Source organism: Daucus carota, chromosome 7 (genome assembly GCF_001625215.2).
Source record: "Daucus carota subsp. sativus chromosome 7, DH1 v3.0, whole genome shotgun sequence".
Taxonomy (NCBI): Eukaryota; Viridiplantae; Streptophyta; class Magnoliopsida; order Apiales; family Apiaceae; genus Daucus; species Daucus carota.
Window position 1 is genome coordinate 19,883,065 of NC_030387.2, and position 134,047 is coordinate 20,017,111.

At 34.2% G+C, this 134,047-nt stretch overlaps 12 protein-coding genes across 22 annotated transcripts; 8 read left to right on the plus strand and 4 right to left on the minus strand.

Annotated features, from left to right (window-relative positions):
- Positions 1-2,004: 2,004 nt before the first annotated feature.
- Positions 2,005-3,979, plus strand: LOC108193368 (expansin-A4). The gene is made up of 3 exons (XM_017359985.2): positions 2,005-2,158; positions 2,521-2,839; positions 3,603-3,979. The coding sequence occupies exons 1-3, from the start codon at positions 2,005-2,007 to the stop codon at positions 3,904-3,906; spliced, it is 777 nt and encodes a 258-aa protein (XP_017215474.1). The 3' UTR covers positions 3,907-3,979.
- Positions 3,980-4,670: 691 nt separating this feature from the next.
- Positions 4,671-7,762, minus strand: LOC108193367 (calcium-dependent protein kinase 34). Its single transcript, XM_017359984.2, has 7 exons — positions 6,883-7,762; positions 6,477-6,773; positions 6,276-6,391; positions 6,008-6,175; positions 5,784-5,911; positions 5,315-5,414; positions 4,671-5,203 (listed from the first exon to the last, which is right to left on the minus strand). Exons 1-7 carry the CDS (start codon positions 7,571-7,573, stop codon positions 5,093-5,095), a joined length of 1,611 nt encoding a protein of 536 aa, XP_017215473.1. The 5' UTR covers positions 7,574-7,762; the 3' UTR covers positions 4,671-5,092.
- Positions 7,763-7,928: 166 nt separating this feature from the next.
- LOC108193836 (rhodanese-like/PpiC domain-containing protein 12, chloroplastic) lies at positions 7,929-15,984 on the minus strand. Its single transcript, XM_017360666.2, has 8 exons — positions 15,709-15,984; positions 12,305-12,418; positions 12,046-12,137; positions 10,481-10,581; positions 10,236-10,346; positions 9,726-9,834; positions 9,517-9,567; positions 7,929-8,260 (listed from the first exon to the last, which is right to left on the minus strand). The coding sequence occupies exons 1-8, from the start codon at positions 15,911-15,913 to the stop codon at positions 8,180-8,182; spliced, it is 864 nt and encodes a 287-aa protein (XP_017216155.1). The 5' UTR covers positions 15,914-15,984; the 3' UTR covers positions 7,929-8,179.
- A 3,877-nt stretch (positions 15,985-19,861) lies between these two features.
- Positions 19,862-27,011, plus strand: LOC108196928 (uncharacterized). Of its 3 annotated transcripts, none has more exons than XM_017364424.2 (8): positions 19,862-20,086; positions 20,305-20,648; positions 22,502-22,631; positions 23,862-23,922; positions 24,045-24,180; positions 24,336-24,660; positions 26,197-26,325; positions 26,412-27,011. In XM_017364424.2, the coding sequence occupies exons 2-8, from the start codon at positions 20,382-20,384 to the stop codon at positions 26,873-26,875; spliced, it is 1,512 nt and encodes a 503-aa protein (XP_017219913.1). In that variant the 5' UTR covers positions 19,862-20,086; positions 20,305-20,381; the 3' UTR covers positions 26,876-27,011. The 3 variants fall into 3 exon arrangements, with proteins under 3 accessions (XP_017219913.1, XP_017219912.1, XP_017219914.1); XM_017364423.2 differs by having other exon boundaries at positions 19,863-20,086; positions 20,367-20,648; XM_017364425.2 differs by lacking the exon at positions 19,862-20,086 and having other exon boundaries at positions 20,421-20,691.
- Positions 27,012-28,395: 1,384 nt separating this feature from the next.
- Positions 28,396-32,404, plus strand: LOC108193678 (protein PIN-LIKES 7). Of its 8 annotated transcripts, none has more exons than XM_017360438.2 (12): positions 28,396-28,503; positions 28,618-28,729; positions 29,645-29,883; positions 30,040-30,119; positions 30,241-30,365; positions 30,500-30,621; positions 30,849-31,037; positions 31,117-31,236; positions 31,328-31,428; positions 31,537-31,589; positions 31,777-31,962; positions 32,036-32,404. In XM_017360438.2, the coding sequence occupies exons 3-12, from the start codon at positions 29,749-29,751 to the stop codon at positions 32,158-32,160; spliced, it is 1,236 nt and encodes a 411-aa protein (XP_017215927.1). In that variant the 5' UTR covers positions 28,396-28,503; positions 28,618-28,729; positions 29,645-29,748; the 3' UTR covers positions 32,161-32,404. The 8 variants fall into 8 exon arrangements, with proteins under 8 accessions (XP_017215927.1, XP_063936963.1, XP_017215926.1 ...); XM_064080893.1 differs by having other exon boundaries at positions 29,675-29,883; XM_017360437.2 differs by lacking the exon at positions 28,396-28,503 and having other exon boundaries at positions 28,527-28,729.
- A 25,218-nt stretch (positions 32,405-57,622) lies between these two features.
- On the plus strand, positions 57,623-64,941 carry LOC108196589 (DNA topoisomerase 6 subunit B). The gene is made up of 19 exons (XM_017363933.2): positions 57,623-57,800; positions 57,889-57,941; positions 58,039-58,136; positions 58,275-58,380; positions 58,858-58,995; positions 59,143-59,194; positions 59,353-59,417; positions 60,021-60,127; positions 60,235-60,337; positions 60,493-60,578; positions 60,830-61,026; positions 62,793-62,908; positions 62,988-63,073; positions 63,160-63,232; positions 63,551-63,642; positions 63,822-63,960; positions 64,039-64,133; positions 64,209-64,383; positions 64,632-64,941. Exons 1-19 carry the CDS (start codon positions 57,695-57,697, stop codon positions 64,776-64,778), a joined length of 2,034 nt encoding a protein of 677 aa, XP_017219422.1. The 5' UTR covers positions 57,623-57,694; the 3' UTR covers positions 64,779-64,941.
- Positions 64,942-71,961: 7,020 nt separating this feature from the next.
- LOC108195869 (linoleate 13S-lipoxygenase 2-1, chloroplastic) lies at positions 71,962-79,600 on the plus strand. The gene is made up of 9 exons (XM_017362871.2): positions 71,962-72,456; positions 74,316-74,587; positions 75,508-75,745; positions 76,119-76,436; positions 76,552-76,637; positions 76,769-76,879; positions 77,024-77,325; positions 77,677-77,943; positions 78,573-79,600. Exons 1-9 carry the CDS (start codon positions 72,090-72,092, stop codon positions 79,330-79,332), a joined length of 2,721 nt encoding a protein of 906 aa, XP_017218360.1. The 5' UTR covers positions 71,962-72,089; the 3' UTR covers positions 79,333-79,600.
- An 8,600-nt stretch (positions 79,601-88,200) lies between these two features.
- Positions 88,201-96,723, plus strand: LOC135146735 (linoleate 13S-lipoxygenase 2-1, chloroplastic-like). Its single transcript, XM_017362873.2, has 9 exons — positions 88,201-88,612; positions 89,726-89,997; positions 92,175-92,412; positions 92,998-93,315; positions 93,419-93,504; positions 93,638-93,748; positions 93,870-94,171; positions 94,902-95,168; positions 95,725-96,723. The coding sequence occupies exons 1-9, from the start codon at positions 88,261-88,263 to the stop codon at positions 96,482-96,484; spliced, it is 2,706 nt and encodes a 901-aa protein (XP_017218362.2). The 5' UTR covers positions 88,201-88,260; the 3' UTR covers positions 96,485-96,723.
- A 2,313-nt stretch (positions 96,724-99,036) lies between these two features.
- LOC108193747 (pentatricopeptide repeat-containing protein At5g59600) lies at positions 99,037-105,833 on the minus strand. 2 transcript variants are annotated; one of them, XM_017360557.2, is made up of 2 exons: positions 104,146-105,833; positions 99,037-99,174 (listed from the first exon to the last, which is right to left on the minus strand). In XM_017360557.2, exon 1 carries the CDS (start codon positions 105,787-105,789, stop codon positions 104,149-104,151), a length of 1,641 nt encoding a protein of 546 aa, XP_017216046.1. In that variant the 5' UTR covers positions 105,790-105,833; the 3' UTR covers positions 99,037-99,174; positions 104,146-104,148. The 2 variants fall into 2 exon arrangements, with proteins under 2 accessions (XP_017216046.1, XP_017216045.1); XM_017360556.2 differs by lacking the exon at positions 99,037-99,174 and adding an exon at positions 99,697-99,834.
- LOC108193748 (beta-glucosidase 24) lies at positions 99,079-103,551 on the plus strand. Its single transcript, XM_017360558.2, has 13 exons — positions 99,079-99,413; positions 99,500-99,569; positions 100,076-100,134; positions 100,313-100,388; positions 100,504-100,581; positions 100,674-100,761; positions 101,207-101,462; positions 101,702-101,817; positions 102,084-102,301; positions 102,411-102,442; positions 102,654-102,756; positions 102,859-102,967; positions 103,218-103,551. Exons 1-13 carry the CDS (start codon positions 99,237-99,239, stop codon positions 103,387-103,389), a joined length of 1,554 nt encoding a protein of 517 aa, XP_017216047.1. The 5' UTR covers positions 99,079-99,236; the 3' UTR covers positions 103,390-103,551.
- An 868-nt stretch (positions 105,834-106,701) lies between the features above and the next one.
- On the plus strand, positions 106,702-109,371 carry LOC108195600 (non-structural maintenance of chromosomes element 4 homolog A). The gene is made up of 7 exons (XM_017362580.2): positions 106,702-106,893; positions 106,983-107,066; positions 107,880-108,129; positions 108,251-108,344; positions 108,449-108,665; positions 108,764-108,855; positions 108,933-109,371. The coding sequence occupies exons 1-7, from the start codon at positions 106,770-106,772 to the stop codon at positions 109,203-109,205; spliced, it is 1,134 nt and encodes a 377-aa protein (XP_017218069.1). The 5' UTR covers positions 106,702-106,769; the 3' UTR covers positions 109,206-109,371.
- A 199-nt stretch (positions 109,372-109,570) lies between these two features.
- Positions 109,571-115,360, minus strand: LOC108196565 (nucleolar complex-associated protein 2). Its single transcript, XM_017363900.2, has 11 exons — positions 115,225-115,360; positions 114,959-115,092; positions 114,293-114,373; positions 113,613-114,212; positions 112,788-113,090; positions 112,094-112,423; positions 111,800-112,006; positions 111,216-111,302; positions 110,424-110,518; positions 110,195-110,341; positions 109,571-110,111 (listed from the first exon to the last, which is right to left on the minus strand). The coding sequence occupies exons 1-11, from the start codon at positions 115,241-115,243 to the stop codon at positions 109,790-109,792; spliced, it is 2,325 nt and encodes a 774-aa protein (XP_017219389.1). The 5' UTR covers positions 115,244-115,360; the 3' UTR covers positions 109,571-109,789.
- Between the last annotated feature and the right edge of the window lie 18,687 nt (positions 115,361-134,047).

Below are 134,047 nucleotides of genomic sequence, written 5' to 3' on the forward strand. Positions count from 1 at the left end.
TGTTCTATATTTGTTATTTTGAATAAATAGAATCCTACTCTTTTATGAATTCTAAATAAGTAAAAAGTTTAATTTAATTTTTCATTCGAAATTTAAGAAAATTATTTGTTAGATATATGATTTGAATTTTTTTGAATAAAATAAGACTATAAGTTTTATAACTTTTGAAAATAAGAATTGTATTCTTTAACCTGATTTTTAGGTTATAATTTTATTTTCAATTTGAAATTTAATTAAGAAAATTATAAGACCAAATTCAATAATTCTAGACACGTTGAGTTAATAAATTTTATGATTCGAACATATCATGTTCTCTAATTTATTATTTGTGTCTACTATTTAGACTCTTAAACACAGTCGTGATTACGGACATAGTATTAGATTATTTTTCTATATATCTTATCGAAAATAAAATTTTATAATATAAATTTCGACTACATCTTCTATATATCTTATAGAAAATAAGAATTGTACATATTACCTTAACAATCTTAAATATAAATTATATAATATTTTATCTATTATTGTTAGTTTGAATAAATATAATCCTATTTCTTTTAGGATAACTAAATAAGAAAAGAATTGTATCATTTTTAGAATTCAATAAGAAATACTGAATGAGAAAAGAATTGCATCATCATTCAATAAGAAAAGAATTGTATTACCTTTAGAATTCTTGGACATAATTTTTTGAATTATAACTATATTTTATCTCCGAAATTTAAAAAAAATCAGAAGACTGAATCGAGCAATTCTAGAGACACCCGCTTTATATTCAAAACTATTATTATACCGGAAATTATTGCGGACATGCATTAATTGGAGCACAATTATTTGTTTTTCCCTTAAACTTGTGAATGCAGGAACTTTTTGAATGTTTTATAAACCTCAATGATGAAGTAGTGAGCTTACTGAAGGAACCAATGCCAGGCTTTAAACCTTTTATGAAGAAACTCGAAGTTGATTATTTTTAAAGGCTTGAGAGACGCAAAAAGATACGGGAAAAAAAAGATTAAGAATAAATCGTGAGTCAAAAAGATAGGGACTAAAAAAAGAATTATTTTATCTTAAGAATCCAATAACAAAAGAATTCTATTGCATTTAGAATCCTCTAAATTAAATTTTTGAATTATAATTATATTTTCTCTCCGAAATTTAAGAAAAATCAGAACATGAATCGAGCAATTCTGGAGACGCCCGCATCCTCCTTTATATATATATATGATATATGATTGATTGAAGTCAAAATTAATCTGAGTGGCTTACTTGCGTGTACTTCAAAATATTAAATGTCATCCTAATAGAAAACTAACAAGGAGATTGATTATCTTTACGAAGAGCGACTTTCATGGGAACTTGCTTTCTCAAAGAAACTGTAATACTTATTTTTGGACGATTGGTTTCCTTAATTTCTTGTGATTTTATGCGTATTATAATTATAAAGACATTTAAAACAACAAGATTATATATTAAGTTTTTCGAAAAGTTGATTATATTTTTTATTTTTGATATGTCAACTCACATTTTAGCTAAAAGGATTTTCTATTGTTGGAGTACTCTAAAATCATCTAAGGTCAATAATATTAATTTTGTCAGGTGCTATATAATAATAGATATTATTAATATTGAAAGAATTTTTAGTAAAGAAAGTGGGTCCATGAAAAATGGACAGCATACCAATCAGTCCTGCAAAATAAATTTATTAAGTTCATAATTGATATTAAATTTGTGCATAATATCTTTTCACTTAATAATCGAGAAATATAGAAGAATCAGCATGATATAATTTGGCACCCAAGTAATACGAAGTAATTTGCTGTAAATTAGTAAATGAAAGCAGGCAATCAATGAACCATTATTAGGAAACTCGTAATTTCTCGCCGTTCCAAATCTTTTCACTTATGGATCATCTCCAAATATATTTACATGCACAGAAACTATTTAACGTTACAACTCCCCAGCCACTTTTCTCACTCTCTTGTAAATTTGTAATAAACAAGAGATATGGCTTCTCAAAGCATGATAACATCCTGCATGGCTCTATTCTTCTCATTGATGGCTATGGCAGAAGCTACCAGCAAGGTTCAAAGTGCTTGGGGACCCTGGCAGACCGCTCATGCTACCTGCTATGGCGGCCTTGATGCTCAAGGCACCATGGGTACCTCCCTTCTATTACTTTCTTAACCATGTTATTTCGATATTCGTTTTTCTAGTCTGTGTCCATCACGCAGACGTTTTTTAATATTTGCTCTAATCTCGTTATTATCCAGTAGAGTTTGTGGATTTGTTCTTCTAGTCTGTTTTCATGAGCACATAAATAATAACAGACACTTTTAATATTTAATATTTACTCTAATCTCGTTATTATTAGCGGGGAGCTTGTGAATTCATTATTCTAGTCTGTATTTGCTTGGTGCCCCCTAAGATTTTGTGTTTAGATCCGCCTCTGCTCATGAGCGCATAAAAAAATAACAAATAACAGATGCTTTTTAATATTTGCTCTAATCTCGTTATTATTAGGGGGAGCTTGTGGATACGGAAACTTGTACCGTCAAGGCTACGGTCTGCACACAGCAGCGTTAAGTACTGCACTCTTTAACAACGGTGAGAGATGCGGATCGTGTTATGAGCTCAAGTGCATTGATGACCCGCAGTGGTGCAGACCTGGAAACCCCTCTATTTTCATCACTGCTACCAACTATTGTCCTCCTAACTATGATCTCCCAAGTGATAACGGTGGGTGGTGTAATCCTCCTCGCCAACACTTCGATTTGGCCGTCCCTATGTTCGTTAGACTTGCACCCTACCGCGCTGGCATCGTCCCCGTCTCCTACCGCAGGTAATTCTTGATAATTGAACAGAGTGGCGAATTTAGAAAGAGGCATGAGACACTTAATTTTCTTTTCTTTTTCGTTTTTTTATCATTCTAAATTTTGCAAAAATTTGAATTCTCCGCCTGTGGATGCGAGTGAATAATTTTAAAATTATTTATTATTTTATGAGAATTTATTTATCAAAAATCAATTTATTTATATTTAATTGTTTTTTTCTAATAAGTCTGAAATATTAATTTTTCGGTTGGGATAAATATCAATTAGGTCACTTACTGCGTCCAAATGTATCAAATGAGTCACTGATTACAAAACTTTGAAAATTTTGTATCAAAAATATCACTTTATCGTTTGTTGAAATTTTGAAAGTATTATATATTTAGTTTCACACATATTTTATGAATGATATTACATATAAATTGAAGGTTCCGAGTTCTACTATTTTAGCTAATATTGTTAGATTTTTAAAATTTTATCTAACTATTTATTTTTAAGTTTTTGATTATTTTATTTAATTTAAATAACAATAAATAGTATATAAATTTTTAAAAATCTAAAAATATTATTTAAAATACTATAACTCATTTAGATGTAATATCATTCATAGAAAATTTGCGAAACTCAATATATAATATTTTCAGAATTTCGACTAACGATAAAGTGATATTTTTGATAAAAAAATTTTGATGAGTAACTAATATGAATCAGTTTTGTAATCAGTGACTCATTTGATAAATTTTTCGGTTTCGGTTTGATCCCGTAAATTTGTAGGGTGCCGTGTATAAAGAGAGGGGGAATGAGATTCACAATGCAGGGGAATCCATACTGGAACTTAATTTTGTTCACGAACGTTGCTGGTGCGGGTGACATAGTCAGCGCAGAGATAAAGGGTTCCAACACGGATTGGATGAGCATGACCCGCAACTGGGGTCAAAACTGGCAGTCAACTCATGTCCTGGTTGGTCAGTCACTGTCTTTCAGGGTCACAGCCAGTGACGGCAGCGTGTCAGAGTCTCTCAACGTTGTTCCTTCTAATTGGCAGTTTGGTCAGACCTTTTCCGGCAATCAATTTTAGGGTTTTTTAAAAGTCAACTCTACTATTAGGTCACTTAATTATGGTAATTAACGTAGTTTTTGTTTTATTTCCGTCATTACATTTGTTCCCATAAATAAGTTGAAGGGGATTTTTAGCACTTAGTTTCCGCATAATTACTCATTTCAAACTGAATAATTGATTTTGTCATTTTTGGTAGTGTATTTTTTATCTTTTTAATGCCTCAATTACGTGTTTGATGATTTGAACTAATTAGTAGATAATATTTTAACTAATTAGTCGTCTCAATATCGGGTGGATAATATGTTTACTACTCCCTCCGTCTCATGTCCGTTTTGGGGAAAAAATTGTCCTAATTCAATACAACTTCATCCCTATATTAATTATGACTTTTTTGAAACCCAATATTATTCTCATTTCTCAATGCACTAAATCACTATATTTATTGTGATTTTTTTGAAACTCAACTCTATTCTCCTTTATCAATGTACCAATTAATAATACATGACATAAAATTATATCTAACCAATCATTTTCTTAATATACGTGTTTATTTCAAAATGGACCTATAAATTGAGACGGAGAGAGGAATAAAGTTGTTTCAGTAGCGGGATCAGGATTTTAAACAACTCAAGGCTGAAATCTCTGGAGCAGAGTTTTTTTAGATAATAAATGACGACTAACATCTGACGTTTTCTTAAACATGTTTGTTTTTCAGGCAATCAGTTCAGGGTTAATTTTGTAGATCATTCATCTTATTAGTTCATGTACTCTTGCTGACTTGTGTAATTTAAATGATTATCAGTGATAAATAAGTTGAATGATATGGATTAAAGTAAAATGATAAAAAGTGACAAATGTGGTATGAAAAGAAAAAGGTGGTACTAGTGTTTAGCTTGGAGGTATGAATACCACAAGCAGAAACACAGATAGAAGGTGATAATGCTGCTCAGAATTATACATAGAATGATGATGAGGACATAAAAAGGGATAAAAATGACTTGAGTTATAGTGTTTCTAGCATTAGATAAATAGTAGTCTGGAATTACTTTTCATCGGCTAACCATCAACAATATTCAACCAACTCCATCATACCCCCTATCAGATATTACGTTGCTCTTTGGATGCCTCGCCACAAATTTACGACACGACTCCTACATTCGAATCCCATGCACATAACTTCACATGGCTATATCGGAAATTAAAATTAGAGCTTGTTCGCGTCAAATGATTGGCGGCGTTTCTTCAGGTTTGCTGCAGCTTCTGGCTGCCCCTTTCTCATCATGGCTACAAATTCTTCGTAGTTTATGCGACCATCCTGCAATTTCAGTGGTTTTTTAGCTTTACTCAATTGTGTATTTTATGCAGGTTGGTTTAGAATGTTAAAATGTTGGAAAAACGAATGTAAGGCGGCTTTGTAAGTACTCACGTTATCTGCATCGACGTCGGAGATGATTTCCTTTATATCCTTGTCGTTAGACATGCCATATTCACGGAGAGCTTGCTCTAGTTCTTCCATGGTGATATACCTGGTTTCAGAAAGATATTCAATTCTGTTAATATTGGATTTGCTGTACTACTTCTCTAATCCGTAATGGTGTGCAATTCTATTAGAAGCCGTTTGGAAACATGCATTTCATTTCAAATGACAGGATTTGAGTTGTCATTTCAAATTCTCATATTTATACTGATATCTGAATGTGTGGATTTCAAATGAAATCCAAATCCAAATTCCCAAACAGGTTATTTGATCAAATCCAGAATTTCAAATGAAATCCAGCTTCCCAAACAGGCCATTAACATCTTTTCACAAGAACAGTTTGTGCAATAATGCAGAGTTTCTGAATAGACTCATAAGAATATGCATTTGCTTTTAAGTTGGTTGATAAGATACTTACCCACTGTTATCTTTATCGAAGTACTGGAATGCAGTGAAGAGATGCTCTTCTCTGTCCATTCTATTCATATGCATTGTTGCTGTAATGAACTCATCATAATCAATGGTTCCGTTTCCATCTGCATCAGCCTGTTTTTCCCCACAACAAAATATGCATCATTAAAACGCGCTTTCTATTATATGCTGGAAATGCAAAATACTATTGTAAAGTTTTGGGTGACTTACAGCTTCCATCAACTGTTGGACTTCAAATTCAGATAGTTTTGTTCCTTGCTTGGCCAGGCCCAGCTTCAATTCCTCGAGGGTGATTGTGCCACTGTTGTCTGAATCCATACCTTTGAACATCTGCTTCAGTCCCATGATCTCTTCCTCCGAGAGGCAACCTGCAATAACCTACATTTTCCAAAAACCAAAACCATCATCAAGATTCCCAAAAAAGGACCTCATAACAGAAGTGCAATTTTTTAGATGAGTATAAGAATATTCTTCATACCCGAAGGGCAACTTTCTTGAAATTATTCATCGCTCTGAATTGTTTCAACCTGTCAAGAACAGCATTGTCAAGCGGGGTATCAGGTGCTTCGCCATCCTCCTTAATCCATGGATGAGCTGAAAAAAACAACGGTTATATTATGAAAAGCTTGGTATCAAAATAACATATAACTTATCAGAAAACTTATGTTATTTTACTTACAAAGAACTTGGATTGCAGTTAGCCTCTGCTTGGGATCAGTGGTCAACATCTTCTTAACGAGATCCTTTGCTTGAGGTGAAATTGCAGGCCATGGATCGCATGAAAAATCAACATGTCCGCGCAAGATTGCATTGAAAATTCCATGCTCCGATTCTGCCCAGAATGGAGGAACACCGCATAGAAGAATGTATAGCATGACCCCGATGCTCCAGATATCAACTTCTGGTCCATAATTTCTCTTGAGCACTTCTGGTGCAATATAATAGGCACTGCCAACAATGTCCTTGAATTGTTCACCTGCAGAGGATGCACCGATGTTAAATAGTTCTTAAAATCATGATTGGGAATTAGGGTATGATGATATGAGAAGATGTTTATAGACAGATAGAAAGATATAACAAATAACCTTGCTTGTAAAAAACTGAGAGACCAAAGTCGGTAGCTTTGAGAGGCGAATTCTCATCCTTGTTCAAAAGAAGGAAGTTTTCGGGCTTGAGATCTCTGTGAATGACTCCCATCTGATGACAAGTATGAACAATCTGAACAATGGTTCGCAACAAAGAAGCTGCTGCCCTCTCGGTATAATGTCCCTTGGCGATGATACGATCAAAAAGCTCGCCTCCTGCACACAATTCCATCACCAAATGAACAGAATGCTTGTCTTCAAAAGCACCCTTGAGCTCCACAATATTAGGCTGTCCTGTTAAATGATGCATAATTTGAACCTCCCTCCTAACATCCTCAATGTCCTCCTTATTAACAAGCTTTCGCTTGGCAATAGTTTTACAAGCAAATTGTTCTCCAGTTTGTTTATGAGTACACAAATGGGTGACACCAAATTGTCCCCTTCCAAGCTCTTTCCCAATGGTGTATGTGCTCCTGACATCTTCCATAGGCCGCCCCAAGACGGGACCTATCGGGTGAGCCTTGGAAGGTTTCGGAGAGGCATTAGGGGGAGTGGTCGCCTTAGCTGGGGTGGAGGCTGCATTGCCGCCACCACCATTTGATTTATCACCCTGGCTGGATTCCTCCTTGATCTCTCCAGCAGCATCATTAGTTGGTTCAGCAGTACTCTCCTGGGAACAACAGTTCCCCATTGGGGGAGATTTGCAAGGAAAAGAGACAGACAGATGTTTAACAAGACAGGAGAACCTCTTCCTTCCTTTTTTTTTTTTGATAAAAAAAAAAGGAGGAGATGTCTGTGAAGGATATCTAGGAAGAGGCCCAAAGAGCAAAGAGAGAAATGAAGGGGGGTTTACAAAAGAGTTTAGAGAAAGAGAAAATAGAGGTGTAGAATAAATGAGACAATGAGAAATTTTAGGAGGATGAGCCTGGCTGGTTTCCTGTTTCTGCCAAGAGGTCCAGAGTGTTTCCCGGGAAAACTTTCTTATTTGTATTTTTAGTACTTTTTTTAAGCTCAAAGGAAATATGCATGAACTTTGAAAAATTCACTGGTTTTAAATACATCTTTCACATAACTTCTGAAAATATGCAAAACATACAGTATATAATTAGGTATTATAACTAGGTAAAAGAAAATTGCACAAAACTCAGGACCTAGCACCCTTAAACCAACCACCAATCCCTGAATCTTACAATGTTGTACATATCACCTAAATCAGTTAATTCAAATGTCTGATGTTTTACAAGACTTGACAGAGTCTTAATACAGCAAGTGGCTTAAAAGCCTTGGAGAATACAACTCAGTAGGTTGGAACAGTCGGATCAGCCTTTACAGCATATGCATGAATTCCTCCAGATATGTTGTAGATGGTTGAAAAACCCTGCATTATCATTATTTAATTAGCAAGAGTTGCTGTACTTGGAATTAATGATTCTACAGTCAGCTACTATAATCTGACCAACTGTGGAAATGCAAAGTCCTTGCAAGAGTTCGTTTGTACAATGATACTTTCTTTATGTGCTTTTGTGACAAGTAAAGTTGAGAGAAGTAGAACTTATATGGTGGTGCATTACGCATTCTCTTGTTGGACAGAGATCTGAACAGAAAAATACATGCAGCTGACTTGGCGGAAAGGGTGATTCAGTCACTACAGAATTTTTATGCAGGGCTCACACGTGATAGCCTGATTGGGACTAAATTGGGTTTTGCTAAAATAAAAAAGGATTTTTCTTCTAATGCAAAGAGCAAGATACGTTTTCATGTTTTCCATGTTTCTTTGCTTCTTTTGAAGGTCTTATCTTGAACTATAAAGCAAGAAATTATATTATACTACAGTTCTTCGCTGCTATAATTTTGTAAACTTTGTGGATGTGGTTATAAAACAATGCAAGTACATGCGAAATAATAATATGCCTCGGTTAAATGCACATGACGTTCAGCTAAAAACAAATATGTTAATTCATTCTTTTGTCAACTTTCCGCAACAAAACAAAATATTTCTTAGACCATCTCCAACCCATAACACCAAAATGGTGTAATTTTAACACACCATTTTGGTGTGAAAATTACACCATTTCAAAATTTCACTCCAACCCATATCCTACACCAAAAAGAATCTTTTTACACATAAAATGAAATATTCTTCACTTTTTAATTTATTTAGATCAATATTTATCAATATCATTGCTTAACATAGAATTTTTACAAGTTAACTAAACAAGGATCTCAAATAATTATATATTCATCAACCAATTCAAGAGAACAACTTAATTATTTAATTTTTTATACAAGAATATAAATTTATTGAAATTTTGGAATAAATAAGAAATGTGAATAAAATAGTAAAGGAAGAAAACTTATAATGATTATGATTGAAAAATAAAAAACATAAGATAAAATAAGTGTAATGTGACATAGAAGGAATAAATTTGTTTTGTCTCATAAGTGTGAGGGTATAGTAGACATTTTTAAAAACTCCAAATTTGGTGTAAAAATTACACCAAATGAACACTTGACACCAAATTTGGTGTCAACCAATTCATTTGGTGTAATTTTAACATCATTTTGGTGTTGCATTGGAGTAACTTTTACACCAAAAGTGACACCATTTTGGTGTTGGGTTGGAGTTGCTCTTACCTGTGTCTGCAGCCACTTTGCGACTTGTAATGACCGCACGCCATGGTGACACTGTGATTGCAGCATTATGATCAATACTCTTAGCAAGGCCAAGGATACTCTTAACAGATAATAATATAATATTATGGTTTCTAAAAATACTTCAACAAATGCCTAGCTATTAACTTGAGATGTTTACACCAAGTAATATGTAGTAGTTTTTAACTAACCAATACATATGTGTCCTTCTGAGGATCAAGCTTTGACGTGATTTCTGGGCCCCAACTACCAAATTGCTGAAGAGGAAAGACCTGGAACCCAGGTAATGAAGCTCGTTCCCTGAAAGAAAAATTGTGAATTTCATGACAATACAAGTAGAAGGAGAGCAACTCTGGCTAATGTTAACTATGAACATGCTCTCTCATATGGACAACCGAAAGGCATCAAGAGTCAAGACTTCAACCACTACTACCTTATTCTGTAATTCAAATTTAATCAATTAAATATACTTATTTATGCTTAGAGAACTACTTGAACTCTTAATTGGAAGGGAGAGAGGTAACTTCAAGAAAAATAAAGAGACATAACTGCAGTAAACTTAAACCTATCATGATTATCAGATCCAGTTATAAGACCACATTCTAAGTGTAATAGCACTGCATTTTTATATAAGAAAGTCTTGTATGTGGATCTTTGAGGTAGCGCGAAGAAGCAAAATGGAAGTGGGCAACTGGGCATACACTTCTTCAGGTTCTCGTACATCAATCAACTGAACCTCTTCAATGAAACTCGGATCTTGCATTTTCACGTGAAGCTCGTCAGGTTGAATGTCTTTCAGCACCGATTCTTCCCTGGGTATTAAAATACTAATAAGAACCCACAATGTCCAGTAGAGTGCAAGAGCAACAAGGAAAAAAAATTATAAACTGATTATGTGTTTGATTCCCAAAAGCACAGATTTTTCAAGATAAAGTTTAGAAACTACCTCTCTGATAAAACTTGCACTAAATGCCAGCCAAATTTAGTCTTGCACCTCACAACTTTGTTCAAAGGTGCACCAAATGAAGCCTCCTCAAACTCTGGAACCTGAGGCATCATAATATATCCACCAATCACGATAGAGTATAGGTATTCAGAATGTAATTTTATTTATTTATCTGAATACTCGAAAATAAAAATAAAAACGAAGGATTACATTACACAAGTATGCAAGTATCAGATTTCTAGGGAACTTACTTGCTATCTATATTAATTAGTTTGTAGTTAAGTTTTAACTTTCTGCAACTAAGAAAAGCTGCCTTATTCTTAAGTTTATTAAATAAATCAAATTAAAATCCAATGCAAGTCTCCTATAAGAACATATACCTTATTTAGGTCCCACTGAGGCACATGCCACCAAGGATTACACACCCTCACTTTCACTCTTATGCTAACCAAACATCCAAAACTAGCATAGAATTCCGAATAATTATCTAGCTTCACAATATAGTTAAAGGTGAAATGGAGGTCCTCAAAAGTCGGGGCTCACAAACTATTTTTAATTAATTGAAAAGGAAGGCTCTTGCTCTATAGCTTTATCTTCCTCACCCGTTCTAGAGATTAAGGGTTCAGGCCTTGCCGCAGGCAAACGTGGGTGTGCAAGTCTGTTAAGTTAGTTAAACACAATCGTGGCAGATATAGCTCCTAAATATTGTGTTGGAGAGCAGGGACAGAAAATTGGTTTTTCCCAAAGGCAGGAGCAGTGTCGGACCAGGACCAGGGCTCTCGAGCCACCACTGTATTTTCAAATTTTAGCACTACAAAATCTATCTCTTAACATATTCAATTGTTATGTCACATCTCTACTAGATTTAAATCCTAGGATAGCCCTTAGCTACTCTTAGTTTATATATCATTAATTGTTTAAAAATAAAACTACCTGAAAACTTATCTTTGTCAAGTCGCATATACTTTTATCAAGGTCAGTTTGGGGAGGATGACATGACAAATTTTTAGGAAGCATAGTCTGCAATTACAAGTAATCTTAAAAGTATAATTGCTAATTAATCCCTCTATCCATGAACAAGTTTTTAAGGAAAAACCAAAATTTCATACTCCCTCCGTCCCTCCCATTTCTTATCAAATGGGTTGGGCACGGAGGTTAAGAAATATGTATAAAATAGTGGAAAAGAGAAAGAAAAGTGGATGAAGTGATGGGACCCATTGATTTTTAATATATAAAAAGAAGATAGTGGAGTAAAAGTAGTGTGAAAAGGAAAGAAAAGTGGAGAAGTGGTGGGACCCATTGACTATTTTTGGTAAGTTTTGAAATGTAAAGAATTGGATGGGACATCCCAAAAAGGAAAGTGTAAAGAAATGGTTGGGACGGAGGGAGTAACATAGAACTTAAAAGGTAAAGATATTTATCCATCTACAAGACAATATACTCTTGATTGTTATAAACCTGATGGACATATATCAGCTTAACATCTGATACAAAAGTTCGTTTAATGATTATAGAAAACATTTTATGAAGGACAAGCAAAATGAAGATACATGTCAATCACATACCATTTGCCCCTTTCTCACCCATCCAAGCATTCCCCCTTCTTCCTTTGAAGGACATAACGAGTATTCCGCAGCCAAGTCACCAAGATCCTCTCCTGATTTAAATAAAAAAAAATAGTTTGGAAAAAAAATCCATCAGGTTTCAAATTCTAGATAATACGCTATAAAGATGGAGAACTAAAAATGAAGGAAAAAGAGCTGCTAACAACTTTTCAGTCAGTAAATGATAAATAATAGCATACACAATAAGCTTGAGATTTACCTTCAGAAACTCTTTTCTGAAGTTCTACTAAAAGTTTGAGATCATCTTCTTTAACAAGCAAATGCTGCACCAGTATCTCTCTACTAGCAGCAGAGCTTCCAGCACTGAATGATGCTACAAAAAAATATTCATTAACTTGTACGTAACAAACAATATACACATGCATGGTTGGAAATTTATATTAACACAGAACAAATATGGCAAGCTGGCCAATTGCCATTTGCCAACACAAAAGCCATCACAGACATGTTTGAATTCACATTGTCAAAAAGACGCGGTAACTTTCAAATTGACTATGGCAGTTGAACCTGTACATTCTCGTGTTCTATATATATTATAATTTAATATTACATCATACCTAATCTTTATTATGTTTAACGCAATGGTCAAGTGCCTAATTGTGATTGGCTACATCAAGGGTAGAACCCTGGAAAGAGCCCAAATATCGGGAACTTCCCCAAATTAATAAGTATTTCACTCACCCTGTCTTCTTCAAAAGGAATCATTCTTCTTTCTTAATACATTTTTTTTCTCATTAATCAGGTAGGAGAAACATAAGTTGTGCATGAGATTACAATATATGCATGAGCAGTAGTGGAACTAGAACATTAATTCAGGAGGGCCCAAAATTACTTATAATCTGAAAATAAAATATAATTATCCCAGTTAAGTGGAGGTCGTGTGTGGATACTTTTTATTTTTTATAATATACTATATATTAAGGGAAAAATCTCAAATTGGTCACTGAAGTGAGCGTGTAGTATCAAAAGTTTTATCAAACTTAACGGGGTTTCACTCGTACCACTCTAGTAACGGATAATGACAAAAACGTTAATTTGACTGGTTGACCTGACGGAAAGCTGACGTGGCAAACAGAGTGGCTGAGTGGATTGTGACTCATATTGCAACGCTCACGGAGAAAAAGGAGAATAAAAGTAAAATAAAATAAATAGTAAAAACAAAACATGAATCGAAGGTGTGATGGATTCTTACTTTCTGCTGCAACTTCAACAGTTGCCGGAGGGCAATGCCGGGCTGGCTGTTCACCGATCATTTGATCATTTTCCATTTACGGGTGCTAGACTGCTAGTTAATTAAGAAACTGAAAAAAGCATAAATTTCATAATTTTCTTCTATAAAATTTATATTTCATCAATAATTATAATATATTCTGATTATATATTTAAAACAAAGTTTTAATATTGTTTATCCACTTTTCAAAATTTATTAAGTAATTACATTTTTTTATTTGACGTTTTGATTTTCGACGCACGATTTTAAATGTCTTGTCTAAATAATAAAACTAACTAGCCTTTAACCCGTGCGAAGCACGAGTGGGTATAGAAATCGTAATTTATTAATTATAATTTAAATTTTAACATCATCTTATTAGTATTTTAGAATTGATGAATTGGATTTTAACTTGATTATATTTACCAATTGGTTATATTTTTTGGACAACTACAAATTATACCAATATCGATTTATTATGATATAGTATATAAATTATATTTAAAAAAATAATGATGGAGTTTTTATCTTGTACTATATCTCAAGTGTTTGCAATTTAAACAGTATAAAACTCTTTAATATTTTAAGAGTAAGAGAAGTTTACATGTGACAGACTTGTAGTTACAAAAGAGATGACCAAACCAAAATTTTGTACGACTACAAATTATACCTATGTTGGCTTATTATAGTATAGTATAGATTATTTGTGATCAGTTTTTTATGAATTGAAATTTTTGTTACATATTTTTGTTTAGAGAAACAAAATTATAAAATAATAAATTTTTTCATCAAAAATGAAAATGTCAAATAAAAAAATATTATTAGATCCTATCATGTTACACATTTTTTTTATCTCTCACTATTTAATATAAATTTTTGAAATGTCGTGCACTATCCAATTATAAAAAATTGGACATATTGGACATGACCAAGGGTAAAATATTCTATTATCTATATATGAATAATTTATTTAACATGTATATTTTGTTTGATTGAATAATTTAAGATGACATAATTTTATAATTAAATCTAAATATTTTATATACTTTTATAAATAAATTAGTTAATATAATACTTACAAATATAGAAATTACTATAATTACATGATATCATAAGAAAATCCGAGTTTTGAGGAACCATAATAAAGGTTAGAAAATACGAACAAGTAGTAAATAAAACACAAATTAAAATGTGTAGTTAGAAAAAGTATTTTCATAAAAAATAGCACGTGTATATTATATAATATATGTAAGATGAATTACATAACGATCAGGTAAAAAATTAGAAAACAATTTCGTCCAAAGAAGGAACAGTGACTGGTTTTACCGTTTTAATAGTTTGTTTATTTGCGTTTTGTTATCTTTTATCTCCTCTGACTGTTGCAAGCCATGTAACGCCGCTCAGCCACTCTGTCAGCTACTCTGTTTGCCATGTCAGCTTTCCATCAGGTCAATCAGTCAAACTAACGTTCTTGTCATTATCCGTTACTAGAGTGGTACGAGTGAGACCTCGATAAGTTTGATAAAATTTTTGATACTATACGCTCACTTCAGTGACCAATTTGAGATTTTTCCCTATATATTAATAATAATGAATACTTAAAAATTGCATGAAAATTATAATTCACCTATTGATATTAAAAGTTAGCTTTTACTTCAATTTATATACAAATACATGTTACCAAAAGTCCTACAACAAATTGAGATTTATTAAGTAGATACTCATAATTTACCAAGTAAACAATATGTATACTCCACAAAAATAATATATGAAACACAATTTATGGATCATAATTATGTCTTTTGGTGCATATATTATATAAACAGAGGCGGCATCTCACATTATATGTAATGCTTCTCCTTTTCTCCAATATAAAAATTATCAATTTATCATCATGGAGCTGTCACATCTACACTCTAAAAAATGATCTAATTCACACACACAAACTCACTCTAGCAGATGAACAAAACATTATAATAAAAAATGTCCAACTATATAACATATCTAGGAATCAATTTGAGGGTGGGCGAATGAGTGTGCTGGCAATAATCAGAACGTAATAAAAACGAACAATTCAAGAAGTCCAAGTAATATGCAAGATAACCATTTTATTCCTGCTCTACATCAATCATCTACTCGTACAGAGAAAACAAATTGTCATTGACTCATTGTTGAATGGTATGGTCATTGCTAAGGGTCCATTAGTTGGGGCTTAATTAACAGAATTGTAAATCCCCCCACCCCCCCACCCCCAAGTGACAATGACAATTTAGCACAAAAAAAAAGTGACAAAATGACAGTAACATATTAGCAATTTATCAGTATCCAGCATCATGTAATAATGAAAAAGGACATAAGGGCAAAATGGGTATGAGAAAAAAATTAAGGAATACCTCTCCATTGACGTCGACGAGATGCCACTGAGGAAGCCCAGTTAGTGAGAATGGGTTTATGGGCTTTGGGGACAAGTGAAGATGTAAAGAATCTTGGTGCGGTGGAGATGGTGAGAGGTGAAAAGAGAGAGAATCTGAGAAGAGCTCCACCGGCGACTGGTGGAAAAAGATTAGTACAAACAGATGCTGCTGCTGCTCTTAACATCCTTCAGATTCTATGGGGAGAGAGATGCAAAGGAACGCTTGTGAACAAATATTCCAATTTATATTGCTTCGGGGGTGTATTAGATTGACATTTTAAAGATTTTTTTAAATCCGAGGGTATTCGATTGGGATTGTTTGAAATCAATTAAAATTTTGGGGTATTCAATTGGGATTTTAAATTATACTACAAAATCTAGTGGTATTCAATTGGGATTTTAATTATGTTTTAAAATCCGATGGTATTCGATTGGGATTGTTTAAAATCCATTAAAATCTGATGGTATTCAAATGCTGATGGATTTTTTTTTCATTTCATAAAATGATGGATTTTATGGCATTCTTCGGTGTATTTTAAGTTTTTTGAAATCCCACCAAAATCAATGGGATTTTGAAGCATTGTACCTAAATCCTATCAACTCTACGACATTTTATCAAGAATCCGCACAAAATCAAAATCTCATACAATCCATTAAAATCCATAGATTAAAAACAATCCATTAAAATCCAAATCGAATACACACTCGTAAGTTTTAAACATTATATTTATGGGGAAAAAAAAAGATTTTCACACTATATCAAAAGAGAATATTTAGTTACTCTAATGTTGTGTTTGGTTGGGGTGAATGAAAATGGAGGGAATGGAATGAGATTTGAACTATAATTTAGTTGAATGTATAATAATTTCATTCCTTCCACCATTCCATTCTTATCACCCTTAATTAGAGCTCAAATCCTCCATTTTGTGAAGGAATACTCCATTCCTTATCATACCAATTTTCTACCCAAATCTTATCATATAAAATTTGCACTCACTAAATTCACAATATCTGAAAATTAAATAAATCATAAGGAGGCCTTTCAAGTCAAGCTTGTGATCAACACATCAACTCATCTTCGGCTTCCACTTTCTCTTCCATCGTCGCCCAAACCAACCACCAGTGGCGCACCCAGATCAAAACAGAATTTTGTGTTTTTATTAAAAGATTAATTGATAGAATTTTATTGTTGATTATTGTACCTGAATTCCATTATTCATGGGGCCATATAAGATGATTTTATTGTGCCTTAATGAGATATTAATGCGCCATTAATGGTGGATTGTTTTGATTGGTGTATACCAAATTTATGTTGTGCTAATACTGATGACAGCTAAAATCGTGAAAAATTTGTTTGTCAAGAATATTTGATTAGATATATCTTACCTATGCTTTCAAATTTTGTTTATAATTTCTTATTTATATTTTTAAATATTTATTGACATAATTATTAATTATTTTCGGATGGTCCTATTATGTATCTAACCAAAGTTTGGTGTAGATTTTTTTAGTGATTTGTTAATATAAGCTTTTGATTTTACTTTCCTTATTTTTTATAAATTATATTATATTCATATTTTTTATGAGTTGTTAACTCTTTTCCTCCATCATTTTAGATAGTTTTATTATTTTGCTGTATGTGTGAACTTATTATGTTTTATTTGTATTGTATTTTTTCAGGTATGCGAAGCGGGACCTTTATGGGTGTTTTCTTATCGAACATTAAAGTTTTATTGTCTAAGTGTCCGCAGTCATCTCTGCATGTCTGAGGGTTAGATGGTAAATTTTCTTGAACGAAAGGAACTCCCTGGAGCGGCTTTTGTATTCTGATACAATTCGTTATACGAGAAAGTATCTTGTGACCAAAAAAAAGGAGAATATTTAGTTATACTTATATTTAGTTAATATTTTAAAATTATATTCTTTATTCATGAAATTAGATGTATTCCGGATTTTAAAACTAATCAAAATTTTGAAATATTTATTTAGGATTTAAATTATATTTGAAAATCATGTGTTTAGATAGCAAACATTAAATTTAAAAAGCACACAAATGAAATAAAATTAAATGAATTAGGCTAATATTTGATGGGATGGATGATTTTAATATTTTCTCATATTTTTTTAATTGGGTTGGGTTGGATCGGTTTACGAAACCCGAAACCCATGTCCAACCCAACTAAATCGGGTTAATATTTTTTCAATCCTATTATTTTTTGAGTTAAAATTTTTCGGATTGGATCGTACGAAATATGATCGGTTTGGATCGGGTTGGTCGGTTTCACCAACCCGTGTACACCCATAATTGTAACATCTCAATCCTACATTGAGAAGTGGAGATTTTAGTTCAATTTATAAGTATAAACACTGCCGTCTATCAATTTCATGAACAAATCCGGATTTTTTTACCTGTGATGAGCTTGTGAATTACCAAGTTGTTGTATTTGGATCGATTTATTTTTAAATTTAGAATTATGGGACATGACATGATTTTCGGAAAAAACTCGAGATTTGACTGAACTGTCACAATTATACATTATTATATCAAAATTAATCTTATTTATATCAATAAACCTACAATAATTATATATAACAATACAATAGGTTCATCGTTTGTTCGGTTAACTGACTACTAGATCTAAATAATTCGATTATTATATTCAGTGTTATTGGGCTATTTTTTTTCTTAAACTTCCCACCATCAACCAAATATTTGAAATAATCATAATTTCAGTTGTAAAAAAGAAATATTATATATACCGATATATACATACACAAATATCACTTATGTTTACCCTTTTTCCTCTCCGGGGAATGGATGTAACTTGTAAGCATCGACTGAGTCGTTTGTGAGATTTTTGATATTTTGTATGAGATTAAATTAGTTCAAAATCATATTTTATATTGAGCCAAAATACCTAAATACAAGGGTTTGAAATTGTGCCTTCAAATTAAAAATATATAAAAAAAAACTTTTGAAACTCAAACATACGTGGTATAATATCTTTACAGTTTTTTTATACTGCTCGATACGTATTTTAAGACGTATATAAAATATAGTTTTATAATTTATTTTTAAAATTGTTTTTTTTAAAAGTTTAAACATCAAATTTTCATTGACAAGAAAAAACGTTCAAAATAATTTATCAAAGGGATAATTAATTCTAACGTCCCTGAACTATAGGTGTTTTATTATCTAGGTCCCTCTCCTATTTTTCTCAATAATGCGATCCTTATACTTTTAATTTTTTCTGATTCGCGTCCTTCCGTTAAAAGTCAACTAACAGACGTTAGTCAATGCTTACGTGTATGATGCTTACGTGGCTAGTGCTTATGTGGCTGACTTTCCAAAAGCTTTTTTGCACCCTCGACATCCATATCCACAATCTTCTTCGATTTCCAGCATACCGCGTAAGCATTGCCAATGCTTTAGCAGCTGCTTCTTTATCTTCAACAGTTTTACCATCCCGCATCCTCACCAAAGGTGCAATGCCCCCAAATTCCCCCAACTCCTTTCGCGTTTTCATATCATAATCCCAAATCATAAACAGCCCTAGCAGCAACAACTCTCAGTCTCTCACTCCCAACACATTACAATTCAAATCCAACACAATCCATCCCAAAATCCATTCAAGCTTCAACCTTTCATCATTAATCAAACACAAATTACAGAAACACCCAATCACATTTTCCCACAGTACAGACTTTTTCTTTGGCAAACCAGGAACCCGATTCGAGGACACGAATCAATGCTTGAATTAAAGCCAACCCTTCTGCAATGAAAACATGCTTGCTTGAAGAACTGAAACCCTAAAAATCAAAACGACGCCGGTTTTTTTAAGCTGAGGGGACGAGTTTGAATGCAGTAAGCGCAGGAGCAAATGGAAATAACATATTTTTGAATATTATTTTAAGTTGCCAAATCAACAGAATATAAGCATTAGCCACGTAAGCATCAGCCACATAAGCATTGACTAACGTCTGTTAGTTGACTTTTAACGGAAGGATGAGAATCAGAAAAAATTAAAAGTTTAAGGATCGCATTATTGAGAAAAATAGGAAAGGGACCTAGATAATAAACAGCCTATAATTCAAGGACATTAGAATTAATTATCTTTTTGTTTTGTCAAATAACTAGAGTATTACCATGCGTGCAGAACTCCGTCCCCTAAACAAACGGAGGGGCGCACAGGGAGTATGAAAAAAGCCGTCAGAAACAACTCGGACGTGACTCAGTAAATCTCTTTGCAGCCTGCCTCGACCCAAAAATAATCAGAGATCCCTCCTCCCCGATCAGATCAAACCAGATCTTTTGTCAGTTCAACCGCTCAATTCACCTCAATAACTCACTAGCTCAGGTACCTACTACTTATCTATCTCTCCTTCTTTATCTAATTACTGTCTTTCTGTACGAGTGTAATTCTGTTTAAGCTCTTTAATTGCTTGCCTCGTTAATATTTACACTTATTAATCATTGATTCAATAGGGTTCCCAGTCCCACAACTAGATAATTCTACTGTTAGTCAACTCCGATACATATGCAAATGTGCCTGCCACATCTATTGTCTGATTACAGGAATAGAGATTAACAAATTCTTGAGTATCCATCCGGCTCAAATCGGTTTTTTCCGTGTCCAGGCAACGACTACCTCGATGCAGCCTTCGGCTTCTGAACGGAATGATTCAGCTTTTACTGCTGATATGAACACATCGACAAATGTAGGAAACGGTTTTGCATCAGACTCAGTGTTTGGAGATAATGTGTTTTATGCAACCCCAGTTGGAGTAGAACAAATTTCTCCGGTTCCTGCTTCTCCTGCAGACAGTTTACCAGTCTCATCTGATGATGTTGCCTCTTCTGGACCCCAAACTACAGCCAGGCCCAGTCTACCGGGACCTCTGCAAAGTGTACCTGCTCAGGTACCCACAGCCACTCAGCATCAGCATCTTTAGCATCTTTAGTGTAAGATGAAAGTCAACGAATTTTAATCATTAATATTTCTATGCATAATCTTTTTCTATACATAATAAATTAATATTTTTCTCTGCAGCACCTTAATCACCACACCTTAATCAGACCAATGCTTAAAATACCTTAGAGCATCTCCAGCAGTGTCCTAAGATGGTTCCCTAAATATATGATAAACAATTCAATTTCTAAGAAATAGGGACTCTATATTGATTGATAACTCCAACAATAATCCTTATTTGTGTTCCCTATTATTATTGTAATATCAAATTCAAATTCATTTAACAAAAAGATAACAAAAGCAATGTGGGAAAGAGTGTGCAAAAGGTGAGAGTTGAATATTTAATCATTAAAAATCAAATGAGAAATGGGTTATGGATTACCTATTTATGAGGAATGGAAAATGGATCCTAATGTTTAGAGAATGAGTAGGAACTCTGCTAGAGTGAATTTTTGTGCATATTCCTCGAATTTATAACTTAGGACCTCATATAGCTGATCTTGCCGAGATGCTCTTATAGCAAGCAATTCTCTAGATATCTCAGGTTTAAAAAAGAAGAGTTAGTTTTCACAATATAGTATTTTAGTTAGAGCATCTCCAACCATGTAGGACCCTTAGCTAAAAATCATTAATATCATTAATACATACTGTAATTAAAGATATAGAGATTATGTAAAAAAAAAAAAACTCCAATGGTACATTCCCCTTTTCTATAAATATAGCCAACCTCCTAATGTTGGCTATATTTGTCGAACTTGTAAGAAGATTCCACATTATTTATTAGCATATTGAAGTAGTAAATTCTTTTTATAACCACCTAAAATATTAACAACATACTATTTTTAAAATATAGCCAATACGATCGAAGTATAATGTCTTGCAAGTTCAACAAATTTTACACAATGTCTTTACCCAACCAATTTTAACCAACCCCGTTGGAGATGCTCTTACAAGGTAAAAGTAATTATCACTTAAAGTGGCTATGATTTTTAAATAAAACTGTTACCAATACTTAAATTATAATGTGTGACAATAATTAATAAAATGCCAATAGAACACTAGAATCCGCCTCTAAAAAATATCAATAATTTCAATGAAATAAAAAAAAATGTACATTTAAAAAGTTGATTAATAAGTTACATATAAGTTTTTTGGCTTATTACATACCGGAGAAATATTCTTGAGGTTGACAAGTAATGAATTTTCATATACAAAATTAAGTGACGTTTTTTATAATAGAACCCACCCATGTATTTAAAAGACAGTCTCAATCATCTATATAATTTATGAACTATGGTCACCTGAAGGTTGCTCCATTGCATAAACAATGGTAAACTTTTTGGTAATTATTAACTTATAAAGTAGTTATTAGATGAAACAAACATGTTCCTGAATCCCATGACTATCTAAAAACAATTTAATTACAACATTATTTAAAATTATTATATATTTCTGAATATTAACTTCATTTATAAATGATGATATACTTGTACATAATTTAATATCCCAAGAATTTCTTAAAACATATACTCATTTGTAAGGCTATAAGCCATATTTGTCAAAAAAAATAAATTAATCATGACCCGCACCGGATAAGAATAAGTAAAGCATATTTCAAATTACATGTAACGAAAATAAAAAAATTAATTTATAATCTTTTTTCGAGGTATGTTACAAAATGAAACATGTAATATTTAGATATATTCTAGGAAACTTACAAATCAGGTTTAATTCAGAATACTGCAATTAATTTGCAAAGGTATTATAAACTAAAAACATTGACTTTGACTGTTGAATTTTCAGTTTGTCGGGGGAGTTGAAATGGAAGAAGCAGCAGGAAAAAGAGTTGAAATTGATCGTGAATCGCTTGAAAAGAGACCTGGGATTTTCTTTATAGGTTCTCCTAATGTTGGCAAACGGACTATCCTCTCCCGTGAGTTTTATCATGTATTAAAATATATGTATAGCTGTGTGTGTTGGCTGTTTTATTGAGTGTGTAAGTTTTGGATCTTCTTTAATGATGTGATATTTGTTTTTGGGGTTTTTTAAATATGGAACCTTTGAATTTCTTTCTGTTTTGAAATTTTGCAATATGGGATCTTGATGTATTGTGATTTGATGAATTGGGGGAATTGAATTTGGTTATATAATGAAAGTGAAGTTTGTAGAAGAGTTGGAGTAAACCCATTGATGGATGTTGGTGTTTGTTACGATGATTTGTAGGACTATTACGGATGATTTTGTACAAAGTAGTGATCTATAGGGGTCTTGTAGGCTATAAGATGGTTAGTTAATTGTAGTAATCTTTGTTTGTAACTTACTATAATGGAACATGTACTATTATTACAGTTTTCTATTTTGCTATGTGTGTAGATGAAATTGAATTGCGTTGGAGACAACTCTTCTATATGTGGGGTATAAAAGAATATGAGACGTGATGGAGTAATGATATTCATGATTTTTATCTATTTCTTGAGGATGGTATGATAAGATTAATGTTAGTATAAATTATGGTCGAAAAATTGGGCCATCGTACTTTTTTTTCTTTAGCTCTAGCTTTAGCTTAAGTCAAACTGTTTCATCAGTGCATGATGTATGGTCCAGCACCATTCATGGTATTTTACATCTAATACTGTTTCTTGAAAGGTTTTTAAGTGTTGTTCTGTTTCTTTAAGCTGCATCTTTAAAATTTGGAGTAGGAGGTTTAGTTTATATCAAGTGGTGACACATGCTTGCGATAGTATCAACTATCAAGTAATCACTATTTTTTTAAATATTTTGGTACAAATGATGGCCTAAGCTTGAGATTAATTGAACTACCTTGTTACCATTAATAGTTGAGAATGTTACAAATTACGTATTAAGATTAACTCAATGATAATTTATATAGTCTCCTGCAAACATCTCAGCATATTTTTTCAGCAGGTGTACTGAATTAAATTTTATGTTCAGTCAGCAGCTCTATAATTCTAGATTGTTACTCCTTTGGTACATAACTTCTTTGTCTCAGTAAGGTTTGGTTTATGATTGTATTATTAAAAGTTAAAACCCTTTCTTATGCAATGTTTCCAGTGCTGCAGTGTCAGTATTATTGATTAGTCAAAGTTACATTTTGGAAAGTTTGGATTACGCCCCTGTACTAAGCAGTTTGAACATATTACAGGATTACTCTCTGTAGATTTTGAAGATGCTTCTGACTCGTCACGTGATTTACTTGCATATGGGTAAGTTTGAGTTTTTATCTTTTCTCAATGGATGAATATTTTGATGATATTTTATTTATTGTCATGTTGTTAGTTCCTTCTTGATTTAACTGTCCAATTTAAAGTTAACTTTTTATAAACAGGTGGACTATTGACACCAAGTATTACTCAGCTGATGTTTCTTTGTGGATGGCGCATCTTCAGGATGGATTTTCAGTAGAAGCTCTTCCAGTATTTGATAGATTGGCTGCTTTAGTGATGGTCTTTGACATGAATGATGTTGGTCTAATCTTCTTACCACCTTTATATTACTTGTTTGTAGAACATCTATTTACTAGCAGTAGCTGTTGTAAACTGTACTATGCAGCTTCAGATGTCAGCATGGTCTCTCTCTTATATGCAGTGTTAACATGGTCTGTGTCTCTTATATACAGCTATCATCTCTCGATGCACTTAAGAAATGGGTTTCTCGCACTGATATTCAAACTTTTGACATATTGTTATGCATTGGAAACAAAGTGGATCTTCTTCCGGGTCATTCAGCACATGTTGGATACAGAAGACGTTTGCAGAAACTTGAAGAATCCTGGGGTAGTACTTTTTCGGAGCTAGATTATGGAATATCAGAAACAGAAGGAAGTAGCTTATTAGGAGACGAAGAATCATCAGGGCAGATAAAGAATTCATGTTTGGAATGGTGCGCCGAACACAACATTGAATATGTAGAAGCTTGTGCATCCAATGCTGATTTTGACAAATGTAAGGCTTTACTGCATTATGTGTTACAAGTTGTGAATTGCAGTCTAGTAAGAGTGAGCATTCTCGGTCCATAGTAGCACTTTTAAATGCTCATGTATTTGTTAACACCCCATGCTTTCCCTGCATGTTTTATACTCCCTCTTCAAAACTAGGTAACTAGGCGCCTTCGTGTTTCTTAATAACAAGTTTCAGGCATATTAATATGGCTGGAACGGAAGCACAAACAGATCTAAAGGACCTTTGTCTTTCAATATTGATATTGAAAAAGTCGGAGAACTAGTTACCAAAGGTAGGATGCAGCACCCAATGTCACTGTTAACAATGGACCTAGTATTAGCAACTATAACATTACTTGGCTATATTAGTTCGCAAACCAACAATATGCAGTGGACACATAATTCATAAATACTGGCTTGGTCATTTGTGGCAGGTCAGATAAAACTTCTTGTAGTTGTATACCATGTTGACATGCCGCATTTCTGTGATAACGCATTACCTACATTTTAAACTAAAGTATATTGTGAATGGGTTTCTAGTTCATATCGGTATTATCCTTTATAGTATATTGTAAATGGGGTTCTAATTTATTAGGTGTCCTTTAAGAAATTTTCTAGATTTTTCTGAGTTTTCCCAATAGTTAAAAATTATGTACATTCTGATAGAATATCAATATTTATACGAAAAGGGAGCTGGCGAAGGCATAGTGTATGCCCCTGGACAAGTTGGGTAAACTAGTCTCTGGGCCGTGTCCAGTATTGGACAACTGAGATTTGCACTTTCGTGTAATCTTCTGAACCTAATATTATTCACGAAAGGAGATTCCGCTTCTCGTGCAACTAATCTGATCAATCACTGTCTCTGCGTCAATTAGATGTGAATAGGGCTTAGAGTCCACACTTATTAGCTGCAGATAAGGACCTACTCTCTGCACCTAATCAGATAAAGTTGATCCTTTCCGGAGAATTAGACAGTCATCTGAACAGGCCTTTTATTTGTTAGTCACCCCTACCTTGACTAATTGTTGTGGAAAGTTAATGGAACTCTATATCTCACTTGTCTTGTATTTTTATTTAACTTGCTAATGTTAAGTTTGCCCCAGAACTCCTTGAACTTAAAAGTTGATTAATTGTTGTCCCCGCCTACTAGGCATGGATAGGACTTTCCTTTCAGCGTCCACAGAAGACTTCCCTTCCACGAGGACCATAATTATTATGCGCCAAGTTTTCTTGAGTTCCAACAGATAATAGCTGACCTTTTAGTTTGTGCTAACTGGCCGAGGAGCTCGTTTTCCCCAGAATAGCTCCCTAATCTAAATTCCATGAATTTTATGGGCATGTTCATCATGTATGAGCCAAAAATTGTCGAAGTATATATTTAACGTATACCAACCACCACATAAGTTATTATGGAATTTTGGCTTCTGTAATATGCTATCTGGCCAAGTACATATTATTTACCTTGTGAAACACCCAACAAACTCAAATTTACTGACCTTCTTTCTTAAATCGTAAATATTTGACAATTTTCCTTCAATAGGTTTATCTGTCGATGGTGATTCACAGGGTGTAGAGAGGATTCATGGAGCCCTCTCTGCTCATATGTGGCCAGGAATGATATTAAAGTCTGGGAATAGGATTGCTGAACCTTCATTGCCTGAGAGTCAAGGTATAGTCGCAGATTAGATTTCCTTAATTTTATCTTAAATGTAATATTATTTTAGAATGTATCTGAAGTTTTGATGTTTTTAATAGAATTGTCAGAAGACGAGTCGGACTATGAAATCGAGTATGAAGTCTTATCTGATGGTTCTGCCGAACCATGGGATGACACAGACGGAGACTGGGTTTCTGCTAGTCACTTCACATCAGTAGGTGATACGCAAGGACTTGTCAATCAAAACCTCGCTACGGAGAATACTAAAGAAGAGAGAAACAATACATTAGCTAGAGAGCTGCAGCCCTCAACATCGGCATCTACCTCGCAGGAAGAGATCGACAAGGATGAAAGTTCTACTGCAGATATCTCTGACAAAGCCTCAGAATCTGACGAGGGTGCACCTTATGCATTGGATAATTTGGAACATATAATGTCTGAAATCGGGACCATGCGTGACAGTTTGAGGTTGATGCCAGATTTTCAGAGGAGAGAAATGGCAGCAAATCTTGCCATGAAAATGGCTGCCATGTTTGGAGATGAAAGTGGTGATGAAGAGTGATTTTGTTGATCTTCTAGAATGGGTGAGTTACTAGCTTAAGTTGCACTGATAAATGATTAGTCACATAGTTGTTGCTGTTTTCACAGTTTTCCTTTAATAGAGATAATATTATGGACTTGTGGTATAATTTTTTAAAGTTGGCCTTGTCATCTAGCAAAGGTTTACCAGTATCACAATTTGTCCTTTGGTAATCTTCCAAGGGAAATTACACCTTATCAACCCAATAGCAGGATGGAATCCATCAGTATCAATCAATATACATATAATTTTAACATAAAATGCTTCTCCCGTATGATTATGATGTCAGGTATATTGGAGACACCAGAGTGGACTCTAATCCTCTAAACATGCATTATGCATTGATCATAATGCATTATTGGTGTTCAATTCTTTCCTTGTGGTCTCTTGTTGAGTGATGGCAGTCGCTACGTTTCTAGCACGGCTTCCGTCACTTTACCTGAGAATGCCGACCAGCGTTTGGTTGGGATAAATGGTTTCGAAAAGAATGTTGTGTTTGATTAGGGTGATTGATTTTAGGAGGAATGGAATAAAAAAATGAACATAACAATTATCAAGAAATTTCATTCTTTCCATCATGTGTCAGATATTTCTTTTCAAATCTCATCATAATAATTTTGCAACGCTCTCTTATTCCGTCCTCCCGACAAAAACAAGATAAGTGTATTTGTTGTTTGGTCCTGACACCATTAACATATATAATATTATTAAATGAATTATTAAGTTAGTTTTTTTGTAACAATAGTTTTCTTGTTATTGTTTATGTCGGATATACAAGCGTAATTGAACACAAGTTAATTATAAACAAAATTCTTATATGGTTTCATCTGGGTATGCTCGATCCGGGATATGTTGGGATTGGTTGACTAAGAATTGAATGAGATTGTGAACATAAATGAATATTTGTCATCTCTTTTTCAATCTTGTAGTTATCTTCTGCTCATCGTTAAATTAGTTAGGGTTTTGGTTTCAACTGTGATAGTGTCATTCTTACCACAAAACATAAGGAGGTCTGTCAAATAGATCGAATCAAGTGGTTTAAATAAAATGTAAAGCCGAGTGCAATTGTAAGCTCAAGTGATGAGTTTAATCTGTTGTTTCGGGATATCCGGGTTCGATCCTCGCTAATTCAGAAATACACATTCGTATCAATATCAAGATTGTCAGGGAAAAAATAATATTTTTTTACTTTTTTTTTGTGAAATATTTTATATAAATATATAACATTTGTATAAAATATTAATTTCTCATAATAATTTTTGTAAAAAATTTGTCAATTCATTGATTACACTCTAATTTGATTAAAAATTTTAATTTATAATATTTCATGAGTTTTCAGTAAATAATGGATTGATAGTTAGACGAACTAGTTCTGATTCTCAATTTTTACTACACTTAAACTTAAACGTTGGGAAATTAAAAAAACCAGTAAAATGATGGTGACGATTGCTTATTTCTTATAAACTTATTATGCATCATCAATGTAACAAAAATTCTGGTACAAAGTAGTAGTAGATTAGTTGGAGTTTTCTATCTTAGTTGCTATAGACAAACATGTGTACGTTACAATAGTAGCCCCAGAATTGCCAAGGCTGCTAACAGAGTGTCGGGTATGGCTAAAATACACCCCCTTATTCCTCATCATCTTCTCTTTTGCTTTCTCTCTTTCTTCTACACGTCTCTAATCAACTTCATCTTCTCTTTTCTCATTTTCCTTGATACAGTTTCAACTTAAAAAGATTAAGATTTGTCTGACCACAGCCTTCTTTCAGTCTGGCTTTTCGGAACTGATTCCGCCACTGCTTGCTGCTTAGCATATTATTATGTTACGTATTTGTATGTTTCTGCATGAAACACTGTTCCTATACTGTGATAGTAATTGCTTCTTGTCTTATATTCATTTATTGCTTTTAGTTATTACTCTGCAATAATGGATTCTTGCATCTGGTTTCTGTCGCCTTCTGTTTTTTCGCAGAAATTTCTACTCTTATCATAATTTTCATCCATGCCAATAATTTTTTAATAAAAAATACTTTTATGTGGTGTCAGAATAACATCATTATTTATCTAGTTAGAAAAAACTGGAAGGGCATAATTGCTTTGTTTTATGGTGCATGTTTTTTTATAGATTAATTCAAGAAAAAAAGAGAGCATAAAGTTGTTAACTCTAGAAATTGTTGGAAGGTGATCACCATCATGGGAAAATTTTAGTTCTGTAGGCCCTTTTGTATATGCGGCCATGAGGAATACACAACCATATTGATGTAGATTTATTGCTTTAAGGTTTAAAATTTAAAATTTTAGTTATGTAATGAAAACGAACTTTGTGATGGTCTGGTTCTTTTCAAATTAATGACAAGGGCCCCTGTCCCCATAAGCAACCGAATAATTATAGGACACAGATGAAGAATGCAAGTATGATATATTGGTTCAGGGGAGGACAGATTTGAAGAGATAGCAAGTAAGTTATGACATGTACTAATTTTTGTGTAGTCATACCAGGAGATCTGAGAATTAGACAATTAGTTGTATTGTTGTGAAGAAACGATAAGCGATGAGCCACAGGTTGTGTCTGAAAGTCCGTTATGATCTTGAATTTTTTTATTTTTTTTCTTGACTTTTTGATTCTTTTGGCGTTTTCTTTGAGATCATACCAGATGACATAATCATGAAGTCTGATCTTGTTTTTAAGCAATTTCCCAGTACTTTCCTTTTTCTCAGTATAAGCTTAATGCATATAAATGTATGTAGCTGAAGACTTGTGTACTTCTATGTACACAGTGAAGGTGGAATTAGCCATTAATCAATAAAGGAAGCTGTTGTTTGTTCGTGAAGATCGAATACATTAAAGAAAGATGGGGTTTTGGACGCTATTAGAAGTGGCATCAATGCCAATATTGCAGGTGCTTTTAATAAGCATTTTGGGAGTTCTGATGGCTACTAATTACCTCAATCTTCTTCCCCCTGATACCCGCAAGAACCTCAACAAGGTGACTACATCTGTCACTTCAAAATTTTGCACAAATGTTTGTTTTCATGCTTTGTTTCATTCTTATTAGTAACCAATGTGCTTCTATTAGATGTCTGTCAAGTTTAAGGTCTTCTTTCTTTCCATCCTTAAAATATTCCTGTACGTTGAATTGCAGATCGTGTTTGTGGTGTTTACTCCCGCGCTTTTGTATACAAGTCTAGCCGAGACTGTAACCCTTCAAGATATCATGTCGTGGTAATTGCATATATGAATTTATAAGCAGTGACTCATCGTGCAGCATGATTTTCGCTTGTATTTTCACCTTCCAAACTAGTCTTCCAAATATATCTGTTTGCTTCCTCGTCTTCTATTTAAGGTGGTTTATGCCGATCAATGCTGCGTTAACCTTTCTAATTGGAGGGATTCTGGGGTGGATTGCAGTGAAACTACTTCACCCAGAACCACATTTAGAAGGTCTTATTATTGCTATGTGTTCTTCAGGTATTATGGCAGACTTCCACTAGTTAGTGTATTTGTCTATTTATATTCTTTATTATTAGTACTATTATGCAGCGTTCATTAAGCGTGTATTACAGGTTCTGAAAATTTCATGTTATGTTATGTGTGTGTATTAGGAAACTTGGGAAACATTGTCATTATAATTGTTCCCGCGATTTGCACTGAGGAAGGCAGCCCATTTGGTGATCATCAAATCTGCTCTTCTAAAGGCCTCTCCTACTCTTCTTTCTCCATGGCCGTAAGTTCTGCTCTGTCAGATTCACTGTAAAAACTCATGCTTTATTTATTAAATTTTCAAGTAAAATTGTGAATTGTGACATGATATTAGATTGAAGATTAGTGTATGACGTGTTGCGTTTACTTTCTTCTTTTTTTTTTTCAATTTTTAATTATGAAGAATATAAATTCTAGCATGCTTGCTTCATGTCAAGCTGAAAATATACAAGTGACCATTCTCATTTGCAGCTTGGTGGTATAATTGTATGGACTTATGCTTACCAATTGATACGAAGTTCTTCTATGAAATTTAATGCCTCGAAAGCATCTAAAGAGGCTGTAATGTCACCCAATAAAGATTTGGAAGCAAATGAGAGTACCCAACTACTGAATGGACAAGTTCAGGAGTCAGCTGCAGAGGAAACAAAAAGCAATGCCGTAAGTTTATTTCATTCTGAATTTTAGAGTCATTGATTAATAACTAGGTAGTCTATATCGATATTTACTTCATTCACAGATTGTGTACCAAGGATCCGACAGCAATCAGACAAACAAGCAAGAGTCGATCTGGAATATATTTACAGGAGTCATGTACCAGATTTTGGAGGAAATGATGGCACCTCCGACCCTTAGTATGGTGAGTTCCCTACAAATGTCGTCTACTGATAGTATGAAATTCCTCCCAAAACCAAACTACAATACGTAAATAACGCCTTCATTTTTCTCAGATTATTGGCTTCCTGGTTGCGACAGTTCCTTGGCTTAAGTATCTTATGGTAGGTGAAGAAGCTCCACTCAGAGTGCTCCAAGACACTGTGCAATTACTTGGGTTTGTTTTTTCTCGACTTTACTTGTGACTGTATACAGAAACCAGGATTCATAGAAGTTCAAACTCGTGTTTGTTCAATTTGTAGTGTAACTGTAACATATTATGCAGGACTGCAACCATACCTTGCATCACCCTCATACTTGGTGGCAACCTTGCGCAAGGTAAAAAAACGCTTTGATTGTTGAGAAACACAAGTCAAAGCAAATTTCACTAATGCCTATAAAAGAAATTGTTCTCGTTATGATCAGATTATACTGTTAGCGAACTAGCAAAGACTACTCATGAATTACAAAAACAATTTGAAAAGCAACTTAATTGTAATAATTATATAATATATGATGGTGTCAGGCTTACAAGACGCGAATATAAAGCCTCTGATCATAGTGGCAATACTTTGTGTGCGGTACCTGATCCTTCCCGTTGTTGGCATTGGCGTGGTTAAAGTAGTTAGCAGCTTCGGCTGGCTTCCATCAGATCCACTGTTCCATTTTGTCCTTATGCTTCAGTTTAGTGTTCCGCCTGCTATGAATATCGGTAAGGAACTTCTGTTTGTTTCTGAATTGCAGACTTCTGGTCCCTTATTCTCACTATGGACTCAATTATGCAGGTACAATCACTGAATTGTTTAATGTTGGGCAAGCAGAGTGTTCAGTCATCTACCTATGGACTTACATAGCTGCAGCCTTTGCGATCACAATATGGTCGACATTATATATGTGGATATTGTCCTAAGTTGCAGAAACATACATCTCCTTAGCGAGAATCCCCTTTGAGCCTTTTGTATCGATGCATCGAGATCTGAGGGCCGGGTGCATAGATTTTTATGACATGCTTGTGTGTAATATAAGAACATTCAGATTCAGGTATAGGCATTCCAGAGTGAAGAAATAATGTTAAAGGACTTGTACGTTGCGCATGTAAATTGGATTCTGTGAAACATATTCAAGTGTTCTGAACATTAGCAGTTAGCACTATACTTCTTCAGTGTTCTGTGCTAACTTTGTGAATAAAGAAATTTCTGTGCTGCAGTGGCAGCTTAGAAAGTGAAAATGTGCCATGAGATGAGACCCACATATTTACAAACTCAACATTCACATTCATGTAGAAAGAAGCTGACTCCTGAGTTTCATGTTCTATCTAGTTATATACTTCATTGCTTAATTTCTCAGTTGCAAACGGTTATACATGTTAACTACCAAATTCCTCCGTAAATTTGAGGTTCGTGGCCGGAATCAAGATCTATGATGGTGGCTAAGCGGTGGTGATGAAATTTAGGGGTGGCTGAGATTAGGGTTTCGAGTTGCCTCCATGTGCTCCCAACTCGTGTCCCCCTAATTTGCCTACGTACCCCTATATTTATAGGGGATCAAGCCAGTACGTAGTTCTTTTCTCCTTAGGAAACCTAAACCTAATAGGATTAGGCTTCCCCTTCTGCTATCTTCCTCCTGAAAGGGGCCCAATACGATGAGGCCTAGTCTTGGGCCTTGTAGACTCTCGAGCACCCAAAACTTACCCCAAATGCAAGGGCACTTCTCTACTCCCCGACAGGGACAACCCGCCAGACTACAGAGATAGAGCCTTCCAGGGCGTATCTTCGAGAAGGTTCCACAAGCTCCCCGACAAGGACAACTCGCCAGACTACAGAGCAAGGCCTCCTCTAATCTTCATTCTCTATCTCCCAAGGAGGGCAACTCCTCAGACTGCAAGGTAGAGTCTTCGACAAATTAACAGTAGGATCTATACACACCCAAGGGCGTCCCCCTAGGTAAAATATGTCCCCTTCTGCCTTTCAAATGACGATCTTTCTTTGTAAGTTTCAACTTGGCGCGCCCTGAAAATAAGGCGCGCCCTATCTTCTTGAAGTGGTCTCTTCTGACTTACATGGCTAGCTTGGGCTTGGTTCACTCTTGAGCCCATCATAGTCTTCTTTTATGGGCCGGGTCTTCATGGTGATTTTTGCGTATAACAACTACCCCCCAGATCTTGGTGGCATTGAAGATGTCGACGAGATCTTGATGTCCTTCATCCCCTGAGATCTCCTACCCTGGTTGTTCTTCGTTGATGCAGTTGTTGATGTTTTTTAACTAGGCGCGCCATATGTTGAAGAAATTTCCTCTGAAGCCGATGTTGAAGAAGTTGTTTGAAGATGACGACGATTCTGCCTAATGGAGGTGAAGGCAGTGTTTGCTTGATAGAGACAATGACGAGGTTGCTGAGGATGAGGCCGCGGAAGCCGATGCTGAGTTGATGAAGATGAGGCCGCGGAAGCCGATGCTGAGTTGATGAAGATGAGGCCGCGGAAGCCGAGGCTGAAGGAGAGGCCGCGGAAGCCGAGACTGAGTTGATGAAGATGAGGCCGCGGAAGCCGAGGCTGAATGAGAGGCCGCGGAAGCCGAGGCAAAAGATGAGGCCGCGGAAGCCAAGGCTGGAGGAGAGATAAGGCCGCGGAAGCCAAGGCTGAATGAGAGGCCGCGGAAGCCAAGGATGAAGCAAAAGAACGTGCCTTCTACCACGTCTTAGATGAGGATGAGGCGCGCTCTTCTTATCCAAATCCTTCTTCTAATCTGTATGATTACCCCCCAGTTTCAGAGTATGAGCTTGACTTGAAGATGCAGGTTGGAGAAGACAGTGTTGCGAAGATGTGTTGTGACGTAAATTTACTCTGAATCTTGAAGACTGGAGTGTTGGACGTGTCTCTGTACACAATACATATACACAATTATATTTAGCAAAAATAATAAGGTTAGTATTTACCTCATGGCGCGCCCTGTTAGGGGAAGGCGCGCCTCTCGAGATTTTCAAGAGAACGTTGTTCGGGGAAGACACATCTTATAAATATCCTCCATTCACATTACTTTCATCCTGAGCTCGCCTTACGAAATTCTTGAAATTTTTCCCTGTCTAAAAATAGCTCACTAAAACAAATTATTAGGTTAGAGGTACACAATATTTATTACATAAACACCACACATAAGTATATCAATATATTTGTGGTATAATAATCGTTACACATGCACGATGAGAGAGATATATAATTCTATTATGCATAAAATATTCAAATTTAAAACATACATATCAAAGAATAAATATATGCATGACAAGAATATATATACTAAATGAAAAATATAAATGAAAACGAAAAATACTTATCTTTTTGTTGAACATGTGAATCATCATGTACCTGCACTCATATCACTTCAACTCTAGAATAATATTATAAATATTGATTAGATTATAATACATGTGAAGTAATAATTTCATAATCAACACAAACATATCATATATAAAGATGCATTAAATTTAATATAGCACTTATCTCTTATATTTTTGATGGACTTGTCCAGGACCCAAAATTTTTAAATTCCATCGTCCATCGGCTTTTGAACCTCCAGGCTCTATCATTTATTTTCATCCTGTAATAACTTTTTCAAGGTAAATAAAATCCCTGCCATGTCTTTAAAACAAGGTTAGTCATACATAATTTTCAAATGAACATTTTCAGAATGTGTATTATATTTAGTTATCTAATAAACATGATACTCTCATAATAATAATTATATTAATTTGTTCAAAAGATAAATTAGGTGCATATAAATATATTTAAATATGAAAAACTTATCTCCGCTCGGTGACATCTGGACGCATTCTCCGTGTTTCAATTAGTCTTCCTGGGCCCCTGGCCATTACTTTTCAAAACAAAATATAAACTCTACGACTTGGATTAATTAACGTGATGATTAAACATATCACATAACAAAACATGCCGCATAATAAATATAAAACTAAATTAATTAATTTACAAAAAAACAAAAAAGACTTATCTTGATTTATTTTTTTTATCCGAGCTGCTCCATTTAGGATTCCAGATTCACCATTATTAAAATGATGGCCTTCTCCTTTTTCCTGCGCAGGCTCTCTTTGTACAATTTGCTGGCCAATTCATTACGAACACTCCGGAGCTAGCTGTTCTTAACCAAATTGGTCGAATTTACTTTGCATGGCCTGGACAGAAATTTTTGCACACTGTGCTGATATAATCTTCTCCACCTTTGATCACGTAGGAACATTTTGTCACCTCATAAATTAATTGCTCCGTTATCTTCCTCCACAATTCACCAAGCCTTATATTTTGCAAACCAGTATAGAATTTCTTGGTGCTGCCCTTCTCTTCATGTTGTGGTTCCACTTAATCCTTCTTGTTCACAAACAAATCCAAGCCATCCAGCTGGGATTTATTTGCTCTTTGTTAGCTTTGTTTTGTACTGAGACTAAAGCTTTCCGAGCAAAACTAGAACAATAGTCATGCTTCTAGGTACCACCAGTCATCTCGTGCTCGTGTCATCCATCTACTTCTTTGTATAAGTCATCTCGTGCTCGTGTCATCCATCTACTTTAATTCTATACACCTTGTTATCGAAGCTCTCAAACCCAGCTAGCTAGCTAGTTCACGTCTTCAATCAACCAGCCCTGTATTTTTATGACTTGTTATCCCTATCTTTACTTTTGCGTCGAATAGACGTTGCTGTTTTGGCGTGTGTTTGCCAGGCTTCCATCCATGCGAGCCTTTGCTCTGATTATAACATCTCGACCCATCTTCACGTTGCTACTTGAAAGCCTCAAACTTATCTCCTATAATATGCAGCTGGAACTCCAAATTGGAATGCTCTTCCTCAACCATGTTCTTCACTTCTTTTTGTTTAGCGATATACCACTAGTTCTCCACGATAGTCTCCTGTTACACCCGCCTCTGTCTTCTTGAGAAGCTGGATTGCTAGCCAGGAGAATCTTTGCATTGCTTCAGAGTCATCCTTCTTCACCATATACAGGCTCAGAGGCAGAACAGATATGCATTTGTCCCTGTTTTGGCTTCTAGTTTTGTCATTCAGCAAGTCCCACGTCAGATAACTTGACTTCACGGCACCTCATCTTCGTATGCAATATAGTCCTTGAATCTCCTCATCCTGGGCTTTAAAACCATATATCCTTCTTCTGCAAAGTTATTTACACAACCGCACATGTATATAGTAGCCGCTCAAATATAACAATTTATATTAGAGAAAAGACTTATCTCGATGATATTCACTCCACTACTACTGTTAGTTCTTCCTTATTTAATCTGCAACTATATTAGTCCTGCTCCTGTCACCAATCTCCAAGTCCAAATATCATATGAACCACACGTTTAAATTATAAAACTCATATTTAATCGCAATAAACAAAACAAAGGAGAAAAAGCTTATCTTTATTTTCGTAGGAGCCTTTGCAATTCTCGAGTTTTATATTGATTTTGAAATCCAAGCTTCTGTGTCTGTCATTATCTTTCAGAAACTGATTGCTTCTTATAATTCTCAGGCTTAACGTGGATTCTACGTCTTACTGCTTTTCTTCTTTCTTTTCCCTGTTCTTTTGCCAAATCATTGAGTAACGTCTCTGGACCTATTCTCACATGTATTTACTTCATACAGACCTTCGCTCTGCTATGGTTGCCGCTTGTATGCCATACACCGGTTGACTCTCTCTAAGACAAGACACACATGTATACACGTACTTGTAACACCCAGATTTTAGTATAGTTGTTGCCGGAATCGAACAAGCTTCCTGGATGGTATGCAGACATCTACAACACGATGTTAATGTTAGTGTGTAACCCAGTGACAAAGTCGACATCAACATAACCATAAGGCCATAACCCATGAACATGTGGTTTGTTCCAGTTTTCTTTTAAGCCACTATTTTTCCCATAGACAGGACATCTGTGATTATGCCTGAAGGCAGCATGCGCACATCGTTAGTGGGAGAGAAGCGTTCATGGAGTAGCGTGACTTTCTGTTTCTGGCCAAAACTAAAACTCTCAAGACAGATGCTACAACAACCAAATTGCGTGTCTTCTTGCGTTGCACTCGTGACAGTGGCTTCTGGTAGATTACGTTGAACTCTCTGGAAGCTCGCATGGGCATAGACATGTCTGAAATCTCTCTGTTTTTTTCTTTTTGTCATTAGCAGTATAATCATATCGCAAATATCTCCTAAAATCACATATTCATCATGCATAAAGATTTAAGACATAATCTATAAACATCAATGAATATGATAATCTAAAAATACAAGATATATGATACATACAAGTAATTGCAGAAAATTAATTAACTAGTAGATTAATAAAGAAAACGAAGAACTTATCTTAATTCTTTGGGTCTAGTTTGCCCCCACCAGCTCTGTTCTTCCCCGTCTCTATCATGTCCTGGTGTATCGACTTGTTGTTACTGATGATTGTTTGTCTAGTGTTTAAAGAATCCAATCACCTGTAATGTTCGATCATGTTTAATAGAGGTCTATACTATTCGCAGCAACACATAATCCCTTGAGAGCCGCTATTGAATTAATTGATATGCCGTCGCTCGCGACCCCGTCAACTCTTCATTATTACAGGCACCAACCAGACACCCACGCCTTCCACGCGTTCGTAACTTCCTTTTCAACAGTCGAGATGATGTTTCATCATACCATGGCCTTAAGAATAGCTTCTGCAACCACGACCATGTCGGACTCGATGTTAACGGCTGAAGACAACAACCCATGACTGAGTTCCAGTAATCACCTATTCACCACTATTTTTAAGTTTTAATGTACGACCATCCGGAATTGTGTATGGGCTGTGTATATAATGTGACGATCGTTTGTCCTCCACAAACGAAAGATCTTGAGGGGGCCCCTCCTTCTAGCGCCAATTTGTTAACGGAGGAATTTGGTAGTTAACAAAATTTGAGGTTCGTGGCCGGAATCAAGATCTATGATGGTGGCTAAGCGGTGGTGATGAAATTTAGGGGTGGCTGAGATTAGGGTTTCGAGTTGCCTCCATGTGCTCCCAACTCGTGTCCCCCTAATTTGCCTACGTACCCCTATATTTATAGGGGATCAAGCCAGTACGTAGTTCTTTTCTCCTTAGGAAACCTAAACCTAATAGGATTAGGCTTCCCCTTCTGCTATCTTCCTCCTGAAAGGGGCCCAATACGATGAGGCCTAGTCTTGGGCCTTGTAGACTCTCGAGCACCCAAAACTTACCCCAAATGCAAGGGCACTTCTCTACTCCCCGACAGGGACAACCCGCCAGACTACAGAGATAGAGCCTTCCAGGGCGTATCTTCGAGAAGGTTCCACAAGCTCCCCGACAAGGACAACTCGCCAGACTACAGAGCAAGGCCTCCTCTAATCTTCATTCTCTATCTCCCAAGGAGGGCAACTCCTCAGACTGCAAGGTAGAGTCTTCGACAAATTAACAGTAGGATCTATACACACCCAAGGGCGTCCCCCTAGGTAAAATATGTCCCCTTCTGCCTTTCAAATGACGATCTTTCTTTGTAAGTTTCAACTTGGCGCGCCCTGAAAATAAGGCGCGCCCTATCTTCTTGAAGTGGTCTCTTCTGACTTACATGGCTAGCTTGGGCTTGGTTCACTCTTGAGCCCATCATAGTCTTCTTTTATGGGCCGGGTCTTCATGGTGATTTTTGCGTATAACAATACATGAGGCAGAGTCTCCACCATTTTTGTTTCTCCCAAAAGCCACAAACAAAACAAACATAATAGCACAGCTATACAGGTTTATTTTAGCACACTTAAAATTTAAAAATATATTTAATTGAGTTCACACCTTCCTACTTCTGTTTTCTCCTTTATATTTAACTAGTTGAGAAGCCTCGCGTTGCGGCGGCCTATAAAAATTATATTAATGATTCAATATTAATTTTTGTAGAACAAAATAATTTTGTGGCTGTCTATAAAATGTATATTAATGTTTCAAAATTAATATTTGTAGGATAAAATAAATTTATATTATAAAAATCTTGATGTAATACCATTACTAATATATAAAATGGCAAATTTGGACTATAATTCATGGTGAAAAAATGAAAATAAATTTATACACGTAATTAACAATTTAAAACATGATGAATCTTAATTTTATTTTTCTTTTTTGAAAAGTAATCATGTTCTTACATTGTCTACCTTCCTCCAATTTTTTTGGATTGATTGTGCACAAAAATATCTAACTTAAATCTGCGAGATAGCGGTCTATAACTACCCTTACTTATAACAACCTTTATTTTTTAATACTGTATAAACAACCTTTACTTAAAAGTTGTTTGAAGGGAGCAAACAGATTATGCATAAATAATTTTTTCCCGTATACAAGGTAAATCATATAAAGTTCAACAATAACAAACATGTCCGATGAACAAAACAAATATTATAAAAGAAAAACCAACAACCATACATCACTAATATTAATTTATTGATATCAACCATCAATATCATGTCAAGACTATATTCTTTTTCGTGTTTGGATTTGTCGACTCCAATATAGCTGTTTATAACTACATTTACTTGCAACAACCTTTATATTTTTAAAACTATATAAACAGCCTTCACTTATCGTTGCGGAATAACGGCACCTCCAAGTTAGAAATCGAGCAAGAGAACTATCACCAGAGAGAGGTTGGGTTGTGGTATTGAGAGAGAGGAAGTTGTGTTTAGATGATCCAAAACCCTACAATTTATAGGGGTATTTATAGGTGCAGAGAGACTTGTGTGCTACTCTTTCCCATAATTAAATAATCTGAAACAAAATTAGATTAAAACTTTCAAGCTAGGTTCCTTTTTGCTCTTTTTTGGGCTTCTTCTCATTCCTCTTTGGCACCTACGGTAGAGATCGGAGGTATTTGGCCCCCAAAGGGGATTGTGGTTTTAGATCCTCGGGAAATCCCTTTTCTTAATACCCTTATTCTCCCTTCATCCGGAGCTGCCGTAACTTGGGCTCAATATTCCATAAATAATTGTCTTTCTCATGATTAAATAATCTGAAACAAAATCAAATTAGAACTTTCAAACTACTATATTCCATAAATAATTTGAAACAAAATCAGATTCTGAAATTTGCTTCTAATATACTTGAACCTAAAAAAAGATAGTTCTAATTTTTGATATTTTTCATCCAAAAATTCCAGAAAATTAGAAAAATAGAACGGAGCGATGTGAGAGGCGCCACCTACACGCCCCTCGCTTCTCCTTTATATAAATATATACTAGTTGAGAAGCTGCGCGTTGCGGCGGCCTATAAAAATTATATTAATGATTTAATATTAACATTTGTAGAATAAAATAATTTTGTGCCTGTCTAGAAAAACTATATTAACGTTTCAAAATTAATATTTGTAGGATAAAATAAATTTTGTATTATAAAAATCTTGATGTAATACCAATACTAATATATAAAATTACAAAATTGGACTATAATTCATGGTGAAAAAATAAAAATAAATTTATACATGTAATTAACAATTTAAAGCAGGACGAATCCTAATTTTATTTGTGTTTTTTTTTTCAAAAGTACTCATGTTCTTACATTGTCATCTTCCGCTAATATTTTTGGATTGATTGTGCACAAAAACATCTAACTTAAATCCGTGAGGTTGTATTGAGAGAGAGGAGGTTGTGTTTAGATGATCCAAAACCTTACGATTATAGGGGTATTTATAGGTGCAGAGAGACTTGTGACTTGTGTGCTACTCTTTCCCATAATTAAATAATCTAAAAAAAATAAGATTAAAACTTTCAAGCTACTATATTTCGTAAATAATCTGAAACAAAATTAGATTCTGAAACTTTTTCTAATATATCCAAAACTGAAAAAGGTAGTTTTAATTTTTGATATTTTTAATTCAAAAATTCAATAAAATTAGAAAAATCAAACGGAGCGATGTGAAAGGCTCCAGTTACACGCCCCTCGCTTCTCCACCATATTTTCTTGTATACAAAGTAAATCATATAAAAATTAACAATAACAAACATGTCTGATGAACAAAACATATATTATAAAGGAATAACCAACAAACATACATCACTAATAGTTAATTTATTGATATCATCCATCAATATCATGTCAAGACTATATTCTTTTCTTCTGTTTCAATTTGTCGACTCCCACATAGCGATCCATAACTACCTTTGCTTGCAACAACCTTTATTTTTTTAATACTATATAAACAGCCTTCACTTATCGTTGCAGAAAAAGAGCACGACCAGAGAAAGGTAGAGTTGTGGTATTGAGAGAGAGGAGGTTGTGTTTAGATGATCCAAAACCCCACAATCTACAGGGGTATTTATAGGTGCAGAAAGACTTATGTGCTAATATTTTCTATAATTAAATAATCTGAAACAAAATTATATTAAAACTTTTAAACTACTATATTCCATAAATAATCTGAAACAAAATCAGATTCTGAAATTTGCTTCTAATATACCAGAAACTAAAAAAGGTAGTTTGTGCTACTATTTCCCATAATTAAATAATCTGAAACAAAATCAGATTAAAACTTTCACACTACTATATTCCATAAATAATCTGAAACAAAATCAGATTCCGAAACTTACTTCTAATATACCTGAAACTAAAAAAGGTAGTTCTAATTTTTGATATTTTTCATCCAAAAATTCTAGAAAATTAGAAATATAGAAGGTAGCGATGTGAGAGGCGCCACCTACACGCCCCTCGCTTCTCCTTTATATAAGTATATCCAAAAATTTCAGAAAATTAGAAAAATAGAACGTAGCGATGTGAGAGGTTGTCATCTACACGCCCCTCGCTTCTCTTTTATATAAGTATATATATTGATTTCGACACACATTCCCAAATAATAAAACTATACGCGCGTTGCGGCGACCTATAAAAATTATATTAATGATTTAATATCAATGTTAGATATAATTGATGATTACTAATGTTCTTAAAGTTTGTTTTAGAACAGGAGTGATCAGAGTTTAAGCTGGGAGCTGATCAGAGTTTGCTAAAGTCTGATCAGAGTTTACATAGTCAAGGCTCATCAGAGTTTACACGTGAAAAGAGCTCAGAAGCGGATATACTTCAAGGAAGGATAGAAGCGGAGGAGTGATTTGAAGGATATGGAAACTAAACAGAAAACAGTAGCAATCTTTGATTGATAGAATACATAGCTGATTTATAGGATATCAAATCAGAGATTGTTTTTGTAATTGTGTCTATATAAACACAGATTAGGGTTACTCTATAGGAGTTGAGTTATCGAGTATATTTTACAGAACCCTAGCAGCTCTTAGTGATAATATATAAATCACTGAGAGAGTTTTTGATTCAAGCTTTGTGAATAAGAGTTTACTGCTTTCAATCTCTTATATTGTCATATTGTGTTATTGATTGTGTTCACTATATTAGCTTATATAGTGAGTTTATAGGACCTAACAAGTGGTATCAGAGCCAGCTCTGTTAAGATAACTACAGTGAGATCTTAATCACAATCATGTCTGAAAAATCACAAGCTTCGTCTTTTAGAGTTCCAGTCCTTAAGGCATCTGAATATCCAGTCTGGAAAGAGAGAATGATTATATTTCTAGACTCTGTCGATCCAGAATACCTTGACAGGATCTATGATGGACCACATATGCCCACCAAGCTCTCTGTTGGGCTTGCAGATGAACCTCAGAAGATGGTTCCAAAAGACAAGAAAGATTATACCCCTGAGGACATCTTGTCAATTGGTAAAGACTCAAAGGTGAAACACCTTCTGCACATGCCCTTGATAATGCAATGTCTAATAGGGTGATTGGGTGCAAAACTGCTAAACAAATCTGGGATGCTCTGGAAACCAGATGTCAGGGAACTCAAGCCATCAAGAAGAACAGAAAAACCATCCTTACACAGGAGTATGAGCACTTTGACTCAAAATCTGGTGAGTCCTTGACAGAACTGTATGACAGATTTGTCAAACTGTTGAATGACTTATCTCTGGTGAACAAGGAATATGATCTTGAAGACTCAAACCTCAAATTCCTTCTGGCTCTTCCTGAAAAATGGGATTTGAAAGTCACTACAATAAGAGACAATCTTGATCTTGGAGAAATGTCTCTTGATGATGTTTTTGGAAGACTGAAGACTCATGAACTTGAAATGGAGCAGAGGAGCAAACGTCATGGAGGCAAATCAAAGTCTGTTGCTCTGAAAGTTCAAGAGGAAGCTGCTAAGAGCAAAGGAAAAGCTCATGTCACAAAGTCTGACATTGAGTCATCAAACTCTGATGACTCAAACTCTGATGTTCCCTCAGACTCTGAAGATAGTGATGATGAGATGATGCAGTTAGCAGCATTGATGGTGAAAAGCTTCAAGAAGTTGGCTTACAAAAAGTTCAACAAAGGCAAAAGTTTCTCAAGGAAAGACAGAAACTCTGACAGAGTTTATGATAAGAAGAACTTCAGGAAGAATGAGGGCAAGGAAGGAAAAGCTGGAAAAGCTGACAAGTATACCTGTTTCAACTGTGGTGAAAAGGGTCACTTTGCATCTGAATGCAAGAAAGCCAAGAAAGAAAAGGAAAAAGCCTTTATCACCAAGAAAGGAAACTGGACAAATACATCTGATTCAGAGGAAGAAGTCAATTATGCTCTGATGGCAAACATTGACAACAACTCTGAATCTACTGCTAAGGTACCTCATTCTACTCTTGCCTTTGATACTGAAGATATAACTGAGTTAAGATTGTTCCTTAAAACTTTGTATATCAGCTTTAGAGATCAGACTTTAGAGAATGAAAGATTAAAATCTGAAACTCTAAGTGTAAAGAAAAGGAATGATTATCTAGAAAAAGAATTAGTTCAGATGTTAGAAGTTCAGAAAGAGAGAGATGATGCTGTCATTGTCAAAGATGAACTATTAAAGAGGTATACATCTCTTCAATCAGAACTTGCTAAGGAAAGAGATATTATTAAAACATGGACTAATTCAGGCAAAACTACTCAGGATATCTTAGGCAGTGGAAACTGGAAGAAGGGACTAGGTTACACTGATAACTCAGAAGCTGAGTCATCAAAAACAGAGTTTGTTAAAACTCAAAAACCTAAGGTTAAACCTGTTAAATTTGTTGCTGAATCCTCTAAGTCTAAACAGAGTAGACCAGAATCAGAGATTAACAACAATTTAAAATCTGATAAGCCCAAACAGGTTAACATAGGACTAATGACTCAGAAACAGCTTAAGCATAAGCTTAAAGAGGTAAAGTCTGATAACAAAGACAAGGAGCCTAGGAAAAATAGAAATGGCAAGGTTGGAATAGACAAGAGTAATAACTACATGCCTATTCCAAATGCACCTAGGAAGACATGCCATAACTGTGGAAATACTAATCATCTTGCTAATTTTTGCAGGAAGAACAAGGACATTAACTCCTTACCTACAAAGTCTGGAGTTAGAAAAAGTAGTATTAGATATAAACCACAAGATCCATGTTTTCATTGTGGTAGTTTATGGCATTCTATTTATACTTGCAAAGAATATCATAGTTTGTATTATGATTATTATCAATTGAAACCTTCTTTGAAAAAGGTTAATAAAAACTCTGCAAGTACAAAATCTGTTTCTAGTACAAACTCTGTTCCAAAGTCTGTTAGCTCAAACTCTGATAATAATAATTCCGCTGCAAAAGCTAACAAACTTAATAAGGCCAAGGGATCCAAGCAAGTATGGGTCCTTAAAACTAACAATTAGTGGTCTTTGTGATTGCAGGGCAACAGGAAGAATATCCTAGTCTTGGACAGTGGGTGTTCAGGACACATGACTGGAAATAAGGCCTTGCTGTCAGAGTTTGTGGAGAAAGCTGGCCCAAGTGTTTCTTATGGAGATGGCAACATAGGAAGGACTCTGGGATATGGCAACATCAATCTTGGAAATGTCATCATCTCAAATGTAGCTCTTGTTCAAGGGCTAAAACACAATTTACTCTCTGTCAGTCAGATCTGTGACAGAGGATATCATGTTGATTTCTATGAAGAACACAGTGAGATAGTAAGCAAGTCAACAGGCAAGGTGGCAGTGATTGCTCACAGACATGGAAACATTTATGAAATCAACTTGCCTACAAACTCTGAAGGAAAAGCAATTTGCTTATCTACAAGAATTTCTGCAGAAGAAAGCTGGAAGTGGCATAAGAAGCTCTCACATCTCAATTTCAACTCAATAAATGAGCTTATAAAGAAAAAGCTTGTGAGAGGACTCCCTGAATCACTACTCACTTCAGATGGTCTATGTGATTCATGTCAAAAGGCCAAGCAGAGAAAGACATCCTTCAAGAGTAAGACTGAATTCTCAATAAAGAAGCAATATCATCTTCTACATGTTGATCTATTTGGACCAGTTAATGTACCATCCATTGCAAGGAAGAAATATGCTCTTGTCATTGTTGATGAGTATACAAGATACACTTGGGTATATTTTCTTCACTCTAAAGATGAAACAGCGTTGCATCTGATGGATCATGTGAAGCAACTGGATCATGGATCTGAAGACAAAGTAAAGATCATTAGAAGTGATAATGGAACTGAGTTCAGAAATTCAACAATGGAAGAGTTCTGCAAAGAAAGAGGTGTAGTGCAACAATTTTCTGCACCTGGAACACCACAGCAAAATGGTGTAGTTGAAAGGAAAAACAGGACTCTACTAGAAGCTGCCAGAACTATGCTTGATGAGGCTAAATTACCTACTTATTTCTGGGCGGAAGCTGTTCAAACAGCTTGTTTCACTCAAAATGCAACACTGATTAATAAGCATGGCAAGACCCCATATGAGATGGTGAAGAAAAAGAAGCCAAATCTGAAGTACTTTCATATATTTGGGTGCAAATGCTTTGTATTGAAGACTCATCCAGAACAGCTTACCAAGTTTGATTTAAAAGCTGATGAAGGCATTTTTGTAGGTTATCCTCTGACAACAAAGGCCTTCAGAGTCTATAATCTAAGAACCAAGGTGATCATGGAATCCATACATGTGTCATTTGATGACAAGAGAATTATGGGCTTAGCAGACATGGATGATCATGAAGAACTACATTTTGAAAATGAAGAAATATTCTCTGATTCGACAAACTCTGATGAACAGTCAAACTCTGACTGTGAGCAAAATACAGCAAACTCTGGTGAAAATTTACAAGTTCATGATGATGAAGCATATGTTGAGGGGGAGCATCAGAATATTTCAGACTCTACCCAAGACTCAAACTCATCAGAGAATGCTGACTCAAACTCATCAGAGAATACTGATTCAAACTCTGATAGCACAAATACAGGGGGAGCTACAGAGAATGATCAACAGAATCAAGAGAGCATGGATCAAGGGGGAGGATCCAATGATGAAAATGGCCAACTTCCACATGCTAGGAAGTGGACAAAATCTCATACACCTGATTTGATAATTGGAAATCCAGAAGCAGGTGTGCAAACAAGGACAGCTACAGCAAATGAGTGTTTACATCATTGCTTTCTGTCACAAACAGAACCTAAAAAGGTGGAGGAAGCTCTTCAAGATGCTGACTGGATTCAAGCAATGCAAGAAGAGCTAAATGAGTTTGAGAGAAATAAAGTCTGGACCCTAGTACCAAGACCTAAAGATAGATCCATAGTTGGTACAAAATGGGTTTTCAGAAACAAAACTGATAGTGAAGGTGTCATTACAAGGAATAAAGCAAGACTTGTGGCAAAAGGGTATTCACAACAGGAAGGTATTGATTATGATGAGACATTTGCTCCAGTTGCAAGATTGGAGGCAATTAGAATCTTTCTGGCCTATGCAGCTCACAAGAAGTTCAAAGTATTCCAGATGGATGTCAAGAGTGCTTTTCTTAATGGGAAACTGGATGAAGAGGTATATGTTGAACAACCTCCAGGCTTTGTGGATCCAAAGCATCCAGACTATGTTTATAGATTGGACAAAGCACTTTATGGACTAAAGCAGGCTCCAAGAGCATGGTATGAAACTCTGGCTCAATTTCTTCTTGAAAGTGGATTTACTAGAGGTACCATAGATAAAACCCTGTTTTATTTGAATCATGGTAATGATCTGCTTTTAGTTCAAATCTATGTTGATGATATCATTTTTGGTTCCACTAATGCTAAACTCTGTCAAAGATTTGCCAAGCTCATGCAGTCTAGGTACCAAATGAGCATGATGGGGGAACTCAGTTATTTTCTGGGTTTACAAGTAAAACAGACTGAAGATGGAATTTTTATCAATCAAGCCAAGTATACCAGAAATCTCTTGAAGAAATTTGGTATGCAAGACAGTTCAGCTGCAACTACTCCTATGTCAACAGCAGCTAGACAAAGATACTGGTGCATCAGTGGATATCACAAACTATAGAGGAATGATTGGATCTTTGCTTTATCTGACTGCAAGTAGACCAGACATAATGTATGCCACATGTCTATGTGCAAGATTTCAGGCAGATCCAAGAGAGCCTCATCTGATTGCAGTAAAGAGGATATTCAGATATCTCAAGGGAACCACATCATTGGGATTATGGTATCCTAGAGAATCAGATTTTAGTCTAATTGGATACTCTGATGCAGATTTTGCAGGTTGCGAAATTGACAGGAAAAGCACAAGTGGGAGTTGTCAATTTCTGGGTGGAAGACTTGTTTCTTGGTACAGCAAGAAGCAAAAGTCAATATCAACATCAACAGCAGAGTCAGAGTATATAGCTGCAGGCAGCTGCTGTGCTCAAATTCTTTGGATGAAGAATCAATTGTTGGACTATGGGTTATCCTTCTCTAAAATTCCTATTTATTGTGATAACCAAAGTGCTATTGCTATGACAGGAAACCCAGTTCAACATTCTCTGACAAAGCACATCAGTATCAGATATCATTTTATAAGGTAGCATGTGCTGGAAGGAACCATTGAACTTCACTTTGTTCCCACTGAACAGCAGCTAGCAGACATATTCACCAAACCACTAAGTGAAGCAACCTTTACTAGGCTGGTGAATGAGCTAGGAATGATATCAGGAACTGAGTAAACATAATGGTCAGATCTTTCAAGTTTAAATTGTCAAATTACCATATACTCTGATTGTTAAACTCTGATGACATTCTCTGATGATATACTCTGTTTGTTATACTCTGATTGTCATTCTCTGACAATATTCTCTGATGTTTGTAAACTCTGAATCTTGATAAATGATCTCATTTTATTTCTCTGAGACAAATAACATGTGAAGATACTATGAAGCATGATCTGAATTAGTAATCATGAATCTCAGTTAAGTTCTTCAATCTTGATCTCAATTTTGTGCAACTTTTTACACTATATGCATGTTGATATCATTGAGACTCTATTACTTCACATATCTTAATTATAAGTGAGACTGATTAATTTGCATTTTCTCTCAGTAGATTAGACAGTGATTATAAACTCTGATGCTATACACACCCCTGAAAATAAGCATGGTACTCCTTTGAGATCTTAGATGTCTATGTGACAGTGACTGGAAAGACCCAAACATTTGCTGGTATTAAGCAAATGTCTAGATATTATGATCTATGGTGACCAGTCACAATCTCTGATTACTGGAGAAATACTGTTGCAAAATTATTTAAAGGTCGTGATTCACTTACACTGAGAAGCGTCCTGAAAGAAGAAGAAGAAGAAAAAAAAAAGGGGGTAGTTTACTTTATATATTACTTCATCAGAGTATGTCCCTTGTCTATGTCTTGAGAGTTTGAATAAATTATTTTTGTCTACCTTATAATTACGAAATTGTGAAATTCTTTAGTCTCTGATTTAATATGTTAAATCACACACATTATTTCACAAGCACATTATTGAGCAATGGATTTTATGACAACATCTGATTTTTTGATGAATTTTCTAAACATCATGTCTTATTCTGAGGTACTTAGAAATTTATTTTAAATCTCAGAGTTTAAAATTCGAGGGATCTTATCTTGATTTTTTTTAATCTTGTATTTCTAAGGAGTTTAAATATTCAGAGAATGTGAAGAGAGTGTACCAAACGGCTGTATTGTTAGTGGGCTTACATGTAAAACATTTTAATAGGAGAACGTGTAATCAGCATTTATAACTGCACAAGTTTTACTGCGCTCATGATTACTGTTTTCTTTTCTCCATGCCACTAACATTCATCTACCAGTTAAAATCTGACAGGTGTACAGCTGAACAAAAGCCCAAGCGTGTACAGCTAAACAAAATCTGAAGAGTTTATCAAATCAGATTTTATTGCTTGTTATTCACTTATACACTTCATCTTTCCACACACTCTCTCAACAAACTCTTAAGCTTTTCTCTCTGCAATTCAAATCTTCTCTTACACACTTTCTCAAACACCTTCCTTCCTTTACAAACTCTGCTCTAATGGCCACTTCAGCGTTTACCTATGCAGGTGTGGAGTTTGTACCAAACAACCACGCAGCCATTCTTGACACCACTGATGTTCCAAGGGATTATCATGTAATCCAGGAGTTTCTGGCACAAAGTGCCTTGGCTCGAGCTCTTACTGCACCGGCTAGATTATCTGGGAATCAGATAATAACCTTTTGGCAAACAGGGCATTATGACAATGGTGGTGCAGCTGGATCACCATCCATTGTATTTGAGTATGACGGAGCGGAATATGCTGTCACTCCAGCCACCGTCCGAGCAGCATTCAACCTGCCAGAGAATGCTGTTTACATTACAAATGGAGATGCCAACCTCAGAACCATGATGACTGATTTGGGCTACTACGAATCTCTTGATAAATTGGGTCAATTAAAGCGTCCAGGACTCAGGAAGGAGTGGAGCTTTTTCTTCGACTGCATTACCAGGGCCTTCCAGAAGAAATGCACAAACTGGGATGCCATACCCATGGATATGCTGCAAATTGGGTATTCTCTGATCTATTCTACTAATTTCGATTTTGGTAGATTAGTTATTAGAAATATTGGTGAAAGAATGCATGAAAATCGTCAGATTATATATTTTTCACGCTTTTGCCAATTGCTGTTTAATGCCACTGTTGGAGAAGTGGCTTTTGATGCTGCAGATGAGATCAAACCTTTTAAACTTCATAAAAGGGTTTTCAAAGATCTCATATCTAAAGATGAGAAGAGACCAGTTCTCAGGCCATTACAAATTCCAGCTCCATTAAGAGCTAGACTAAATCTGCCTCCAGCATCACAACAACAGCCTCAAAACCAACCACAACCTCCAGTCTCTCCTACAGCCACCAGACAACCCAGATCATCTACACCAAAACCATTAGGGGCTACAAAGTCTGATGCAGCCCCTTCCACTGTGAAGACCAGAACCTCTGTTGCTACACAAGTTCTGAAGACAAAGTCTGATAAGCCAACAAACTCTGATACAGTTCCTACTGTAAACTCTGAGACAGTCTCTAAGACTTTAAACTCTGAAGCTGCTTCTCCACCAAAGCAGAAAAGAAGGAGACTTGTTGCAGCTTATGAATATGATGATCTGGAACCCTCTCCTGCAACAAACTCTGAACCTACTCAGGCTAGCCCTTAGTCAAAAACAGTTAGATTTAAAGCAAGGGCAAACAAGCCTAAGAGGGCAAAGGTACCCATCACTGAGATAACTGATTTCACTCTTGAGGAGGAGCAAGCACCATCTACTACTATTCCTGATTTATCTCAAGCTCTGATGGTACATCCTCTTCAAGTTGTTCCACTCTCGACTGCTACAGCATCTTCTACTTCATCTGAAGTAGATGAGGAAATAATTTGCAAGGAACAAGCTACAGCTGAAGCTGAGACAACAGTGTCTGATTCTCACATTCCAATCTCTGATCATGAACCCTCCACTCCAATTCCTCATTCTCCATTGAAATTTCCTGAGGGTGCCATCATTCATGATACAGCTCCAGAAAATTACAAGGCAGATGCTGTGATTACAGACTCTGACAAGGTAGCATTGGAAGCATTGCAGTCACTTGCTAAGGCTGGTGAAGAGCCCAGCAAATCAAAATCTGATCCTGAAAAATCCGTTCAAGATCCTGTTAAAGATGCTGTTGATCCTGCATCTGATGATGATGAGGATGATGAAGATGACAATGAAGATGATGAAAATGAGGATGAAGTCCCCTTGTCTCTTCAACAACAGAAATGGGAGTCTACCAGCCAATACAATGCCAGACTGCAAACTCTGAAGCCAAACTCTGAGCCTCTTCCCAGGGATCTTCAGGTTGATCCACCAAATGAGTATGGGATAAACTCTGGCTGAGCCACCAGCATTCTCTAGAGCCAGCAAAAGCTGAAGATTTCTTATCTATGGCAGAGAATAAAATTACAAACTCTGATGTCATGTCAAGCCTCAAAGCCACAGTTCTATATCTGAAGACATTTCATACTGCTCATGCTCAGACATCTAAGTCAGTAGATGGTCTTAGAACAGAGGTAGCCAACTTCAAGGAAACTCAGAATATGGACAAGAAAAGGCACTTACTACCTCTGAAGGAAGACATGAAGAAGCTGGTGTCTGCAAATCAATCTCTGGAACAGAGGATGTCAAACATTGAGTCCACTCAAGAGACAATGTCTAAACAGCTTGAAGCCATCCACTCTTCACTTTCTCTGATAACTTCAGTACTGATTCCTGATGAGGATGATGTCAAAAAAGGGGAGAGAGTAGCACAAGTCAAATGCAAGTCTACTTCTCAAACTCTGAAAAGAAAGAAAAATGATGATGATGATGATGTGGATGACTTTACAAAGAACAAAAGATTTCAAGCTGCAACTGGTGGAAGAGTTTCAAACTCCGACAGTCAAAAACAGTCTAAGCAAAGCTCAAAGTCTGCTCCAGCTCCAACACACAATGTCACATCTGGATCAAAGCAAAGACCAGTGGCTGGATCAGATAAACCAATGACTGATGAAGAGTATGCTAGATTGTTATTTGAACAAGAAAATCCAGAAGCTAAATTGGATTTGGAGTTGATTGCTGCAGAGGAAGCAGAACTGAAGAAAGAACATGTTGAAGCTATAACCTCAGGCAAAATCCAGAAACCTGCAAAATCAACTGCCAGACCAAAGGAAAAAGGAATAATGATCAAGGAAACTACTATTGCTGATCAGAGTTTACCAATCAAAAAGGTATACTCTGAAGATGAATATACAAGCAAAGGCAAAAGCATAGTGGATGATAGCCTTGAGAAAGGATGGATTCAGAAGAAGCCTACAACCTCTGACAAAGATCAAGTTGTAAAAGGAAAGAAATCAGAAGCTGCAATCTCTGACAAAGCTCATATTGCAGAATCACAAGAAGAAAAATTAACCTCTGACACAGCTCAAGTTAATAAGGAAGCAAAGAAAGACACAACCTCTGACAAGGCTCAAGCTGTGTTCAAACCAACAACAACTCCATTGCCAGGATTTGCAAAGCCAAGTCTGATGACTGAGATAAATTTCGACAAGGGCTCAATTCAACCAATCTCTCATCGAAAAGCAGGAAGAGATAAAAGAGGACTAGGATCTAAATATGAAAAATTTGATCAGAGTATAGGATCAATGTCAACAGACCCCTCATCTCTCTGTGCACCCAAGACTGGAGCATTGCAAGAAAGAATGGACAAACTTGATTCAGTCCAACTGGTGAAGAATGACAGAGGTGATAACATTCTTATCTACTTCATGTCTGATGGAACAGTGTTTAGAGTTATTGAAGCTGATCTCTATGCTAAACACTGGGAGGAATTGAGATATGTCTCACACATATTTCAAGTGAAGAACAAGTCATGTCAACACATCTCAAATCTGCTCAAAGATCAAATCAAAAGAAAGATGGGTATAACAGGAAACAATAATGCTGGACCTTTTATTCCTAAGTACTTCAATCATCAAGGACAGCTAGTTGAGATGAAGAAGAATTCAGCAAAAATAGAAACAATAGCTGGAATCAGTACTCTTAGTTTCAATGAAGAGTCTGACAAAGGTTATTACATCAGGCTGGATAAAGACATGAGAAGAAACAAGATCTATGATCTCAGAGCTGCAATCTATCAAACTGGAGTTTCAGATCCAGAGCTAAGAGAGATCAAGAGACAGATGATCACAGCACTTGCAGAAGCTGAAAGAGAACTCCTCAGAGAATACTTAAAGACAGCCAATGGTGTCTATGAAGCTAAGGAGTGAAGTATCTGTAAGTTTTAAAAGTTTTCTGTTATATAGCTAAACTCTGTTGCATTTGACTTATTTGTTTTGACATCATCAATTATCTGTTAACTTGCACATAACATATTTATGCACAAGTTGGGGGAGATTGTTAGATATAATTGATGATTACTAATGTTCTTAAAGTTTGTTTTAGAACAGGAGTGATCAAAGTTTAAGCTGGGAGCTGATCAGAGTTTGCTAAAGTCTGATCAGAGTTTACATAGTCAAGGCTCATCAGAGTTTACACGTGGAAAGAGCTCAGAAGCGGATATACTTCAAGGAAGGATAGAAGCGGAGGAGTGATTTGAAGGATATGGAAACTAAACAGAAAACAGTAGCAATCTTTGATTGATAGAATACATAGCTGATTTATAGGATATCAAATCAGAGATTGATTTTGTAACTGTGTCTATATAAACACAGATTAGGGTTACTCTATAGGAGTTGAGTTATCGAGTATATTTTACAGAACCCTAGCAGCTCTTAGTGATAATATATAAATCACTGAGAGAGTTTTTGTAACCATTCAAGCTTTGTGAATAAGAGTTTACTGCTTTCAATCTCTTATATTGTCATATTGTGTTATTGATTGTGTTCACTATATTAGCTTATATAGTGAGTTTATAGGACCTAACAATCAATATGTGTAGAATGCAATAATTTTGTGGTTGTCTATAAAAAGTATATTAATGATTAAAAATTAATATTTGTTGGATAAAATAAATTTTATATTATAAAAATACTGATATAATACCAATACTAATATATAAAATTGCAAAATTAACCTATAATTCATGGTGAAAAAATAGATATAAAATTCTACACGTAATTAACAATTTAAAGCACGAAGAATCTTAATTTTATTTGCATTTTTATTAAAAATAATCATGTTCTTACATTGTCACATTCCTCCAATTTTTTGGGATTGATTGTGCACAAAAACATCTAACTTAAATCCGTGAGATAGCGGTCTATAACTACCTTACTTGTAACAACTTTTATTTTTTAATACTGTATAAACAGCTTTCACTTAAAAGTTGCTTGAACGGAGCAAACAGATAATGCATGAATAATATTTTCTTGTATACAAAGTAAATCATATAAAAATTAACAACAATAAACATGTCCGATGAACAAAACAAATATTATAAAATATCATGTCAAGACTATATTCTTCTCCCGTGTTTGAATTTGTCGACTCCCACATAGCGGTCTATAACTACCTTTGCTTGTAGCAACCTTTATTTTTTTTTAATACCATATAAACAGCCTTCACTTATCGCAAAAGAACAGCACCACCGAGTTAGAAATCGAGCAAGACAACTATCACGAGAATGGTAAGGTTGTGGTATTGAGAGAGTAGGTTATGTTTAGATTATCCAAAACCCTACGACCTATGGGGGTATTTGTAGGTGCAGAGAGACTTGTGTGCTACTCTTTCCCATAATTAAATAATTAGAAATAAAATCAGATTAAAACTTTCAAGCTGCTATATTTCATAAATAATCTAAAACAAAATCAGATTCTGAAACTTGCTTATAATATATCCGAAACTAAAAAAGGTAGTTCTAATTTTTGATATTTTTCATCCGAAAATTCCAGAAAAATAGAACGGAGCAATGTGGGAGGCACCACTTACATGCCCCTCGCTTCTCCTTTATAAGGAAACAAAATTAGATTAAAACTTTCAAGCTACAATATTCCATAAAAAATCTGAAACAAAATCATATTCTGAAACTTTCTTCTAATATATCTGAAACTAAAAAAGGTAGTTCTAATTTTTTATATTTTTCATCCAAAAATTCTAGAAAATTAGAAAAATAGAACAGAGCGATGTGAGAGTTCTAATATATCTGAAACTAAAAAAGGTAGTTCTAATTTTTGATATTTTTCATCTAAAAATTCCAGAAAATTAGAAAAATAGAACGAGCGATGTGAGAGGCGCCACCTACAAGCCCCTCGCTTCTCCTTTATATAAGTATATATATTTGATATTTTTGATCTAAAAATTCCAGAAAATTAGAAAAATAGAACAATCGATGTGAGAGGCGCCACCTACACGCCCCCCGCTTCTCCTTTATATAAGTATATTGATTTTTGATATTTTTCATCCAAAAATTCCAGAAAATCTGAAAAATAGAACGGAGCGATATGAGAGGCGCCACCTATACGCCCCTCGCTTCTCCTTTATATAAATATATTGATGATTGATATTGATATATTGATTGAGTTGACACCTTTCTACCTCTGTTTTCTCGTTGAGAGTATTAAGATGAAAATCAAGATGGGATCATTTGGGGTATGATTTGGAGTTTTATAAGTTGAGGTGCCCTCTGCCACCTATTAAGTTTGTGTGAAGGATAAAATTATCACTTTTCACCATATTGTTTCAATAATATCATTTTCTAGTGTAGATGGTCAAAAATATCATTTTTATGCGCATTCTTAAAATGAGTATTGTGTCCCCCGCCGCGAAAAAGACCAATGCATATTGTCAAAATGAGTATCCGTGATGGAGTGAGTATCATCTTAAAATTTCATTTCTTTTATTATCCAAAAAGCTTATCATATAAAACACAAAACTTATTTACATATACAACACCATTGTCTATTCAACACGGTCACCACCTCATCATAAATTATCCGGTCAAAAAATATAGATATATAATATAGATAAATCATATTACTCTTGTCAAAATGATATTAAGAGATATTTTCGACCATCCATTTGAAATATTGCTGTTATAGTATATAGAGTCGCGCTAAAACCCATCTTTAAAATAGAAACTTAAAATCATTGTGATTCTGCTACACAATCCTAAATGTTAATTAGATTTTCACGATCTTAATCTAAATATAGATCTCTTAACCTAATAATCCTTAGTTTTATTTTTAGTACTCATTAGGTATTTGCAGCATAATTATATATGCAAAAAATGTGGTGTTTATATATTATATTTTGAAATTATTTTTAATACACACAACGATAAAAAACATATATTTGAAATTATATTTAAATTTTAGAATTATGAGTGATTTTAAAATTCTATTTTAAGAATGAAATCTCTATTGAGCGCGACCCGAACTGTTATTTTCAAATCTTTTTAGTTCATTAATTCTTATTTATCTATTATTTTCGTTATGTATAAAATGTAAATTTTTGTAAGAAAAACCAGTACACACATCCGGCCTTTAATATGCCCAACTACATATCAGTGTCGTAAAAAGCGCATTAAGCGGCCGCCTAAGTGGAATCGACTCTAAAACGCTTCGATTTTGTATTAAGCGAGGATTAAGCATTTTTGAAATTAAGCGGTCAAAATGATGTTGACTTGCTATTTTTTTAATTTTAAATATTATTTTTTATAATATAACTATAATTATATTAAAAAATTAAAAAAAAATTTAAATTTTAAATTCTTACCACAGCATAATATTAATTTTAAATATATTAATATTATAACCAAATATTTAATTATAACTTATTAATCCGCTTAAAATTCCATTTAAGAGTCCATTTAAACGTTAGAAGGTCCTTCCATCACTTAGAAACGATTTGAACTCTTCACAATACTCCTGCATATGTTACACATATATACTTAAAAAAAAATACACATGTAAAATGTAAAAATATATATATATATATATATATATATATATATATGTAGAGTTAAATTCTATGGAGTACACAAAAACATTGGATTATTAGAGTACAAATCATAAATTTTTAGTTTGATCAAAAATAATATTTTTGTTTATTCAAATTTGTATATAATTTATCATTTATAAGTTGTCTTAATCATAATTATCAATTAATCAATAATATCTTTCAACTATAACAAGTATTAAGATTTTGTTCTGCTTATTAGTTATATTGCAGAAAATGATGTCTCTGATTTATAAAAGTAATTGTTCTACGTTTTGATTACAATGTTTATGTTGTAGAACATAATCTGCAGGTTGCAGAATGTTTACAAATATTGTAGGATAAAAAAAAATTAAATTTAGATGACTATATTTTATTTTATTTAATTTTGTACTCCAATGTTTTCATAGAACTTAACTCATGTAGAGTATATATTACATTTAATTATTTAGAATTTATTTAGATTTATATTGAATTCAAATTGAGATAGCCAAAAAATAAAATTTTAACAACCTTGAATAATTTTAACTTTACAATCATATGCCGGAAGGGGCCAAAATTAGCACATAAACCCGAGGCCAGGCAGTAGAGTGAAGTTTGAGCAGGATGGAAATGGAGAGCAGCGAGAGTCCAATTCAAACTACCAAGGGGGCTGCTGCAAAGTCCAAAGCTCCCCGCAAACCCAAACAAACCACCAGTGTCCTCAAGCAGAGTAAGCCTTCACATTCATCTACTATACTCTACTTGTATTATGCCTTTCATTATGTCATGTAATTATGTTGTTTGGGTATTTTCTGCAGAATCTCCAGCTGAATTCTTTTCTGAAAACAAATCCATTGCTGGGTTTGACAATGTCCGTCACACCCCCTTTCCCCTTTTGTTTTCTCGATTTTTGAGTTTTTATTGTTGGGTGATTTTCGACTATTATATATTACTGTTCTTTTATTCAGCCTGGGAAGTGCCTTTATACTACTGTTAGAGAGTTTGTTGAGAATGCCCTTGATTCCGCTGAGTCTATTTCTGAGCTTCCTGTTGTCGAAATTACGATGTTTGTACCCTCACATTTCCTACTTTCTCTCATAGTATCCTATTATATTTTTGATTTAGTTGTATTACGATAAAATGTTTTATTGTTTAATATATGTAGTCATTATGTGAAATTCTGTTGATGCTTTGTCTACGTTAGTGAAGAGATTGGGAAAAGCAAGTACAATTCCATGATTGGTCTTGCTGACCGTGAACGGGTTGATGAGGAACTTTATGATGATTTCGAGACAGCTAAGGCTCGCGAGGTTTGTTAGTCTTTTTGTTTGTAATTGTTCTGCTTAGCTTAATACACAGGGTGTAAATATCTCTCGTTAACCCCTGCACTACCTACTTGTTTGTTCACAGATTTAAAATTCCTAGCATTCTTAAAATATAAGTTGAGGCTGTTGAAAGAAATTCAAACTTGCTTGCTTAAGTTTATCATAATAATTTTATACCATGATTGGTCTTTACTGCCTTGAGTTCTGTTATGCTTGAGCAAGTTTCTGCTTTGGCAGATATCACAGCCCAACTTGCTGTATTATATGAACTTACTAAAATGAAATAAATGTGGTAAATTAAGTAATTAGACATTTATTCACTGTGTTGATTACAGCATTAATCAGGATAGGAATTCCTATATCATTTAAGTAGCGACTTCATAAAAGAATTTTAAACTTTCTTGGTTGATCAAATTCTTCTACTGTCTCATTCCTGTTTGCTTCTTTTACTATGTTTTATAGAAACGACTTGCAAAGGAAGCTCGCATACAAGAAAATCAGGCGAAGCTTGCTGCCCTTGGTAAGAAACTAAAAGAGCCAACATCTGCAAAGGCCATTAAGGGTCGAGCGCAGGCCTCGTTTTACAGGGTGACCTGTAAGGTGTGATTCTTTTCATGTATGGTTTGTGTGGGTTATTCTTTGGATTTAATTGTATGTTGATTATTATTCCCAGTTTCATTTTATAATTTTTTACCAACCAAGACCTGATGGGTTGACTCACATGACTGGGTTTGGGAGTTTATGTAGGATAATGGGAGAGGAATGCCGCACGATGATATCCCTAATATGTTTGGACGAGGTTTGAGACTAAACGAGAAATCCTGTTTTTTATTATAAGGCATTTTACCTCGAATCATATATTGTTTATTCTGAAGTTTATGTAGAATAATGAGTTTTTTTTTTCCGACTAAACTATGATGTAGTAATATGTTATTGTGAGCTTCTTTGTTTCTGCAGTTCTGTCTGGTACAAAGTATGGCTTGAAACAAACCCGGGGAAAGTTTGGGCTAGGTGCAAAAATGGTAATGTTCACATAATTCAGCCAATGCGTCCATTTTTATTTGGAATTTAATTCTAATTTCTACGGATTATTTTTAAGTTTACTTTGCAAAATTTTACCCAGCTCTCATATATTTACAGTTGTCTTTTTGAAACTAGTAGGGTTTACAACATATTAGGTGGCATATGTCAGTACCGACTTACTGGAAAAGCTAATCTTCCAAACTAACTTTACTTATCCTATTAACAAGTTATAACAATTTCAAATAATTTAAAAACAATTCAAATAATTTTGAAATACTTTTAACAGTTTGCAGCCTGTTACATGTTCTGGGGTAGCTCATTAACACACCTTCAGTGATATGTTCTGAGATGTACTGGACAAATGTTGAAGCTTTTTAAAGAGGTTATGGTAGGAAATAGTGCTCATTATTAGTTGTCCTCTGAAGCTAATTGTCGTATGCTGTTGAGACTTAAGAGTTCTCCCACATTTTCTTTATGATGGTTATATTCTATAGTCTTTCATTTACATACAGATGACTGAAGATTGCTAGTTGGGGAAAGAACTAAAAGCTGTTGTTTCTTTCTCCTATCATTAACGTACTCAGTAAATTATTCTTTTGCAGGCACTAATTTGGTCCAAAATGAGTACAGGACTTCCCATTGAGATCTCATCTTCAATGAAGGGCCAGAACTATCTTTCTTTCTGCAGGCTGGACATTGATATTAATCGGTATGTTCGAAGTCAAATAGACGTGCATAATTTTTCTACATTAAATTGATTGCAAATGCTAGAAGGGGCAAATTAGTTATCATGTGGATGGTAAATTTTAAATTCAGGAACATTCCCCACATTCACTTGCACGAGAAACGGGATCTCAAGGAGCACTGGCATGGGGCGGAAATACAAATTGTTATCGCTGGAAACTGGACAACTTATCGTGTAAGGAGACCTAAAATTTAGTAATCTTTAATCATGTTCAAGAAAAGAAGAATTACTTTTAGTACTTGTCAAAAACCAAAATGATTATAGTACTTGTACAGCACTGTATTGCAAAAATAATATTTATAAAATGCCACTATATTTCGTATTTGCAGTCAAAGATATTGCACTATATGCGTCAATTGGCTGTTATCACACCTTATGCTCAATTTCTTTTTAACTTTGTCTCAGATGCATCAGAGTACTCTCTCTCTCTCTCGCTCTCTCCCCCTCCCTCCCCCTCCCTCTCCCTCCCCCTCCCTCTCCCTCCCTCTCTCTCTCGCCCCCCTCCCTCTCTCTCTCTCTCTCTCGCTCTCTCTCCCTCTCTCTCCCTCCCTCCCTCTCCCTCTCTCGCCCCCCTCCCTCTCTCTGACACACACACACACACTCATTGTCCACCGAATCAACTAAAAAATTTATCCTTTTTTCCCCTGCTTTTCTTTCTATTCATAGCAAAAATGTCAGCATAAGGTTTTCAAGAAGAACTGACATAATGCCAGCGGTTCCCCTTGAGACAAAATTCCATCCGTCAGCTGTTGATTTACTACTCATTAAGCGCCTTATAACAGAAACATCAAAACAAAACTTGCTGCAGTTCCTTCAGCATGAATTTGTGAATATTGGTAGAGCCTTTGCTGAGCGACTGATCGGTATGAATCTGAAGCTAGCTGGCTCATTTTTTTAGATTCTGTATATTCAGTTATTCACATTTGCATTTTGATAAAGTATACAAATGATTATTTGAATAAACTGCATGTTTTGAAGCTTAACTTCTTGTATTTCAATTTCTTACAGATCTGATATGATAGTTGTATGGGCTATAAATGATTAGTATGGACTTGATACTTTCTATCAAGGAATATGACCCGTGCATGCCTGAAGCTAACATTTATGTTTATATATTGGAGGACAGTCTTGAAGTTGATCTTCTTGTTGTTGCCAACTTTTTTCTGTTGGAATTCTTACCACCCAAATGCATTTAGAATTTCAAGTTCGACATAAGGATTGACAAATGAGCCCCTGTACTTCTTCTTAGTCACACACAGACACACACACACACACATATTACATAATGTGAGATTATGTAAAAGTGCAATAGGAAGAAACGGAAAATCTAACACAAGAATTTTTTGAGGATTGAGGAATAAGCCTCTTCTAGCTAATTCATTAAAAAAAGGGTCCGGGTCCTTGACAATTGCTTTTTGCAGCAATCTTTCCGCGATATTTATCGCTGAAAGACATAATACCTGTTTTTTATTGTGAATGTAGGGGGCTATGTTGTCTATTCGCAGTTTAGACACCCACTCGAGGGTTTGTGTCTTTCCGCTATAAAAAAGCGTGGACTTTTTGCCAACAAACACTTGCCAGGGATCTCCACCCATAAAAAATAAGTTGATAGAGCAAAGATTAAACTAAATGTAAATTTGAAACACCTAATTGTTTTTTTTTTAGCGAAACATGTAATTGTTACATATATTATCTCAGCTTTACACTTTACTATTTTCTAAAAGTTTAGAACTGCCAAGTAGGTCATATTACCATTTATTCTACTCAGCCAAGTGGGTATTTTTAGCAGTTGCCTGAGTGGAGGATCAAGCGATCAGGTTTGGAGAGGAACCGAGTTGCCGGTTTTTGAGAGTGATCGAGATACTTGTGTTTGAGAGAGTGAGTTACCCTATTCTAAAATAATGGCTATTTATTAAGGAAATTTATCACTGAACTTATGGATGGAGTGAAGTTATGGAAAAGTTAGATTGATAGGTTCATGGTGCATGCTTGCAAATCTTGTCTATCTGAGTTGTGCATTGGTCCAGATTGTGGTTTGCTCAAATTGTCAATCTAAGTTGAGCTATCTGTTTGTGCCTCGTTTTGTATATTTTAAATTACAATTTGATGCTGGTGCTTCATGCTTGCCTTGTTCTCAATGTACAAATTAATGATGAAAGGAGTTGTATCAGATTCCATAAGATTATCTGGTCCGTACTTGCTTGAAAGTGGTGAACATTTGTAGTTTGTGTTTTCCATCTCTGTAGTATTGAATTGTTAAAATGCCACATGGCATCCATGTTGATTTCCTATTACTGTATGTTCCATGTCCAATTGTTTGTTCCACTGATACGTATAATTGTTGAAAACACCAGTGTCTGTAGGCAGTAGCCAGGAATAATACGTGGCGTGGTTTTTGTAAGTTCATTCGCTTGATTTTTAACTGTGAAGTAAAATAGTTAAATGCAATTTAGCTGCCAAGTTAATCACCAAAACTGTTATTATGAAGTTTAATGGAGAAGTTGAAAACCTATGGTACCTATTTGGGCAGTTATCTGCTAATATAGTCTCTGTTTTGAATCATTCAAGCACCGGCAAAACATCCTAGAAGCTGATTTAAAAGGTCGAGAAAAATTAATTCATTTTTCAGGAGAGATGGGTCCAGATTTCAGCCCAAAAATGCCTGTCAAATCTCTAACCTCGCAGCAAATAGTTCGTATCCATCAGTTGTTCCGTCAAGCCAAATTTGATGACCCTAGTGGAGATGTAAGAACTCTATGCAGTTTATTTATCATCTTACTTTTTCAGTTGTTTACACTCTGCCACCTTATGTGAATATCTGTAGTGCCTTAGTCCTGCTGGAGAATACAATCTTCGGCTTGGAATTATCAAGGAGCTGCACCCAGAGATGGTTGCCACCTATTCAGGAAGGTATATGTAATACCAACCCCTACATGTATCTGTGTTGTATAGGAAGTTTCTGGTTTCTATTCATCATAGCATGATGTCATGTGCAGTGCTCAAGTATTTGAAGGCCACCCATTTATCGTGGAAGCTGGAGTTAGTGTGGGCGGTAAAGATGTTAAGCAAGTGAGTTATTAGTGTAATTGTATTTCTAGCAGCACGTGGTCTCAAACATTACAATTCTTACTTCACTCGTTCTCAATGTGTCTGTAGATACAAATAAGTTATCCTTGAGAGAATTTCTAAAGTAAATTGTTTAGGAACTGAAGTAGTTGGATTGAATAGATAAACTTTTTCTCTATTATCATAGAGTTTATGTTTTGTTTATTTAGTTTTTATATGGTAAGTTGGAAGCAGGAAATTGATTCTTGATGTGTACTGCTAAGCTATTTGTGTTCTTCGGCTTCTGCCCAAGTAAATAATCCTTCTCTTCTTGCAATTTAGGGTTTAAATGTTTTCCGGTTTGCAAACCGTATTCCACTTTTGTTTGAGCAAGGTGCTGATGTTGTGACCAGAACTGCCATGAAGCGGATCAAGTAAGATATATTTTTATATCGACTGAGTAAAGGATACTAAATTATGCAGGATTTTGGTTTCCTTAATATACAAAAGGTCGTCATATTTGGAACAGGAGGGGTTGGGTTTAACGGTTTTATTAGTATTCTGCAAAAGAGGTTATATATGATATTGTGCTAACAGATGTTTGATCCATTAGTTGGAATAGTTATAAGATCAATCATACACAAGACAAAATTGGCGTATTTGTGAGCATTGTAAGCACAAAGATTCCATTTAAAGGGACAGGGAAGGAGTATATTGGTGATGATATAAGTGAGATAGCTTCTGCAGTCAAGGTTCGTGGCACATCATATTATATTTGTATGTAATGTATCCTGTTTATAAATGCCTTTAACTGAGCTTTGTGGCTCCAGACTTCTATTCAGCAATGTTGCATTCAGCTAAAATCGAAAATTGCCAAAAAAATTCAGGCCCGTGAACAGCAGGAGAGAAAAAGAAATTTGAGCAGGTAAATAGAAAAATTCTATTATATGTTCTAATTTGGCATACAAAATCCACAATTCATTTTCCTTTTCTGGGGCAGGTATATTCCTGATGCTTCTGGTGCTATATACGATGTCTTGAAAGAAATGACCACCTTGCATGCATCAAAGAAGAAACGCTACAATGACGAGGACGCAGAACTACTGAATAAAGTCTCATCAAAGTTGATAACGAAAGGTACCCTGATGGAGAAACTTGCAGAACATGTTGAACAGGTTAGTTTTTGACCGTTTTTCGACCTGGAATAGGGCTCACAAGTCCAAATTTTGGTTGACATTCATTGTGTGTATTTGTTTATAGTTGCCGCTCTGGTAGCTGTGTTATTTTATACAACACGTAGTTGCAAATTTTGAGTTTATCTTCATTGCATGACATATTTTGTTATATGAGGATGATCTCACTGGTTAAAAGGAATTACAGCCCTTTGGTTTCATAATCTAACGAATCAACCAAATTTTTACAGGTGGACTACGAGATGGCGCTGGAATATGCAACACACAGAGGGGTGACAGATGAACCCCGTGAAAATTTATTTATTCAGTCGTTGAGAGACGAGAACAAGTTCACGGATTTCCAAAGTCCCGTCTTCGTATTCCGACTCTTTCAGTAAGCATACAGTACAAATTTACATTTTTCCGAGCAAAGATAAAATTGTAATGGACATTATTTCAGTCCTGTTATTGTACCTTGAAAAACAAAATTGTAGTACTTCCCACCATCAACAAGAGTACTTTAGTATACCGATTTCAACTCAAATGCATCACTCTTTTTTTTTTTTTTTGTCATAATATTTTTGCATCACTCATTTTATATAATAACTTTCTCGTTAATTTTAGGATTCGTATCAAATTAGAGACCATTTGCGTGAGTCTATGACTTAACGTGAATTATAATCTAAGGTGACTTAATGTGATGAGCTTGTTCTTATTTGGATACTTTTGATTTATTAATGATTTATGAGTTATTAAAAATATAATAATAAAAATAAAAGTGATTTATGGGTAATATATGGGCCTGTTTGTTTGCTAGAAGCAGAAGTTGCTTCTGGTTTCTGCTTTTCTTAACCTGTTTGTGTAAAGAAGTAGAAACATTTTTAAGAAGCTGAGATTTCTACCTTTTCTCTCACAGCTTCTGCTTCTTTTCCAAATACTTTATTAACTTATTTACTTCTCACTTTTGCTCTACTTCTTTAGTTTAAGCAAGAAGTCACTTTTTTTAAACTTGCTCAAACAGCTCCTATGTCTTATGAGTAATTTTATCAAAAGAAAGTTTAAAAAATTAATTGATTGAAAAATGTACCTCAAACTAATTTCCGTCTTTAAAATGAATGTAGACATTTTTCAGTTTAAAGACGAAACTCAAAGCCCGGTCTTTAAGCAACTTTTACTTTCATTTAACTACTAAAATGCATTGCGTACGGTTGGATAGCTCAAGTGGTTAAGAGTTTATCTTTTGTCTTCCCATGTTCTGAGTTCGATTCTGACTCACTCCGATAATATATGAGAATAGATACTCAATTGTAAGGCTATAAGTCATATTTGTAAAAAAAAGAAAAAATGCATTAGGCACGGTCTTTAAGCGGAAACAAACCTTTACTTTCATTTAACTACTAGAATGCATTAGGCAGAAACAATGTCGTTCTCAAGTTATGAAATGACGTTGGGTAGATAAGATACGGTGAGGTGTGGATTACTATCGCACGTTGCTTATCCTTGGAGAATTTGTGAACAGTGTATTTGCGAGTTCCAGATTCTCACTACTGTTTGTCAAAGAAGCGCCCCACAAAACTCAATAATAGGTGAAAAAGAGAAGAAAAGGCCAAGTAGTGAAAATAAATACGAGTTCCACATGCTTTTATGATTTGGGAAACTTTGCTCTTTGGTCATTTTCAACCTCACTGTACACAGATATTTTCTCACTCTTTTGCACATGTTTTGGTCCACCTTTCCCCTCAATCAACTCTGGCGATGCCATCTGCCATAATACAGGATAAATATGTTCTAATCTTTCTCTTATACAGCATATGTTCACATGTAATTTACTTATAGTGAAGAAATTAAAATAAAAGATAATTTGTCATCGTCTTTGTTTAGTCCTTTTCCTTTATAATAGAAAATTTTCTCATCTCTATCTTTCCCAGTCCACTTGAACCGCAAATTTTCACTCTATTACAAGTTTTTCTATAAAGAAACATTATATTCTACCCCATAATATATAGTTTTTTGTAATATAATTTTTTTAAGAGGTAATTGCATATCGCACCCCCTAACTATCGTTCAAAAACGATACTGTACCTATACTTCGAGAAACTCAACTCGCACCCCTTATCTTTACATTTCAACAACGATACGCACCCCGCTCCGTTAAATTCCGTTAAAATATTCCCTCCATCTCAATTTACATGTCCCTTTTACTTTTCAAGGAGTCAAATTGACTAATTTTTGATCAACTATTAGAAAATATTTATTTATTATTTTAGGAAATAGAAATTTACATATTAAAATAGACTAGATTTAGTTTTTAATGATATTTTTTTAAAATTTTTTAATGATTATTTTGACTTGCGGATAGCTTAATTAAACAAATATTTGAAAAAAATATCATCAAAAAGTAAATCTAGTCTTAAATATGTAACTTTCTTATCACTAAAATAATAAATAAATAATTTCTAATAGTTGGTCAAAAATTAGTCAATTTGACTCCTCGAAAATCAAAAGGGACATGTAAATTGAGACGGAGGGAGTATTTTAACGGAATTTACGGAGGGGATGCGTATCGTTCTTGAAATGTAAAGCGAGTTGAGTTTCTCAAAGTATGGGTACAATATCATTTTTAAACGATAGTTAGGGGGTGCGATATATGATTGGTTATGTTACTTCTGTTTTATTCCAACTGTTTTTGACACTAAGTGCTAAAAACTCATATTAGTATAATCATAACTTCAATACTTATACCAAATAAATTTGAAATGTAAATTTTAAAAAAAAATATATAGAATATAATTATTAATTTAGTACTTTTAGTATAATATAAACATGAAGTAAAACAGGACGAAGGGAATATAATATACATAAATTTAGGTGAAAGATCAATTTGATGACAAACTCATTTTAATTTCGCCAGGAGGAGATCAAAGCTAGGGAGGTTTAGTTACGAAATTTTATGTTGGTATATACTTGCATTTTCAATTTTTTTATTTAAAAAGAGAAACTCAAACTCAGTTTTTTTTTTTTTTAAATGAGAATAACTCTCACAAATAACAATCGACAATTCACCGTGATAATTCTTTCATTCAAGAAAGTTTATTATCTAACCGTCGGACATGCAAGATGACCGGGGAAATTTAGACAATAAAACTTTAATGTCCGAAAAGAAAAACCCGTCTTCTTCCAAGAATCCTAAAAATAAAAAAAGAAAAATATAAGTCGATATATATATATATATATATATATATATATATATATATATATATATATATATAGGGTCGCGCTCAAGAGAGAACCACTCCTTAAAAAAGAACCATAGAACCACTAGGGTTCTGCTGCAGAACCCTAAATTTTAAATAGATTTTTAGGATCTAAATCTAAATACATGTTTTTTTTCATGTTTTTTCATCGTTGTGTGTGTTCAAAAATAATTTTAAAATATAATTCATAAATATTGACATTTTTTTTGTGAAGTTCTGCTGCAGAACCCCAACTAATACTTAAGTTCTGCTGCAGAACCCTTACCTCTCTCTAATGGTTCTCTCTGGAACATGACCAATATATATATATATATATATTTATATATATATATATATATATATATTTATATATATATATATTTATATATATATATATAAAACAGATTATATATATTATAAAAATAAAAAATATATTCAATAATTAATTATTAATAAAATCACGTGTATATGTATGTGCTGATCAAAAAATTCACACAATTATGATAAATCATAATTGAGACAATTAAACTCTTAATTAAGACATAATTAATAAAATATTAACGTCCTAAATCAAGACACAATTTACGCCCTCAATTATGAGGCAAAATTTACGCCCTCAATTATGAGACACAATTTACGCCCTCCATTAAGGTCCAATTAACGCCTTCTTTTCTGAAACCGGATCTGATCGTGAAACTGCCGTTGCCGCAACCCTCGGCACTATCGCCACGGCGCCACGAGACCTTATAACAGAAACACTTCTAACATAAACACTCAAAGATTGAGTCTTTGCAAATGCACCATCACCCGGAGCATAAGGACTGAAAACAAGCTGGCGAGGACGCCACGACACATTCAAGGGTTTATCCCCTACTTCCTTATTACTACAACTACTTCCAACTTCATCCATCAAACCACAATACTGTAAAATACACAAGAAGATTACAATCCATTTGATAAAGCCATATTTGCCTCCTCCAGGTGTCCAGCCGTGGGATTCTTCGTCATCGACGTGTGTCGCACTCCTGTAGGTGGGGTTCCTGCAAAACAATGCAAAGTCGGTGGTGTGGTCCGATTTGCACCTCCGGCGTGACAATCAGTCTAGAGTATTTGAGAGGAAAATGATACTGGTGTTTTGGGCATACCTCATTCCTCTTCAGCCTCTTCTATTTATACCTCGTGGAGTTGGTTTGAAACATTATCAGCGGGTCATGACCAACCCATGACTCCCTTGCCGGCACAAGATGTTAACGGGCATGTCAAGATCTTTCATGCCGGGTACCCGCTGTTTAGGAGGTCCAACACCCGCATCCGCTTGTCTCGTGTTGGATGACGGGAACACCCGTTGTCTGATGGCTTCTAGGCTGTCCGTGGGAAGGTCTTGCTGGTGATAACGGGGGTGTAAAGTGGGCCCTATCAGCATGGTTTCCCGCTAGCAGGTGAGAAGTCGCTGGGCGGGTGTTATAGTCGACGGGTCACCCGCAGTCAATGCAGTTGGTCTCCTGCCCTTTTGAGAGGTCCTTATCACCACTCAAACTCAAATTTGAATTACAAGTTTTATGTATTTTTATTATGTGCAAGGAGAACATTGTTCGCTCATTTGCGCCTCTAGATAATTAATATTTTATTCTCACCATCGACTAAATTTAGAGTGTTGGTCCTAAATACTCATATAATCATTATTAATGTCCTAAATATCCGAAATATCCAGATTCAGAAAAATGGCCTCCAAATATCAGTTAGTAACACTACATCGTCTAGCGTTTTGGTTATTCACCAAAAAACGCTAGACGATGTAGCATTCTGTTAGGTTATCCTAACAGAACGCTACATCGTGTAGCGGCTAATTAGGTTAACCCTAATATACGGTAGACGGTGTAGCGTTTTGCTGTGGTTAAAATAGTAAAACGCTACACGATCTAGTAATTTCATTTCAAAATTGAAAACGCTAGATTATCAGCGTCTCTAACTGGTATTTGGAGCTTTTTTTTTTCAACTCTGTTATTTCGCGCATTACTTCAACAATATTTGAGATTTGGGGCCATTTTTCCTAATTCAGGGGTGGCAGTTTTAAATAACAGATCGTGTTTGTATCAACAATCGGGTCGATTTTACTTTAAATTAAAATCACTGGAAATTGAATAAAATTGAAAATTTAAGTTTTTACAAATAAAATTCTAATTTTGGGTCTATTTTGGTCACTTCCGAATTCCGTCTCACTAAATCGGGTTGCGGATTAAGTCGGGGTCGGGTTAGATTTAAGATTGTGCCTGATATTCGCACACGCAGCTAAACGTGATCGAGCTCAAAAGGTAATGTCTTCAAAACACGGGTAGAAATTAATGAGCGCGAGCGAGCGAGCGTGTGGTGGGAGTTGGTTGTTTGAAAGGTGGATCAAGTTGGCGGTGCGTTCTCTTAAAGAGATGGACCAGCTCCGCTAAGATTTTTCTGCTCGCGGTATTGTTTAAATACCAGCTTATAGCCCGTGCAAGACACGAGAGCTTTTTAATTATATATAGATTTTTTAAATATATTTTAAATGGTGTGAAAAAATTTAATTTATAAATAATAAATTAAAATTGTATGTATCATGCCAAAGTATTAAATTGTTTCTATCAAATTTTAAATTATTTTAAGTAGAATATGTGACGCCAACTCGTATTAGATTATATTTATAAATGTATTTTATATAAAATTATTATAATGTGATTTAAATACTTTTCTAAAAAATTTTATGGTTCGAGATTAAAATTGATAAACACAATTTGTTTTGTATTAAGAAGATAAATCATAAACATGCAATAAGATGGTAGAATTTGTTTTGAATTAAGAAAAAGTTTTTGTATACGTTCCTCACATAAATCGGGCTTATTAATTTTAAAATATATTAGATAAAAATAATTTTGTGACGGTGCGATTTATATGATTCTACAAATAAAATTGGTAGAAAATATTTATTTTGGATCAAAAAAAATCATAAACACGTGAAATACATAATTTGTTTTGGATTCAGAAAAGGATTTATAAACATGCAAGTAGATATCAGTTGTCTTATGGAACAGAAGTTAATTTTGTTCTAATCTAACGGTGCTTATTTGTTCAATATACGATCCGATGGATAAAAATTATTTTGTGACGGTGCGATTTATACGATTCTACAATTAAAATTTGTAGGAAATATTTATTTTAGATTAAAAAAAATCAAAAACATATGAAAGACAGAATTTGTTTTGGATTCAGAAAAGGAATTATAAACATCCAAGTAGATGTCAGTTTCCTTATAGAACAGAATTTAATTTTGTTCTAATCTAACTGTGCTTATTTGTTCAATATACGATCCAACGGATGATAAGCTTTTGGAACATAGGACCATGCGACCAAATTATCTCCCTTACGCTTATTATATATAAGTATATAATGGGCGGCTCCCATGCATAACTACCAAAATTTAATGTATACAAGCATTTTTAAAAAATAAAATAATTGTTTTTTCACAATCCAATCAAGACTTCAACTTGAGTAGCCCTACCTTATTTCTTCCTCCATCATGTGAACTAGCTATCAAGTCATTAAGTCATTCCATTCTCATTTACGCCCTGCATTTGGCCGGTCCATATATTGATGCATATGTTAGAGTCCTATTTCCGGCAAAGAACTTCCTTAATTATTTGGTGTAAGAATTACTTACGGGACTAGTCCTTGACCTCTTACAGCAAAATCTTGTCCATCCAATTCAGCTCTTCTGGACACACGCCGCATCAAAAATATGGAGACACCCTGACAAAAAATAAATAAAAACGGTGACAATTTTAACATTACATGTCGTCAAACGTGTTTCACGACTCTGCCCTGAGCTGTCGATAAGCTATTAGCCAATTTTTTTCTCTTCTTCTTGTTTAGACTGAGTGGCCCTTCACTCCAGTTTCCTCCTTTTTGTTTCTTCTGCGGTCGACGGTCGTAGGTCCTGCTTGGGAATTAACGATTAGTAGTTAACAGTTAATTAACGAATTAAATTAGATGTTTTAATTAGCTGATTGAAATATATTTTTTGACTAGCGGATTGTGACGGTTGCTTGTAAAACTGTTTGTCAAATTGGTGTTTGATTAGTTTTTTGTGACACATACCAAAACCTCTAATCTAAAAAATTTCTCAAAATAACATTTTGAAAATTGGCTTTTTAGCCAAAATCTTTATTTCAATCCATTAATTATCAAAAAATAACATTAACGAATTGAAATGATAAAAACCTTTGAAAGATCTCAAATCTCTAATTTTATCTCACACTTCCAAGTTTCAAACACGGCCATAATATCATAATACCATTTATAACATCACGTGCACTTTCATTTTTCTTTTTTCTAAAAAAAAAATAAAAAATCTCTTTGACATTTCTCTCTATAAATAAGAACAAGCACCCCTCACTTAATTCATCAACGACACAATTAACAACAAACTTCAGTCCATATAAACTTACAATGCTGAAGCCTCAGATTCACAACCTGTCCTCATCAAAAACCCTACTGCAATGCCACAAGCCCTTCTTCTCCGGAAACTTAGGTGCTAAACCTGCGTTTCCGAACATCAAAAGGGCTAGATCAAGCAGTAGTGGAAACAAAAACAAGAACATCAGTACTAGTGTTAGTCATGCTGCAAGAAGCAGTAGTAGCATAAAATCTGTGGCTAATTATACCGAAACGACGACGGAAGTGTTGGCCACGGTGGTGGTGCAATTCACAGTGAGTGGATTCTTGTCAAATTTGGGGTGGAATCCGCTGGATGATATAAGTGATTTGTTTGGTAAATCTATTCAGTTGGAACTTGTGGCTGCTCATCTTGATCCATGTAAGTATTAGCTGCATGCACATGAGTCCTCATATCATAATTATATAATTAGTAGAATTCTAGGTCATTATAATGAGACCCAGAAAATTAATAGACAGAGTATATAGATTATGATGAGCGTGGAGAGAGCAAAGATAAAGGTACCCAGTATACCTACCCACACCACAAACGTAGGTAGATTCATTATCGTATCGATTGCATGCTCAAGTGATCTTTTTGTATTGAGATACCCTCAACTTCTACTTAATTAAATGTCATTTTCCAAAGTTGAATGAAACCTAATTAGGACTTCAATTGTTTTATATTTCTTAGATGTAAAATATATTTAAATACTATAAGCTACAAGTTATCAAATTATAATCAATGTTCATTAATTTGAAATTAAAAAAATTATAGTCAATGTTTTTGTATAAATATAATTATATATGTTAATTGTAATCAGTGTTGTAAAAGCAAAAATCGGAGTTAATCAGTGTCACGAAACAAAGATTAAATAGATTAGTCGAATTGATCAGAGATTTAGTTAGTTTGTTGAATTACGTAACATGGATTAACAGGTGATTAATCACGATTAATGACCGATTTTTTGAAAAGAGCATTTAAAAAGATTTACAAATTTAGACCTGGTTAACTTTTTTTATTTAAATTTTACAATATTTAAAATAATTCAGTTAGAACATGATGTGCCTCGTGATAAGAAGTTTTTTTTGTTTAAAATATCTTTGATTCAGTTGGAAATTATTAAATTAAAGTAGCATTGCGCCGCATGCACATATTATCCTCATATAAATGAATTTTATAGTTTATAAAGGCATTTCATGAGTACTAAATTTTAATTCAAAGAAAATAAATTATGATAGTAGTAATTTTACTATATAACTAAATACCACGAAAAAAAAAATCACTCAAATTTAGGATTGGAAAATTACAGTTCATTCGTTCACCAGAAAATGAATTATCTAACAATATTTTATGATTTTTGATCTTTTTTTATTTGTAAAAAATATTTTCCCATGACAAAATACACAAGAAAATTACCAATTCGCAAAGATATTCTCCTTTTATTGGCCCCATTAGGATATATATTATTTAGCAGAGAAATCTTATTAAAAAATATTACAATATCAAGGAACATTCCACCCTTTCAAAAGAAAATTAGATTTTAAAATGAAATTATTCTCATCAATTTTCTTATAAACAAATGACGGAATCTAAAAATTACTTTCAACAAATCTTTCTTACTTGACAAACTATAATTTATAGAGAATTTATCTCCAAAAATATATTTTTCAAATCTAAATTAATACTCTGATCAGCAAGTTATATTCAGCCATATGAGCTGCGGAAATCCAGTGATATAGTTAGAAAATGAAAGGCATGAACGCAGAACCAATGAATTCAGGGAAATCTTATCTGTACTTGCCTACAAATTATCCAAATTATTCCTGTATTTATTACTCAGGCCTAACCTTGTTTAATATTATCTGGGGACCATTTTCTTTTCCGGACGGTCATTTTAGGGACCACTTCTTGCTATTTTAGTTGTGAAAATGAACAGAAAAACAGAAAAGGTTGATCGTAGAGAGTCTAAATTTGTAAAATAATATAGTCATGAAACCATACATGCACTCTTTGGTTGAGCTTGTTTGAAACTGAATGTGTTGTTTGTAATAATCTTTAGAAAAGTGTTACAAATAAATTTTGGAACATTCAAAAAAAGAAAATAGTTTCAAATAAAATGTGACGGGGAGTATATACTAATTACTTTGCATGATTAACATCTATCAAGTGAATCTTGCTTTTAATCAACCCTAGCTAGCTATAATTAATTGATTATGATAATATTGGTTGTTGATCAGCAACGGGATTAGAGAAGAAGACGATCAAGGGGTACGCACACAGGGCAGGAAATGTGGACGCAGACGACGTGAAATACGAATGTAAATTTAAGGTCCCGAACGATTTCGGAGAGATCGGAGGTGTGAAAGTAGAGAATGAACATCACAATGAGATGTTCTTCAAGACCATTCAGCTCGACGGCTTCCCTAATGGCAGCATCCTTGTCAACTGTGAATCCTGGGTTGATTCCCACCGTGACAATACGGATAATAGATTTTTCTTCACTAACAAGGTTAGTATTATATTTTTCTATTCTCTTGTTCATTTATAATTATATATGCAACTGTTAATAGCTTCTCTGTGATAACATATGATCTTTAATACTCCTGACCCATTTTAACGATGTTTGATTATTTGAGAGGTCTATAAAAATAATATCTACTCAATAAAAAAGTTCAATTCTTATATTAAATAAAAGTTTAGATCCTAAACTATTATAAAAAAAAAAGTTTAGATGCTAAACTTTTATTTGATATAAATTTTATAAAGAATAATTATGTTTTGATAGTGATTTTTTTAACATTTTAAAATACGTATAAAAAAGTCAAAATCAGTTAAAATGGGACGGAGGGAGTATTTTTAAATTTTTTCTGCATATATAAAGTGCTGCATATATAAAGTGCTACATGTATTAAAACGGAAGGAGAAGATGAAAGCGCAGAATGGTAGTTATAAATTATGGACCATAGAAAACCTGGAAGGTGACAAAAACCTAGCTAAGCCAATGATATTACGTGCTTCGTCGTCGTACGAGACTGACGTTGTTCGCGCTGTCGTATGTATGACCCTCCAAACCCATAGCTTCAGTTCAGTTGAGGGGTCCATTATATGCAGCAGATGTAGATGTATCAACGGTTCTTCTTTACTCCATTACTTTCTTTGTCATTCGATTTTTGGGTTTCTCTGCCAGATTGTTATCAGTGTTTTTATATTTCATGAAAGATGTTTCAAGTACATAATTATACTAATTTGCTGTCAAAATTCCAAATTATCAAAATATTAAACTGTCACTGGAGTTTAAAACCTGCTCCTCAGACTGCTGCTATATATGTCTACAATGTGCGCATTACTGTTAGTTCCCATAGAAAATACTTAGCAGCTAATTGCTAGTGCAACAATAAAATTGTAACATGAAGATTGTTTTACAAGCAGTCCTATCTGCCATCGGATACACCCGAGGGACTCAAAAAGTACAGAGAAAATGAGCTGATGAAAAAGAGAGGAGACGGCACTGGAGAAAGAAAAAGCAAGGACAGAATTTACGATTACGATGTTTATAATGATCTCGGTGATCCCGACAAAGATGCAAAACTCGCAAGGCCTATTCTGGGCGGCAAGGAATTCCCTTATCCCAGGCGTTGCAGAACTGGCCGTCCCCGCTCTAAAAAAGGTAGCAACACCAACCTCCTCACTATATGTTGATCATATATGATATAAGACCGTGTTAAGTCGATTTCCATGTAGCTTCTATCTTTAGGACAATTAATATTTGGGGTCTGGTTTCAAGTAAAACCAAACAAATTGAAATACAGGATTGGCATGCCCTGTTACTAAAAATTAATTACAAATGCACTGTTGCCATTACAAAATTTAATCTCTTTGTAGTACTATTTGACATCGACATTCCATGTTTGTACAGAATATTTACTTAAGCTATAATGTGGGAGAATGTTGGATACTGCTAAATACTATGCTAGGGGGTCATTGTTTGAATTTGTAATTAAGATGTATAGTATACCAGTGATCTGATATGATATGTACAGATCCGTTGTCCGAGAAAAGGGGGAGCAGTGTTTATGTGCCCAGAGATGAAGAATTCGCAGAGGTCAAGTCCTTATCATTCTCAGCCAAGACGGTCTACTCGGTGATTCATGCTGTCATACCTTCAATCGAGAATGTGTCCATCGACGCGGAACTTGGATTTCCCTATTTCACCGCCATTGATACTCTCTTCAATGAGGGCATTGATCTGCCTGAGGTTCCTAAATCAACTCTGATCAATCTTCTGCCTCGTCTCCTCAAAACTGTTACTGATCAAGGGAAAAATCTCATTCTTTTTGAGACTCCTGAATTTCTTGACCGTAAGATCAAAAACGTTACCTATCTCTCCTTTAACCTCTTGAAATGGACAATGCAGTTCATTTATATTTGGTTCGTTGTCTGATTCCATATTTTTTATTGTATACTAATTTACAGGAGATAAATTTAAGTGGATGAAGGATGAGGAATTTGGTCGTCAAACCCTTGCTGGCCTGAACCCTTGTTGCTTACAATTGGTTAAAGTATGTCATCTTGATTATGTACTATCTTAAAAACATAAAATTGTTGTACGTAGAAAATGTTAATTATTTGTGCATTCCTAGGTTTATAAGAAGCATGAACATGAATGTTGGTATACATAAATTATTTGCAGGAATGGCCATTGAAAAGTCAGCTCGACCCTAAGGAGTACGGGCCTCCTGAATCAGCAATCACCACAAAAACGGTGGAAGAAGTAATCAGAGGATTCATGACAGTTGACGAGGTAATTGTTAGTTGTATATTAGTCCCCTTAAAAGAATGGGATCATAGTCTAGACATTGTTGTGTTTTGGTGATCAAAATAAATACCATAATTCTACTTGAATCAGCTTATGTATGAATTATGATGATTATACATATGATTGCAGGCCATAAAGAAGAAGAAACTTTTCATTATAGATTACCATGATTTGCTACTACCATATGTGAAGAAAGTCAGAGAGATAAAAGGGACGACTTTGTATGGATCAAGGGCCTTGTTTTTTCTAACTCCTATTGGCACTTTGAAGCCAGTAGCCATTGAGCTTGTCCGACCTCCAATGGATGGGAAACCCCAGTGGAAGGAAGCCTATGCTCCCGGGATTGATGCTACAAGTGGTTGGCTTTGGAAGCTCGCTAAAGCTCATTTCCTGGCGCATGACTCTGGTTTTCACCAGCTTATTAGTCATTGGTACATTTTCACTTAAATCTCTGCTTAATTTAACACATTGCACATAGTCTGAAAATTTATTTATCAGTTTAAGAGACATTAAGTCATGTTTTGCTGAAATTATCGAAACTAAATGTTAAGCTGGCCAATAAAGACACGATTTCACAATCTTGCAAATATATTATCCTCATATGATACATGACAAGAACGAGAAGTCTTTTGTAAGAAACCTCATGTGCCGTTATCTTAGAAAATAATGGTTGTTCTGCTCAATTTAAAATTTATAAACTACTAGTACTAGTTTAATGTTCAGTGTGTATAAGGTGTAAACAGTGATATCAGGGCTTAATGTGTGTCGTTTTTATTTTGCAGGCTAAGAACTCATTGTGCAACAGAGCCTTATATAATTGCAACCAACAGACAACTCAGTGAGGCGCACCCAATTTACAGACTATTACATCCTTATTTCCGATACACAATGGAAATCAACGCCTTGGCGCGACAAGCTCTCATTAACGCGGATGGAATTATTGAGTCATCCTTTGCACCTAGAAAGTACTCTATCGAATTTAGCTCTGTTGCGTACGACAAGCTTTGGCGTTTTGATCACCAGGCACTGCCAGAAGACCTCATTAGCAGGTAATTACTTACTAACAACCTGATTTGCTTACCAAGGAAGTAACTCTACTAACCAGTCATTATATACCAAATCATTTTCCACTGACGCTTAAACAGACTCTTAACTGTGCTTTACTGGCCTAAAGACCTTAAAAACTAAACTCTGTGCATTTTGCTGTTGAGCTTTACTATTTCACAATCAAGAAGGAACTTGGGGTGCACTTATTCTGGTGAATTGCATTTGTGATAGTGTCGAGCTCAAACAAAGAAAGTTTAAAAAACTTTTTTGTATTTTTTTAAGCTTGCTTAGTTGGAATGGATCAGGGATATGAATGTCCTGAAAACTATGAACACGGTAATTGAACATAGAAGAGATAAATATAAGACTTGCAGTAATGACAAAAAAGATAGTGTGTAAATAAAAATGATGTGAAAGTTTGTGAAAGAATGACCTTTCAATTAAATTGGAAGGAATGGGTTTGGAGTTTAATTAGAGGAATGTAATGAGCAAGTGAAGGTATGTTAAACATATGTGGCCACAGAACAGCCTATATTTCAATCTGCAACCTCACGCCAGCCTAAATTTTAATCGCCACCTCTTTTTAGTGTTAAGAACCTAACACAATCAAAATTTTATTAAACTTTTGCAGGGGAATGGCAGAGAAAGATCCAAGAGCTCCACATGGTCTAAAGTTGACAATAGAAGATTACCCCTATGCAAATGATGGTCTAATCCTATGGGACACCATTAAACAATGGGTTACAGATTATGTAAACCATTACTATCCTAAACCAGGCCAGATTGAATCTGATGAAGAACTCCAAGCATGGTGGGAAGAAATCCGAACAGTTGGACATGGTGACAAAAAAGATGAACCCTGGTGGCCGAATCTCAAAACCCCAAAAGATTTAGTACAAATCATCACAACCATTATATGGGTAACATCTGGTCACCATGCAGCTGTCAACTTTGGACAGTATGACTTTGCAGCTTATATGCCTAATAGACCAACAATAGCTAGAGTCAAAATGCCATCCGAAGATCCAACTGATGAAGAATGGAAAACATTTGAAAGAAGGCCTGAAGATGCACTTTTGTCATGCTTTCCAACACAACTTCAAGCTTCCAAAATTATGGCCATTCTGGATGTTCTGTCAAATCATTCAATTGACGAGGAGTACATTGGTGAAGCGCCAGAGCCTTCATGGGCAGAGGACCCTGCCATCAAATCAGCATTTGAAGTGTTTGCTGGAAAGTTGAAGGAGCTTGAAGGAATTGTTGATGCCCGAAATAATGATAAAAAGTTGAGGAACAGAACTGGAGCTGGTGTAGTGCCATATGAGCTTTTGAAACCTTATTCAGAACCTGGAGTTACAGCAAAAGGAGTTCCTAATAGTATTTCTATCTAAAACTTCGAGCATGGAGTTGAAGTTGTGTGATTGAGTAAGTCTTGTAATTTTCCATTGAGGTTGCTTGAATTTTGCAAGTCCTTCGGGGGGTCGTTTGCCAAGTGATATTAGTTTGGAACTGTAATCGGATTAAGGTGGTATGGGTTTAAGGTATCATATATCATGTGTCTGGTCGATCGCTGAAATCAATATATCTAATTTTTTAAAAATAATTATATTAGTTATTTATATTAATTAAAATATTAATAAAAATTATTATTGTTATATATTTTTGCTTTATTGATTATTTTTATATTAAATATTAAATATTAATATTTAATTGCTTAAATATAGACAAAAATAAAATATAAAACTGATAATATAAAACTGATACTCATACCCCATTTCATACCCACCTCATCTTTTGGGTATCAAAATCCATACTGTGGGTTTGAAAATTTGTTTCTTTATGGGGTTTGGAATGAACGAAACCCATACCTAATTCAAGATAGCCCTCCAAGCGACCCCCGAACGTTTTGAAATAGAGAAGAACATATATTAATCTGGAGTTAAAAATGGATTGTCTTCGTCTGGATTGTGATATACACATATGTAGTGACCTTATTTCCGCGGTGTTGGCCCATAGCCAGAAACCCAATGTCAAAGAAGTCCATAACTATAATCTTATAAAGCACATGATTGGCACATGCATTACTGGTCGTAGAAAGCCTATAAATAGCAAGATGGTGACCTCAAGAAAGGGATCCTACTTTGGTACCAAAAATATTACCTCCCGTGTGGAGTAAGAAGAAGAAATCTTACTGTAACATTCTTACATAATCAATAAGATTCTATTAATCCTCTTTTTACTTAACACGCGGCATATTATCCCTTTTTCATTTCTTATCAAACGATCACGATCACGTACAAGATCGTAAACCGGGCATTTAAAAAAATAGATTTGGTATTTGATGGACCGAGAATCAGCCAATATCGAGAGACCGTAGGTCTCATCCAAGCGTCGTCCCAAACAGGCCCCAAGACATCAGGACCGTAAGACACCTAAGACCGTAGGGTCTGAGGCCATCTCCCTTTAGAACCCAGCCTACCCTGTGATCCCTACCATGCCTGCTTAGCCTCCAACAGAGACACACGTTTCTCACATCCGTAAGAACACCTGTCCCTACCCCTTTTGACTCACCTGTATGCTTGTGACACAAAACTGATTAATCACCTACTCTATTACACTAGAGCTGTTGAAGTGGCAGTAAAAGAAGGAAAAAAGGAGTGACTCAGCAAAAAGAAGATATAAAAAGAACCATCCAAACACATAACAGAGAGACGGATACATATACACAAGGACTGCTCTCCCATTCTAGAAAGAGAAAGAGGAGAGAAACTAAATCTATCAATTGGCGCCGCCGCCGGGGATCGGAAAGAAAGAGAAACCCGTGATTTTCACCGCCATACCACTACGACCAGGAAGAAAACCCTAAACGACGAAAGGTGAGCGAAAAATCAATCACCTGTATAGCATCATTCCCGTATAGCACCTTCACCATCTCAGTCTTCTCACGGCCACCCGTATAGCATCACTCCCTCACCATCTCACTCCCCGAATTTCGATCGCTTCGACCAATATAAAGCTCAACAACGACATCTACAAGAGTAGGTGGATAATTTGGCTGCCCAGATAACGACCTTCATAGGCCAAACCGTTCTTCCTCTAGGTCTCGAGTCTCAGCAAACTCCCACCATTGCCCATTTGGCAACAACAGTCCCCGACATGGACGAAGAGCAAGGTCCAGGTCCTCCGACCACTGAAGAGTGCTTTCAAATTCAGCAATCCAATAGATTCGACTTCCCCACCGCTAACAATTGCTCTGAATACGAAACCCTTCTAGCCGTCCTCCGCCTAGCTCACGATCTCAAGGTTGATTGCATACAGGTATACAGCGACTTTCAGTTAGTATACAAATAACACATCTGTATGTAAATTTTTTCTACCACCTCATATATCTCCCCTTTTCCTTAAGCGTTATCTAACACAGAATAAAACAAGGACATCATACGTAGCCCTACAATAGCTACGGCCTAACTGCGAAGAGCCCCCTTACAACTCAGGGCTTATTCGCCCAATGGCCAACATAAGTAGCTCTACAATAGCTACGGCCCAACTGCGAAGAGCCCTCTTACAACTCAGGGCTATGGCCAACATAAGTAGCCCCACAATAGCTACGGCCCAACTGCGAAGAGCCCCCTTACAACTCAGGGCTTATTTGCCAAATGGCCAACATAAGTAGCCCCACAATAGCTACGGCCCAACTGCGAAGAGCCCCCTTACAACTCAGGGCATATTCGCCAAATGGCCAACATAAGTAGCCCGACAATAGCTACGGCCCAACTGCGAAGAGCCCCCTTACAACTCAGGGCTTATTCGCCAAATGGCCAACATAAGTAGCACTACAATAGCTACGGCCCTACAATAGCTACAACTCTACATCTAAGAGCCACCTTATGCGTGAGGCCAACATAAGTAGCCCTACAATAGCTATGGCCCAACAGCGGGGAGCCCCCTTACACATAAGGCTCATTCGCCAAGAGGCCAACATAAGTAGCCCTACAATAGCTACGGCCCAACAGCGAGGAGCCCCCTTACACATAAGGCTCATTCGCCAAAAGGCCTACGTATGTAGCCCTACAACAGCTACGGTCCTACAATAGCTACAACTCTACATGCTCGCTATGGCTACTCTACCACAAGGCCATCATACGTAGCCCTACAATCGCTACGGCCCAACAGCAGAGAGCCTACATACATCGCACATTCGCTTGCTATGGCTACTCTGCCACAAGGCCATCACGCGTAGCCCTACAATCGCTACAGCCCAACAGCAGACAGACTACATACATGGCCCACTCATTCGCTATGGCTCCCCTGCCACAAGGCCATCATACGTAGCCCTACAATCGCTACGGCCCAACAACAAAGAGCCTACATACATCACACATTCGCTCGTTATGCCTACTGACCCTTACAAATAGCGCAACGAACGCTACGATATATCGCCGCAACTAATACCACTATCACAAAGTCTCTTAACTACTCCGACAGCCAAGAAATCTTTAGTCTCACATAAACGGGCTCCTCACAGGATGGCCTAAAGACCATCCCCCTGCGGTAGGCACCCCATCATGCTTCACACAAGCATGTAAAATAAAAAATTTATGAGCATGAAAAACATAAAATCCATACCAAACAGCCTGAATCACGATGATAGGCTGCCTAAATAACAACAAAGGGAACACCATTGTGCATTTACGATCCAAAAACATAATATCATACCCATCACATGGAAGGAACACACAAAAATTTCGAACAGACCCCGTCCCCGACACTTGACATATCTCCAACCTTGGCCGCTTCTATCAATGAAGGCACCTCCATGCCCCCGAAGTATGTATTAGGTGATTAGCAACTTTCTATATACCTAACACCTCTACTTGTAAAATATCCATCACTTAATCTACGTTTTCTGTCGCATTGAGCGACTCGGCCATATATGCCACTCCATTTTCGCTATAGCCATAAGGTCCACTGCGACCCACACAATCCTACGAGTTTGACCAAATGGCCAACATACGTAGCCCATTTTTTCTACGGCCCTAAGGTTCACTACAACCCACACAACCTCATGGGTTTCACCAAACAGCCACGCCAAATGGCCAACATAAGTAGCCCTGTGATAGCTACATCCCTACGACGAAAAGCCACCTTATGCATGAATGGCCCATTCGTTCGCTATGGCACCTCTGCCACATGGCCATCATACATATCCCTACAATCGCTATAGTCCAACAGCAAAAAGCCAGCATACATAGCCACACCCTTGCTATGACTCCATTGCCAAAAGGCCAACATAGGTAGCCGTACAACGCTACAGCCCCACGTCTCTGCCAAAAAGCCGACATATACAACCCTACAGTATATACGGCCCCGTAACAAACCATGTACCTCTCACTACATGTTGCCCTAGCTTCCAAAGTAACCTAAAAGATTACTTCTCCTTCGTTCGCGGCACACCTACTCACATGAAAACATCAAAGCGCCCATAAACAAGTCATAGAACCACATTCACAATTTTTACAAAATCATAAAGTTCACCAGAATAAGAACACATGCTTATTAACCTGCCTTCCATCGAATTCATAAAAACATGAAAAAGACACATACATGAGGCAACCTCGCCCACCCTTCGCAATTCACAAAGTTTTTAAAAAAACCTACAACTCACGCACAAAATTCCAATAGTTTTACAACGTTCTACTCCATATTTCCCTAAATATACATGATCCATCAGCTTCCGACCCTAGGAGTCTTCTATTAGGAGTCCTAGAAAGCTCTCAAATCCCCATACATCTGGACAAGCAACATTATCGATGCTACTAGCATGAACCAGGGAGGCGCGAGACAAACGCAGCCCCACAACCAACTTCGTTACTCAGCACAAAGGCTACCACTGTTCACCAATACCAATATGCCTGTACCTAATACAAGAAATGTTACACTTCTTCATTGTCTAGAAAAAAAACAGGACTATTTAGATAAAATTTATTACACATCTACAATCCTTTGAAAAGTTATTCTCGTGCTATACTTTCTGGCTAACTTTCTGCAACAACAAACGTCAAATCAAAAACATAAACATCAAATCTCGCCACAATGACACTTAAAATTGAAGCTTTTTTGCTCTCCCAAACCAAGGCTAACCATATGAATACCAATACCCACAAATTAAGAAACACAATAAGAAAACAGTTAAATTTCATACAACCCTAATATCATCCATTACAACATCCATGTTCACATCTTACTTAAACAAAACAGTCCAACCGACATGAAATTCCACAAAAAATTATAATAAAAGGAAAGATTACCTCTTAAAACGTTCTTAAACACTAATTAGACGAGAATATCTGTTAAAACGAAAGTGAATGGACCAAATAAAATGCAAGAAAACCCCCACAGAAAAACGCCTGTACACTTTTCACTAGACCTAATGTAAGCCTCAGAAGGCTCCTTTACTACGGGGGGACATATGATGGACCGAGAATCAGCCAATACTGAGAGACCATAGGTCTCATCCAAGCGCCGTCCCAAACAGGCCCCAAGACATCAGGACCGTAAGACACCTAAGACCGTAGGGTCTGAGGCCATCTCCCCTTGGAATATAGCCTACCCTGCGATCCCTACCATGCCTGCTTAGCCTCCAACAGAGACACATGTGTCTCACATCCGTAAGAACACCTATCCCTACCCCTTTTGACTCACCTGTATGCTTGTGACACAAAACTGATTAATCACCTACTCTATTACACTAGAGCTGTTGAAGTGGCAATAAAAGAAGGAAAAAAGGAATGACTCAGCAAAAAGAAGATATAAAAAGAACCATCCAAACACATAACAGAGAGACAGATATATATACACAAGGACTGCTCTCCCATTCTAGAAAGAGAAAGAGGAGAGAAACTAAATCTATCAGTATTAAATCTCTTGAAGTACTGGGGTAAGATCTCTCTTTCTCTTTGCTTCCATTAGATAGAGTAGTTTTCGGTAAAAGCATAAATTAGCTTGTAAATTTTACAGATATAACAAACCTATTTTACATCTCCTTGCAGAAAGAAATAAATTCTAAAACCAATGATTGTGCTCTCCTCCCTCCTCCGAGTACGAGCCTGTTTGCCTCGGCTTAAAGTCCAGGCTTTAAGTGAGTTACAATTTTAAGCTGAAATATGTCTGTTTGTATAATAAGTCAGGAGTCTGCTTAAAGCCGGAAATAAGTCAGAATCAGATTTAAAACCAGAAATTAGTTTGAAATACTTTTTCAATGACTTAATTTTTTCGAATTTTTTTTACGATAAAATTTCCAATAAGTAATAAATTATCCATACACTTTTATTATTATTATTATATTTTTAATAACCCCTAAATCATCAATAATTCAAAAATTATCCAAACTGGTATTTTAAACTCCCAATTTTTTAAATAAGTCACATTAAGTCATAATTCACATTAAGTACTAAATCATAAGCTCGCCTAAACGTGCTCCAAAATAAGTGCTTGTTTGGTTGCATCCGGGAATTAACTTCCTATGGGAAGTAGTAATTTCCTGGTAATTAAAATATATAGGAAGTGAAAAAAATTATTTGGTTGTTACAGTGGAATTTAAAATCATGGGAACTTCCAATGACCAAGGGTGTGGTGGGTTAATAACTTCCTACAAATTCATACTTCCATGGAAGTTGCTCTTCCTTTACTTTTATCAACCAAACAACTTCATCTATAGTTACTTCTTAGGAAATTGAAATTCCTGAGTATTGGAGAGGCAACCAAACGAGCACTAAACTATAATAGGATCTGCATTTTCATGATAATACAAATCTGCAATTCAACTCCTACATCTTGTAGGAAAATGTGCATCCCTCCACGTTGTAGTACATAATAAAGGATTTGATTCGAAAGAGCCTTTGTTCCTTCCTAAAATATGTCCACTGCTTCTTGTTAGGTCCCGAATAATGCAAACAGGGTGAAATATGTTATTAACAGATTTTTCATTTTCTTTTCCGATATAATTAAGATTTGATTATATAAATCATTTAATATTGATTGGTAATTAGTGGATTAAGACAGTGGTTTGGATTAAAAAAAACTAAATCTGAAAAAATTATATATGTTTAAATAAAATACGAAAAATTAATTAAATAGTTTTTTTACCAAATTAACAGCTAATTCAATATGAATACATTAGTCAAAATAGTTACTTCAGCTAAATAGTACTCCCTCTGTCCCATTTAATTGTAAATAGTACTCCCTCTGTCCCATTTAATTGTATACGTTTCTTTTTAACTGCTCGACACGCATTTCAATACTCTTATAAAATATAGTTCCGTAATTTATTTTTGAGATTTTCTTTTTCTGTATAAAAATATAACATACAAACTTTAATTCCGAAAAAGAAAATTTTAAAAATAAATTATACAACTACACTTTACAGGAGCATTAAAATCCGTGTCGTGTCCCCGTCCCCCAATGTATACTACTCAGTGGGACGGAGGGAGTAAAAACGATTAATCCAATTTGCTAAGAGTTAGTTGTCAATAGGGCATTTATATTTGAATATGATTTCAGAATACTTTAAAAGAATATCTTGTATTTGTGTTCAAGTCTCGTTAATTCAGAATTAATATCAAAATCAAATTTCTGCTATATTTTCTCAAAAAGAAAAAGAAAACGCGCCTCAAAATTGAGAAAACTCACCAGTTTTTACAATTCAACTTGGTCTTCAACTGGTTTAACAGGTCAGTCTCCTTCATTTTGCGGGTCCATTGATATGCATATGTTTAGAGTTCCTTGTTTGTTGTTAGAACTTACGGGGCAAGTCCCAGAAGATTTTCCTATATAATTGTTCTTAACTTAATTTAGAGAATGAATTAGAAACTTAAAGCATCTACGATCATAGAGTAAAAAATATTTAGTTAAAAAATGAATTAGTATATTAAAAATAAAAAGTGTAATTAATTTTTTGAAAAAACCACACTTCAATCATACTCATCATCTGTCTATAATTTTAAACAACCTGCTATCAACGATTATATTTGTCGAAGTACTACTTTGATTACGTTGGTCTCGTCTACGTACGACGATGAAATCATCCACCGAACACGTGTTATGCCCGTCCAATTTTAGTACTACTTATCAAATGTGTTTCACGGCCTGCTCTGCCGTGAGCTCTATATACTTTACCTACCAGTGGTCCTTCACTCCAGTTTCCACCATTTTGTTTTCTCTGCGCTTCTGGTGCTTGCTTGTTGATTATACTAACTTGCATTTTGGTGCGGGTTCTTATTGATATATCATTATCTATATATTACTCCCTCCGTCCCTTTTTACATGTCCCTTTTGAAATTTTTTTTTGTCTCAAATTACTTGTCCACTTCTCTTTTCGAAGCAACTTTTTGTATGTTTTTTCAAAATGTAACAAATTCCAATGTTTGACTAGCATATATATATATATACACAACTCTATCTAATTCATCACATTTATTAGGGATATGTATGAAAACAAGATATCCACCTAACATTTTCTTAAGATGCGTTATTTTTTCAAAAGGGACAAGTAAAAGGGGACGGAGGGAGTAATAAATAAATTTTGGAACATGTGAATTAATATTCAACATTATATATATAACTATAATATGGTATATGTCCAAAATTTATATAAATATGTTTAATCATAATTATATGATATAGTTCAATGGATTAATAAATAATTATTGTTAACATAAATACTAATAATAAAAATATAAACAATCAAAGTGGTAATATTTCGCCTTTTACAGTATTCAAGTTTATATCATTTCTAATGAATGAGCGTTTTTATGTTTGCTTAAATTTTTCATGTTTCAACATTAATAATATAATATAAATTATATATCATTTATATTAAAAATGTGTTTGTTTAAAAATAAGACGCCTATTTCGATTAATGTATTTTAAATAGACTATCTCCGTTATGTTTTAACCCTAGGCCGTGATCAACTGAAATTTACAACGTGTACGGTCATCATTAATTTAAATTAAATTAAATTTAGAATCACATATATATACACTACCTTTCTTTCTCGCAAATAGAAATTAAAAAATACTACTGTTCTATTTTCAAAAAAAAAAATACTACTGTTCTTTTTTGAATAGTACTTCAAAAGACAAAAGTCAATAAAAATTATTGTCTTATCATAGTACTCACATGCATGCATGCATCTTTGAATATTCTTTGCTCAAAACAAAAAACCTCTTCGAACTTTCTGCCTATAAATAAGATCAAGCGCGCTTCACTAATTCATCAAAACCACAATTAGCAACAAACTTCCAGTTGATATAAACGTACAATGTTAAAGCCTCAAATTCACAACTTGTCCTCATCAAAAACCCTACTGCAATGCCACAAGCCCTTCTTCTCCGGAAACTTAGGTGCTAAACCTGCGTTTTCGAACATCAAAAGGGCTAGATCAAGCCGTACTGGTAATAAAAACAAGCTTCGTCATGCTGCAAGAAGCAGTAGTAGCATAAAATCTGTGGCTAATTATACCGAAACGACGACGGAAGTGTTGGCCACGGTGGTGGTGCAATTCACAGTGAGTGGATTCTTGTCAAATTTGGGGTGGAATCCGCTGGATGATATAAGTGATTTGTTTGGTAAATCTATTCAGTTGGAACTCGTGGCTGCTCAACTTGATCCTTGTAAGTACTAGCATGCATGCACATATATATTTTATATAAATCAAAATTTATGTCATCCTTGCTCTCAGGGCCGGCTCAAGAGATTTTGGGACCTTAGGCCAATCATTAAAGTGAGGCCTATTTTTTAAAAAAAAATCTAATATTTTATTAATAATATAAATACAAAATTTTGCGATATTTAAATATTACAAACATAAAATCACCCTCAACACATTATAATATATAATATTTTATACTATTAATTTTATTGATTATGTCTCTTAGTATATAAAATTAATATTTTTATTTATAATTTTAATATAAAAATGATTTAGATAATATATTAGAATTAGGCATTAATAAAATAAATAAATTATTCTAAATAAATATATATAGTTATATTGAAATCAGATGCAAACACAATTAAATACTATATATATTAAAACTAAATTGATTATATAGTATTTATAATTTATATAATTTATTTAGGATTCCATTTTAAAATAAAAATTTGTATTTAATTATTATATTTTAATATTCAAAATTTAATTCTAGGGTTTTGATGTTAGTTGTTAAATAAATATTAAGGTTTTTTGAAATTAATAAATAAGATGTATAAATTAAAAAAATAACTTTTGGAGATAATTTTATTAAATATTTAGATAATTTCTAATAATGAATATAATTATGTCATTAAAATCAAAATTTAAAAGGTAAATAAACCGAAGTGAAATGAAATAAAATCTCTAATTTTTTTAACACCTATAATTAGATTACATCACATAAAACAATAATTTACATATTTTTAGATTTTAGATTCAAGTCAAGTATTTATTAAGTTAGTACAGGAAACAAAACATGATTAATACTACTAATATTAGTATTTTAATTATTTTTTGATAAAAATTGATCACATAATTTTTTTTCTACAAGATTTAAATATAAATTTTAATTTTTTATAATATTATGAAATTATTTTTTTCTTGCATATACATAATTACATACTAAGATAAATTATGGGGCCTCTCACCCACGGGGGCCTTAGGCGATCGCCTAAATGGCCTTCAAAGAGCGCCGGCCCTGCTTGCTCTAAGTTAACCCTAGCTAGCTAGCTGTAATTGATTATGATATCAGCAACGGGATTAGAGAAGGAGACGATCAAGGGGTATGCACACAGGGCAGGAAATGTGGATGCAGATGACGTGAAATACGAGTGCAAATTTCATGTCCCCGACGATTTCGGAGAGATCGGAGGTGTGAAAGTAGAGAATGAACATCACAATGAGATGTTCTTCAAGACCATTCAGCTTGATGGCTTCCCTAATGGCAGCATCCTTGTCAACTGTCAGTCCTGGGTTCATTCCCACCGCAATAATTCGGACAATAGATTTTTCTTTACTAACAAGGTTAGTATTGTATTTTTAGTTTTTATTCGCGTAATTTATTTTATAATTATATAGTATGTGATTTTAACAGTGTTACAGAAATCGGGAATCGGACCTAATCGGTTGAGCTACCGATTCAAGTATTAATCGGAAATCGGGGATTAATAGGAAGGATTAATCGGAGTTAAAATCGGGTTTATTTTAATATTAAAATATTATTTAATATTTAGTTATTATTATATCAGCTATTTAGTAACTAATATATTTACTATATTCTTAAACACTATAATTATTCATATTTAAAGTAATATAGTATTTTAATTTTAATAATTTATCACATATACTTCGATTATGAAATATATATAAGGATTAATCGGATTTTAAAAATCGGATCGATGGCTGACCTTGCAGAGGATTAATCGGGGATTTATCGGCTAAATCGGGGATTTTTAGAACACTGGATTTTAATAGATGCCTGCAACTAACTTACATAAATGTCAAATCTTGAATTGTCATTATTTGCATATTCTTTTAATAACATTTGTTTTCAAATTTTATAGACCATACAAAACCTAGGTTGTGAAACAAACTAAAGCCATATCACGAGCTCTCCCGGACTGATCATAATCAAATTGTACGATGATGTTCACTATGTTCTGTCGTATGTACTCCTCCGGCCTGCCTGGGGTCCATTATGTGTAGCACAGTAAATATATGAGGCTCACCTCAATTGACAACCACTTTTAAAAATAATCTGAAATATTATGTTTTGAAATATTCTTTTTCAGAATAAAAATATATAATCAAAATTTTAATTCACAAAAAAATCAATTAAAAATAATATTTTTAACTACTGGGTCAAAATTCTTAAAAGTATGTACCAAAACTTAAAACGTCAAATAATTAAAACACAGAGAGTGCTATTTATTCCCTCATATTCAAACTATTTTCGCATATGGATATTATTTTGTAGCATTTGACCTGATTTAAAAGAAGTATTTATTACTTGTAAATGAGAATTTATTGTAACTGATCAATACTCCCTCCGTCCCCCTCAATTGTTTACATTGGAGGAGGACACGGAGACCAAGACAATGTATGAAAAATGAGTAAAGTTAGATGAAAAGTGGGTAAAGTGGTGGGACCCATCAATATTTAATAATAGATTTGAGATAGTGGAGGAAAGTAGTGTGTGTAATAGTAGTTTTTATTGTTAAATATGAGATAGTGGGGGATGATAGTGGGTGTAATGATGAGAAAAACATACTCTATTTATAGTAACATAAAGAAATGAGATGGACATCCCAAAATAGTAACTGTAAAGAAATGAGAGGGATAGAGGGAGTAATTTTTATTCTATATTTTTGAATAAAAGTTTTGGTGTTCTCAATTCATTGGATATAAAAATTATTAATATGAATAACAAATTATCTTTTAAAATGAATCTCTATATGTTTGATATTCAAATTTAAAAATAAAAATAATTATTAAAAAGTTTGAAATTATTAATTAAATCAGCAGTTTGACTTACAAAAATGTTACTCCCTCCGTCCCAGTCATTTGTATACAAATGAAATGGCTGGGACACGGAGACCAAGAAATTGTGTAAGAAATGAGTAAAGTTAGATGAAAAGTGGGTATAGTGGTGGGACCCATTTATATTTAATAATAGATTTGAGATGGTGGAGGAAAGTAGTGGGTGTAATAGTGTTTATATTATTATAGAATGAAGATAGTGGAGGAATGTAGTTGGTGTAATGATATTTTATATTATAAAAGTTTACTATTTTCGAAATGTATACAATTGACGGGACGTCCTAAAAAGGAAACTGTATACAATTCACTGGGACGGAGGGAGCAGAAACAAACTGCTTTTGACCTGCAGTTTCCCTCAATCACCGCTTTTTAACAAACCTACTCTCAGGCTGCCGTCTACAATGCGCGCATTTGATGTACTTGACTATGATCACTCTTTAAACATCTAAAATACCTTAATTTTTATTATGAATATAATATTAATTTCCTTTCAAATTTCCTCTCATTTATATAATATATAAAATAATATAAAATGTGAATAAACAATTAAGCATAAAAATTACCATTACAATTCCCGTATTTTCCAATCTATTAATTCACGCCTCATTTTATTAATTATTATTTAAGAAATCATCAAAAATTAACAATTATTTTACGACCAGTCATATCTACCATCGGAGACACCCGAGGGACTGAAACGGTACAGAGAACATGAGCTGATGAAAAAGAGAGGAGACGGCACTGGAGAAAGAAAAAGCAAGGACAGAATCTACGATTACGATGTTTATAATGATCTCGGTGATCCCGACAAAGATGCAAAACTCGCAAGGCCTGTTCTCGGCGGCAAGGAACATCCCTATCCTAGGCGTTGCAGAACCGGGCGTCCCCGCTCTAAGAAAGGTAGTAACACCAACCTTAATATTATTTCTATGGATATCAAATTTTAAACGGCTTTAAACTTTTATTTTATTACAAATGCATTCATGTCTTCCGTTGTAGTGTTTGCCATCTACTTCATCTGAATGCATAGAATTTACAGCTTCAAGATGCAGAGAAATAGAGAATGTGGGATACTACTATATACTATGTTGTGCCAAATGTTGTATATTGTAAGTAGTAATCTGATATGATATAAGCCTGTTTGTCCGGGCTTCGCTTGAAGCCCGGACATCTGACTTTAAGCTTAAAAATGTATGTTTGTGTAAAAAGTTACAAGTCGGTTTAGAGTCAGAAATTGACTTAAAGCCAGAAGTTAGTTTGAGGTATTTTTTTCAGTGATTTCATTTTTTGAACTTTTTTTTGATAAAAATTACCCATAAGTTATTTATAAATCACTTTTATTTTTGTAATTATATTTTTAAAAATCCATAGGTCAAAATTACCCAAACAGACATTTTACGCTCCAGCTTATCACATAAGTCACGTTAAAAGTCATGTTAAATCATAAATCATAAACTCAGCCAAACGGGCTCTATATATGTACAGATCCCTTGTCAGAGTCGAGGGGAAGCAGTATTTATGTGCCCAGGGATGAAGAATTTTCAGAGGTCAAGTCCCTAACATTCTCAGCCAAGACAGTCTACTCGGTGATTCATGCTGTCCTACCTTCACTAGAAAATGTGTCCATCGACTCAGAATTTGGATTTCCATATTTCACCGCCATTGATACTCTATTCAATGAGGGCGTTGATCTGCCTGAGGTTCCTAAAGCAACTCTAACGAATCTTCTACCTCGTCTCCTCAAAACGGTCACTGATCAAGGAAAAAACATCATCCTATTTGAGACTCCTGAATTTCTTGACCGTAAGAACAACTTTCTGATCTATCCTTCAACCTCCAAAGAAGTATAAATGTACATGGGGTTCATTGTCTGATCCCATATTTTTTATCGTGTACTTATTATCAGGTGATAAATTTAAGTGGATGAAGGATGAGGAATTTGGTCGTCAGACCCTTGCTGGCCTGAACCCTTGTTGCTTACAGTTAGTTAAAGTATGTCATCCACATACCATAAGTATCTTTATTATGTATGTCCTAGATACATAAATTTGTTCTAGTCCTCTATAAACATTCTTAGGTATATGTGAAGTCTGAACATATATATTGGTACATGAATAATATGCAGGAATGGCCGTTGAAAAGTGAGCTTGACCCTAAGGAGTATGGACCTCCTGAATCAGTAATCTCCACAAAATGTGTGGAGGAAGTAATCAGAGGATTCATGACAGTTGACGAGGTACTCATGAGTCTTAAAACAGTCACTGTCGTGTTCTGGTGTCCACAACCAATAGACTTGCTATAATACTATGTGAAATTGTGAATCAGCTTATGTTTGATAATCATACATATCAATGCAGGCCATAAAGCAGAAGAAACTTTTCATGATAGATTACCATGATTTGCTACTACCATATGTGAAGAAAGTGAGGCAGATAAAAGGGACAACTCTATATGGATCAAGGGCCTTGTTTTTTTTAACTCCTATTGGCACATTGAAGCCAGTAGCCATTGAGCTTGCCCGACCTCCGATGGATGGGAAACCTCAGTGGAAGGAAGCATATTCTCCGGGGTTTGATGCGACAAGTGTTTGGCTTTGGAAGCTTGCTAAAGCTCATTTCTTGGCACATGACTCTGGTTTTCATCAGCTTGTTAGTCACTGGTATATTCACCAAAATCTCTGCTTATTTTAAAACATTGCATATTGGTGTTTGATAGTTAGTGAAGTGAAGTAGCGGATTGGATTTAAAAAGCTAATTTCGAAAAAAACGACTTGGAGGAGCTTTTTCGGTTAGAGGTTTGCTATCTCTCCACTTAAAATACAAAAAACTAATTAAAAACCTATTTATCAAATAATTTCATACAAAATAGTTAATTCAATCCGCTAGTCAAAATAGCTACTTCAATCAATTAGTAAAAACAGTTGACTCAATCCGCTAATCTCTAATTGTCAAACAGGGCCATAACATTCAGCTATCAGCTTATACACATTAAACTATGAAGGTTTTTTCCATTACATATATTTCAATGTTCCACACTTACAGAAACTAAACATTAGGCTGGCCAACAAAGGCACAGACAGTTTCATGATCTTGCAAATGTATTGTAATACATACATACATATATATATATAGGCACTTATATATATATATAAATCTCATATGGTACATGACATCTCTGATAAATCTTTTGAAAAATGTATTTTCCTCTGAACGGAAAATATTCACGCCTCAGTACTATTTTATCAGAAAATTTTGGCTGTCCTAGGTCCAAATTTCTGCAAACTATAGTTTCTTTTTTGCTAATTTGTAAACTAACATTATAATGTTCGGTGTGTATAGAAAGTACAAGCAGTGACACAGGGGGTAATGTGTAGTATTTTTATTTTGCAGGCTAAGAACTCATTGTGCAACAGAGCCTTATATAATTGCAACCAACAGACAGCTCAGTGAGCTGCACCCAATTTACAGACTGTTACATCCTTATTTTCGATACACAATGGAAATCAATGCTTTGGCGCGACAAGCTCTCATTAATGCAGATGGAATTATCGAGACATCCTTTTCACCTGGAAAGTACTCTATGGAATTCAGCTCTGTTGCCTATGACAAGCTTTGGCGTTTTGATCACCAGGCACTGCCAGAAGACCTCATTAGCAGGTAATTAGTTACCAATAACCATATTAGCTTGCTAAGAAAGTAACTCTACAAACCATCTATGTTGTAGTAGTAATTATTTTTAGGCTAATGCTTAAACAGACACCTTATAGTGCTTTAATGGCCTATCTGCCTAAAAAATAGCTCTGTGCATTTGCTTTTGAGCTTTACTATCTGAAAATCAAGAAGGAACTTAGTGTGTACTTAGTTTTTTGAACTGCATTGTCACAGAGTCGAGATCAAATAAAGATGTATGGACACATTAATTGGACATAAAAGATATGCTGGAATGAAAAAAAGGGTAGAGTGTATATAAAGATGTAAAATTATGTGAAGATCTGGTGAATGAATTATTAATCAGTTAAACTGGAAGGAATGGATTTAGGTTTAAGCTAGAGGAATGGAATAAGCGAATAAATGAACCTACACTAAACATGTGTGAGCAGAATAGCCTACATTTTAATCTACAATCTTTTGCCAGCCTAAATTTCTATTCATCGCCACCTATTATCAAAGTAAAGAACCTACAACAATCTAAATTTTGTTAAAAAAATTGCAGGGGGATGGCAGAGAACGATCCAAGTGCTCCTCATGGCCTAAAGTTAACAATAGAAGACTACCCTTATGCAAATGATGGTCTAATCCTATGGAATTGCATTGAGGAATGGGTTACAGAATACGTAAACCATTTTTATCCTGAACCAAGCCTAGTTGAATCTGATGAAGAACTCCAAGCATGGTGGGAGGAAATCCGAACAGTTGGACATGGAGACAAAAAGGACGAACCCTGGTGGCCAAATCTCAAAACCCCGAAAGATTTAGTAGAAATCATCACAACCATTATTTGGGTATCATCTGGTCACCATGCAGCTGTCAACTTTGGACAGTATGATTTTGCAGCTTATATGCCTAATAGACCTACAATAGCAAGAGTTAATATGCCATCCGAAGATCCAACCGATGAGTCATGGAAAACATTTGAATTAAGGCCGGAAGATGCACTTTTGTCGAGCTTTCCAACACAACTCCAAGCTTCTAAAATTATGGCAATTTTGGATGTTCTATCAAATCATTCAGTTGATGAGGAGTACATTGGTGAAAAACCAGAGCCTGCATGGGCAGATGAACCTGTGGTTAAAGCAGCATTCGAACGATTTGCCGGAAAGTTGAAGGAACTTGAAGGAATTATTGATGCACGGAATAACGATAGAACGTTAAGGAACAGAACTGGAGCTGGTGTGGTACCATATCAGCTTTTGAAGCCTTATTCAGAACCTGGAGTTACAGGAAAAGGAGTTCCTAATAGCATTTCTATTTAAAACTTGAGCTTGATACAGTTGAAGTTGTGTGATTGAATAAGTCTTGTAATTTCTATTGATGTTGCATGAACTCTTTAAAGCCCTTTCCAGCTAGAAATAAAGAAGAACCTACATTAATTATCAAATTTATAAATTGCAAATTTTGTGTTGCATCTGCAGTCCGAAGCATACAAAAGAGTCTGCAGCTTTTTCAGCTTGTCTATTACTCGGTGGAATTCATTCCTATTGTTTTCTCATAACTGTACTGAACTTCTGACTATCAAGTACTCTACTATCTTCAGGAATTTTATCTAAATACACTCAAATTAAACACTGATAGATTATTGAATCTGACTGCATCAACTTGGGTTATTCCCTCAAATTCAAATTTACCACTAAAATTATCCATTGCTAGTGAATGCTGCAAATATACAGCACTAGTTAAATCCACGCTCTGGTAATTTCAACTACTCGTCAATTTCATATAAAAAATGGTCATAAACTAGGCAGTGCATACATTTTCTTTAAATCACACAGGTGTTTATCCTCTCAGTCATAATTTTATAACATCGTGTAGTTTTTTGAATATATTTTTTGAAAAAATTAAAACGGTTTTGGGTTCAAAATGTTATTTTAAATTGTATTTTGAATGAAAAACGCTACTTTTATCTTGCGTTGCCCTTTTTTAAAAAATTCAAAACGCTATTTCAAATTGTATTTTGGTTGCAAAACATAACTTTATCCTATGTTGTCAAAAAAATTTTAAGAATAAGGTCGTGGACAGTTGAAGTGGCGGTTTATTTTTCTAATTGCAATATACAACTCCAAATTGCGTGCGAGAATTTTGGATTGACAATAGACGATTTAGCGTGGCGTCTTTTTATTTTTCTAAGTCATAATATTTATGAGCATTTTTAACTCAAAATTATGATATGATGGGTCTTTTCACCATCCTGCTATATCTGTACAGAATCAGGATTAAATAGCTGATTCAATTTATCCTTACTCGGCCATATCTTACACAACTCCTCTTTCGCCATCTGCTTATTACAATTTCTCCGCAAATCATAGAACCAGCATAGAACCTGAAACTCTTAAATGTTGATAACCTGGACTTCATGTCAAATATAAAAAATATAACTAATTTTTTTAAAATATCGCACTCCAACCATTATCATCTCTTATCTATAATTTTAACCAACATCCTATGAATATGTATATTTGTCGAACCTCCACAGGTCTCTAAAAAAATCTGTAAGAAGATTACACAACATTTATTATCATATTGAACTGATATATTCTATATATAACAATCTAAAATATTAATAACATACTATTTTTATAATCAATCAATATAGTCAATACCATTTCAATTTAACCAACCTCATTGGAGATATTCTAATAAGCTCACACATTAGGATATGCAATTTTCTTATGTTTGCAAACCACCTTTATCTAATACTCTCTCAACTATGATAATCAATAACGATTATAACCAAGCCCATCAGATATGCTCTAATAAGTCACACATTAGGATATGCAATTTTTTTCTGTTTGCAACATTTATCTAATACTCTCTCAACTATGATAATCAATAACGATTATAACCAAGCCCATCAGATATGCTCTAATAAGTCACACATTAGGATATGCAATTTTCTTCGGTTTGCAAACCATCTTTATTTAATACTCTCTCAACTATGATAATCAATAGCAGCCTCAGTTTTGCCGTAATTTTTTCCACGTCTGACATTTCAAGTATAAGCTTGATCGACTGATAGAGTATGAACAAAATTAGGGAAGTTCATAAATTTTATCAATATTATAAAGATATCTAAAATTTGAATACTCTTTATTGACTAACGGTTAAACATTTAATTCCATGTATTTAGCTCAATTTGATTGGTGTAGATTTTTTATATATAGGAAGTCCAGCATTATCAAAAAGTAGAAGTCAATCAAAATAAACTATACTTATAAAATTAAGTATTTTGTATAAATACCAGCCCATATTAGAAATTCATGTACTGCAACATCATTTTTGCTTGGTCATTTCAAATGGGTGGATTTATTCCCCTTTACACACCCATTTGACCACCTCCCACTGCATTGCATGTACTACATACCATCATTTTTTCTTGATCGCCCGCTACAAATTACAATACATCATTTTAAATGAATATATTCTTTATATAATATATGTCTCGTTAGTTTTATTTTAATTTTTCTGAAATAAATAACTATTTTCAGGAAAATATATATATATAAATACGCACTCTTTTCCAGAAATAAATATTTTGCATATAAGAAATATCAAGTGCCTCATAAAGAATCAATCATAAAAGGTAGTAAGTTAAGTACATGCAAAAATTTTACTAGAAATAAGTTTACCACAAAAGTTCAGTCAAACAACGCTATAAATTGTAATACGTGCTCTTATGTTGACAACTTGTGTAGTATTTTCAAACCTCGACTAGATTATATTAAAAACAAATAATGTCCATGCAACTATACAACAATGCAATACTTGCACATAATCTACAACACTGCAATACTTGCACATACCTGTCACCCCAATATCATCCACATAGCCTGGTTGATTTACATTCCCAGGTAGATGAGAAATGCATACAGCATTCAAGGATCATTGAAACCTCATTTGCATCGACTTGCAACTGCTGATTATAAACGCACTCACTCATGTGTGCCAACTGAAGATAGAGATAGGATTTAGATCAGTATTAGACTAGTAAGCAATATCACCACATGCTCTATGAGGATACGAAGCAAATATCAAGCTCAATGGTTTATTTGGCTCGTTATTACCACCGTTATATTAAGAACCGGAACTCCAGTGGAAGCTCTGACAACAACTTATGGCATAAGTTTGCTCAACAGAACCAGTTTTCCCTCTGGTTTTGTATTTGGAGTATCATCATCAGCTTACCAGGTTCCTCAAGGGCTTGTTATTCATCTGTATTTACTGTTCAGATAATCCCGGGTTGTTGTTTTATATTTATATATTTTATAACACAGACAGAAGGAGCTGCAACTGAAGATGGTAAGGGGCCAAGTATATGGGATACTTTTACTCACAAATTTCCAGGTAATCTCTCTATCTGCAGTTCTGCAGAATAACCTCCATACCATTAACTTACTGATTAAATATTTAGCCCTGAAGTCCCTTGAATAGGCTCAATAAGGAACATAATCATGCAAACATCTCACGTGTTGAGCCTATAAAATTTGTGAAGAAATAACACTCTATCCTATATCCGGGCAGAAGGCAAGAAAGCAGCAGTCTTTCGTGGTCTAATATCCAGCTCCAAAGGAACATTTCCCAATTCTTATGTGCAGAGAAAATGGAACTCCTAAAGTACAAAGTGTAGATGATAGTTAACTTACTAAAAGTGTCAAAAGTAGAACAAGTTAATAATATCGTTGCATATTGTCCTTAGAAACACAAATAAAGTTAAATCGCCTAGATAAGTAGATAACAAAGTATTAAGTTAAAAATTTATTGATAACTATGATACATGTACATACATCGTATACATGTCTGTACTGTCCTTGTGTTGACGTTTTTAATACAGCTTACTGTTTACATGACAGAAAAGATAAAGGATCATAGTGATGGGAACATTGCCACAGACAGTTACCATCAATACAAGGTTCAGTTCCATTAATCTTTTCTATAAAGAAAATGCAGTTACTGTCTTCTTGCATGCACATGCAGATCTGACGATAATATGCCTGCGTGTGATTTATACTAGTAGAAACCATAAGAAAAATATGCATCCTGAACTAATTTTTTCTGCTTTCTTTCATTGGTATACATCAATATTTCAGGAAGATGTGAGAATGATCAAGAAAATGCGTTTTGATGCCTATCGTTTCTCAATTTCATGGCCTCGAATCCTACCGTGTAGGACTGCAGCTTAGATACTCCTCCAGTTTAGCTTAATTATTGTCTGTTTTGTCTTTTTATGTCGATTTTGATTAATAGTTATATTTCTGAGAATTTTGTTTGATATTTGTAGATGGAAAGGTGACTAGAGGCATCAATGAACAAGGGCTCCATTACTACAGCAACCTCATCAATGAGCTAATTAAAAATGGTTATATTCATGCTAACTTGTCACCAGATTTATTCAAAATGCTCCTCAGATCATTTTGGACTCTAATAACTCATCACCGTTTATATGAACAGGCATAGAACCCTTTGTCACTCTTTTTCACTGGGATACTCCCCAGGCCCTAGAGGATGAATATGGTGGTTTCTTAAGTTCTCAAATTGTGTAATATACTTGATTTCATACCACTAAAATTTTGGCCAGCATTGACTTTGTTATTTTCAATTGCTAGAATGTTGTGTTCAGTTAGAAGGAAAGATGTTATGATTAGAAACTATTATTATGTCAGTTGGCTGACAGGCATTCATCACACATACACTTATTACATTTCACAAAATTTGTTATAGTTCATCTTACTCATTTTACATAAGTCAGCATATCCCATTTTCCTGCACTGCAACCTTCACAAATTTCATCTTTATTAATAACTTAATCATCCACACTCATATCAGATTTTACATTTATTCCTCGGTTCTAATTCTAATTCTACCTCAACCTCTACTTCTCTTTGACAAATTACATTCCTTTCCTGTCAGATATTATTACTTCAGAGGGAACAAAACCTATGTCACACTTTATATGCTAATAATGCCAGTTCAACTTGTTGCAGAAATGATTATCGTGATTATGCAAATCTATGTTTCCAAACCTTTGGAAACAAGGTGAAGTACTGGACCACTTTCAATGAGCCATCCACCTACACTCTAGGGGGTTATGTGTCGGGTAATTTTGCACCAGGTAGATGCTCTTCATGGCAAAATGCCAGTTGCACGGGTGGAGATTCAGGTGTGGAGCCATATATTGTGGCACATAATCAACTGCTAGCTCATGCAGCTGCAGTTAAATTGTACAGGGACAACTACCAGGTGAAATTTTTGTTCCTAATATACCTGTCACTGTCTATTCCAATATACCTCTACAATCTGGACAAATGAAACAGGGGAACCGGGCTTTTTATAAATTGAGGATGTATTAAGGTAGTTGCTAGAGGTATACAATCTGGTGATATAATCATGTTTAGGCTTCACAAGAAGCAAAAATTTATAGTAGAAGGTATTTCAGGGTAGTTACTAGGTACATAATAAGGCAACATAATCATGTTCAGGCTTCACACAAAGGAAAGATTGGAATAACCCTAGAGACACGCTGGATGGTGCCTCTGTCTGATGAGTCTATCAATATAAATGCCGCTGATCGAGCCCTAGACTTCAGCTTTGGATGGTAATTATATTCTGCACGACTTGAATTAAGATTCCAACATAATTAATATGTACATAAAATTATGAATGTTTGATTCTTTTTCCTCACCAAACTGTGGTTCCTATAGTTTAAAATAATATTTCCACACAGAAGTCAGTGTGTACTTTGAATCCAACATCTTAAAGTGGTTACTTTCCAAGGCAATTTTGCTGACTCAGGGGCAATGTGCCTAATTAACATTTTTAAGGTTTTATAGAATATAAAATAAAGCTCAATGCTCATCACAGGTTTATGAAACCACTAACAGCAGGAGACTATCCAAGCACAATGCGATTTCAGGTAGGAAGCCGACTTCGTAATTTCTCAGAAGAAGAAGCCAATATGCTGAAAGGCTCATTTGATTTTCTTGGTCTCAACTACTACACATCAAACTATGTGGAACACTTCTCAGATCCCAATCTTATAGATGCTAGCTACATAACAGATTCACAAACTCGTGCAAGAAGTAGGATATAACTCCACCGCATTTAGTTTCGTGATAATTTGTTTTTTGGTTAAAAACTTGTAGTGTATAATTATCATTGATTATTGTTCGTCTTTTACTTTTCATGTAGCTGAAAGGAACGGAGTCCCTATCGGTCCTAAGGTACAAATTCTTAAACATTCTCCTTAGTACATACCATGCTATATAACCTTATTTATTAATTGAAGAATCACATCATGACATCTTCTTGTTATTATAGTAAGTTTTACTCTTTATCAGGACTAGAGAGTTATACAATATACAACATCAATTTTTGATAAAAATGGCATGTGTTAATTCAGTCTTGTTTTTTAGTAACCGGAATATGTTGCAGGGTGCATCAAGTTGGCTGTATGTATATCCAATGGGAATACATGATCTTCTACTATATATTAAAAGAAATTACAGTAATCCAACAATCTACATCACTGAGAATGGTATTGAACAGAAGTTATTTTGGTGATATTTTAGTTCTGCAAACTAGTGATCGGATAAGGAGAAGCTAACGGCAACATGTATTCTTATATATTCTTCTCTAGGGATTGATGAGCTTAATAATTCTACATTGTCTCTGGGAGAAGCCCTCGATGACAGCACAAGAATTGACTACTACTACCAACATCTTTCTTCTGTTCGACAAGCAATAAGGCAAGTAACATATATGAATAACAAGTTTAGAATGTAGGTGGGTAATGTTACTGAACTTGGGATTGTTAACACAAAGTTTTGTTTTAAGTCACGGTTATTAGTAGTGAAATAGCAGGACTTGTATTTTAAAATGGAGAGAATATTCCTACTCGATAAGATTATTTTTAAGATGGGGAGAATGTTCGTACTTGATAAGTTACTATGTTTGATGAACTTGTTTAATTTCTTGAAATATCTATGTATAACACAGTGAAGGAGTCGATGTGAGGGGATACTTTGCATGGGCAGCTCTGGACAATTTTGAGTGGAATTCTGGATACACTGTAAGGTTTGGCTTGAACTTCGTCGACTACAAAGCTGGGCTGAAAAGATACAAGAAACTTTCGGCCAAGTGGTTCACAAATTTTCTTCGTCTGGAATAAAAACCTAAATGTAACTTTTGACTATATTTCATGAATAAGCTAAGAACACAATTTCCCCCTATCAATTTACCAAAGGTTGTGACAAAAAAATTGGCGATATATGTACAATTTGTTAGTTAGATAAATTTACGCATTTGAGATTGTGTTCTATACCATCAGAAATGGAAGCAAAGGCCAACCCCCCCCCCCCCCCCCCCCCCCCGTCTCAAAAAAAAAAACAGTGTAGTCATAAAATTAATAACATTAGTATTAAAATTCATGGAAAAAAGTTGCATCTTATACTTTTTTAATGCTAAAATGTTGTATTATATAATTGCTGCTTGCACAAATTTATAAAAAAAAATTAATTGATTTTGGCAACATAATAGATGATGTTTAAATTAATTTTGAATTCAAATATATAAAAATGAGTATATTGAGTGTATATATATTTTTTTAATAATATAATAATATATTTTATTTAGTACCAATAATTTATTAATATAATTTCATCCCCGCAAACTTCTTTATCTAGCTCCATCCCTGTATACTTTTATTATCCATTCAGACTATTCTCTTCCGTCGAGTTAAATTAGGATAATGAAGTTTGTAACACAATTCAATGTTTGCCCTCTGCAGCATTTTCAAAAAATACATGTCACTATGACAAGCTAAACAGATAGTAGAAACCATAAAGCTGCAAAATTTGTGACATGGTTTCGGTATAAACTCCAGTTTACACAATGTTACTTATCTACTGAATTGAAATGCACATACCTGTTATAGTGTAAAGCCTTTGCTTTTGAGCTCTGATCTAGAAGACACGTCTCTTGTCTCGAACAAACTAATACCAGGTCTTTTATGGATCCCTTTCTCCTTCATAAGCTTTCTTACATACTCAACCTCTTCCCATTCTTCCTCAGCACCACAAATATTTGACAATGTAACAAAACCTCCAGGTCTCCTTGTCTCCATTTCAGAGAGTACATTTACAATTTTCTTAGCTAGATCTCTTCTATTGTGTAGTTTACATCCATTAAAGAAAGCCCCGATAATGGACTCTGTAACTGCAAGTGGCATCTCTTTTACAAAATCATAGGTTTCATCCATTCTCCCAAAGCGACAAAGAAGATCAACAACACAAGAATAATGCTCCTGGCTAGCCTCAATGTCATAACATTTCCTTATGGACCTGAAGATCTCCAAACCTTTATCAACAAAACCACCATGGCTACAAGCAGAAAGTACACAAGTGAAAGTGACTGGATTTGGTTGCATTCCTTCAGTTGTCATCCTCTCAAAAAGCTGGATCGCAGAATCAACCAACCCATGCTTTCCGTAACATCCAATCATCGCATTCCAGGACGCAACGTTCTTAATCGGGATTGTCTCAAACACATTTCTAGCGTCAATAACGGTTCCACACTTGGAGTACATATCAATCAGAGCACTAGCAACAAACACATTCATATACAGCTCCATTCTGTATATGAATCCATGAATCTCTTTCCCTCTTCGAACCGAGTCCATCAATCCACACACAGGGAGGACTGCAGTGACAGTCACATGACTAGGCCTTATTCCAGCAACCATCATATCCTTAAACAGCTTTACAGCTTCAATCGTTCGTTTACTCTGAACAAAACCCGAAATCATAGCATTCCAAGTAACCACATCCAAAACAAAACCTTCCTTCACCATCCTGCAAAACAACGCAAACGCTCCATCACAATCACCCTCCCTAGCACACCCCGCAATCATTGCATTCCACGTAAACCCATTCACTTCCACTCCTTCCAACTTCATCCTCTCAAACAAACCATAAGCCTCCTCAATTTCACCAACACTAAAATACCCACAAATCATCGAAGTCCACGACGCAACATCCCTCTCAACTATTCTATCAAACACCAAACGAGCATACACTACCCACCCACATTTCCAATACATATCAACCAGCCCATTCCCAACTTCCAGGCCCAAACCTAAACCCATTGTACAAATCCTACAATGAACTTCCCTACCCTTTTTACAATCCATCAGCCCAACACAAGCTTTCAAAACAGATGAAAAAGTATACTCATTAGCCACATTTCTTGATTCTTGAAACAATGAAAAATACCCTAATGCATTTTCATAAGAACCAGAGAATGCAAGAGACGAAATCATCCAATTATATGCAAAAACAGATGGGTTTTGAGTTCGTTGAAACATTAGCTTAGCAGATTTGATGTCTCCACAGCTTGCATATAGTCCTACAATTTTTGAACCCAGTGAGTTAAACTCCATATCTGCACCAGAAGCTAAGAGAGAAGAGTGGAGTTGTTTGCCTGGCTTTAAGGCTTTTGATTTCATGCATTTTTGTAACAGGAAGAAGCTTTTTTCACATGCATGCAAGTTGTTGAGTTGGGGGTATTTCATTTTGGACGATGTTCCTCCATTCAACTATTGCATTGCTCACAAACTCGCAACTGGTCTACAAAGTGCACTTTACTCTTTTATTTTTTATTTATTGAAATTTTCGACCGTTTCAAAATTTTCAACTTTTTATGTGTTTTTCAATATTAAAAGTATATTCCACTCATAGATAATTGACTAGTAATTCGAAATATCTTTTAATGCACTTGATAGATTTACTTATATGTAATAATATTTTGCTAAAAAGATATTTTCTATAAATATATAGGTTTATACTTTTATACAAAAATCATAAAAATATTACACATTTCAAATTATAACATTTTTTGTAAAGAAAAAAATGTTTCAGATTAGTGTCCTCTTCAATTTTCAATACAGCCTCTTTAATTATTCATATTTTTACGAGCAACTTTAAATAATATATATATATATATATATCTAATTTTTAATTTCAAATAAATTATATCTCATAATTATATTTGGTCATGAAACGGGACCGCAAGTTTATAAAATTTCGTCTGATATTCCTGTTGCAAATTGTTAAATCAGTTTTCTTGCTCTAAAATAGGTTGAAAAGTTGTTTGATAAATCAAAAACAATTTTTTAATTTTAGCTCAAAAATTATTTTCAGAAAAACGAGTTACCCCATGCTTTTAGAACAAACTATTTTTCTAACTCCTGCACAAAATTGTTTACACATGGAACTTCGCCAAAAATATGTTTTCCATATTATAATTCAAATATATACGTATAAAAAATTTATCAAATACCCAACAGGATTTTTTTTACTCTTATTTTTTTGAATGAACAGCCCAATAATTTTTAAGAAACATGTGGCGTGGGGTGTGCCCCTGTCACATCTTAATGCGCGGGAAACTCTCCAACATTAAAATCTTTCCCAAGAAGCCTCTCGTATTCTCAACTTAGCTTCTCTCTACGTACACTCTCTCTCTCTCCCTCTTACTTCAAACAAAGCAGCAGCAATGGCACCAAAGAACACAACCACCAAACGTAAACACTTGAATGACGATGACGAAACCCAAAAATGTGCAGCGGATCGGAGGCTTCTCCGTTGTGATTATTTCAAGATTTCCTCTCTCATTAATGGTACACATCTTTCTTGGATTTTTTTTGCTTGGTAAATAAATATTTAAGATTCATTTTTTTTAATGTATTTTGTGATGGGGTTGTTGCAGAAAACAGGGATGATATAGCAGCTGGACTTGATTCTCAGAAATTTGATTCCATCATCAAAGAAGTAGAGGACTTGCATCTTCATGGTATCTATCTATACACATTTTTGTTGGTGCATTATGTATCTTCTGCCTATAATGTGAGTATTTGATATGAGTGTGTTACAAATCAAACATAAGAGGGGTCTTTATGGGTTGAACTAATTTGGGTTTTTTTTCCTTCTTGAATCTTTTAATGTGTTGTGTAAAACTGTAACTCTGTAAGCACGGAGAAGATAGGTACTACCCCTGTCTCACTCATTTCTATGTGTTTTTCCGTATTTTAAGGCTTCTTTAAAATATACATTTATATTTTATTTTTTAAAAAAAAATATGAAAAGAAAAAAGAATTTAAAACAATCTATGAATTATATTTCAATGCAAGTCATTTGTCCCAAACGTATACAGCTCAATGGGATGGAGGGAGTATACGAGGCTACAATGTTGGAGAGTATGGACTTAAACTTATTCGAAGAATATGAGCAAGTGTTGGTTTTGCTCTTGCAATCACAACTTCACAAGTGATAATGCACTTAGTGTTATGTTGTTGTGGATATTTTTATTGGATTAGAAGTTCCCGCCTTTGTCTGATCATATTTCAATGCACTTATGACAATGAACAAGATGCTAGTCTCATTCGTGGCGTAATAGGCTGGGGCTCATTCCCTCTCAGAGTCAACATCTCATTTCTTCAGAAATTATGACAATTGGTCTATTTATGTTTTTAGCTCAGGTTTGTTGTTTAGAACTAGTTCAGCCTCACGTTATTTATGATCCTAGTCCTGTCACTGGTTCAAGTAGTGACCACATTATCACTCATGTACAAAAGTCTGTGAACTGCTATTATGTATGATTTTGCAGTGAAGAAGCCAAGAGAGCAAGTTGCAGATGCAGAAACCCTTTTGAATCTTACCAGCACCTTGATGACAGCAGTTAAACAGCATACAACAGGCGGTGTTACTCATTCTGAATTCATCGCTTGTCTTATGAGAAACTTTGCTAAACATCAAAAAGGTGAAACTTCTGATAGTTCCAAGAATCTGCTTTCCTGGAGAGAGATCGGGCTTTTTGTTTCACCTCTTTTCCAGAATGTGAGAGGGTGTAGCACAATGTGAGTTATATAAGCAGATTTTTGTATGATTCGTCATAATTTCATTATTACTGCTCAATGTGTGTCCACCTGGGGCCAGTTTTGTATGATAATTCTTTATGCATCTTTACTTCACTTAAAGGCTTGGACCCATGGACAATCATATGAAGCCACGGAAGGTTACTGCTCGTAGAAACTATGCAAGGCCAACAATCAAGAGGGCTCGACCAGAAGAGGTGTGTTTATTACATTCAAGATTTTCTTACATATCAATACAGTACAAATGTTTTAGTTTCTTGCTGTATTTCTGAAATGACCTATTCAATTCATTGGCCAACAGATTAAACATGCCACTACTGAAGAGAAAACTGAGACCGATCAGAATATGTTGACGATGTTTGAGATCTTGAGCAAGAAGAGAAGTGTCAAGCTTGAACATCTACTGTTGAACAGAAAGTCATTTGCACAAACAGTGGAAAACTTATTTGCTCTGTCTTTCTTAGTGAGAGATGGGCGAGTTGCCATTGTGATTGATGAGTCGGGTTCCCACATCGTCTGTAAGACCACACCTTAGAATTATATATGCTATCCGATGAATATCTATACAAGCTATTGTGTTTGCTTGTGTAGTTGTGAATGAACTTCCATTTTGCAGCACCAAGGAATCAGCCTCCAGCTAGTTCTGTTAGTTCAGGAGAAGTCAAGTACAGTGCTTTTATTTTTAGATTCGACTTCAAAGATTGGAAGGTAAAATTCCTCCTAATTCACGAGTTTTTGATTCTGGATCATACTAATCTAATGCGAGTGTAATGTGTGTCGAATAGTTGATGAAGGATCAAGTGGAAGAGGGAGAGGAGCTGATGCCTAACAGGGTGGACAAACTAGTATCGTGTTTAAAAGCTGAAACGGCTACAAAATGTTCTAAACCAGAACCTGATACATTGTATCGTAAAGAAGGAACGGATACAATCTGTTCTGAAGCTGCACCAGTACAGGAAATACCAATGATCACACCTCTAAAGATGTATTCAAGAAAACATGGCATGGTCGCTGTCACGAGACCGAGCTGTAAGCGCAAACTTGAGGTTTACCAGTAGTAGAATTGATGGACTACTCGACTATGTTCGAAAACAAGGACAGGTTTCTCTTGTTTGGGATTCTAGATATAACTTACTTTTGCAAATGTGCAACTTAAATTTTGGACGCAGTAATTTAATAGACTGGTATTTTACTTTTGTAATTACAAATCTGAAAATTCTGAATATTACTAACATGGTTTTACAATTCTCTGGCTTATAAGCTACTTAACCTATTTTCATCTTAATAATACAATTAATTGTTACATAATTTCTTGAACGTTCATATTTCAAAATGAATTTTTAAATGTACAACTATATATTGACCAAATGTAACAATAATGGATTTTACAATAGGACGAATATGTTAAGAATGTCAGTAAGAATTTAATAAAAAATGACTCAAATTCTTGGAGCAACAAAAATTCTTATAGATTCCAAATGAAAAGACAAAAATACTACCGTGAACTTCCAACCCTAAATGACGTTTTAGGACCCTTGCAGCAGACAAAACTGGTGGTTGATTGAAAATTCCGTTACAAATATACTATAAATAGAATCGTCAAAAAAAAAATAGAAGAAAATTATATGAAGGCCATGACTTGTTAATTTGCTTTCTTCCTCTTCTTTGATTTCTCAATGTTAAATTGTGCTTTCTTCCTCTTTTTTGATTTCTCCGGGTTAAATTGTGCTTTCTTTTTTGAGAACTTGCCTGTTGGCTTTTGCTGTGCACTTCTCTTGTTTTTGGACGGTGGTTCAGCTTCGACATCATTTTCGTTAGAAGGAGAATCACTCATGGAACCCTCATCTTCATCTGAACTAATAATCAACTCTTCCACAACATCTTCATCGATAGCTTCCTGGAACTCTGTTTCCCTGTTTTTTCTTTTCTTTCTTTTCTTTTTATCTTCTTTTGCTACTTCAGCTCTGTTGAGAGATCATTTAATCCAAAAAGAAACAATACATACCCATGTGCACATAGTGGAGGGAAATGGTTAAAAGAAACTTACTTGGAATCGCGTCCAGGTAACCAGGAAGAGGAATTGAAGACAGCGCCGCCTTCTTGATCTCTTTCATCATCACCATCTTCGCCATCATCGTCGTCATTACCCGGCAGCTCACTTCCGAAGATAGCCGAGTCTTCACCAACAATTACACTGGAAACATGTCCATATTGAGTGACATATCAAACATGACATGTTGACACTACATTACAATTGGTAAAAACATCAAATTCACCTGGTCTCTGTCAATGAGTCTCTCTTTTGCTTTGCTTTCTGTCGTATAATGGCAGCATATTGTGACAGAGGACTTGAACCTGACTTTTTCTCATCCTATAACCAAATACAAGGTAATGTCAACTTACACACCACGCACACACAAAGGGAGAACCTTAAACTTAACAAGTATCAACTATTAAGCTTACCTGCACTCAAAAATAACCGACCAACCATTCTGTACTATATGCATAAGATATTTATTATCTGGACTAAAAGACCAATTTATTAGTGGGCAGTAATCATGCCCTTGACAAAAAAAAATGAATTAGTTAATACTAATCTCTGGTTACGATTCAGAAAATTCTGTACTTCTAAGACTATTCGGTCATTAAATAAATATTCATTATTCAATAATTTGTTTAACTAACTATTTGTAGATAAGAATAATTTCTATGATAAACTGGTTCCGTAAGCCTGCATCTGTATACTTGATATTGATTTAATACACCCACCATCGCCGCTACCAAGTGGAATAACCGGTTTATTAGTATGTTTGGTAATGTATGACTCAAGAATGTAACAAAGCCAGTTTAATAATTGGGGAGGGAGAGGCATGCCCTGGTTGCATACAATGATATAAGTTCAGAATTTTACGAGAACTAGTACACTTATATTTCTTCGTTTCTTAATTAGCAAAAAACCCAACTAATTAATTTTACTACTCAAAGCATATCAAAAGTTTATAGGATAGTCCTACAAAAAAAAGATTTTTGGATAGTTGGTAGCAGTCGGAAAGCCAATTTGTACAAACCTCAAGGATTAATGATGCAGCAGGATCATTCGGTAGAATTGAGACTGACATGCGTTTCACATTGGTATACTCAGAATTAGCCTCGATCTGTAACATCATACAAAATAATCAGCAGTATACGTGTGCAGAAGGTTGAAAATGATTAAGTTGTGGTCAAAAAGACAAAAAATCTAAGTGTTTGAAAGGTCATTCCTGACCAACTAACTTTACAACAAAATGGCTTCGGATACCCTTAAAAGCCTAATGTTGTGCTAAATTGGGGAAAATGGAGTAAAATGACTAAAAATAAATGAAAATAATAGAGGTAGGAGGGAAGTTTTGAAAAAAAATGAGCGAGTGCAAAAATTATGATGAGATTTGATAAGAAATTGAATAAAGTAAGGAATGGAGCATTCCTTCTCAATTGGGGGTGTGATCTCTAGTATAGGGTGTAAAGAATGGTATGGAGGAAGGAATGAAATTGATAAAACAATTACCCATAGCAAATTCGAAATTTCATTCCATTCCTTCCAAACACATTCAACCAAACACAACATAAGGGAACTGCATCGTGCCATATCCTAAACTAGATAATGGCCATATACCTGACGAATTAGGTGCCTCATTTCTCGCCGAAACCTATCAACTTTTGTAGATTTGCAGAAGTTACGTAACCGCACAGCAGGAACGAACGATAATTCAAAGAAAGCAATAGAATAGCTCCATTGAGCTAAATGTTCAGTAAGCTCTTCAATCACAGTATTGACACATGCCTCCTGAAATGATCTTGTCTTTAATATTGGTTTGCTTACCTGCAGAAGGAAAAATCGATTTACAAAAGGGAAAAGTTCAAATGGCACATTAACTAAACAGTAAGACTATATCCCCATCTGTGACACCTTTAGCACAGTTCGCAAATCTAAAGACTTGCCAACACCTCCTGCAGGGGGCCTATTGAATTCTTTCATATCCAGCATGTCAAGAAGTAGCAGAGCAACTGGAATAAAGGTACCAGTTGAACCAGCTATACGGTTGAGCATCCTAGCACAACGCAATCTGAGGGGAAAATAACGAGCAGTTGGGACCAAACGAGCAACACCAGAAATTATCTGAGTTAAAGGATATGCTAGGGGGCTGAACTCGGCTTCTGAACTGTAAGCACAAATAGCTCCTGTCCAAAGTTCGAGGCAGTTTATATACTTCCACTCGTAAACCTTTCTGAATGATTCCTGCATTAATAAGATCAGGGTGGAATTAAAAATTGAATCATCACTAATACATAACCAAGAGATTTTATAAGTCCAGGTACTATGATATTATGAGGATAGAAAACAAAATATTGCTAGCTATCTACCAGGATTTAAATCTCAAATAGGTTATATAATCAGTAGCTATGACCATTTTATATTGTGTTTTCTTCTTACAATCGTATAAAACCCAAGCCTGAATGGAATAAATGGCAATTCATACCACAATCAGACGATATTAAATTTGCAAAGGTGGGAAGTTGAAATTCAGATAATTCTACGAACTGCCTAAAACAATGATATTATTTAATATCTTATTTCATAGAACTCGCATGTATCACTGTACCTTTGTTTTCATAGTTAATGCCTCCTTTAAGATCATTGCCAATTGCCTGATGAAAAGAAAGGCATGCTGATATGCGGCAGAAAGGTCAACCCGAAAAATCTCAATGACACAATTCCCAAGAAACTGGATGTGCTGCAACTTCTTTGCATTCACAAACTGACAATTCAGTACATATGCTTTGTATATACCCTTAAAGCAGTCATCTACGCAATCAGAACCAATACGAACACATAAGTCTCTCAGAAACAAAAAGGAGACAACTGGCAGTGCACCTCCCCCAGTTCCCCAGAAGTGAAGACCCACCTGAGAAGTTCAGCACATTCATGGTTTATAGCCCGCTGGACCAGAAGTACTAAATTTAAATCAATAGTGTAACAGCAGGCCCCAGTCGGTAGTAAAAGTATGCAGACAGCCAAATAATATTTTCCGGTTCCTCTTGGACTCATCACGTAACATTGTGATTGTATTTTATTTTCTAGACCAAATTATGATAAGAATTGCAAACCATGTGATTAGAAAAATATAATAAAAGCTAATGCAACATAGTACATGGAATGCAAAATACTATTACGTTGTTAGTTCAGGACCTGGGATGAGACAACAGGTAGGTATAGATCACTTTAGTATCTTTGCTTCGCAGGAGTTTATAAAAGCAATGAGCACACAAAGTTATAGACCTAAATCCTGTAAAATTGACAGAGCAAATCCCTAGATCTCCTCAATATGTCAAATGACTCGGATCAAAGCCTTGAATCATGACTCTTCTTCTAAATTAACTGCAACAAGACATAATACTGAATAAAATAGTTAAAACTGAAGCCATACCTTTATATACTTCCTCAATAGACTTGGGAAAGCGGCCAAAAAAATTGTTGAATATCTTAGACGCTTTAATGTAAATGATATCATTTCCGTGTCAGTCATTTGGTTTAAAACATGTAAAGCATTTCCAAGATAGGACTTCACCAAGTGATTGTGATTCTTCCACTGTCTTGTGTGAACCACATCTAATACAGTTTCCTTCTTTCCACCGGAAGAAGGGAGGCTCAATAATCCTCGAAGAACCCCGTCCATTTCATTTAAAACAAACAACATTATTTTGTTAAAAACATGGCTAGGCATGACACTTAACTTCGATAAATCATCATTCCCGCCATCATCACCATAATGGCATGCAGTACGGAAAGCTTTCATAAGAGAGCGCACCGCACCTAAGCTAGAGTTTTCTTTAATGGCGGTACACCAAGTATCAACCATTGCACTAGTTATAACTGTTCTAGAAGTTTTAACTTCCTTGTCTTTAACAGTAGTCCCATGTTCCTCATCATCTTCCATTTCCTCGCCATCAATATCAGTTTCAATATTCTCCTGCTCATCCTCGTCATCTTGCATCTCCTCACCATTAATATCAGTTTCGGCATCCTCCTACATGGTTAGATGTCAGCTCAAGAACTGTAAACCTAGAATGACCAGACTAATTAAAGCATAAAGTAGATTAGGCTCACATCTTCTTCATCATCATCTTCTGCATCAAAGTCTAGCAGGTCTTTGTCATGCTCTTTCAAGAACTCATAAAATTCAGGGTCCTGTAGGGGGGAAGGAAAACAAGGATTTCCAAATAAATCAGTTAAAGCATTAAAAATCTATAATCATAGCAGGACGATATCAGTAAACTCTAAAAATCAAATGATATTTTCTAATGCTCACAAACCACTAAACAATAGCTTAAACAAACGATTAAGATTTCCAATGAAATCTATAACATCATTACAATATACAATTGGATGCAGACTAAACCAATGAAATTCAACAAATTAAATGACATTTTCTAATGCATTACTGACCACTAACAACAGCTTAAACAGAACTGACATAGTGTCGTTTATATCATACTCCTATCATTTATAAATAGCACAGTTAGTTTTAAATAATCAAAAAAATTACGTCTAAATTACCATCCAATAACACAATTGTCACCCCAAAAAAACATTTCTACAAAACACCAAGTAATTTCTTATGGGCTTGCAATAAGTCGGAGGTGACTATCCTAAATGCCCCACAAAACTTAAACAGAATTTCTATACTCTCAGCCCCTACTTTTATCTAAGAAGCTGTTATAGCAAGCTTATGAGGGAGCAACCGATATAATATAAACACACACACATAGTGACCTTTTCTTGGAGTCTTTGTAATTGCAAAGCATGCTCTTTTGCTGACTTTGGAGAATCATTACTTATATCTTCTTCATCTTGTATTTTTTCTTCAAAACCCTCTTCATGGGTCACTTCTTTCTTCGATTTCTTCACTGCAACAACAATTAAAAGATAACTTTAGAAGCAAAGTGGATGAATCAAAGATATATATGTGCACAAACGAGGCTAAGATTAAAAACCCAGAATAGAATACAAGGTAGTACAAAAACCCAAGAAAATCTAACCTTTCTTTTTGGCAGCCATGGAAGTAATTTACAAGCAGAGCGAGCGGCTGAAGAGAAAAAATTGTCAGTTTAGGTCTACGTTCACTTGGGTTTATTAGATTATTTGTTGGAGGGCTTAAGGATGGCAAAATTCGTTATTATTTCAATTTAGTAAAAAAGAAAAATCGTTATCTCATAAATAAATATCTTGTGTCAAACGGATAAAACGGATACAGATTTGCCCATATTCGTATCCGTATTCGCCTACTCAAAATCGGATCCGGATTCGGATACGGATACACAAATTTTAGAATAAAAAGATCTGTATCCGTATCCGGCCGGATATTATCCGGATACGAATAATATCCGTATCCGCTTTTTCAAACATCACCAAAAATCAAATATACATTCTAAGATTAATTAAAAAACATATTTTGAACCGTTGAACAGCAAATGTATACCCAATCAGAAATTAATAACATACTTTAATAGAAGTTTGGGCATTCGGGCCAAAAATTTCGAACAAAATATTAATTTTAACAATTTAAAATCACAAAACAACACTATCTGCAACAATTTTAAAAAAAAAAACTTAGATGAAGATAGTTCCATTTTCTTCATTTGCAAGATACTTAATGTTTCTTTTTTATTTTAAATATTGATTCTTTTTCAAAATTTATATGATAAAATAAGAAAAAACAAGTAAACAATAAATTTATATAACTATTATTATATACATATAATAATAATTTGATGCGGATATTTTCGGATACGGATACGCCTATATCCATATACGTATCCGCAAACCCCGGATTCGAATACGGATAATATCCGTTTTATTCCGGATACGGATTATATCCGCTTTTCCCCCGAATACGATAACAGATTTTTCGGACGGATATCGGATCTTTCGGATTTTTTTGACAGCACTAGGCCTATATGCGTGCATTTTTGTATAATATATTAATATCTTATTCACTGATTTATAAAAATAGAAGACTCTGAATTAGTCGGTCGAAACAATTTACAGAAATTAATCGAACAATTAGAATTAATCGGAATGATTAATATGATCACTAATTAAAATTATTAATTATTTTTTAATTATATATATATACTATAGATTAAATAATCAAAATAGTGTATTGTGCTACTTAAATTTTTATGTTTTATGTGACTTATTTTATTTAAATTTAAATTTATTATATGATATGAATTTCTAAACACGAGTTTTAGTTTTATTTATATTCTGTATTTGCATGTTTTATTTATGTGAAGTATTTGTTAGTTTTCTGTTGCTAATAATATTGTAGATATGAATTTTATATTTTTATTCAGCGCCACATATTTTAAGAGCTAGAGAAGATCATTTTGCTAGTCAGAGCCGTGACTGAGATTTGGAATGCCCTGTTCAAAATTTTAAAAGTGCCCTTATAATTTAAAAATAAATTAATAAATACATGATATAATAGTAAAATATTAAAGATTATAATAAAGGTATTACAATTAAAGTGCATAAAATAAATTTTGTTACATATTTAAAAATACAAATAATTATTTGAACATTAAATTTTACAAAGTAGGAATTCATTTAAATGAAACTAATTATACATCCAGATTTTAGTTTATATGTATACTTGTTTAAATTTATATAAATACATTGTTTAAATTTATATAAACCAGTTTCTCAATTTATTTTATATTTGAATTGACTTGTTTCTTATAATATATATATATATATATATATATATATATATATATATATATGTATGTATGTATGTATGTATATTAAAAATAAAAATAATTAAAAATAATTAACTACCTAAAGATGAATCAATGGTCACCAAGAAATAAAGAATTAGTGTACATAGTTAAATTAATTAATTGTAATGAAGTGATTGAAATTATTAACTAAAACTATTATAAACATGATTATTATATTAGTATCTCTAGAATTTATGTGACTTATTCAAGATAATAATAAAATCTTATTTACTGTGTATAATATTTTTAATTTACAATTTTTAATCTTAAAATAAAATATATAGTTTTCATTTCATTTTTAACCACACATATATACATCTATATAAAAAATTGTGCCCCTACTTTTGTTGGGCCCTGTTCGACACCCTCAGGCCCGGCTCTGTTGCTAGTTATCGTTACAAGAATTCAGGCTATGAAACTATGTTATACGAGGAAAATAATTTATTTTTCCAGCCGAAAAAAGTTTAACGGTTGATAAATAGGGTTTTGGGAATCGGCGTCTAGTTGCTTAAATTTAGTTAAGCAGCCATGCATGTTATCTGATGGGCTTCCATCGATCTAACCGGTGAAAAACCCCAATCTTTTCTTTTTTTTATTATTTTTAATTCATCTCCCGTTCTTCTTAAATAATTTTTCGATTTTTTGTTTTGTCTCTCTTTGTGAGTTTGGTTTTTATTGGTATTTTTGTTGTTTATCATATCCGAAATTAGAGTTATGTGGGTTGTTCGTGGTGTGGTTCAGTGACAAGGATTTTTGTGATGATACATTTATGTTCGATTTCTCAAAACAATAGTTAAGTATTACATCATGTACATGTCTCTTTCATTTGGTTGTCTATCTAAAAATGATGGATTCAACAATAATATGATTATGTGTTTGTTCAATTTCGATTTATATGTGTAAATATCGTATGCCTTTTCATTATTGAATTATTTTCTTTTTCCAAACAAAAATAAAATAACGTGCAACATTCCTGAATCATTCAAGGACGGTATATCAAATGATGTATCTAAAATGGATTTTCTTGATGAGTTTGAAAATTGTTTTGCAAATAATAAGAAAGCTAAGTAAACTTATGTCTAATCTAATTCAGATGAGGTAAAAAGCTAAAACAAATAATAAATATTCATGAAGTATAATACAAAGATATCTAAGATCATTTTGAAATTTAAGGCACTCAAACTGGATATATTTGATGACTTGCTTATATGTTTGGTCATTGTCTTTATTCTCGTACGACACGGGAAATTTATACTGGGTTATAATAGTGAAAAAGGAGTGGACTCGTAAATGAGCTCATCACACATTATGTGGAGAAAGAAAATATATTGAAGCACGAAAACACTGAAAGTGCTCACTGCTCATATTGTTACTATCTCAAATACTTATCACTGAAAGTGGATATGAAGAGACTACATTAAAAAAGTCACGGTTTAAGAAACAAAATGCTCAGGATCAAGTTATTCTATTCTTCTTTCGTAAGAAATCTGGGCACGTGAAAAAGAGATGTCCCAAATATATTGCTTGGAGCATACTGAAAGGTAGACTTGTCACATTGGTTTATTTCGAAGTTAAATTGACTTCCGTATCTCGTAATATTTGATTGATGGATTCCAATCCTATTGCTCACACAAGAATTTCTCTAAAAGGTTGTGTTTGGAGTCTAAATCAAGTGATGCTCATAGATTCATTTATGTTAATTATAACAATGTAGTTTCAATTGTAACAGTGTTTTTAGAGACCATCTTTTCTGACTAGTCGTTTTGTTCAATAATATAGACTTATATAATGTCGGAAATTGGTTTTTAATATGTTTTGACAAATACACTTTGAGACGATATATTTAGTATGTTTCTTAACTTTTCTTTAGTTGCAACTGGTTCATTGGTTGATAAGTTATATATTGGCCTTAAACTTGTGAGAGCTTAGGCTAAGTATATAGTTCGAAATTTTTTAATTGTAATTTAATTTTAACATTATTTTGTTAGTGTTCTATTATTAATAAATTAAAGTTTGATTAAAACATTAACCGACCGATCATATATTTTCCTTGAAAATTTAGTTTTTATAATATGTTTTTCTATATTATAAATCAAAAGTGTAAATAATGAACATTTTTATCTTTTGTCTATAAATATTTCTCTAATATAATATGTAATAATGTGTTTTTGTTTACTTCTGCTTATCTATACCATACTATAATAAGCCAACATGGGTATATTTTGTAGTCCTATGTTTTGGTCATGATTTTTTGTTTCATCACTTTTTTTTGTCATCTGTATAACTAATACTAAAAGTTTAACTCTTATTAAAATTCTATTTCTTAGTAGATAATTGATAATTAGATATTGGTTTATAAACAAATGCTGCTGAAGGGCCGCTGCATTCTCTGGGAGGCTACTCACGCAGTTCGTTACACACACTTCCACCTCTTCTTATTCAAATTCCGTTTCATCTGCAGCGCCTAAAACTCACCATCGTTCAACAATCGATCGATTAAATTCAGCATATACATACACCTATAGACACAGATAATGGATGGTTGTATGAGTAGCGAAGAAGAGAACTGTTATTCTGATCGAGACTCCTTCGATGGTCTTGATAACGAAGAGTCTGATTCTCAGTGGGTCCCACCTAAACCTTCTTCTATCAAGGTATCATCATTCCCCTTTCTTTGTGTTTATATATTGATGTTGATTAGCCTCTGTATGTATGTAATGCAACATTCTCATTTTTATTTATCACTTTTGATTAAAGATTGCAACTTTATGTGTTTTTATGTATCTACATGGTGAATTGGTGTTTCAATTTGTGATGTTGATGCTGTGGTTTTTATTCCTTGATTCTTTTTATGGTTGGGGTGATTTTGGGGTTTTTTTACTCGGCTGATTAGGTGAAAATTAGGCCTTCTTTAGCTGTTGTTGTCTTTTTGTATATGATTCGTATTTGAAAGATTAATTTGAATGTCTGTGTCAGTGTAATTAAATCATAGATATAATTTGTAGTCCTACTTTTTGTTCATATTTTTTGGTTTGGTCATTTTTTTATCCATCGTTAAACTAATACTAAGAAACGGTCTCCTATTAAAATTCTCCCTCTTAACAGTATTGGTTTTACAAATGAAAACAAATACTCCAACTTTCATAACTGCCATTCACCTTCGCCCTCTGTCTCTCTCTCTCTCTCCGTCTCGGCGAGAGCTTCATAGCTTGACCTCCATCGCGGCGAGAGTTTCGTAGCTTGACGTACAATACAATGCAAAGAGGCGAAGCGAAAGAGGTAAACTTAATTACCTATTTATTTGGTTTTTCGAGTTTTAATTGTTGGTTTAGATATACTTATGAGCTGCTTGAATAATTACTTATGATAATTTGATTTTGACGTATTAGAGGCTTTAGAATGTAAATGGTGAAGAGTTAATGTAGTGTGAGGGTTTCGTCTATTGAGTCGACTAATTCGATTATTTTCAAAGAACTTCAAGTTTATAAATGTGCGACTCATGTGAAGTCCGATAAATAGAAATGTCAAGAGAAGTTCAGGCTTACACCTGATTGTATATATTACAAATTTAAATTGTTTTCTGTATGATTGAGTTGGGTTTCTCACTTACAAGATTGCTTAGTCGTACTTGTTGGCTTTAGTTGATCATATTATGTAGGTTATAACTTATAACTTTACGTGCTCCACAACATTACACTTAAGTATTCCACACTCATATAGTAATCACACATAATAAGCAGTCCCATATTTTATGTAATATGGATATTACATAAAATATGGGACTACATATTTTAATATGTAATTATTTTATAATATGGATATTTATGTAACAAAATATGGGAATACATATTTTGTTCATGTTTTTTGGTTTGGTTATTTTGTTTATCATTTCGAAACTAATACTAAAACTTTGTGTCCTGCCAACATTCTATCTCTTAATAAATATTAGTTTTATAAACAAATACTACAAATTTCATAAGATACACTCATCTTCGCCCTCTGTCTCTCTCCATCCATTCTTTGAAGGCTGAAGCTGTCAAGCAGTGGCACCAAAGCTGGGAGCTATATTCGAATCAAACGCGATTGTTGTGCAACTTGAACCAAAGCTGGTAGGTATCTTATCACTATTTGAAGCTTCCAATTCACAAATTCTTAGTCATTTTACTTCGACGGCGGACGATTACAATTTATTTGGCTGTAAGACAGGTTTGTTTATCGATAATTTTTTGGTACATAATTTTACAGCATATGATAAGCGGATTTGTCTTTTTTCTTTTTTATACGTTTTAATATGATAGTTTGGTTTTATAGATAATTTTACAGTATATTGATAAGCGGATTTGTCTTTTTTCTTTTTTATACATTTTAATATGATAGTTTGGTTTTATAGAGTAGAAGAGGATGTTATATTTATAATAGTTTATGATAAAGGGGACAAGGTGTATTAACTAATTTTTTTTTTGTTGCAGTGTTATGTCATCTGTTTTGAGTCAACTACAATTCCGCTACACACAACCTCCGTCCAAGGTCTTGCATCTGAGGAATTTGCCATGAGAGTGCACTGAGGAGGAACTGATTGAACTTGGTAAACCATTTGGTAAAGTTGTCAACACCAAGTGTAATGTTGGAGCCAACCGAAACCAAGCTTTGATTGAATTTGTAAGCGTGCATCAGTTTTCTCATTCTCTTCCGTTTGGCTTAGTCACTTAGCCCCTTTTAATTGTATTAATGCTTGATAATATTTGTTGTTAACTAATTTGTGTACATGTTTCTTTTTGTTTTTGTTTGATAGGCTGAGTTAAATTAACCTATAGCGATGATATCATATTTTGCTTCATCATCAGAAGCGGCTCAAGTCCGAGGGAAAACTGTCTACCTACAGTATTCCAATAGGCAAGAAATAGTGAACTACAAAACTACTGCAGATGTTGCTGGAAATGTGCTGGAGATGTTGCAGATCGCCGAGAGCTTAGTAGCTTAACACAAAATACAAACAAAGAGGCGAAGAAGGAACTGAAAGAGGTAAGCTTAACTACCAAAATCATATTCACACTGCAGTAGGATTTTGTTAGACCTAAAATTAGCTTGATTTATTTGGTTTTTTGAGTTTTAATTGTTACACTTAAGAGTTGCTCGAAGAATTACTTATGAAATTTGATTTTAACGTATTAGTTCTGGCTTCTATATAACATTTTTGCCAAGGTTAGAGAGGCTCGAAGCTTTAAGCTGTAAGGTTGTACTTGTCAATAATTAAAGAGTTTGCTTCCAAAGAGTAACAAGTTTGGAGAGGTGATTTTACGAGAATTGTCTCATTTTATACTTCAGCCATATTAAAGAATGAATAATCTAACTATTAGTTTTAGTAATACTAGATCATCAAATTTACAGATTATTCTATGGTGTTGTAAACTAAACCTAACAGATTATCTCCCACTCGAAAGTGGAGACCTTACACCTGCTATTCCAAAAAAAAAACATATTGCAAAATATCCCTGAATCATGGTGGTAGTCTCATGAAAGCTGCAGAGCTCTCCCTGTTTGCTCAGATTGTAAGGGCTTTTAGAACAAAACAGTGCGATCAAGATTTTAATTAAGAAACAGGCTTATAGGAATTAGGATAAAAACACATTACTTGGGTTGTTCCAGTAAGTGTAATATTTTTAAATTGAAGGACCTTATCCTTGGAAAGATCATATATATGCAGGTGACCAGTGCATGCTATATTTCTGGTGGTTAGTGTAGAAATGCAAACAAACGTGTTTTTTCACCAAACTAGTGGCCTAACATGATCGAAAGTCGACACTTATGTGCTCAACAATAGAATCATATTCTATTACTGCTTATCACTGTGTTGTTGTGTTAACATTGTTTCTCTCATTATATTTTGTACATGTAGGATACTCCATTTTCACATACCAGTTCTGAGCATCGCTGCTTTGTTATAATTTTGTATACATGTTAAGTAGTTGTTGATTTAAAAATAGACATTTGCAACTGGATTTTCAATTTAGTCATTCCTGTGTGTGGGGAAACTATGTTAGATGTGTCACATATTTGCATTTATAGTTTGGGGCGGACCATCTGCGTCATGTTATTGTAGGAACAATCGGACCTTGGCCCTGCGTTTTATGATATTAATTAAAAGTTCGAACAAGATTTTAACCTTAATCGCTACGGCGCAAGCGATTCAAATCCACGTCTTCTACTGTATTCCCTGATTCTCCTTGGACGAAGTGTGGCCTTCGATCTCCCAAGGTGTGCCTCTCCTTAAAGTTCCGAAAACCCAAAACCCTAGCTGTCTCCTTGAAAAAAACGTCTGCCTCTCTCAAACTCTAGGATGAATTCGTTTTGGTGTGTCTTTCAGCTTTAGGAGAACGATAATATATATAGGCTACAGTAGGGATCATGGAGCATTAGGTCAGGCCTTCCAATGACATTCCGGGCCAGGCCCAATGTCATTAAATATTAATTCAATCCACTAAAGAATTAATATTTGCACTACCTTTCCTAATTCCGTAAATTAATTATTTAATTCGACTCCCATATTAATTGCTTATAAATTCCCCATGTTTAAGATATCGCATGTCCATTAATTAAATTAATTTCTGACAATTAATTTAATCAATATCTTTTATCCTTGATCATCCACTCAACCTTATAATTATGCAAGAACAAATCTGCCTGCAGGACTAAAGCATAATTATCTTTATGAGCTTTCAAGAGGACATCATCACCCGAATATATTTTTCGGACACGGTTTCCTTCTATAGTCAATATCCCACTCTGTATATAATGTCATTGCCCAATACATAAATTCGTAATTTAAAATAAATTACCTAACTTATGAGTCAAGGCATGTGCATTAAATACAAGTGTCAATCACTATATCTGGATTAAGAACTTAAGCATTAATAACATCATAGAATCTTAGTTCTTTATTGTCAGAATTAAAGAAATAATTATTCTACTATTTTGATCCCGTTCAATATACACAAAGTATATAAGTATTATTCAATAGTCAAGATAAACTATTTCCAAATAATACTTCAGTCGTTCCAATGGTTTGTCTAACACCATTTAGACTGTGAACCTTTATTATATTATATAAGGAGTTCGACAATCTAATCTTCTGCTATCCCATTTGATACTAGATTGTCTACAATATATAATATACAGACAATGTGAAAACATGCATTCAAGATTCTCAAATAATTGTTATATACTTCAAACGAATATTTTAGTATAACCCTAACAGTTATGAGACCTGTTACTCCTATGCGATTTGTGTATGTGTTGTCCTTAAAACATGTTTTGTATCCCGTGTGTGTGCTGTGTTGTGTATTTCTATTCAGCATTATCTATTTAAACATTTAATTGTGTTCTTCGCATTTAGGTAAAGGCCGTCGAGGTCCTGGTCCTTTTGATAAAGTATACATACATGTTAATGTTAATGTTAAGGTTCTCCTAAAATGGATGAAAAAACCGGATATGAAAAGGAGGTTACCAATTTTTCTTCGGATTTAAAGGTGTGGGATAAATTTGTCAAAATTCAGTCATAGTGGAAGTGTGGAACTTATTCAATCTAAACATGGATTATCTTCATACTGACTACCTCATACTCCGACTTTCATATCTTCATTGTAGTAAATATATAACATTTTTTAACTATCTGACAAGATGAATTTCTTAAAGTAAACTTTGTTATTGCTAGAATGGCTTTGTCGGTGTTTTAAAGTGTTTCCTGTGCTCTTACCAACATGGGAGGTTTCATCATTTGCAGGACGGAGCGGCCTATGCTCACTTGCTTACTGCTCTTGCTCCAGAACTTGGAAGTAAAACTGTGTTGGCGACAGATGATCCTACTGAAAGAGCAAATTTGATCGTGGAGCAAGCTGAGAACATGGACTGCAAAAGATATTTTGCATTTGTTGCAGAAAATTTTCAACATAGGTCAGATTATTTGATAATTAGTAATGGAATTTGATACTATCAGCATACCTCATTTTATATAGGTTTAACAATCTTAAAGAAGGTTGCAAATTTGACCAACAAACAAATCCGGTCATGTGCATTTGAACCTCTGTTGTGTTGTTACCGTCTGTTTTATTCTCTGCAGGAATGGCCTACATGTGATCATGAAGGAAATAATTGATTAATACAAGAAAGCAAGAGTCAAAAATTCACCGGCATAACAGTAACAAATTAATTGCTGTTGACAAAATATCTACACTCTTTGTATTTCCACTATAGGTTGCCCAGTCAAGACTATATTGATGCAGTTTAATTAATTGATGTAGTTTAATTGCAGTGAAGCACTAGCCGAGAGATGGGAGACAATTGACTAAGTTACAACTAATAATGTTTGTAGCATTGTTTCTCTATCATCATGATGGTAATATCATGCCTAATAGAACTCCGAGCCCTTTGGAGGTGAATGAACTCATGAAAGTTGATCAAGTGCTCGAGCCCAAAAATTGCTCAGGCTGATGTTTAGTGGTAGTCCTGCACTCCTACTTGCTATTATATATATGTATGGTTAAGGGGTAGTATTTGAGGTCTTAGTTTCTCTTTCTCAGTAGTTTGTATGGTATATTGTTTGCTTGCTCTTCCAATTGGGGTTTTTTTCGTTGTGACCTTTGCAAGATTATATGAGATTTACGGTACTTTATTTTTTGAGATATTTCACAATCTTCTTAATTGTATCACTTGAAATATTGATAAATTAACTTGATATTCATTTTTTATATTAGAGGAAAGTTCAAGCATAATTAAATTTTAGAATTTTTATAGTAAATAATGCAATGTAAATGTATACTAGAATTGAATATAAAATAAAATAAAAGGGTTAATTATCAAGTTAGTCACTGAAGTGGGCTTAATGTATCAAATTGGTCACTGAACTCAAAACGGTATCAAGATGGTCACTGAAGTGGTCATAAATATCAAACAGTTACCTTGAAATATAAGTTCAAGCACTAAAAATATCATTTATAAAGTTTTGCACATTATTTTCGAATGTTACCTAAACCAAGTAAAAAGTTATGACTTCTAATATTTATGATAATATATTTAGACTTTATCAAGTTTATTTATTATTTATTTTTAATTAAAACAAAAAAATACCTATATAATAAAATATAATTATACATATAATTATAAAATATGCATTATACATATAATTTAAACAAAAAATTTCTCATACATTTATAAAACATTTTTGTTTTAAAATCCCATACATAACAAGAATTTAAAGTGAGGCATGTATTTAAAAGTTATCATGGTAAACACAATACATAATAGGTTTACAATTTAACGTATTAAGAATTCGTAATTTTTTGGTTAATGTTTTTTTTAATGTAGGTAAATTTTCGTTTAATGTTTTTGTTTTTTTTTAATATTTTGGGTTAATATATTAACATATTTATAACTTGCAGCAACTGCAAATAAGAATCAAAAGCTTTACAATTTTTTCCTTTTAAACACATTCCTGCAAAAAATTGTATTGTTCCTCTTGTAGAGACTGTCATTTTGTGAGTTTGTGCTTTCTCTTATTGGTCAATGCCCCCTGTTTCTGATGTCGAAACAAATATACTGAATAACAAATTATACATCCATAAGCTATCTTCTTATAATGTCAATATGATTTATATCTTAGTTTTGGAATTTTGTTTCAACAGAGAAGAACTAACTTGAACCAGGGAAGGAAACGAATAAGGGGAAAATCTTTTAAAGCTCAAAGAGACCAAAGTATTCGTTGCACCGTTTATATACCTGATATTGACCATAATATGAGCACGAATTAGTAGATATTTTTACATTTAGATGGTTTGTAAATGTTATTTTAACTTGAGAAAATACAGTAATAACCTCTTAATTTCAGGTGACTGAAGAGCAGGTTGCTGCTTTATTTAGTAGCTATGGACAAGTAAGTATATCAGGCTTTGATTCATTGTGATCAATCATTAAGATCTTCATGTTATTGTCTAATGCAAAATTCATTTCTCAACACAATCACACTTTAGCCCTCACTATGCTGGAAAATAAAAATATTAATTGTTCATACTAATATTTTATAATATAGAAAAATATTGTACAAGACAAACTTTAAAAAGTTAATATAACCGATCAGTTAATATAATTTAATAACATTTTATTTAATCAATAATAAAACACTAATAAAATGATATTAAGCTTATAAATAATAAAATTAAAATTATATGGTCGCCCGTGCTTCGCACGGGTTATAGGCTAGTATATATAATAGCCCAACAAGTACATGTCAAGCCTCCCTCCTGAGCAAATAAATTACCTAGCTCTGAACCGAGCTTAAATCCGAACCTAACTCCTCCTCATATATATTAAAAAAAGTTAATGATGAGAATCAAAACCGAGACCACTCAATTGCAAATACACCACTCACACCACTTGAGCTACGCAACCGATTAATTGTTATTCAAAAACATTAACTACATACATTAAAACTGTTGTATTTATATTCTTTTCAATATCTTATTTTTACATGATAGATTAATTTCTATAAACTAATTATTTACGTAAATAGATTTATAATTGAATAAGAATCTGAATTATCGTGCTCGAACCATGATTCAGATTTCTAAAAATATATATAATTCATATTCGAATAAAAATGAACAAATTCAAACATATCACTTGTGAAGAATAAATATATATAATTTATATTAGGCCAAAATATAAATAAAGTTGTGTGTTTTTAGTGAAGAATAATGAGACTTTTTTTTATTCGTCTAACCTAATATAAAATTTTAAATACCCTTTAAAATTACGTGAATAATTTCCCTTATTTATTTCAGCATATCAGAAGAATCAAATACATATATTTGAATGCACAAAATAGTGCATAATTAATACCTGCAATTATACTTGACAACCATGTTATCTTTTAATATTTAATGTTACGTGCAAATTTATTTAAGCATATCGGAAGAATCAATTGCATATCTTTGAATTCCTAAAATAGTGCATAATTAATACCTGCAATTATATTTGACAACCGTGTTATTATCTTTTAATATTTAATGTTACGTGCAATAATTTCCTCTTCAAATTATTAGTAAGGAAATATGAAGCCTGGTTAATATAACCTTAAACTTATGTTTTTTTTAATAAAGATAAGAACAAAATATAATTAAAGTTGTGTGTTTTTAACAAAGAATAATGAGACTTTTTTTATTCGTCTAATCTAAAATAAAAATTTAAATACCCTTTAAAATTACATGAATAATTTCCCTTATTTATTTAAGCATATCAGAAGAATCAATCACATATCTTTAAATTCCTAAAATAGTGCATAATTAATACCTGCAATTATATTTGACAACCGTGTTATCTTTAAAAATTTAATGTTATGTGCAATAAATTCCTTTTTAAAATTACGTGAATAATTTCCTTTATTAGTATAGAAATATATAAGCCTGATTAGTAATAACCTTAAAATTATGTCTTTTTAATGAAGAGAAGCCCCAAATTTTTAAGCGGAGGTATTTTTTTTATATGATAAGATTTCTGATTGGGACAAGCATTTTTTAGATTGATATGCTCACGTAATAAATCGGTAACATAATTGCAAAGTTATTTGGATTGATATCAATCTTCTACCATAAAATATGCATTATTCTTATAATTAGCAACGATTTAAGCATGTCTTATGACTCATTATATAATGTCCAAGATAATTCCCTTTAATAAGTTCATGCTACTTATGCTATAATAAGGACTTCTCGAGTATAAACTCGACCTATCTCTTTCTTGGAGTGAAAGTATTTAACATCGTTTGTATTTGCACTGTTGTAGCCATGTTCAGCTTGCTATCAACCTTGAACACTAGCAGAACTGATTGGAGGATCCAGGTCCAATTATCAAGAATTTGGCCTAGGACATCAATTGACGGGAATGTTGCTGGTAATAACCTAATCATGATCGACAATTAGGTTAGACACTCGAACATGTACATGATATAACTTTTGTTTCAGGCTTAACACACGATGTATAATATATTACCACAAATATTTGTCTTCCTTGCTAGAGAGTACAGATGTTTATGCATATGTCAAGGCTGAGATATTGAACCTGTTCGATAATTACATTACAGTAGGAAACATATATGAATTTTCAACGTTTTACGTGAGGATGGCATCTGGGAGATTCAGACCAACTCGATCAGTCGGGCCGTGGTCTTCTGTATGCAGACCACTGTCAGCCTGTCTAGCGACTCTTAGTGTGATATACCAAGGTACAAATTTGATTTTTTGCAGATGGAGTAGATAATCCATCGTGCTGAGGAAGACAATAGTGATCAGACATTTCCCATGGGTGAGACTATTGTAGATTTAAGTTTTGGCAATTTAAAGAATCCTTTCTAACATGTGATCAAATTTTATGCAGATGTTATAGGAGTTGTTGAGAACATTCAACCTCTGCAGATTATCAACACACCACGTGGGAATGTTCGTTTGATTAGAATGAGTCTGGGCGATAGATTGTATGTATCCGCTTATTACCTATATTAATGCTATAATTCCTCTACAGTTGTATTAATAATTGATTTAACGACTAAAACAAGTTGTTATACCCGTGTACAAGTCAATCATTACATGTGCATCTATGGGGAGATTTGACGAATGATGTGAATCCTATATACCAAGATTTGTTGGAACGACGGGTCATATTAATCATGTCAAGTGTTATCGTGCGGAATCACACAGGTTAGAGTGAAATAATTCTCCGTTTGTTAAAAATACTTTTATTGTTCAATCCTTCCGTTTGCCAATCTGCTATGAAAACGTCCACGAGTTTGTAGGAATGGTTCTAATCACTAATATAGCATGAGACATAGATATTTTTTTTAATTTTCTCATCATTCACACAGAATCATATAATTGTATATTTCACTTCAAAACAATACGAGTATAATTTATAAATATTTTATGTCGTTCTAGGCTCTTAATCATGATAAATATGTATCACTACTAGATCTCTGATTATAACATCTCCAAGACAGCTGAATAATCGTACTACAGTATTTAGATTTTTATGAAACAATAATGTAATAAAGTATTTGAGATTATGCTCAAATCCTTTATAGACTACGAGCTTTTCATCCAGACTGTTGATTTTAGATGGCATTTAATTTTAATTTAATTTTAATTTTAATTTCGGATTATTTGATGGTTTGATTTTCTGTTATAATCATAAAATTATTTCACAATGTCACGAAAAAACAACTACAATATCAAGACACCCGTGCGCGGAGCGCGGGCAAAAAAGCTAGTTTAACTTAATAGTTTAAACGAGTATCAATACAATATTATAGAAATTTTAAGTCATGAATGTGAGAAATAAGCACAAAAACTGATTGCTAAATTTGGAGAACATAAAATAAGGTAACTGAAAGAATATTTTTATTTAGATTACTTTTTACTTTAAGTTATGAATTTAGAATTCAGCGTGCAACTAAATTTTTTTTTTAAAAAAAATTAAAGATATAAGAATAGTAAGAAAGTCATCAAATTTGATGTTAGAGAATATATCTAAATGATATAATTTTGATGATATATGAATTTGAAATATTGTAACTCGTGATATGAGGGTGAATTTAGGAAATTCTATATTGTTTTTTTTTTTGAACAAGAAAAAATAATTCAATAATAAAAAGCCATACGGCATCTACATACATGATCGAAATTGAACAAACGAATGATAATATCGTTGTTGAATCCTTCCATCTTGGACAGGCAACCAAACGATTTTTTGAAGAGATATATACATATTGTAATCCTCCAACTGTTGTTTTGAGCAATCGACCATTGATGTATCACCATAATAACCTTCATCACCGAATCAACACCATGAAAATCAACACCATCATAACCCTGCAGATCTGGAATCCCGGACATGACGAACAGTAAAGAAAATCAAAATCAAACTCTCACACAAGGAGAGACCAAACAAAACCCAAATAAATTGGGAACTTATTGAACAAAAGCAAAAGATGAACAAAGACTGTTAAAAATAAGAAAAGATTGGGGCTTTACACCGGTAAAAGCCGATGGAAGCCCCGAAAAGATTGGGGCTTTCCACCGGTAAAAGCCGATGGAAGCCCCTTAGATTATAGAGGCGGCTACTTCAAGAATAGAGAGAAAGGAGAGAGTAGGGTTTTTTTTACAAATAAAAATGATAAAACATGTTTACGAGGCTTACTAAAAAGAATTGAGTTTTAAATTTTTACTTGGTTAAAATAAAATAACACAGAGAAATAAGTTATATATATTAAAGTCTTAAAAACTGTAATTTTAATATGCCATCTATCAATATATAACATACCAGTTAAATAAAATGATTCAAACTACAATTAAATGAATTAATCGTTTACAAACTAAACTATATAATATAATTAATTCTGAACCGAATAATCAGACGCGATACGGTGAAAACTAATATCTTATTAAACGGGACTAGAACAAGATTAGTTTTTCCATAATCCACAATATCGAAGACCTGATTTGATCTTTAACAATTGAACATGATATGCTACATTGCACACCCTTAAGAAATACGAGTATCAAAATATTTAAAAATATGAGTTTGCCCAAAGCTAAAAAAGTAACTACACGACTAATTAAACTAAATATTTCATATTTTTATGAACTTCATGGGGCCTAACTCATATTTACTCTATTTTTGTTATTTGAAATTCTAGAAAATCATTTTGACATCTGGTTTATAACAATTACAGGACAAATGATTAAAAGTCTTAATCAACAAGCTCAGAAAACTAATGATAAAAAATTAAAATTTTATAACGAGACTATATTATAACATATGGTATCACAGTAATAATCATCTAATATTTTAAATTAACAATAAAAATCTAAGATATTGTAGTACTATATAATTGATATGGAAGTTAAAAAGGTAAGCCACATCAAACGTGTCGGAATTTTTTGGGTATAATTATAATGTTAGTAGTTCAATTGATGATTTTATAATAAAATAAGATACGAGTCTTTTTACATACAACATATGTTTCATATGCTAAAAAGGAATGTGTCGATGATCTACCCATCATGCATCACTTAACTATTACACAAACGTACGTTCAAATAAATAAATAAATAAATGTGAAACAACGTGGACCACACATCTCCATCTAATCATGATTTAGGTTATCGTAATTCACATATAAAGAACAAGTTTTATCAAAATCATGGTTATATTAGATGAAATAATTAAATAATTTTCAACAATAAATTACAGATACTTTTAATGAGATTTAATATATTTAAAATCTAAAAGTTTCAGTATTAATTTCAAATATAATTTTGAACATGTTGATAATATGGCAGTGACTCTATATCCTAACGAATTTGAATATAAAAAAAGTAGTTTTTGGTCCATAATTTTTTTTTAAAATATAGTACTTATTACTATTAATGCTATTAGGTTGCAAACATAGCTTTTCATATTTACATATCTTGTCAAAGAATGAAACATAATAATTATACTCGAAATAATATTTTTACACGTGGATATTATTTAAAACACAACCGAGACTAGAGACCCGTGCCTCGCACGGGCTTTTTATGCTAGTTTAAATCTTATTTTTCATCTCGTAAGGAAAAAGATATTATCTCCAAATAATGTCGATGAAAGACTAAATACAACGTTGTAGGATATGGCTAAGCGTATGATTAGCCATTTCTAATTAGTAGATCTATTTGGAGAGATGCATTTAATACCGCTTATATTTTTAAGAGAGCATCAAAGTAAAATGGTGGCTTAAGCCCTTGTTATAGACTAATAGAACTCTCATATTTCACGTATATTTCTTTTCTAAATATTTTAATCATTTATAAGTCTTAAATTGCTTCTAACTTTTAATTTATATTTATACTTCAAGAAGCACTTATTTTTTAAGTTCACGCAAACGGTCCCATTATATTTTTCTTCAAGATGATTAGTTTGACGGGTCGCGCTCAAAAGAGAATCAATACTTAATATAAAACCACACAACCACTAAGGTTCCGCTGCAGAACCCTATATTTTGCATAGATTTTCAGGCAATCGAAATACATGTTTTTTTTTGCATCGTGTTGTGTTTGTTCACAAATAATTTTAAAATATAATACATAAATAAGACATTTTTTCATGTGAAGTTCTGTTACAGGACCCTAACTAATATTAAAAATAAGGAAAGAGTTTGGTTCTATGCCTAATGATTCAATTTGAAACATGATCCTTAGTTTGACATATGAGTGATGAAGGACAAAAATAGCCGCACTTATTTTCAGGCCAATACTACGTGAGTGTTTAGGTGAGGCTTTTAAGCCCCGCTTATCGAGTTTTAAGTTAAAAACACTTATTTGTACCGTTTGTGTAAAAAGTTGAGAAACACTTATAAAAAGTTAGGAATACTAACTTTTGTTTCATGATTTTTACCTTTAAGGAAAAAAGAATTCTACTTCTACTTTTTCCCCAAACATTTTAATTACTTATAAGTCTTAATTAACTTCTAAATTTCACTTCACTTTTTTTACATTAAGCAAGCATCACTTATTTTAAGTTCACCCAAACGGCATCTGGCTAATCTTCTAAGTCATGGCTCAGTCATTTTATAACTTGATCCGAGCTAAAAGCAAGTCCAAGAGTGTCTTAACGGATGTCTTATAAAAAAAATAAAATGTGATGTCTAAGTAGTTTAGGACATCATTTTTATACATTTACTCCAACAAGAAATCTTATCCAAAAGCTCTAATATTAAAATATTAATATTCTGAATGAAAAAGTAGTGGGAAAAGTAGTCAAGCAGGGAGAGAGAGAATGATAATATTTTATTATTAAAAGAAAAATGAGGCTCAAGCAGGTGAGCCCTAAAAATAGGGTTCGAGTAAGTTGTCCTAGTGATTTAAAGTATCGCTAGGACATTGTTGAAGCAATATTTTTAATCAAATACCTCAAATCAAATTATAACTTAAGACATCATTTAAGACAGCTCTTGGACTTGTTGTAACTAAAATTAGACAAATGTCTTTGCAAAAAAAAA

What these genes read in the sequence shown, in the direction of transcription:
- LOC108193678 (XM_017360438.2), top strand. Translation starts at nt 29,749, where the DNA reads ATGGGGTTTTGGACGCTATTAGAAGTGGCATCAATGCCAATATTGCAG. An exon ending in CACCTCCGACCCTTAGTATG is followed by an intron (nt 31,237 to 31,327) that starts GTGAGTTCCCTA and finishes CATTTTTCTCAG; the next exon opens with ATTATTGGCTTCCTGGTTGC. An exon ending in TGGTGGCAACCTTGCGCAAG is followed by an intron (nt 31,590 to 31,776) that starts GTAAAAAAACGC and finishes TGATGGTGTCAG; the next exon opens with GCTTACAAGACGCGAATATA.
- LOC135146735 (XM_017362873.2), top strand. Translation starts at nt 88,261, where the DNA reads ATGTTAAAGCCTCAAATTCACAACTTGTCCTCATCAAAAACCCTACTG. An exon ending in GGCTGCTCAACTTGATCCTT is followed by an intron (nt 88,613 to 89,725) that starts GTAAGTACTAGC and finishes TTATGATATCAG; the next exon opens with CAACGGGATTAGAGAAGGAG. An exon ending in GATTTTTCTTTACTAACAAG is followed by an intron (nt 89,998 to 92,174) that starts GTTAGTATTGTA and finishes TTTTACGACCAG; the next exon opens with TCATATCTACCATCGGAGAC.
- LOC108196589 (XM_017363933.2), top strand. Translation starts at nt 57,695, where the DNA reads ATGGAAATGGAGAGCAGCGAGAGTCCAATTCAAACTACCAAGGGGGCT. An exon ending in CCATTGCTGGGTTTGACAAT is followed by an intron (nt 57,942 to 58,038) that starts GTCCGTCACACC and finishes TCTTTTATTCAG; the next exon opens with CCTGGGAAGTGCCTTTATAC. An exon ending in CCCTAATATGTTTGGACGAG is followed by an intron (nt 59,195 to 59,352) that starts GTTTGAGACTAA and finishes TTGTTTCTGCAG; the next exon opens with TTCTGTCTGGTACAAAGTAT.
- LOC108195869 (XM_017362871.2), top strand. Translation starts at nt 72,090, where the DNA reads ATGCTGAAGCCTCAGATTCACAACCTGTCCTCATCAAAAACCCTACTG. An exon ending in GGCTGCTCATCTTGATCCAT is followed by an intron (nt 72,457 to 74,315) that starts GTAAGTATTAGC and finishes GTTGTTGATCAG; the next exon opens with CAACGGGATTAGAGAAGAAG. An exon ending in GATTCATGACAGTTGACGAG is followed by an intron (nt 76,880 to 77,023) that starts GTAATTGTTAGT and finishes ATATGATTGCAG; the next exon opens with GCCATAAAGAAGAAGAAACT.
- LOC108193368 (XM_017359985.2), top strand. Translation starts at nt 2,005, where the DNA reads ATGGCTTCTCAAAGCATGATAACATCCTGCATGGCTCTATTCTTCTCA. An exon ending in TGATGCTCAAGGCACCATGG is followed by an intron (nt 2,159 to 2,520) that starts GTACCTCCCTTC and finishes CGTTATTATTAG; the next exon opens with GGGGAGCTTGTGGATACGGA. An exon ending in GTCCCCGTCTCCTACCGCAG is followed by an intron (nt 2,840 to 3,602) that starts GTAATTCTTGAT and finishes GTAAATTTGTAG; the next exon opens with GGTGCCGTGTATAAAGAGAG.
- LOC108193367 (XM_017359984.2), bottom strand. Translation starts at nt 7,573, where the DNA reads ATGGGGAACTGTTGTTCCCAGGAGAGTACTGCTGAACCAACTAATGAT. An exon ending in CTCAGTTTTTTACAAGCAAG is followed by an intron (nt 6,774 to 6,882) that starts GTTATTTGTTAT and finishes CATCCTCTGCAG; the next exon opens with GTGAACAATTCAAGGACATT. An exon ending in TCAAGAAAGTTGCCCTTCGG is followed by an intron (nt 6,176 to 6,275) that starts GTATGAAGAATA and finishes TGGAAAATGTAG; the next exon opens with GTTATTGCAGGTTGCCTCTC.
- LOC108193748 (XM_017360558.2), top strand. Translation starts at nt 99,237, where the DNA reads ATGAGGATACGAAGCAAATATCAAGCTCAATGGTTTATTTGGCTCGTT. An exon ending in TTCTTAAGTTCTCAAATTGT is followed by an intron (nt 100,762 to 101,206) that starts GTAATATACTTG and finishes AACTTGTTGCAG; the next exon opens with AAATGATTATCGTGATTATG. An exon ending in TGTACAGGGACAACTACCAG is followed by an intron (nt 101,463 to 101,701) that starts GTGAAATTTTTG and finishes AATCATGTTCAG; the next exon opens with GCTTCACACAAAGGAAAGAT.
- LOC108196928 (XM_017364424.2), top strand. Translation starts at nt 20,382, where the DNA reads ATGCAGCCTTCGGCTTCTGAACGGAATGATTCAGCTTTTACTGCTGAT. An exon ending in CAAACGGACTATCCTCTCCC is followed by an intron (nt 22,632 to 23,861) that starts GTGAGTTTTATC and finishes AACATATTACAG; the next exon opens with GATTACTCTCTGTAGATTTT. An exon ending in TTCATTGCCTGAGAGTCAAG is followed by an intron (nt 26,326 to 26,411) that starts GTATAGTCGCAG and finishes TGTTTTTAATAG; the next exon opens with AATTGTCAGAAGACGAGTCG.
- LOC108193836 (XM_017360666.2), bottom strand. Translation starts at nt 15,913, where the DNA reads ATGTTAAGAGCAGCAGCAGCATCTGTTTGTACTAATCTTTTTCCACCA. An exon ending in GTGCAAGTTTTATCAGAGAG is followed by an intron (nt 10,347 to 10,480) that starts GTAGTTTCTAAA and finishes TTTAATACCCAG; the next exon opens with GGAAGAATCGGTGCTGAAAG. An exon ending in GTACGAGAACCTGAAGAAGT is followed by an intron (nt 9,835 to 10,235) that starts GTATGCCCAGTT and finishes TTTTTCTTTCAG; the next exon opens with GGAACGAGCTTCATTACCTG.
- LOC108193747 (XM_017360557.2), bottom strand. Translation starts at nt 105,789, where the DNA reads ATGAAATACCCCCAACTCAACAACTTGCATGCATGTGAAAAAAGCTTC.
- LOC108196565 (XM_017363900.2), bottom strand. An exon ending in ATTTGCGAACTGTGCTAAAG is followed by an intron (nt 112,007 to 112,093) that starts GTGTCACAGATG and finishes TTCCTTCTGCAG; the next exon opens with GTAAGCAAACCAATATTAAA. An exon ending in CTGCATCATTAATCCTTGAG is followed by an intron (nt 110,519 to 111,215) that starts GTTTGTACAAAT and finishes ATTTGGTTATAG; the next exon opens with GATGAGAAAAAGTCAGGTTC.
- LOC108195600 (XM_017362580.2), top strand. Translation starts at nt 106,770, where the DNA reads ATGGCACCAAAGAACACAACCACCAAACGTAAACACTTGAATGACGAT. An exon ending in AGAGGGCTCGACCAGAAGAG is followed by an intron (nt 108,345 to 108,448) that starts GTGTGTTTATTA and finishes ATTGGCCAACAG; the next exon opens with ATTAAACATGCCACTACTGA. An exon ending in GTCGGGTTCCCACATCGTCT is followed by an intron (nt 108,666 to 108,763) that starts GTAAGACCACAC and finishes TCCATTTTGCAG; the next exon opens with CACCAAGGAATCAGCCTCCA.